Here is a 144,179-nt window from a genome sequence, read left to right as displayed (position 1 = left end):
TTCAAATTGTTGGTAAAGTAATGTAGTTACAATGGACAAAATAAGAATACTTATCGAAACAGAAGGAGAAGGCAATGTCATGGTATCGTAGCCACTTACTTAAAAACTATATCGGTACGACCGCGGTTGTAATCGTCTCACTTCGGTAGTTTCCCAAGGTTAACACTGCAGCTTTCGTACCGAACGACTCGAGTAAGAAAACTTTAGAACGAGATAGTAACTCTACCCAGGAAAGATTTCGAAGCAGAAGAAGGAGAACATTTTGAGAGAGATGTGAGAATAAGAGTTGTGTGTTTCTCTGAAAAAAAAACTTCTCTATTTATAGGAATAAATAGAGCAGTTATAAAGCAAGAAACGCTCCACTAAAGCAGTAGTCAAACGTGATTAAAGGAGCTAATTAATCTCCTTAATCACATCCACAATTGACTAACGGTTACAGAAACAAACACTTATTCTGAATATGGACAGTCAACCTATACACAAGCCCAAAAAGGTAAAAGTGGGCCAAGCGTGCTCTACCAAAACCCGAGCTCGAGCCTGGCCCCAGGCCAGCGTGCACGTGTGTGTTTGGTCCCAAACCCACAAGCCCAACCCACACAACAAAAGCCCTTATCTCCACACTAGTGCTAAAAAAACATAAGTAATTTCTAACTGCTAAAAAAACATAAGATTTTTTTAAGAGCACCTCTTATAATTATGCCCTTCTAAAGATTCCAGTTTCGACAAATCAGGTTTGGTTTTGCTCAAAATTACAGCCATTGCTACGACACAAATATAGTTTTCAAATTGTTGGTAAAGTAATGTAGTAACAATAGACCAAATAAGAATACTTATCAAAACAGAAGGAGAAGGCAGTGTCATGGTATGGTAGCCACTTACTTGAAAACTATATCGGCACGACTGCGGTGGTAATCGTCTCACGCCGGTAGTTTCCCAAGTTTAACACTGCAGCTTTCGTACCCAACCACTCGAGTAATAAAACTTTGGAACGAGAAAGTAACTGTACCCAGGAAAGATTTCAGAAGCAGAAGAAGGGGAACATTTTGAGAGATACGTGAAAATAAGAGTTGTGTGTTTCTATAAAGAAAAACTTATGTATTTATAGGAATAAATAGATATGTTATGAAGCAAAAAAACGCTCCACTAAAGCAGTAGTCAAGTGTGATTAATGGAGCTAATTAATGTCCTTAATCACATGCACAATTGACTAACGGTTACAGAAAAAAACACATACTCTGAATGTGGACAGTCCAACTACACACAAGCCCAAAAAGGTAAAAGTGGGCCAAGGGTGCTCTACCAAAACCCGAGCTCGAGCCGGGCCACAGGCCAGCGCGCGCGCGTGTGTGTTTAGGCCCAAACGCACAAGCCCAACACTCACAACAAAAGCCCCTTTGTCCACACTAGTGCTCATAAAACCTAAGTAATTTCTAACTGCTAAAAAAACATAAGTAATTTCTGAGAGCACCTCTTATAATTCTGACATTCTAAAGGTTCCAGTTTCGACAAATCAGGTATGGTTTTGCTCGAAATTACAGCCATTGCTACGACACAAATAAATTTTTCAAATTGTTGGTAAAGTAATGTAGTAACAATGGACAAAATAAGAATACTTATCAAAACAGAAGGAGAAGGCAGTGTCATGGTATGGTAGCCACTTACTTAAAAACTATATCGGTACGACCGCGGTGGTAATCGTCTCACGTCGGTAGTTTCCCAAGGTTAACACTGAAGCTTTCGTACCCAACCACTCGAGTAAGAAAACTTTGGAACGAGATAGTAACTCTACCCAGGAAAGATTTGAGAAGTAGAAGAAAGAGAACATTTTGAGAGAGATGTGAAAATAAGAGTTGTGTGTTTCTGTGAAGAAAAATTTCTGTATTTATAGGAATAAATAGAGATGTTATGAAGCAAAAAACGCTCAACTAAAGCAGTAGTCAAACGTGATTAAAGGAGCTAATTAATCTCCTTAATCACATCCACAATTGACTAACGATTACGTAAACAAACACATATTCGAATGTGGACAAATCAACTATAGACAAGCCCAACAAGGTAAAAGTGGGCCAAGCGTGCTCTACCAAAACCCGAGCTCGAGCCTGGCCCCAGGCCAGCGTGCACGTGTGTGTTTGGTCCCAAACCCACAAGCCCAACCCACACAACAAAAGCCCTTTTCTCCACACTAGTGCTCAAAAAACAAAAGTAATTTCTAGCTGGTAAAAAAACATAAGATTTTTTTGAGAGCACCTCTTATAATTCTGTCCTTCTAAAGATTCCAGTTTCGACAAATCAGGTATGGTTTTGCTCAAAATTACAGCCATTGCCACGACACAAATATAGTTTTCAAATTGTTGGTAAAGTAATGTAGTAACAATAGACAAAATAAGAATACTTATCAAAACAGAAGGAGAAGGCGGTGTCATGGTATGGTAGCCATTTACTTGAAAACTATATAGGGACGACCGCGGTGGTAATCGTCTCACGCCGGTAGTTTCCCAAGTTTAACACTGCATGTAACGCCCCGTAAATTTCGGACCGTTAATATGTTTCGAAAATAATTAATTAATCAAGTAAAATTTGACAATAATGTATTTAAAGTAAAAATAATTCAAAGAAATATAATTTTATTATATTTTGAAGAAAAGTATTTATTTTGATAGTTTGGAAATGTTTAAAAATAGTTTAAACCGTGTAAAATCTTTTATTTCGAAATAAGGGCGTATCGGGGGGAAAATGACAATTCGTTTGAACGTTGGGTAAACGAATTTGGAAATGGGTCGAATGAATACTCAATTTTATTGTAATCTCGTGTTTAAAGACTTTGGACTTGGCGGAATTTGCATTTGACTTACGGATTTAATTATTTTTGAAACGAGTCAAAACCGACTCGTTAAAAATCCCGACTAAAAATTCCGCACGTACTTTTTTTCTCCTTTCTTTTCCTCTTACACGGCACACCCCTTTTCTTTTCTTTCTTTTTTCTGATTTTGTTCCATCATCATCATCAACATCTCACAAATTCAACCCAAAACACCATTTATATAAAATCAAGCCTAAAATCGCCATAAAATCTTCGTTTCTTGTCCGTTTTTCGCGAAATTTACCTTTCCGGAATCCCCTCGCCACGATCTACAACTTAGTATGTTCTAATTTCAATTTTCATTAAGTTCTTTTAAGACCAAATTTCGGTGATTTCGGTTTTGTGCTTAATTTTTGTGTTTTTTATTGTTAAATTAGGTGAAGGATTGGAAGACGAGTTCGGGGACTCGTATATTGTAGAGGATAGCGGTTAGTTGTGGTTAGGGTTTCGGTTTTGAGGACTAATTGCTCATTTTCTAGCTTAAGGTAACATATTTCGAGCTACTCGACGAATTATCGTCACATGTTTTTGATTTTTGTATGTTTGGTGAATTTTTGTTTGGGTAGTAATTTTTCACATGTTAAACTTAGTTGCATGCAAGCTTAATTTGTGCCTTTTGGTAGTTTAAATTATCAAAATTGAATTGGGGACGATTAATTAATTTTCGACGGTCTTATAATGTATAAAAATGAAAAAAAGAGAAGAAATGGTGCGGCAATGCAGGCAAACAGCCGAATGACAGCCCACGGCAGCCGGCCGGTCTTGGGGTTGGCCCGGGTCGGTCCGTTGCTTGTTTCGCGGTTTTCCATGCTTTGTCCGTCATTTTAAGTTCATCATGGATATAGTTAGAATGAGTATACATGGTTAAATTTGTTAAGAGAATCATAAAAGTTATGCTAATGGTAGAAAAATTATGTTATATTGACAATTATCACATGTTAGGATAATTTACAAAATGAAATGGTAATTAATAGGCTCAAAATGAATTTTATAGCTATAATTGAAATGTTTTGTTGAGTGTGCCGAAAACTGAGCCTTAGTCCCTTTGATCGATGCGATGTCGATTAATTGAGTGATTGGTCACCGCAATTTGACCCGCACTGTCCGCAGTGGGTCTGGGGTTGCGGGTAAAAATTCGGTTGAATGAATTAGATAATCGGCCTTTTTCTTGTTTTAGGCCATTTATTATATCTCTATTTCACATGTGTAATTAGTTGAATTTAAATAGTTTCTTATTTAGTTAGTTGAGTTTAAATAGCTTCTTATTTTGTAGTAATGGCCCTAGTTTCCCCTAAAGCCTTTTATATTGTTATAATTGCTAGGATTGGAAATTGGTATTGAATTCTTATTAAGGAACTGTTGGGATTGTATGCTGTAAATAGACATTTATATAGCTTTCACATGATAGAATATTAGAATTTATGTTGGTAAGTAGGACTTTTTGCCCTCTTAAGGTTAAGTGGGTGTCTTACTTGACTTATGTGGTGAGTTTTGGGTGGTGTGGGCTAAAATATTCAAGCTGGGACTAGCTGTGACTAGGTCCTAGGTGAGTATTTCGGCCTTCATCATAGATAGGTCTTTATAGTCTCTGACGAGTATATGTTCACTGCTTGATAGCCTTTATGTTCCTGACTAGTGGATGTTTATCCAAGTTGGGGCATGACCTCAGGTACTAATTTTGATAGTATGGGGTCACTTAAGTACTAGCCGACCCTTCCTAAACCTTAGGGTACTCACTTCACTTTGTTTTAAAAAAGTTGTGAGTCTTGGGTGCGGTGGTGTGTATCCGCATGTCTAGGTCTCAAGAGATTTTAGGCTAGGGTTGTGTTGTCTCTTGGCCATGTTTTCTTAATAGTAACCGCTGAGCCAAGATACCGGTTCGATTACCTTCCCTACCTCGTGGTATAGACTTGAGTTACAAAGTGACTATTGACGGTGCTAAGAACTTATGCCTGTCTTTGATATATTGCCCTTTCTTGTTTGATGATTCTATGAATCATAGAAGGTGAGATGCAAGCCGGCTATGGTTGATAGAGTTTGGATTACAATTTGTTATATGATTCACATGATAGTTAGTTGGGTCAGTTTAGGGGTCATTTGTTAGAATACATGATAAGTAAATGGTTTATCAAATTGTTTACATGTTACACTACATGTTACATTAATTTTGACGATTCGTGGCTGGGAGGACTCGAAGTTACTCCCCACTGAATTGTGGCTTTCGTGTTTGTATAAAATGCGATTGACAGGTTGTTGATGCTTTGTTTGGGGTCACAGACGGCTAGTGAGCAAGGAACCTTGGACCTAGTTTTGGCTATTTTATTAGTAAACCTTTTACACTTTTGGTTTGTATATAATTTGAAGGGACATATGTCTCCCTTTCTATTTTTGGGTTGTATCTTTATATTTCCGCGTCTTAAGCTATGTATGTAAATTAGTTTATCAGTTGTTGCAGGGTTTCTGACACTCTTCTTGAGTTGGAATTGGTTGTGAATGGTTTAGTTAGAAAATTTTTGAAATTGCAGGTTTTTGGATTAGTTGAACCATTTACAAACATATCCTACCAGTTTTTCTGTAGAAATTACGCATTTAAGTAATTAGATAACGCTAAATATCAAGGGTGTCACACTGCAGCTTTTGTACCCAACCACTCGAGTAAGAAAACTTTGGAACGAGAAAGTAACTGTACCCAGGAAAGATTTCAGAAGCAGAAGAAGGGGAACATTTTGAGAGATATGTGAAAATAAGAGTTGTGTGTTTCTGTAAAGAAAAACTTCTGTATTTATAGGAATAAATAGAGATGTAATGAAGCAAAAAACGCTCAACTAAAGCAGTAGTCAAACGTGATTAAAGGAGCTAATTAATCTCCTTAATCACATCCACAATTGACTAACGGTTACAGAAACAAACACATATTCTGAATGTGGACAGTCCAACTATACACAAGCCCAAAAAGGTAAAAGTGGGCCAAGGGTGCTCTACCAAAACCAGAGCGCGAGCCGGGCCCGAGGCCAGCGCGCGCGTGTAGGTTTGGACCGAAACCCACATGCCCAACACTCACATCAAAAGACCTTTTGTCCACACTAGTGCTCAAAAAACATAAGTAATTTCTAACTGCTAAAAAAACATAAGATTTTTTTGAGAGCACCTCTTATAATTCTGTCCTTCTAAAGGTTCCAGTTTCGACAAATCAGGTATGGTTTTGCTCGAAATTACAGCCATTGCTACGACACAAATATAGTTTTCAAATTGGTGGTAAAGTAATCTAGTAACAATAGACAAAATAAGAATACTTATCAAAACAGAAGGAGAAGGCAGTGTCATGGTATGGTAGCCACTTACTTGAAAACTATATCGGCACGACCGCGGTGGTAATCGTCTCACGCCGGTAGTTTCCCAAGTTTAACACTGCAGCTTTCGTACCCAACCACTCGAGTAAGAAAACTTTGGAACGAGAAAGTAACTGTACCCAGGAAAGATTTCAGAAGCAGAAGAAGGGGAACATTTTGAGAGATATGTGAAAATAAGAGTTGTGTGTTTCTGTAAAGAAAAACTTTTGTATTTATAGGAATAAATAGAGATGTTATGAAGCAAAAAAACGCTCCACTAAAGCAGTAGTCAAATGTGATTAATGGAGCTAATTATGCTCCTTAATCACATGCACAATTGACTAACGATTACAGAAACAAACACATACTCTGAATGTGGACAGTCCAACTACACACAAGCCCAAAAAGGTAAAATTGGGCCAAGGGTGCTCTACCAAAACCCGAGCTTGAGCTGGGCCCCAGGCCAGCGCATGCGCGTGTGTGTTTAGACCCAAACGCACAAGCCCAACACTCACAACAAAAGCCCCTTTGTCCACACTAGTGCTCAGAAAACCTAAGTAATTTCTAACTGCTAAAAAAACATAAGTAATTTCGAGAGCACCTCTTATAATTCGACCGTCTAAAGGTTCCAGTTTACAAATCGGTATGGTTTTGCTCGAAATTACAGCCATTGCTATGACACAAATAAATTTTTCAAATTGTTGGTAAAGTAATGTAGTAACAATGGACAAAATAAGAATACTTATCAAAATAGAAGGAGAAGGCAGTGTCATGGTATGGTAGCCACTTACTTAAAAACTATATCGGTACGACCGCGGTGGTAATCGTCTCACGTTGGTAGTTTCCCAAGGTTAACACTGCAGCTTTCGTACCCAACCACTCGAGTAAGAAAACTTTGGAACGAGATAGTAACTCTACCCAGGAAAGATTTCAGAAGTAGAAGAAAGAGAACATTTTGAGAGAGATGTGAAAATAAGAGTTGTGTGTTTCTGTGAAGAAAAATTTCTGTATTTATAGGAATAAATAGAGATGTTATGAAGCAAAAAACGCTCAACTAAAGCAGTAGTCAAACGTGATTAAAGGAGCTAATTAATCTCCTTAATCACATCCACAATTGACTAACGGTTACAGAAACAAACACATATTCTGAATGTGGACAGTCCAACTATACACAAGTCCAAAAAGGTAAAAGTGGGCCAAGCGTGCTCTACCAAAACCCGAGCTCGAGCCTGGCCCCAGGCCAGCGTGCACGTGTGTGTTTGGTCCCAAACCCACAAGCCCAACCCACACAACAAAAGCCCTTTTCTCCACACTAGTGCTCAAAAAACATAAGTAATTTCTAACTGGTAAAAAAACATAAGATTTTTTTGAGAGCACCTCTTATAATTCTGTCCTTCTAAAGATTCCAGTTTCGACAAATCAGGTATGGTTTTGCTCAAAATTACAGCCATTGCCACGACACAAATATAGTTTTCAAATTGTTGGTAAAGTAATGTAGTAACAATAGACAAAATAAGAATACATATCAAAACAGAAGGAGAAGGCGGTGTCATGGTATGGTAGCCATTTACTTGAAAACTATATAGGGACGACCGCGGTGGTAATCGTCTCACGCCGGTAGTTTCCCAAGTTTAACACTGCAGCTTTTGTACCCAACCACTCGAGTAAGAAAACTTTGGAACGAGAAAGTAACTGTACCCAGGAAAGATTTCAGAAGCAGAAGAAGGGGAACATTTTGAGAGATATGTGAAAATAAGAGTTGTGTGTTTCTGTAAAGAAAAACTTCTGTATTTATAGGAATAAATAGAGATGTAATGAAGCAAAAAACGCTCAACTAAAGCAGTAGTCAAACGTGATTAAAGGAGCTAATTAATCTCCTTAATCACATCCACAATTGACTAACTATTCAAAACAAACACATATTCCGAATGTGGACAAAATCCAACTATACACAAGCCCAAAAAGGTAAAAGTGGGCCAAGGGTGCTCTACCAAAACCGTAGCGCGAGTCGGCCCGAGGCCAGCGCGCGCGTGTAGGTTTGGACCTAAACCCACATGCCCAACACTCACATCAAAAGCCCTTTTGTCCACACTAGTGCTCAAAAAACATAAGTAATTTCTAACTGCTAAAAAAACATAAGTAATTTCTGAGAGCACCTCTTATAATTCTGTCCTTCTAAAGGTTCCAGTTTCGACAAATCAGGTATGATTTTGCTCGAAATTACAGCCATTGCTACGACACAAATATAGTTTTCAAATTGGTGGTAAAGTAATCTAGTAACAATAGACAAAATAAGAATACTTATCAAAATGTAAGGAGAAAGCGGTGTCATGGTATGGTAGCCACTTACTTGAAAACTATATCGGCACGACCGCGGTGGTAATCGTCTCACGCCGGTAGTTTCCCAAGTTTAACACTGCAGCTTTCGTACCCAACCACTCGAGTAAGAAAACTTTGGAACGAGAAAGTAACTGTACCCAGGAAAGATTTCAGAAGCAGAAGAAGGGGAACATTTTGAGAGATATGTGAAAATAAGAGTTGTGTGTTTCTGTAAAGAAAAACTTTTGTATTTATAGGAATAAATAGAGATGTTATGAAGCAAAAAAACGCTCCACTAAAGCAGTAGTCAAATGTGATTAATGGAGCTAATTATGCTCCTTAATCACATGCACAATTGACTAACGGTTACAGAAACAAACACATACTCTGAATGTGGACAGTCCAACTACACACAAGCCCAAAAAGGTAAAATTGGGCCAAGGGTGCTCTACCAAAACCCGAGCTTGAGCTGGGCCCCAGGCCAGCGCATGCGCGTGTGTGTTTAGACCCAAACGCACAAGCCCAACACTCACAACAAAAGCCCCTTTGTCCACACTAGTGCTCAGAAAACCTAAGTAATTTCTAACTGCTAAAAAAACATAAGTAATTTCTGAGAGCACCTCTTATAATTCTGACCGTCTAAAGGTTCCAGTTTCGACAAATCAGGTATGGTTTTGCTCGAAATTACAGCCATTGCTATGACACAAATAAATTTTTCAAATTGTTGGTAAAGTAATGTAGTAACAATGGACAAAATAAGAATACTTATCAAAATAGAAGGAGAAGGCAGTGTCATGGTATGGTAGCCACTTACTTAAAAACTATATCGGTACGACCGCGGTGGTAATCGTCTCACGTTGGTAGTTTCCCAAGGTTAACACTGCAGCTTTCGTACCCAACCACTCGAGTAAGAAAACTTTGGAACGAGATAGTAACTCTACCCAGGAAAGATTTCAGAAGTAGAAGAAAGAGAACATTTTGAGAGAGATGTGAAAATAAGAGTTGTGTGTTTCTGTGAAGAAAAATTTCTGTATTTATAGGAATAAATAGAGATGTTATGAAGCAAAAACGCTCAACTAAAGCAAAGAGTCAAACGTGATTAAAGGAGCTAATTAATCTCCTTAATCACATCCACAATTGACTAACTACATTAAACAAACACATATTCCGAATGTGGACAAAGTCAACTATACACAAGTCCAAAAAGGTAAAAGTGGGCCAAGCGTGCTCTACCAAAACCCGAGCTCGAGCCTGGCCCCAGGCCAGCGTGCACGTGTGTGTTTGGTCCCAAACCCACAAGCCCAACCCACACAACAAAAGCCCTTTTCTCCACACTAGTGCTCAAAAAACATAAGTAATTTCTAACTGGTAAAAAAACATAAGATTTTTTTGAGAGCACCTCTTATAATTCTGTCCTTCTAAAGATTCAAGTTTCGACAAATCAGGTATGGTTTTGCTCAAAATTACAGCCATTGCCACGACACAAATATAGTTTTCAAATTGTTGGTAAAGTAATGTAGTAACAATAGACAAAATAAGAATACTTATCAAAACAGAAGGAGAAGGCGGTGTCATGGTATGGTAGCCATTTACTTGAAAACTATATAGGGACGACCGCGGTGGTAATCGTCTCACGCCGGTAGTTTCCCAAGTTTAACACTGCAGCTTTTGTACCCAACCACTCGAGTAAGAAAACTTTGGAACGAGAAAGTAACTGTACCCAGGAAAGATTTCAGAAGCAGAAGAAGGGGAACATTTTGAGAGATATGTGAAAATAAGAGTTGTGTGTTTCTGTAAAGAAAAACTTCTGTATTTATAGGAATAAATAGAGATGTAATGAAGCAAAAAACGCTCAACTAAAGCAGTAGTCAAACGTGATTAAAGGAGCTAATTAATCTCCTTAATCACATCCACAATTGACTAACGGTTACAGAAACAAACACATATTCTGAATGTGGACAGTCCAACTATACACAAGCCCAAAAAGGTAAAAGTGGGCCAAGGGTGCTCTACCAAAACCAGAGCGCGAGCCGGGCCCGAGGCCAGCGCGCGCGTGTAGGTTTGGACCTAAACCCACATGCCCAACACTCACATCAAAAGCCCTATTGTCCACACTAGTGCTCAAAAAACATAAGTAATTTCTAACTGCTAAAAAAACATAAGATTTTTTTTAGAGCACCTCTTATAATTCTGTCCTTCTAAAGGTTCCAGTTTCGACAAATCAGGTATGGTTTTGCTCGAAATTACAGCCATTGCTACGACACAAATATAGTTTTCAAATTGGTGGTAAAGTAATCTAGTAACAATAGACAAAATAAGAATACTTATCAAAATGAAGGAGAAGGCAAGTGTCATGGTATGGTAGCCACTTACTTGAAAACTATATCGGCACGACCGCGGTGGTAATCGTCTCACGCCGGTAGTTTCCCAAGTTTAACACTGCAGCTTTCGTACCCAACCACTCGAGTAAGAAAACTTTGGAACGAGAAAGTAACTGTACCCAGGAAAGATTTCAGAAGCAGAAGAAGGGGAACATTTTGAGAGATATGTGAAAATAAGAGTTGTGTGTTTCTGTAAAGAAAAACTTTTGTATTTATAGGAATAAATAGAGATGTTATGAAGCAAAAAAACGCTCCACTAAAGCAGTAGTCAAATGTGATTAATGGAGCTAATTATGCTCCTTAATCACATGCACAATTGACTAACGGTTACAGAAACAAACACATACTCTGAATGTGGACAGTCCAACTACACACAAGCCCAAAAAGGTAAAATTGGGCCAAGGGTGCTCTACCAAAACCCGAGCTTGAGCTGGGCCCAGGCCAGCGCATGCGCGTGTGTGTTTAGACCCAAACGCACAAGCCCAACACTCACAACAAAAGCCCCTTTGTCCACACTAGTGCTCAGAAAACCTAAGTAATTTCTAACTGCTAAAAAACATAAGTAATTTCTCGAGAGCACCTCTTATAATTCTGACCGTCTAAAGGTTCCAGTTTCGACAAATCAGGTATGGTTTTGCTCGAAATTACAGCCATTGCTACGACACAAATAAATTTTTCAAATTGTTGGTAAAGTAATGTAGTAACAATGGACAAAATATGAATACTTATCAAAATAGAAGGAGAAGGCAGTGTCATGGTATGGTAGCCACTTACTTAAAAACTATATCGGTACGACCGCGGTGGTAATCGTCTCACGTTGGTAGTTTCCCAAGGTTAACACTGCAGCTTTCGTACCCAACCACTCGAGTAAGAAAACTTTGGAACGAGATAGTAACTCTACCCAGGAAAGATTTCAGAAGTAGAAGAAAGAGAACATTTTGAGAGAGATGTGAAAATAAGAGTTGTGTGTTTCTGTGAAGAAAAATTTCTGTATTTATAGGAATAAATAGAGATGTTATGAAGCAAAAAACGCTCAACTAAAGCAATAGTCAAACGTGATTAAAGGAGCTAATTAATCTCCTTAATCACATCCACAATTGACTAACGGTTACAGAAACAAACACATATTCTGAATGTGGACAGTCCAACTATACACAAGTCCAAAAAGGTAAAAGTGGGCCAAGCGTGCTCTACCAAAACCCGAGCTCGAGCCTGGCCCTAGGCCAGCGTGCACGTGTGTGTTTGGTCCCAAACCCACAAGCCCAACCCATACAACAAAAGCCCTTTTCTCCATACTAGTGCTAAAAAAACATAAGTAATTTCTAACTGCTAAAAAAACATAAGATTTTTTTGAGAGCACCTCTTATAATTCTGTCCTTCTAAAGATTCCAGTTTCGACAAATCAGGTATGGTTTTGCTCAAAATTACAGCCATTGCCACGACACAAATATAATTTTCAAATTGTTAGTAAAATAATGTAGTAACAATAGACAAAATAAGAATACTTATCAAAACAGAAGGAGAAGGCAGTGTCATGGTATGGTAGCCACTTACTTGAAAACTATATAGGCACGACCGCGGTGGTAATCGTCTCACGCCGGTAGTTTTTCAAGTTTAACACTGCAACTTTCGTACCCAACCACTCGAGTAAGAAAACTTTGGAACGAGAAAGTAACTGTACCCAGGAAAGATTTCAGAAGCAGAAGAAGGGGAACATTTTGAGAGATATGTGAAAATAAGAGTTGTTTGTTTCTGTAAAGAAAAACTTCTGTATTTATAGGAATAAATAGAGATGTTATGAAGCAAAAAACGCTCAACTAAAGCAGTAGTCAAACGTGATTAAAGGAGCTAATTAATCTCCTTAATCACATCCACAATTGACTAACGGTTACAGAAACAAACACATATTCTGAATGTGGACAGTCCAACTATACACAAGCCCAAAAAGGTAAAAGTGGGCCAAGGGTGCTCTACCAAACCCAGAGCGCGAGCCGGGCCCCAGGCCAGCGCACGCGTGTGTGTTTGGACCCAAACTCACATGCCCAACACTCACAGCAAAAGCCCTTTTGTCCACACTAGTGCTCAAAAAACATAAGTAATTTCTAACTGCTAAAAAAACATAAGATTTTTTGGAGAGCACCTCTTATAATTCTGTCGTTCTAAAGGTTCCAGTTTCGACAAATCAGGTATGGTTTTGCTAGAAATTACAGCCATTGCTACGACACAAATATAGTTTTCAAATTGGTGGTAAAGTAATCTAGTAACAATAGACAAAATATGAATACTTATCAAAACAGAAAGAGAAGGCAGTGTCATTGTATCGTAGCCACTTACTTAAAAACTATATCGGTACGACCGCGGTTGTAATCGTCTCACGTCGGTAGTTTCCTAAGGTTAACACTGCAGCTTTCGTACCGAACGACTCGAGTAAGAAAACTTTAGAACGAGATAGTAACTCTACCCAGGAAAGATTTCAGAAGCAGAAGAAGGAGAACATTTTGAGAGAGATGTGAGAATAAGAGTTGTGTGTTTTACAGAAAAAAAAACTTCTCTATTTATAGGAATAAATAGAGCAGTTATAAAGCAAGAAACGCTCCACTAAAGCAGTAGTCAAACGTGATTAAAGGAGCTAATTAATCTCCTTAATCACATCCACAATTGACTAACGGTTACAGAAACAAACACATATTCTGAATGTGGACAGTCCAATTATACACAAGCCCAAAAAGGTAAAAGTGGGCCAAACGTGCTCTACCAAAACCCGAGCTCGAGCCGGGCCACGGGCCAGCGCGCGTGTGTGTGTTTGGACCCAAACCCACATGCCCAACACTCACAACAAAATCCCTTTTGTCCACACTAGTGCTCAAAAAACATAAGTAATTTCTAACTGCTTAAAAAACATAAGTAATTTCTGAGAGCACCTCTTATAATTCTGACTTTCTAAAGGTTCCAGTTTCGACAAATCAGGTATGGTTTTGCTCGAAATTACAGCCATTGGTACGACACAAATAAAGTTTTCAAATTGTTGGTAAAGTAATGTAGTAACAATGGACAAAATAAGAATACTTATCGAAACAGAAGGAGAAGGCAGTGTCATGGTATCGTAGCCACTTACTTAAAAACTATATCGGTACGACCGCGGTTGTAATCGTCTCACGTCGGTAGTTTCCCAAGGTTAACACTCGCAGCTTTAAATTGCATCAACGACTCGAGTAAGAAAACTTTAGAACGAGATAGTAACTCTACCCAGGAAAGATTTCAGAAGCAGAAGAAGGAGAAGGAGAACATTTTGAGAGAGATGTGAGAATAAGAGTTGTGTGTTTCTGTGAAAAAAAACTTCTCTATTTATAGGAATAAATAGAGCAGTTATAAAGCAAGAAACACTCCACTAAAGCAGTAGTCAAACGTGATTAAAGGAGCTAATTAATCTCCTTAATCACATCCACAATTGACTAACGGTTACAGAAACAAACACATATTCTGAATGTGGACAGTCCAACTATACACAAGTCCAAAAAGGTAAAAGTGGGCCAAGCGTGCTCTACCAAAACCCGAGCTCGAGCCGGGCCCCAGGCCAGGCGGCACGTGTGTGTTTGGACCCAAAGCCATAAGCCCAACCCACACAACAAAAGCCCTTTTCTCCACACTAGTGCTCAAAAAACATAAGTAATTTCTAACTGCTAAAAAAACATAAGATTTTTTTGAGAGCGCCTCTTATAATTCTCTCCTTCTAAAGGTTCCAGTTTCGACAAATCAGGTATGGTTTTGCTCGAAATTACAGCCATTGCTACGACACAAATATAGTTTTCAAATTGGTGGTAAAGTAATCTAGTAACAATAGACAAAATAAGAATACTTATCAAAACAGGAGGAGAAGGCAGTGTCATGGTATGGTAGCCACTTACTTGAAAACTATATCGGCACGACCGCGGTGGTAATCGTCTCATGCCGGTAGTTTCCCAAGTTTAACACTGCAGCTTTCGTACCCAACCACTCGAGTAAGAAAACTTTGGAACGAGAAAGTAACTGTACCCAGGAAAGATTTCAGAAGCAGAAGAAGGGGAACATTTTGAGAGATATGAGAAAATAAGAGTTGTGTGTTTCTGTAAAGAAAAACTTCTGTATTTATAGGAATAAATAGAGATGTTATGAAGCAAAAAAACGCTCCACTAAAGCAGTAGTCAAATGTGATTAATGGAGCTAATTATGCTCCTTTATCACATGCGCAATTGACTAACGGTTACAGAAACAAACACATACTCTGAATGTGGACAGTCCAACTACACACAAGCCCGAAAAGGTAAAAGTGGGCCAAGGGTGCTCTACCAAAACCCGAGCTCGAGCTGGGCCCCAGGCCAGCCCGTGCGCGTGTGTGTTTAGACCCAAACGCACAAGCCCAACACTCACAACAAAAGCCCCTTTGTCCACACTAGTGCTCAAAAAACCTAAGTAATTTCTAACTGCTAAAAAAACATAAGTAATTTCGAGAGCACCTCTTATAATTCGACCTTCTAAAGGTTCCGCTTTAACAAAACAGTATGGTTTTGCTCGAAATTACACGACCATTGCTACGACACAAATAAATTTTTCAAATTGTTGGTAAAGTAATGTAGTAACAATGGACAAAATAAGAATACTTATCAAAACAGAAGGAGAAGGCAGTGTCATGGTATGGTAGCCACTTACTTAAAAACTATATCGGCACGACCGCGGTGGTTATCGTCTCACGTCGGTAGTTTCCCAAGGTTAACACTGCAGCTTTCGTACCCAACAACTCGAGTAAGAAAACTTTGGAACGAGATAGTAACTCTACCCAGGAAAGATTTCAGAAGTAGAAGAAAGAGAACATTTTGAGAGAGATGTGAAAATAAGAGTTGTGTGTTTCTGTAAAGAAAAACTTCTGTATTTATAGGAATAAATAGAGATGTTATGAAGCAAAAAAACGCTCCACTAAAGCAGTAGTCAAATGTGATTAATGGAGCTAATTATGCTCCTTTATCACATGCGTAATTGACTAACGGTTACAGAAAAAACACATACTCGAATGTGGACAAATCCAACTACACACAAGCCCGAAAAGGTAAAAGTGGGCCAAGGGTGCTCTACTACCAAAACCCGAGCTCGAGCTGGGCCCCGAGGCCAGCGTGCGCAAGTGTGTGTTTAGACCCAAACGCACAAGCCCAACACTCACAACAAAAGCCCCTTTGTCCACACTAGTGCTCAAAAACCTAAGTAATTTCTAACTCGCTAAAAAACATAAGTAATTTACGAGAGCACCTCTTATAATTCGACCTTCTAAAGGTTCCGTTTCGACAAAAACAATATTGTTTTGCTCGAAATTACAGCCATTGCTACGACACAAATAAATTTTTCAAATTGTTGGTAAAGTAATGTAGTAACAATGGACAAAATAAGAATACTTATCAAAACAGAAGGAGAAGGCAGTGTCATGGTATGGTAGCCACTTACTTAAAAACTATATCGGTACGACCGCGGTGGTAATCGTCTCACGTCGGTAGTTTCCCAAGGTTAACACTGCAGCTTTCGTACCCAACCACTCGAGTAAGAAAACTTTGGAACGAGATAGTAACTCTACCCAGAAAGATTTCAGAAGTAGAAAAAAGAGAACATTTTGAGAGAGATGTGAAAATAAGAGCTGTGTGTTTCTGTGAAGAAAAATTTCTGTATTTATAGGAATAAATAGAGATGCTATAAAGCAAAAAACGCTCAACTAAAGCAGTAGTCAAATGTGATTAAAGGAGCTAATTAATCTCCTTAATCACATCCACAATTGACTAACGGTTACAGAAACAAACACATATTCTGAATGTGGACAGTCCAACTATACACAAGTCCAAAAAGGTAAAAGTGGGCCAAGCGTGCTCTACCAAAACCCGAGCTCGAGCCTGGCCCCAGGCCAGCATGCACGTGTGTGTTTGGTCCCAAACCCACAAGCCCAACCCATACAACAAAAGCCCTTTTCTCCACACTAGTGCTCAAAAAACATAAGTAATTTCTAACTGCTAAAAAAACATAAGATTTTTTTGAGAGCACCTCTTATAATTCTGTCCTTCTAAAGATTCCAGTTTCGACAAATCAGGTATGGTTTTGCTCAAAATTACAGCCATTGCCACGACACAAATATAATTTTCAAATTGTTGGTAAAATAATGTAGTAACAATAGACAAAATAAGAATACTTATCAAAACAGAAGGAGAAGGCAGTGTCATGGTATGGTAGCCACTTACTTGAAAACTATATAGGCACGACCGCGGTGGTAATCGTCTCACGCCGGTAGTTTTTCAAGTTTAACACAAAGACTTTCGTACCCAACCACTCGAGTAAGAAAACTTTGAACGAGAAAGTAACTCGTACCCGAAAGATTTGAAGCGAAGAAGGGGAACATTTTGAGAGATATGTGAAAATAAGAGTTGTGTGTTTTTGTAAAGAAAAACTTCTGTATTTATAGGAATAAATAGAGATGTTATGAAGCAAAAAACGCTCCACTAAAGCAGTAGTCAAACGTGATTAAAGGAGCTAATTAATCTCCTTAATCACATCCACAATTGACTAACGGTTACAGAAACAAACACATATTCGAATGTGGACAGGTTCAACTATACACAAGCCCAAAAAGGTAAAAGTGGGCCAAGCGTGCTCTACCAAAACCCGAGCCGGAGCCCGGCCCCAGCCGCCGTGCACGTGTGTGTTTGGTCCCCAAACCCACAAGCCCAACCCACACAACAAAAGCCCTTTTCTCAACACTAGTGCTCAAAAAACATAAGTAATTTCTAACTCGCTAAAAAAACATAAGATTTTTTGAGAGCACCTCTCATAATTCAAATCCTTCTAAAGATTCCAGTTTAAACAAATCGTATGGTTTTGCTCAAAATTACAGCCATTGCTACGACACAAATATAGTTTTCAAATTGTTGGTAAAGTAATGTAGTAACAATAGACAAAATAAGAATACGTATCAAAACGAAGGAGAAGGCAAAGGTCATGGTATGGTAGCCACTTACTTGAAAACTATATCGGCACGACCGCGGTGGTTATCGTCTCACGCCGGTAGTTTCCCAAGTTTAACACTGTAGCTTTCGTACCCAACCACTCGAGTTAGAAAACTTTGGAACGAGAAAGTAACTGTACCCAGGAAAGATTTCAAAAGCAGAAGAAGGGGAACATTTTGAGAGATATGTGAAAATAAGAGTTGTGTGTTTTTGTAAAGAAAAACTTCTGTATTTATAGGAATAAATAGAGATGTTATGAAGCAAAAAACGCTCCACTAAAGCAGTTGTCAAACGTGATTAAAGGAGCTAATTAATCTCCTTAATCACATCCACAATTGACTAACGGTTACAGAAACAAACACATATTCTGAATGTGGACAGTTCAACTATACACAAGCCCAAAAAGGTAAAAGTGGGCCAAGCGTGCTCTACCAAAACCCGAGCTGGAGCCTGGCCCCAGGCCAGCGTGCACGTGTGTGTTTGGTCCCCAAACCCACAAGCCCAACCCACACAACAAAAGCCCTTTTCTCAACACTAGTGCTCAAAAAACATAAGTAATTTCTAACTGCTAAAAAAACATAAGATTTTTTTGAGAGCACCTCTCATAATTCAGTCCTTCTAAAGATTCCAGTTTCGACAAATCAGGTATGGTTTTGCTCAAAATTACAGCCATTGCTACGACACAAATATAGTTTTCAAATTGTTGGTAAAGTAATGTAGTAACAATAGACAAAATAAGAATACGTATCAAAACAGAAGGAGAAGGCAGTGTCATGGTATGGTAGCCACTTACTTGAAAACTATATCGGCACGACCGCGGTGGTTATCGTCTCACGCCGGTAGTTTCCCAAGTTTAACACTGTAGCTTTCGTACCCAACCACTCGAGTTAGAAAACTTTGGAACGAGAAAGTAACTGTACCCAGGAAAGATTTCAAAAGCAGAAGAAGGGGAACATTTTGAGAGATATGTGAAAATAAGAGTTGTGTGTTTTTGTAAAGAAAAACTTCTGTATTTATAGGAATAAATAGAGATGTTATGAAGCAAAAAACGCTCCACTAAAGCAGTTGTCAAACGTGATTAAAGGAGCTAATTAATCTCCTTAATCACATCCACAATTGACTAACGGTTACAGAAACAAACACATATTCTGAATGTGGACAGTCCAACTATACACAACCCCAAAAAGGTAAAAGTGGGCCAAGCGTGCTCTACCAAAACCCGAGCTGGAGCCTGGCCCCAGGCCAGCGTGCACGTGTGTGTTTGGTCCCCAAACCCACAAGCCCAACCCACACAACAAAAGCCCTTTTCTCAACACTAGTGCTCAAAAAACATAAGTAATTTCTAACTGCTAAAAAAACATAAGATTTTTTTGAGAGCACCTCTCATAATTCAGTCCTTCTAAAGATTCCAGTTTCGACAAATCAGGTATGGTTTTGCTCAAAATTACAGCCATTGCTACGACACAAATATAGTTTTCAAATTGTTGGTAAAGTAATGTAGTAACAATAGACAAAATAAGAATACGTATCAAAAACGTAAGGAGAAGGCGGTGTCATGGTATGGTAGCCACTTACTTGAAAACTATATCGGCACGACCGCGGTGGTTATCGTCTCACGCCGGTAGTTTCCCAAGTTTAACACTGTAGCTTTCGTACCCAACCACTCGAGTTAGAAAACTTTGGAACGAGAAAGTAACTGTACCCAGGAAAGATTTCAAAAGCAGAAGAAGGGGAACATTTTGAGAGATATGTGAAAATAAGAGTTGTGTGTTTCTATAAAGAAAAACTTCTGTATTTATAGGAATAAATAGAGATGTTATGAAGCAAAAAACGCTCCACTAAAGCAGTAGTCAAACGTGATTAAAGGAGCTAATTAATCTCCTTAATCACATCCACAATTGACTAACGGTTACAGAAACAAACACATATTCTGAATGTGGACAGTCCAACTATACACAAGTCCAAAAAGGTAAAAGTGGGCCAAGCGTGCTCTATCAAAACCCGAGCTCGAGCCTGGCCCCAGGCCAGCGTGCACGTGTGTGTTTGGTCCCAAACCCACAAGCCCAACCCATACAACAAAAGCCCTTTTCTCCACACTAGTGCTCAAAAAACATAAGTAATTTCTAACTGCTAAAAAAACATAAGATTTTTTTGAGAGCACCTCTTATAATTCTGTCCTTCTAAAGATTCCAGTTTCGACAAATCAGGTATGGTTTTGCTCAAAATTACAGCCATTGCCACGACACAAATATAATTTTCAAATTGTTGGTAAAATAATGTAGTAACAATAGACAAAATAAGAATACTTATCAAAACAGAAGGAGAAGGCAGTGTCATGGTATGGTAGCCACTTACTTGAAAACTATATAGGCACGACCGCGGTGGTAATCGTCTCACGCCGGTAGTTTTTCAAGTTTAACACTGCAGCTTTCGTACCCAACCACTCGAGTAAGAAAACTTTGGAACGAGAAAGTAACTGTACCCAGGAAAGATTTCAGAAGCAGAAGAAGGGGAACATTTTGAGAGATATGTGAAAATAAGAGTTGTGTGTTTCTGTAAAGAAAAACTTCTGTATTTATAGGAATAAATAGAGATGTTATGAAGCAAAAAACGCTCCACTAAAGCAGTAGTCAAACGTGATTAAAGGAGCTAATTAATCTCCTTAATCACATCCACAATTGACTAACGGTTACAGAAACAAACACATATTCTGAATGTGGACAGTCCAACTATACACAAGCCCAAAAAGGTAAAAGTGGGCCAAGCGTGCTCTACCAAAACCCGAGCTCGAGCCCCGGCCCCAGCCACGTGCACGTGTGTGTTTGGTCCCAAACCCACAAGCCCAACCCACACAACAAAAGCCCTTTTCTCAACACTAGTGCTCAAAAAACATAAGTAATTTCTAACTGCTAAAAAAACATAAGATTTTTTTGAGAGCACCTCTCATAATTCAGTCCTTCTAAAGATTCCAGTTTAACAAATCGGTATGGTTTTGCTCAAAATTACAGCCATTGCTACGACACAAATATAGTTTTCAAATTGTTGGTAAAGTAATGTAGTAACAATAGACAAAATAAGAATACGTATCAAAACAGAAGGAGAAGGCAGTGTCATGGTATGGTAGCCACTTACTTGAAAACTATATCGGCACGATCATGGTGGTTATCGTCTCACGCCGGTAGTTTCCCAAGTTTAACATCGTAGCTTTCGTACCCAACCACTCGAGTTAGAAAACTTTGGAACGAGAAAGTAATCGTACCAGGAAAGATTTCAAAAGCGTAAGAAAGGAACATTTTGAGAGATATGTGAAAATAAGAGTTGTGTGTTTCTATAAAGAAAAACTTCTGTATTTATAGGAATAAATAGAGATGTTATGAAGCAAAAAACGCTCCACTAAAGCAAAGAGTCAAATGTGATTAATGGAGCTAATTATGCTCCTTTATCACATGCGTAATTGACTAACGGTTACAGAAACAAACACATACTCTGAATGTGGACAGTCCAACTACACACAAGCCCGAAAAGGTAAAAGTGGGCCAAGGGTGCTCTACCAAAACCCGAGCTCGAGCTGGGCCCCAGGCCAGCGCGTGCGCGTGTGTGTTTAGACCCAAACGCACAAGCCTAACACTCACAACAAAAGCCCCTTTGTCCACACTAGTGCTCAAAAAACCTAAGTAATTTCTAACTGCTAAAAAAACATAAGTAATTTCTGAGAGCACCTCTTATAATTCTGACCTTCTAAAGGTTCCAGTTTCGACAAAACAGGTATGGTTTTGCTCGAAATTACAGCCATTGCTACGACACAAATAAATTTTTCAAATTGTTGGTAAAGTAATGTAGTAACAATGGACAAAATAAGAATACTTATCAAAACAGAAGGAGAAGGCAGTGTCATGGTATGGTAGCCACTTACTTAAAAACTATATCGGTACGACCGCGGTGGTAATCGTCTCACGTCGGTAGTTTCCCAAGGTTAACACTGCAGCTTTCGTACCCAACCACTCGAGTAAGAAAACTTTGGAACGAGATAGTAACTCTACCCAGGAAAGATTTCAGAAGTAGAAAAAAGAGAACATTTTGAGAGAGATGTGAAAATAAGAGCTGTGTGTTTCTGTGAAGAAAAATTTCTGTATTTATAGGAATAAATAGAGATGTTATGAAGCAAAAAACGCTCAACTAAAGCAATAGTCAAACGTGATTAAAGGAGCTAATTAATCTCCTTAATCACATCCACAATTGACTAACGGTTACAGAAACAAACACATATTCTGAATGTGGACAGTCCAACTATACACAAGTCCAAAAAGGTAAAAGTGGGCCAAGCGTGCTCTACCAAAACCCGAGCTCGAGCCCGGCCCCAGCCAGCCACAGGCACGTGTGTGTTTGGTCCCAAACCCACAAGCCCAACCCATACAACAAAAGCCCTTTTCTCCACACTAGTGCTCAAAAAACATAAGTAATTTCTAACTCGCTAAAAAACATAAGATTTTTTTGAGAGCACCTCTTATAATTCTCCTTCTAAAGATTCCGTTTAACAAATGCATGGTTTTGCTCAAAATTACAGCCATTGCCACGACACAAATATAATTTTCAAATTGTTGGTAAAATAATGTAGTAACAATAGACAAAATAAGAATACTTATCAAAACAGAAGGAGAAGGCAGTGTCATGGTATGGTAGCCACTTACTTGAAAACTATATAGGCACGACCGCGGTGGTAATCGTCTCACGCCGGTAGTTTTTCAAGTTTAACACTGCAGCTTTCGTACCCAACCACTCGAGTAAGAAAAATTTGGAACGAGAAAGTAACTGTACCCAGGAAAGATTTCAGAAGCAGAAGAAGGGGAACATTTTGAGAGATATGTGAAAATAAGAGTTGTGTGTTTCGTAAAGAAAACTTCGTATTTATAGGAATAAATAGAGATGTTATGAAGCAAAAAACGCTCAAATAAAGCAGTAGTCAAACGTGATTAAAGGAGCTAATTAATCTCCTTAATCACATCCACAATTGACTAACGGTTACAGAAACAAACACATATTCTGAATGTGGACAATCCAACTATACACAAGCCCAAAAAGGTAAAAGTGGGCCAAGGGTGCTCTACCAAACCCAGAGCGAGCCGGCCCAGAGCCGGCATACAAGGCGTGTGTGTTTGGACCCAAACCCACATGCCCAACACTCACAGCAAAAGCCCTTTTGTCCACACTAGTGCTCAAAAAACATAAGTAATTTCTAACTGCTAAAAAAACATAAGATTTTTTTGAGATCACCTCTTATAATTCTGTCCTTCTAAAGGTTCCAGTTTCGACAAATCAGGTATGGTTTTGCTCGAAATTACAGCCATTGCTACGACACAAATATAGTTTTCAAATTGGTGGTAAAGTAATCTAGTAACAATAGACAAAATATGAATACTTATCAAAACAGAAGGAGAAGGCAGTGTCATGGTATCGTAGCCACTTACTTAAAAACTATATCGGTACGACCGCGGTTGTAATCGTCTCACGTCGTCAGTTTCCCAAGGTTAACACTGCAGCTTTCGTACCGAACGACTCGAGTAAGAAAACTTTAGAACGAGATAGTAACTCTACCCAGGAAAGATTTCAGAAGCAGAAGAAGGAGAACATTTTGAGAGAGATGTGAGAATAAGAGTTGTGTGTTTCTGTGAAAAAAAAACTTCTCTATTTATAGGAATAAATAGAGCAGTTATAAAGCAAGAAACGCTCCACTAAAGCAGTAGTCAAACGTGATAAAAGGAGCTAATTAATCTCCTTAATCACATCCACAATTGACTAACGGTTACAGAAACAAACACATATTCTGAATGTGGACAGTCCAATTATACACAAGCCCAAAAAGGTAAAAGTGGGCCAAACGTACTCTACCAAAACCCGAGCTCGAGCCGGGCCCAGGCCAGGCGGCACGTGTGTGTTTGGACCCAAACCCACAAGCCTAACCCACACAACAAAAGCCCTTTTCTCCACACTAGTGCTCAAAAAACATAAGTAATTTCTAACTGCTAAAAAAACATAAGATTTTTTTGAGAGCACCTCTCATAATTCAGTCCTTCTAAAGATTCCAGTTTCGACAAATCGTATGGTTTTGCTCAAAATTACAAACCATTGCTACGACACAAATATAGTTTTCAAATTGTTGGTAAAGTAATGTAGTAACAATAGACAAAATAAGAATACGTATCAAAACAGAAGGAGAAGGCAGTGTCATGGTATGGTAGTCACTTACTTGAAAACTATATCGGCACGACCGCGGTGGTAATCGTCTCACGCCGGTAGTTTCCCAAGTTTAACACTGTAGCTTTCGTACCCAACCACTCGAGTTAGAAAACTTTGGAACGAGAAAGTAACTGTACCCAGGAAAGATTTCAAAAGCAGAAGAAGGGGAACATTTTAAGAGATATGTGAAAATAAGAGTTGTGTGTTTCTGTAAAGAAAAACTTCTGTATTTATAGGAATAAATAGAGATGTTATGAAGCAAAAAAACGCTCCACTAAAGCAGTAGTCAAATGTGATTAATGGAGCTAATTATGCTCCTTTATCACATGCGTAATTGACTAACGGTTACAGAAACAAACACATACTCTGAATGTGGACAGTCCAACTACACACAAGCCCGAAAAGGTAAAAGTGGGCCAAGGGTGCTCTACCAAAACCCGAGCTCGAGCTGGGCCCAGGCCAGCGCGTGCGCGTGTGTGTTTAGACCCAAACGCACAAGCCCAACACTCACAACAAAAGCCCCTTTGTCCACACTAGTTCTCAAAAAACCTAAGTAATTTCTAACTGCTAAAAAAACATAAGTAATTTCTGAGAGCACCTCTTATAATTCTGACCTTCTAAAGGTTCCAGTTTCGACAAAACAGGTATGGTTTTGCTCGAAATTACAGCCATTGCTACGACACAAATAAAGTTTTCAAATTGTTGGTAAAGTAATGTAGTAACAATGGACAAAATAAGAATACTTATTGAAACAGAAGGAGAAGGCAGTGTCATGGTATCGTAGCCACTTACTTAAAAACTATATCGGTACGACCGCGGTTGTAATCGTCTCACGTCGGTAGTTTCCCAAGGTTAACACTGCAGCTTTCGTACCGAACGACTCGATTAAGAAAACTTTAGAACGAGATAGTAACTCTACCCAGGAAAGATTTCAGAAGCAGAAGAAGGAGAACATTTTGAGAGATATGTGAGAATAAGAGTGGTAGGTATCTGTGAAAAAAAACTTCTCTATTTATAGGAATAAATAGAGCAGTTATAAAGCAAGAAACGCTCCATTAAAGCAGTAGTCAAACGTGATTAAAGGAGCTAATTAATCTCCTTAATCACATCCACAATTGACTAACGGTTACAGAAACAAACACATATTCTGAATGTGGACAGTCCAACTATACACAAGTCCAAAAAGGTAAAAGTGGGCCAAGGGTGCTCTACCAAAACCCGAGCTCGAGCCGGGCCCCAGGCCAGGCGGCACGTGTGTGTTTGGACCCAAACCCACAAGCCCAACCCACACAACAAAAGCCCTTTTCTCCACACTAGTGCTCTAAAAACATAAGTAATTTCTAACTGCTAAAAAAACATAAGATTTTTTTGAGAGCGCCTCTTATAATTCTGTCCTTCTAAAGGTTCCAGTTTCAACAAATCAGGTATGGTTTAGCTCGAAATTACATCCATTGCTACGACACAAATATAGTTTTCAAATTGGTGGTAAAGTAATCTAGTAACAATAGACAAAATAAGAATACTTATCAAAACAAGAGGAGAAGGCAGTGTCATGGTATGGTAGCCACTTACTTGAAAACTATATCGGCACGACCGCGGTGGTAATCGTCTCATGCCGGTAGTTTCCCAAGTTTAACACTGCAGCTTTCGTACCCAACCACTCGAGTAAGAAAACTTTGGAACGAGAAAGTAACTGTACCCAGGAAAGATTTCAAAAGCAGAAGAAGGGGAACATTTTGAGAGATATGTGAAAATAAGAGTTGTGTGTTTCTGTAAAGAAAAACTTCTGTATTTATAGGAATAAATAGAGATGTTATGAAGCAAAAAAACGCTCCACTAAAGCAGTAGTCAAATTTGATTAATGGAGCTAATTATGCTCCATTATCACATGCACAATTGACTAACGGTTACAGAAACAAACACATACTCTGAATGTGGACAGTCCAACTACACACAAGCCCAAAAAGGTAAAAGTGGGCCAAGGGTGCTCTACCAAAACCCGAGCGCAAGTCGGGGCCCAGGCCAGCGCGCGTGTGTGTGTTTGGACATAAAGCCACATGCCCAACACTCACAACAAAAGCCCTTTTGTCCACACTAGTGCTAAAAAAACATAAGTAATTTCTAACTGTTAAAAAAACATAAGATTTTTTTGAGAGCACCTCTTAAAATTCTGTCCTTCTAAAGGTTCCAGTTTCGACAAATCAGGTATGGTTTTGCTCGAAATTACAGCCATTGCTACGACACAAATATAGTTTTCAAATTGATGGTAAAGTAATCTAGTAACAATAGACAAAATAAGAATACTTATCAAAACAGAAGGAGAAGGCAGTGTCATGGTATGGTAGCCACTTACTTGAAAACTATATCGGCACGACCGCGGTGGTAATCGTCTCACGCCGGTAGTTTCCCAAGTATAACACTGCAGCTTTCGTACCCAACCACTCGAGTAAGAAAACTTTGGAACGAGAAAGTAACTGTACCTAGGAAAGATTTCAGAAGCAGAAGAAGGAGAACATTTTGAGAGATATGTGAAAATAAGAGTGGTGTGTTTCTGTGAAGAAACACTTCTGTATTTATAGGAATAAATAGAGATGTTATGAAGCAAAAAAACGCTCCACTAAATTAGTAGTCAAATGTGATTAAAGGAGCTAATTAATCTCCTTAATCACAGCCATAATCGACTAACGGTTACAGAAACAAACACATACTCTGAATGTGGACAGTCAAACTACACACAAGCCCAAATAGGTAAAAGTGGACCAAGGGTGCTCTACCAAAACCCGAGCTCGAGCCGGGCCCCAGGCCAGAGCGCGCGCGTGTGTGTTTGGACTCAAACCCACAAGCCCAACACTCACAACAAAAGCCCCTTTGTCCACACTAGTGCTCAAAAAACCTAAGTAATTTCTAACTGCTAAAAAAAACATAAGTAATTTCTTATAGCACCTCTTATAATTCTGTCCTTCTAAAGATTCCAGTTTCGACAAATCAGGTATGGTTTTGCTCAAAATTACAGCCATTGCTACGACACAAATATAGTTTTCAAATTGTTGGTAAAGTAATGTAGTAACAATAGACAAAATAAGAATACTTATCAAAACAGAAGGAGAAGGCAGTGTCATGGTATGGTAGCCACTTACTTGAAAACTATATCGGCACGACCGCGGTGGTAATCGTCTCACGCCGGTAGTTTCCCAAGTTTAACACTGCAGCTTTCGTACCCAACCACTCGAGTAAGAAAACTTTGGAACGAGAAAGTAACTGTACCCAGGAAAGATTTCAGAAGCAGAAGAAGGGGAACATTTTGAGAGATATGTGAAAATAAGAGTTGTGTGTTTCTGTAAATAAAAACTTCTGTATTTATAGGAATAAATAGAGATGTTATGAAACAAAAAAACGCTCCACTAAAGCAGTAGTCAAATGTGATTAATGGAGCTAATTAATCTCCTTAATCACATGCACAATTGACTAACGGTTACAGAAACAAACACATACTCTGAATGTGGACAGTCCAACTACACACAAGCCCAAAAAGGTAAAAGTGGGCCAAGGGTGCTCTACCAAAACCCGAGCTCGAGCCGGGCCCCAAGCCAGCGCGCGCGCGTGTGTGTTTAGACCCAAACGCACAAGCCCAACACTCACAACAAAAGCCGCTTTGTCCACACTAGTGCTCAAAAAACCTAAGTAATTTCTAACTGCTAAAAAACATAAGTAATTTCTGAGAGCACCTCTTATAATTCTGACCTTCTAAAGGTTCCAGTTTCGACAAATCAGGTATGGTTTTGCTCGAAATTACAGCCATTGCTACGACACAAATAAATTTTTCAAATTGTTGGTAATGTAATGTAGTAACAATGGACAAAATAAGAATACTTATCGAAACAGAAGGAGAAGGCAGTGTCATGTTATGGTAGCCACTTACTTAAAAATTATATCGGTACGACCGCGGTGGTAATCGTCTCACGTCGGTAGTTTCCCAAGGTTAACACTGCAGCTTTCGTACCCAACCACTCGAGTAAGAAAACTTTGGAACGAGATAGTAACTCTACCCAGGAAAGATTTCAGAAGTAGAAGAAGGAGAACATTTTGAGAGAGATGTGAAAATAAGAGTCATGTGTGTTTCGTGAAGAAAATTTCGTATTTATAGGAATAAATAGAGATGTTATAAAGCAAAAAACGCTCCACTAAAGCAATAGTCAAACGTGATTAAAGGAGCTAATTAATCTCCTTAATCACATCCACAATTGACTAACGGTTACAGAAACAAACACATATTCCAATGTGGACAAATCAACTTTACACAAGCCCAAAAAGGTAAAAGTGGGCCAAGCGTGCTCTACCAAAACCCGAGCTCGAGCCTGACCCCAGGCCAGCGTGCACGTGTGTGTTTGGTCCCAATCCCACAAGCCCAACCCACACAACAAAAGCCCTTTTCTCCACACTAGTGCTCAAAAAACATAAGTAATTTCTAACTGCTCTAAAAACATAAGATTTTTTTGAGAGCACCTCTTATAATTCTGTCCTTCTAAAGATTCCAGTTTCGACAAATCAGGTATGGTTTTGCTCAAAATTACAGCCATTGCTACGACACAAATATAGTTTTCAAATTGTTGGTAAAGTAATGTAGTAACAATAGACAAAATAAGAATACTTATCAAAACAGAAGGAGAAGGCAGTGTCATGGTATGGTAGCCACTTAGTTGAAAACTATATCGGCACGACCGCGGTGGTAATCGTCACACGCCGGTAGTTTCCCAAGTTTAGCACTGCAGCTTTCGTACCCAACCACTCGAGTAAGAAAACTTTGCAACGAGAAAGTAACTGTACCCAGGAAAGATTTCATAAGCAGAAGGAGGAGAACATTTTGAGAGATATGTGAAAATAAGAGTTGTGTGTTTCTGTGAAGAAAAACTTCTGTATTTACAGGAATAAATAGAGATGTTATGAAGCAAAAAAATGCTCCACTAAAGCAGTAGTCAAATGTCATTAATGGAGCTAATTAATCTCCTTAATCACAGCCACAATTGACTAACGGTTACAGAAACAAACACATATTCTGAATGTGGACAGTCCAACTATACACAAGCCCAAAAAGGTAAAAGTGGGCCAAGGGTGCTCTACCAAAACCCGAGCGCGAGCCGGGCCCTAGGCCAGCGCGCGCGCGTGTGTTTGGACCCAAACCCACATGCCCAACACTCACAACAAAAGCCTTTTTGTCCACACTAGTGCTCAAAAAACATAAGTAATTTCTAACTGCTAAAAAAACATAAGATTTTTTTTAGAGCACCTCTTATAATTCTGTGCTTCTAAAGGTTCCAGTTTCGACAAATCAGGTATGGTTTTGCTCGAAATTACAGCCATTGCTATGACACAAATATAGTTTTCAAATTGTTGGTAAAGTAATCTAGTAACAATAGACAAAATAAGAATACTAATCAAAACAGAAGGAGAAGGCAGTGTCAGGGTATGATAGCCACTTTCTTGAAAACTATATCGGCACGACCGCGGTGGTAATCGTCTCACGCCGGTAGTTTCCCAAGTTTAACACTGCAGCTTTCGTACCCAACCACTCGAGTAAGAAAACTTTGGAACGAGAAAGTAACTGTACCCAGGAAAGATTTCAGAAGCAGAAGAAGGAGAACATTTTGAGAGATATGTGAAAATAAGAGTTGTGTGTTTCTGTGAAGAAAAACTTCTGTATTTATAGGAATAAATAGAGATGTTATGAAGCAAAAAAACCCTCCACTAAAGCAGTAGTCAAAGGTGATTAATGGAGCTAATTAATCTCCTTAATCACAGCCACAATTGACTAACGGTTATAGAAAAAAACACATATTCTGAATGTGGACAGTCCAACTATACACAAGCCCAAAAAGGTAAAAGTGGGCCAAGCGTGCTCTACCAAAACCCGAGCTCGAGCCTGACCCCAGGCCAGCGTGCACGTGTGTGTTTGGTCCCAAACCCACAAGCCCAACCCACACAACAAAAGCCCTTTTCTCCACACTAGTGCTCAAAAAACATAAGTAATTTCTAACTGCTCTAAAAACATAAGATTTTTTTGAGAGCACCTCTTATAATTCTGTCCTTCTAAAGATTCCAGTTTCGACAAATCAGGTATGGTTTTGCTCAAAATTACAGCCATTGCTACGACACAAATAAAGTTTTCAAATTGTTGGTAAACTAATCTAGTAACAATAGACAAAATAAGAATACTTATCAAAACAGAAGGAGAAGGCAGTGTCATGGTATGGTAGCCACTTACTTGAAAACTATATCGGCACGACCGCGGTGGTAATCGTCTCACGCCGGTAGTTTCCCAAGTTTAACACTGCAGCTTTCGTACCCAACCACTCGAGTAAGAAAACTTTGGAACGAGAAAGTAACTGTACCCAGGAAAGATTTCAGAAGCAGAAGAAGGAGAACATTTTGAGAGATATGTGAAAATAAGAGTTGTGTGTTTCTGTGAAGAAAAACTTCTGTATTTATAGGAATAAATAGAGATGTTATGAAGCAAAAAAACGCTCCACTAAAGCAGTAGTCAAATGTGATTAATGGAGCTAATTAATCTCCTTAATCACAGCCACAATTGACTAACGGTTACAGAAACAAACACATATTCTGAATGTGGACAGTCCAACTATACACAAGCCCAAAAAGGTAAAAGTGGGCCAAGGGTGCTCTACCAAAACCCGAGCGCAAGCCGGTCCCCAGGCCAGCGCGCGCGTGTTTGTTTGGACCCAAACTCACATGCCCAACACTCACACCAAAAGCCCTTTTGTCCACACTAGTGCTCAAAAAACATAAGTAATTTCTAGCTGCTAAAAAAACATAAGATTTTTTTGAGAGCACCTCTTATAATTCTGTGCTTCTAAAGGTTCCAGTTTCGACAAATCAAGTATGGTTTTGCTCGAAATTACAGCCATTGCTACGACACAAATATAGTTTTCAAATTGTTGGTAAAGTAATCTAGTAACAATAGACAAAATAAGAATACTTATCAAAACAGAAGGAGAAGGCAGTGTCATGGTATGGTAGCCACTTACTTGAAAACTATATCGGCACGACCGCGGTGGTAATCGTCTCACGCCGGTAGTTTCCCAAGTTTAGCATTGCAGCTTTCGTACCCAACCACTCGAGTAAGAAAACTTTGGAACGAGAAAGTAACTGTACCCAGGAAAGATTTCAGAAGCAGAAGAAGGAGAACATTTTGAGAGATATGTGAAAATAAGAGTTGTGTGTTTCTGTGAAGAAAAACTTCTGTATTTATAGGAATAAATAGAGATGTTATGAAGCAAAAAAAACGCTCCACTAAAGCAGTAGTCAAATGTGATTAATGGTGCTAATTAATCTCCTTAATCACAGCCACAATGGACTAACGGTTACAGTAACAAACACATTTTCTGAATGTGTACAGTCCAACTATACACAAGCCCAAAAAGGTAAAAGTGGGCCAAGGGTGCTCTACCAAAACCCGAGCGCGAGCCGGGCCCAAGGCCAGCGCGCGCGTGTGTGTTTGGACCCAAACCCACATGCCCAACACTAATAACAAAAGCCCTTTTGTCCACACTAGTGCTTAAAAAATATAAGTAATTTCTAACTGCTAAAAAAATATAAGATTTTTTTTAGAGCACCTCTTATAATTCTGTCCTTCTAAAGGTTCAAGTTTCGACAAATCAGGTATGGTTTTGCTCGAAATTACAGCCATTGCTACGACACAAATATAGTTTTCAAATTGTTGGTAAAGTAATCTAGTAACAATAGACAAAATAAGAATACTTATCAAAACAGAAGGAGAAGCCAGTGTCATGGTATGGTAGCCACTTACTTTAAAACTATATCGGCACGACCGCGGTGGTAATCGTCTCACGCCGGTAGTTTCCCAAGTTTAACACTGCAGCTTTCGTACCCAACCACTCGAGTAAGAAAACTTTGGAACGAGAAAGTAACTGTACCCAGGAAAGATTTCAGAAGCAGAAGAAGGAGAACATTTTGAGAGATATGTGAAAATAAGAGTTGTGTGTTTCTGTGAAGAAAAACTTCTGTATTTATAGGAATAAATAGAGATGTTATGAAGCAAAAAAACTCTCCACTAAAGCAGTAGTCAAATGTGATTAATGGAGCTAATTAATCTCCTTAATCACAGCCACAATTGACTAACGGTTACAGAAACAAACACATATTCTGAATGTGGACAGTCCAACTATACACAAGCCCAAAAAGGTAAAAGTGGGCCAAGGGTGCTCTACCAAAACCCGAGCGCGAGCCGGGCCCCAGGCCAGCGCGCGCGTGTGTGTTTGGACCCAAACCCACATGCCCAACACTCACAACAAAAGCCCTTTTGTCCACACTAGTGCTCAAAAAACATAAGTAATATCTAACTGCTAAAAAAACATAAGATTTTTTTGAGAGCACCTCTTATAATTCTGTGCTTCTAAAGGTTCCAGTTTCGACAAATCAGGTATGGTTTTGCTCGAAATTACAGCCATTGCTACGACACAAATATAGTTTTCAAATTGTTGGTAAAGTAATCTAGTAACAATAGACAAAATAAGAATACTTATCAAAATAGAAGGAGAAGGCAGTGTCATGGTACGGTAGCCACTTACTTGAAAACTATATCGGCACGACCGCGGTGGTAATCGTCTCACGCCGGTAGTTTCCCAAGTTTAACACTGCAGCTTTCGTACCCAACCACTCGAGTAAGAAAACTTTGGAACGAGAAAGTAACTGTACCTAAGAAAGATTTCAGAAGCAGAAGAAGGAGAACATTTTGAGAGATATGTGAAAATAAGAGTTGTGTGTTTCTGTGAAGAAAAACTTCTGCATTTATAGGAATAAATAGAGATGTTATGAAGCAAAAAAACGCTCCACTAAAGCAGTAGTCAAATGTGATTAATGGAGCTAATTAATCTCCTTAACCACAGCCACAATTGACTAACGGTTACAGAAACAAACACATACTCTGAATGTGGACAGTCAAACTACACACAAGCCCAAAAAGGTAAAAGTGGGCCAAGGGTGCTCTACCAAACCCGAGCTCGAGCCGGGCCCAAGGCCAGTCCGCGCGCGTGTGTTTTTGGACCCAAACCCACAAGCCCAACACTCACAACAAAAGCCCCTTTTACCACACTAGTGCTCACAAAACATAAGTAATTTCTAACTGCTCAAAAAACATAAGTAATTTTTGAGAGCACCTCTTATAATTCTGACCTTCTAAAGGTTCCAGTTTCGACAAATCAGGAATGGTTTTGCTCGAAATTACAGCCATTGCTACGACACAAATAAATTTTTCAAATTGTTGGTAAAGTAATGTAGTATCAATGGACAAAATAAGAATACTTATCGAAACAGAAGGAGAAGGCAGTGTCATGGTATGGTAGCCCATTTCTTAAAAACTATATCGGTACGACCGCGGTGGTAATCGTCTCAAGTCGGTAGTTTCCCAAGGTTAACACTTTTGCTTTCGTACCCAACCACTGGAGTAAGAAAATTTTGGAACGAGATAGTAACTCTACCCAGGAAAGATTTCAGAAGCAGAAGAAGGAGAACATTTTGAGAGAGATGTGAGAAAAAGAGTTGTGTGTTTCTGTGAAGAAAAACTTCTCTATTTATAGGAATAAATAGAGCAGTTATAAAGCAAGAAACGCTCCACTAAAGCAGTAGTCAAACGTGATTAAAGGAGCTAATTAATCTCCTTAATCACATCCACAATTGACTAACGGTTACAAAAACAAACACATATTCTGAATGTGGACAGTCCAACTATACACAAGCCCAAAAAGGTAAAAGTGGGCCAAGGGTGCTCTACCAAAACCCGAGCTCAAGCCGGGCCCCAGGCCAGCGCGCACGTGTGTGTTTGGACCCAAACCCACAAGCCCAACTCACACAACAAAAGCCCTTTTCTCCACACTAGTTCGCAAAAAACATAAGTAATTTCTAACTGCTAAAAAAACATAAGATTTTTTTGAGAGCACCTCTTATAATTCTGTCCTTCTAAAGGTTCCATTTTCGACAAATCAGGTATGGTTTTGTTCGAAATTACAGCCATTGCTACGACACAAATATAGTTTTCAAATTGTTGGTAAAGTAATCTAGTAACAATAGACAAAATAAGAATACTTATCAAAACAGAAGGAGAAGGCAGTGTCATGGTATGGTAGCCACTAACTTGAAAACTATATCGGCACGACCGCGGTGGTAATCGTCTCACGCCGGTAGTTTTCCAAGTTTAACACTGCAGCTTTCGTACCCAACCACTCGAGTAAGAAAACTTTGGAACGAGAAAGTAACTGTACCCAGGAAAGATTTCAGAAGCAGAAGAAGGAGAACATTTTGAGAGATATGTGAAAATAAGAGTTGTGTGTTTCTGTGAAGAAAAACTTCTGTATTTATAGGAATAAATAGAGATGTTATGAAGCAAAAAAACGCTCCACTAAAGCAGTAGTCAAATGTGATTAATAGAGCTAATTAATCTCCTTAATCACAGCCACAATTGACTAACGGTTACAGAAACAAACACATATTCTGAATGTGGACAGTCCAACTATACACAAGCCCAAAAAGATAAAAGTGGGCCAAGGGTGCTCTACCAAAACCCGAGCTCGAGCCGGGTCCCAGGTCAGCGTGCGCGCGTGTGTGTTTGGACCCAAACCCACAAGCCCAACACTCACAACAAAAACCCTTTTGTCCACACTTGTACTCAAAAAACATAAGTAATTTCTAACTGCTAAAAAAAACATAAGATTTTTTTGAGAGCACCTCTTATAATTCTGTCCTTCTAAAGGTTCCAGTTTCGACAAATCAGGTATGGTTTTGCTCGAAATTACAGCCATTGCTACGACACAAATATAGTTTTTAAATTGTTGGTAAAGTAACGTAGTAACAATGGACAAAATAAGAATACTTATCAAAACAGAAGGAGAAGGCAGTGTCATGGCATGGTAGCCCATTTCTTAAAAACTATATCGGTACGACCGCGGTGGTAATCGTCTCACGTCGGTAGTTTCCCAAGGTTAACACTTTTGCTTTCGTACCCAACCACTGGAGTAAGAAAATTTTGGAACGAGATAGTAACTCTACCCAGGAAAGATTTCAGAAGCAGAAGAAGGAGAACATTTTGAGAGAGATGTGAGAAAAAGAGTTGTGTGTTTCTGTGAAGAAAAACTTCTCTATTTATAGGAATAAATAGAGCAGTTATAAAGCAAGAAACGCTCCACTAAAGCAGTAGTCAAACGTGATTAAAGGAGCTAATTAATCTCCTTAATCACATCCACAATTGACTAACGGTTACAAAAACAAACACATATTCTGAATGTGGACAGTCCAACTATACACAAGCCCAAAAAGGTAAAAGTGGGCCAAGGGTGCTCTACCAAAACCCGAGCTCAAGCCGGGCCCCAGGCCAGTGCGCACGTGTGTGTTTGGACCCAAACCCACAAGCCCAACTCACACAACAAAAGCCCTTTTCTCCACACTAGTTCTCAAAAAACATAAGTAATTTCTAACTGCTAAAAAAACATAAGATTTTTTTGAGAGCACCTCTTATAATTCTGTCCTTCTAAAGGTTCCATTTTCGACAAATCAGGTATGGTTTTGTTCGAAATTACAGCCATTGCTACGACACAAATATAGTTTTCAAATTGTTGGTAAAGTAATCTAGTAACAATAGACAAAATAAGAATACTTATCAAAACAGAAGGAGAAGGCAGTGTCATGGTATGGTAGCCACTAACTTGAAAACTATATCGGCACGACCGCGGTGGTAATCGTCTCACGCCGGTAGTTTTCCAAGTTTAACACTGCAGCTTTCGTACCCAACCACTCGAGTAAGAAAACTTTGGAACGAGAAAGTAACTGTACCCAGGAAAGATTTCAGAAGCAGAAGAAGGAGAACATTTTGAGAGATATGTGAAAATAAGAGTTGTGTGTTTCTGTGAAGAAAACTTCGTATTTATAGGAATAAATAGAGATGTTATGAAGCAAAAAACGCTCCACTAAAGCAAAGAGTCAAATGTGATTAATAGAGCTAATTAATCTCCTTAATCACAGCCACAATTGACTAACGGTTACAGAAACAAACACATATTCTGAATGTGGACAGTCCAACTATACACAAGCCCAAAAAGATAAAAGTGGGCCAAGGGTGCTCTACCAAAACCCGAGCTCGAGCCGGGTCCCAGGTCAGCGTGCGCGCGTGTGTGTTTGGACCCAAACCCACAAGCCCAACACTCACAACAAAAACCCTTTTGTCCACACTTGTACTCAAAAAACATAAGTAATTTCTAACTGCTAAAAAAAACATAAGATTTTTTTGAGAGCACCTCTTATAATTCTGTCCTTCTAAAGGTTCCAGTTTCGACAAATCAGGTATGGTTTTGCTCGAAATTACAGCCATTGCTACGACACAAATATAGTTTTTAAATTGTTGGTAAAGTAACGTAGTAACAATGGACAAAATAGGAATACTTATCAAAACAGAAGGAGAAGGCAGTGTCATGGCATGGTAGCCCATTTCTTAAAAACTATATCGGTACGACCGCGGTGGTAATCGTCTCACGTCGGTAGTTTCCCAAGGTTAACACTTTTGCTTTCGTACCCAACCACTGGAGTAAGAAAATTTTGGAACGAGATAGTAACTCTACCCAGGAAAGATTTCAGAAGCAGGAGAAGGAGAACATTTTGAGAGAGATGTGAGAAAAAGAGTTGTGTGTTTCTGTGAAGAAAAACTTCTCTATTTATAGGAATAAATAGAGCAGTTATAAAGCAAGAAACGCTCCACTAAAGCGATGATCAAACGTGATTAAAGGAGCTAATTAATCTCCTTAATCACATCCACAATTGACTAACGGTTACAAAAACAAACACATATTCTGAATGTGGACAGTCCAACTATACACAAGCCCAAAAAGGTAAAAGTGGGCCAAGGGTGCTCTACCAAAACCCGAGCTCAAGCCAGGCCCCAGGCCAGCGCGCACGTGTGTGTTTGGACCCAAACCCACAAGCCCAACTCACACAACAAAAGCCCTTTTCTCCACACTAGTTCGCAAAAAACATAAGTAATTTCTAACTGCTAAAAAAACATAAGATTTTTTTGAGAGCACCTCTTATAATTCTGTCCTTCTAAAGGTTCCATTTTCGACAAATCAGGTATGGTTTTGTTCGAAATTACAGCCATTGCTACGACACAAATATAGTTTTCAAATTGTTGGTAAAGTAATCTAGTAACAATAGACAAAATAAGAATACTTATCAAAACAGAAGGAGAAGGCAGTGTCATGGTATGGTAGCCACTAACTTGAAAACTATATCGGCACGACCGCGGTGGTAATCGTCTCACGCCGGTAGTTTTCCAAGTTTAACACTGCAGCTTTCGTACCCAACCACTCGAGTAAGAAAACTTTGGAACGAGAAAGTAACTGTACCCAGGAAAGATTTCAGAAGCAGAAGAAGGAGTACATTTTGAGAGATATGTGAAAATAAGAGTTGTGTGTTTCTGTGAAGAAAAACTTCTGTATTTATAGGAATAAATAGCGACGTTATGAAGAAAAAAAACGCTCCACTAAAGTAGTAGTCAAATGTGATTAATAGAGCTAATTAATCTCCTTAATCACAGCCACAATTGACTAACGGTTCTGAGAAACAAACAAACATATTCTGAATGTGGACAAATCAACTATACACAAGCCCAAAAAGATAAAAGTGGGCCAAGGGTGCTCTACCAAAACCCGAGCTCGAGTCGGGTCCCAGGTCAGCGTGCGCGCGTGTGTGTTTGGACCCAAACCCACAAGCCCAACACTCACAACAAAAGCCCTTTTGTCCACACTTGTACTCAAAAAACATAAGTAATTTCTAACTGCTAAAAAAAACATAAGATTTTTTTGAGAGCACCTCTTATAATTCTGTCCTTCTAAAGGTTCCAGTTTCGACAAATCAGGTATGGTTTTGCTCGAAATTACAGCCATTGCTACGACACAAATATAGTTTTTAAATTGTTGGTAAAGTAACGTAGTAACAATGGACAAAATAAGAATACTTATCAAAACAGAAGGAGAAGACAGTGTCATGGCATGGTAGCCCATTTCTTAAAAACTATATCGGTACGACCGCGGTGGTAATCGTCTCACGTCGGTAGTTTCCCAAGGTTAACACTTTTGCTTTCGTACCCAACCACTGGAGTAAGAAAACTTTGGAACGAGATAGTAACTCTACCCAGAAAAGATTTCGAAGCGAGAAGAAGGAGAACATTTTGAGAGAGATGTGAGAAAAAGAGTTGTGTGTTTCTGTGAAGAAAAACTTCTCTATTTATAGGAATAAATAGAGCGATTATAAAGCAAGAAACGCTCCACTAAAGCAAAGAGTCAAACGTGATTAAAGGAGCTAATTAATCTCCTTAATCACATCCACAATTGACTAACGGTTACAGAAACAAACACATATTCTGAATGTGGACAGTCCAACTATACACAAACCCAAAAAGGTAAAAGTGGGCCAAGGGTGCTCTACCAAAACCCGAGCTCGAGCCGGGCCCCAGGCCAGCACGCACGTGTGTGTTTGGACCCAAACCCACAAGCCCAACCCACACAACAAAAGCCCTTTTGTCCACACTAGTGCTCAAAAAACATAAGTAATTTCTAACTGCTAAAAAAACATAAGATTTTTTTGAGAGCACCTCTTATAATTCTGTTCTTCTAAAGGTTCCAGTTTCGACAAATCAGGTATGGTTTTGCTCGAAATTACAGCCATTGCTACGACACAAATATAGTTTTCAAATTGTTGGTAAAGTAATCTAGTAACAATAGACAAAATAAGAATACTTATCAAAACATAAGGAGAAGGCAGTGTCATGGTATGGTAGCCACTAACTTGAAAACTATATCGGCACGACCGTGGTGGTAATCGTCTCACGCCGGTAGTTTTCCAAGTTTAACACTGCAGCTTTCGTACCCAACCACTCGAGTAAGAAAACTTTGGAACGAGAAAGTAACTGTACCCAGGAAAGATTTCAGAAGCAGAAGAAGGAGAACATTTTGAGAGATATGTGAAAATAAGAGTTGTGTGTTTCTGTGAAGAAAAACTTCTGTATTTATAGGAATAAATAGCGATGTTATGAAGAAAAAAAACGCTCCACTAAAGTAGTAGTCAAATGTGATTAATAGAGCTAATTAATCTCCTTAATCACAGCCACAATTGACTAACGGTTACAGAAACAAACACATACTCTGAATGTGGACAGTCAAACTACACACAAGCCCAAAAAGGTAAAAGTGGGCCAAGGGTGCTCTACCAAACCCGAGCTCGAGCCGGGCCCAAGGCCAGTGCGCGCGCGTGTGTTTTTGGACCCAAACCCACAAGCCCAACACTCACAACAAAAGCCCCTTTTTCCACACTAGTGCTCAAAAACCATAAGTAATTTCTAACTGCTCAAAAAACATAAGTAATTTTTGAGAGCACCTCTTATAATTCTGACCTTCTAAAGGTTCCAGTTTCGACAAATCAGGAATGGTTTTGCTCGAAATTACAGCCGTTGCTATGACACAAATAAATTTTTCAAATTGTTGGTAAAGTAATGTAGTATCAATGGACAAAATAAGAATACTTATCGAAACAGAAGGAGAAGGCAGTGTCATGGTATGGTAGGCCATTTCTTAAAAACTATATCGGTACGACCGCGGTGGTAATCGTCTCAAGTCGGTAGTTTCCCAAGGTTAACACTTTTGCTTTCGTACCCAACCACTGGAGTAAGAAAATTTTGGAACGAGATAGTAACTCTACCCAGGAAAGATTTCAGAAGCAGAAGAAGGAGAACATTTTGAGAGAGATGTGAGAAAAAGAGTTGTGTGTTTCTGTGAAGAAAAACTTCTCTATTTATAGGAATAAATAGAGCAGTTATAAAGCAAGAAACGCTCCACTAAAGCGAAGAGTCAAACGTGATTAAAGGAGCTAATTAATCTCCTTAATCACATCCACAATTGACTAACGGTTACAAAAACAAACACATATTCTCGAATGTGGACAAATCCAACTATACACAAGCCCAAAAAGGTAAAAGTGGGCCAAGGGTGCTCTACCAAAACCCGAGCTCAAGCCGGGCCCCAGGCCAGTGCGCACGTGTGTGTTTGGACCCAAACCCACAAGCCCAACTCACACAACAAAAGCCCTTTTCTCCACACTAGTTCTCAAAAAACATAAGTAATTTCTAACCGCTAAAAAACATAAGATTTTTTTGAGAGCACCTCTTATAATTCTGTCCTTCTAAAGGTTCCATTTTCGACAAATCAGGTATGGTTTTGCTCCAAATTACAGCCATTGCTACGACACAAATATAGTTTTCAAATTGTTGGTAAAGTAATCTAGTAACAAATAGACAAAATAAGAATACTTATCAAAACGAAGGAGAGAAGGCGATGTCATGGTATGGTAGCCACTAACTTGAAAACTATATCGGCACGACCGCGGTGGTAATCGTCTCACGCCGGTAGTTTTCCAAGTTTAACACTGCAGCTTTCGTACCCAACCACTCGAGTAAGAAAACTTTGGAACGAGAAAGTAACTGTACCCAGGAAAGATTTCAGAAGCAGAAGAAGGAGAACATTTTGAGAGATATGTGAAAATAAGAGTTGTGTGTTTCGTGAAGAAAACTTCTGTATTTATAGGAATAAATAGAGATGTTATGAAGCAAAAAAACGCTCCACTAAAGCAGTAGTCAAATATGATTAATAGAGCTAATTAATCTCCTTAATCACTGCCACAATTGACAAACGGTTACAGAAACAAACACATATTCTGAATGTGGACAGTCCAACTATACACAAGCCCAAAAAGATAAAAGTGGGCCAAGGGTGCTCTACCAAAACCCGAGCTCGAGTCGGGCCCCAGGTCAGCGTGCGCGCGTGTGTGTTTGGACCCAAACCCACAAGCCCAACACTCACAACAAAAGCCCTTTTGTCCACACTTGTACTCAAAAAACATAAGTAATTTCTAACTGCTAAAAAAAACATAAGATTTTTTTGAGAGCACCTCTTATAATTCTGTCCTTCTAAAGGTTCCAGTTTCGACAAATCAGGTATGGTTTTGCTCGAAATTACAGCCATTGCTACGACACAAATATAGTTTTTAAATTGTTGGTAAAGTAATGTAGTAACAATGGACAAAATAAGAATACTTATCAAAACAGAAGGAGAAGCAGTGTCATGGTATGGTAGCCCATTTCTTAAAAACTATATCGGTACGACCGCGGTGGTAATCGTCTCACGTCGGTAGTTTCCCAAGGTTAACACTTTTGCTTTCGTACCCAACCACTGCAGTAAGAAAACTTTGGAACGAGATAGTAACTCTACCCAGGAAAGATTTCAGAAGCAGAAGAAGGAGAACATTTTGAGAGAGATGTGAGAAAAAGAGTTGTGTGTTTCTGTGAAGAAAAACTTCTCTATTTATAGGAATAAATAGAGCGTTATAAAGCAAGAAACGCTCCACTAAAGCAGTAGTCAAACGTGATTAAAGGAGCTAATTAATCTCCTTAATCACATCCACAATTGACTAACGGTTACAGAAACAAACACATATTCTGAATGTGGACAGTCCAACTATACACAAGCCCAAAAAGGTAAAAGTGGGCCAAGGGTGCTCTACCAAAACCCGAGCTCGAGCCGGGCCCCAGGCCAGCACGCACGTGTGTTTTTGGACCCAAACCCACAAGCCCAACCCACACAACAAAAACCCTTTTCTCCACACTAGTGCTCAAAAAACATAAGTAATTTCTAACTGCTAAAAAAACATAAGATTTTTTTGAGAGCACCTCTTATAATTTTGTTCTTCTAAAGGTTCCAGTTTCGACAAATCAGGTATGGTTTTGCTCGAAATTACAGCCATTGCTACGACACAAATATAGTTTTCAAATTGTTGGTAAAGTAATCTAGTAACAATAGACAAAATAAGAATACTTATCAAAACAGAAGGAGAAGGCAGTGTCATGGTATGGTAGCCACTAACTTGAAAACTATATCGGCACGACCGCGGTGGTAATCGTCTCACGCCGGTAGTTTTCCAAGTTTAACACTACAGCTTTCGTACCCAACCACTCGAGTAAGAAAACTTTGGAACGAGAAAGTAACTGTACCCAGGAAAGATTTCAGAAGCAGAAGAAGGAGTACATTTTGAGAGATATGTGAAAATAAGAGTTGTGTGTTTCTGTGAAGAAAAACTTCTGTATTTATAGGAATAAATAGCGACGTTATGAAGAAAAAAAACGCTCCACTAAAGTAGTAGTCAAATGTGATTAATAGAGCTAATTAATCTCCTTAATCACAGCCACAATTGACTAACGGTTACAGAAACAAACACATATTCTGAATGTGGACAGTCCAACTATACACAAGCCCAAAAAGGTAAAAGTGGGCCAAGGGTGCTCTACCAAAACCCGAGCTCGAGCCGGGCCCAAGGCCAGCGTGCGCGCGTGTATGTTTGGACCCAAACCCACAAGCCCAACACTCACAACAAAAGCCGTTTTGTCCACACTAGTACTCAAAAAACATAAGTTATTTCTAACTGCTAAAAAAAACATTAGATTTTTTTGAGAGCACCTCTTATAATTCTGTCCTTCTAAAGGTTCCAGTTTCGACAAATCAGGTATGGTTTTGCTCGAAATTACAGCCATTGCTACGACACAAATATAGTTTTTAAATTGTTGGTAAAGTAATGTAGTAACAATGGACAAAATAAGAATACTTATAAAAACAGAAGGAGAAGGCAGTGTCATGGTATGGTAGCCACTTACTTGAAAACTATATCGGCACGACCGTGGTGGTAATCGTCTCACACCGGTAGTTTCCCAAGTTTAACACTGCTGCTTTCGTAACCAACCACTCGAGTAAGAAAACTTTGGAACGAGAAAGTAACTGTACCCAGGAAAGATTTCAAAAGCAGAAGAAGGAGAACATTTTGAGAGAGATGTGAAAATAAGAGTTGTGTGTTTCTGTGAAGAAAAACTTCTGTATTTATAGGAATAAATAGAGATGTTATGAAGCAAAAAAACGCTCCACTAAATTAGTAGTCAAATGTGATTAAAGGAGCTAATTAATCTCCTTAATCACAGCCATAATCGACTAACGGTTACAGAAACAAACACATACTCTCAATGTGGACAGTCAAACTACACACAAGCCCAAAAAGGTAAAAGTGGACCAAGGGTGCTCTACCAAAACCCGAGCTCGAGCCAGCCCAAGGCCAGCGCGTGCGTGTGTGTTTGGACCCAAACCCACAAGCCCAACACTCACAACAAAAGCCCCTTTTTCCACACTAGTGCTCACAAAACATAAGTAATTTCTAACTGCTCAAAAAACATAAGTAATTTTTGAGAGCACCTATTATAATTCTGACCTGGTTCCAGTTTCGACAAATCAGGTATGGTTTTGCTCGAAATTACAGCCATTGCTACGACACAAATATAGTTTTCAAATTGTTGGTAAAGTAATCTAGTAACAATAGACAAAATAAGAATACTTATCAAAACAGAAGGAGAAGGCAGTGTCATGGTATGGTAGCCACTAACTTGAAAACTATATCGGCACGACCGCGGTGGTAATCGTCTCACGCCGTAGTTTTCCAAGTTTTAACACTACAGCTTTCGTACCCAACCACTCGAGTAAGAAAACTTTGGAACGAGAAAGTAACTGTACCCAGGAAAGATTTCAGAAGCAGAAGAAGGAGTACATTTTGAGAGATATGTGAAAATAAGAGTTGTGTGTTTCTGTGAAGAAAAACTTCTGTATTTATAGGAATAAATAGCGACGTTATGAAGAAAAAAAACGCTCCACTAAAGTAGTAGTCAAATGTGATTAATAGAGCTAATTAATCTCCTTAATCACAGCCACAATTGACTAACGGTTACAGAAACAAACACATATTCTGAATGTGGACAGTCCAACTATACACAAGCCCAAAAAGGTAAAAGTGGGCCAAGGGTGCTCTACCAAAACCCGAGCTCGAGCCGGGCCCAAGGCCAGCGTGCGCGCGTGTATGTTTGGACCCAAACCCACAAGCCCAACACTCACAACAAAAGCCGTTTTGTCCACACTAGTACTCAAAAAACATAAGTTATTTCTAACTGCTAAAAAAAACATTAGATTTTTTTGAGAGCACCTCTTATAATTCTGTCCTTCTAAAGGTTCCAGTTTCGACAAATCAGGTATGGTTTTGCTCGAAATTACAGCCATTGCTACGACACAAATATAGTTTTTAAATTGTTGGTAAAGTAATGTAGTAACAATGGACAAAATAAGAATACTTATAAAAACAGAAGGAGAAGGCAGTGTCATGGTATGGTAGCCACTTACTTGAAAACTATATCGGCACGACCGTGGTGGTAATCGTCTCACACCGGTAGTTTCCCAAGTTTAACACTGCTGCTTTCGTAACCAACCACTCGAGTAAGAAAACTTTGGAACGAGAAAGTAATCGTACCAGAAAGATTTCAAAAGCGAAAGAAGGAGAACATTTTGAGAGAGATGTGAAAATAAGAGTTGTGTGTTTCTGTGAAGAAAAACTTCTGTATTTATAGGAATAAATAGAGATGTTATGAAGCAAAAAAACGCTCCACTAAATTAGTAGTCAAATGTGATTAAAGGAGCTAATTAATCTCCTTAATCACAGCCATAATCGACTAACGGTTACAGAAACAAACACATACTCTCAATGTGGACAGTCAAACTACACACAAGCCCAAAAAGGTAAAAGTGGACCAAGGGTGCTCTACCAAAACCCGAGCTCGAGCCCCAAGGCCGGTAGGTGCGTGTGTGTTTGGACCCAAACCCACAAGCCCAACACTCACAACAAAAGCCCCTTTTTCCACACTAGTGCTCACAAAACATAAGTAATTTCTAACTGCTCAAAAAACATAAGTAATTTTTGAGAGCACCTATTATAATTCTGACCTGGTTCCAGTTTCGACAAATCAGGTATGGTTTTGCTCGAAATTACAGCCATTGCTACGACACAAATATAGTTTTCAAATTGTTCGTAAAGTAATGTAGTAACAATGGACAAAATAAGAATACTTATCAAAACAGAAGGAGAAGGTAGTGTCATGGTATGGTAGCCACTTACTTGTATTACAAACTATATCGGCACGACCGCGGTGGTAATCGTCTCACGTCGGTAGTTTCCCAAGTTTAACACTGCAGCTTTCGTACCCAACCACTCGAGTAAGAAAACTTTAGAACGAGAAAGTAACTGTACCCAGGAAATATTTCAGAAGCAGAAGAAGGAGAACATTTGGGAGAAATGTGAAAAAAAGAGTTGTGTGTTTCTGTGAAGAAAAACTTCTGTATTTATAGGAATAAAAAGAGATGTTATGAAGCAAAATACGCTCCACTAAACCAGTAGTCAAATGTGATTAAAGGAGCTAATTAATCTCCTTAATCACAGCCACAATTGACTAACGGTTACAGAAACAAACACATACTCTGAATTTGGACAGTCCAACTACACACAAGCCCAAAAAGGTAAACGTGCGCCAAGGGTGCCCTACCAAAACCCGAGCTCGAGTCGGGCCCAGGCCAGCGCGCGCGTGTGTGTGTTTGGACCCAAACGCACAAGCCCAACACTCACAACAAAAGCCCCTTTGTCCACACTAGTGCTCAAAAAACCTAAGTAATTTCTAACTGCTCAAAAAACATAAGTAATTTTTGAGAGCACCTCTTATAATTCTGACTTTCTAAAGGTTCTAGTTTTGACAAATCAGGTATGGTTTTTCTCGAAATTACAGCCATTGCTACGACACAAATAAAGTTTTCAAATTGTTGGTAAAATAATGTAGTAACAATGGACAAAATAAGAATACGTATCGAAACAGAAGGAGAAGGCAGTGTCATGGAATGGTAGTCACTTACTTGAAAACTATATCGGTACGACCGCGGTGGTAATTGTCTCACGTCGGTAGTTTCCCAAGATTAACACTGCTGCTTTCGTACCCAACCACTCGAGTAAGAAAACTTTGGAACGAGAAAGTAATCACGCCAGAAAGATTTCAAAAGCAGAAGAAGGAGAACATTTTGAGGGAGATGTGAAAATAAGAGTTGTGTGTTTCTGTGAAGAAAAAATTCTGTATTTATAGGAATAAATAGAGATGTTATGAAGCAAAAAAACGCTCCACTAAATTAGTAGTCAAATGTGATTAAAGGAGCTAATTAATCTCCTTAATCACAGCCATAATCGACTAACGGTTACAGAAACAAACACATACTCTGAATGTGGACAGTCAAACTACACACAAGCCCAAAAAGGTAAAAGTGGACCAAGGGTGCTCTACCAAAACCCGAGCTCGAGCCAGCCCAAGGCCAGCGCGCGCGCGTGTGTGTTTGGACCCAAACCCACAAGCCCAACACTCACAACAAAATCCCCTTTTTCCACACTACTGCTCAAACATTTTGGGAGAAATGTGAAAAAAAGAGTTGTGTGTTTCTGTGAAGAAAAACTTCTGTATTTATAGGAATAAAAAGAGATGTTATGAAGCAAAATACGCTCCACTAAAGCATTAGTCAAATGTGATTAAAGGAGCTAATTAATCTCCTTAATCACAGCCACAATTGACTAACGGTTACAGAAACAAACACATACTCTGAATGTGGACAGTCCAACTACACACAAGCCCAAAAAGGTAAAAGTGGGCCAAGGGTGCTCTACCAAAACCGGAGCTCGAGTCGGACCCAGGCCAGCGCGCGCGCGTGTGTGTTTGGACCCAAACGCACAAGCCCAACACTCACAACAAAAGCCCCTTTGTCCACACTAGTTCTCAAAAAACCTAAGTAATTTCTAACTGCTCAAAAAACATAAGCAATTTTTGAGAGCACCTCTTATAATTCTGACCTGGTTCCAGTTCCGACAAATCAGGTATGGTTTTCCTCGAAATTACAGCCATTGCTACGACACAAATATAGTTTTCAAATTGTTCGTAAAGTAATGTAGTAACAATGGACAAAATAAGAATACTTATCAAAACAGAAGGAGAAGGTAGTGTCATGGTATGGTAGCCACTTACTTGTATTACAAACTACATCGGCACGACCGCGGTGGTAATCGTCTCACGTCGGTAGTTTCCCAAGTTTAACACTGCAGCTTTCGTACCCAACCACTCGAGTAAGAAAACTTTAGAACGAGAAAGTAACTGTACCCAGGAAATATTTCAGAAGCAGAAGAAGGAGAACATTTTGGGAGAAATGTGAAAAAAAGAGTTGTGTGTTTCTGTGAAGAAAAACTTCTGTATTTATAGGAATAAAAAGAGATGTTATGAAGCAAAATACGCTCCACTAAAGCATTAGTCAAATGTGATTAAAGGAGCTAATTAATCTCCTTAATCACAGCCACAATTGACTAACGGTTACAGAAACAAACACATACTCTGAATGTGGACAGTCCAACTGATCGAAGCCATTTGGTGTTCACAATTAAGCATATGTGGTCGTTGGTCAATGGTCGATACAAAACACAATTTATACTTCACAAACAACTCTACAATTAGTAAAGAGGCAAGTAAAGGTCGGATCCCAAGGGACGGGTATTGAAATGAAGATTCTATTGTAACTAGCGGTGTCTAGGGGTGTCACAAGTTGGGTTGATGTAGAAGGTTACTAAACTAAAATAGCAATGAAAATAAACTATCAAGGTAAATGAAATAAGGGTGTAAACAATTGATTAAAAGCACTAGGGTGTCATGGGTTCATAGGGGAATCATGGGATATGATCATACAAACATGTTCTCAAATTATAAGCAAGCAATTATTGTTGTGATGGATTGAGTTGGGTTATATCTTACAATCCTAGGAAAGTTTGGGTCCCGGAGCCGAATCTCTTGGATTGTACAACACCTACAAGTCGACTTAATCTTCCCTACTTAACACATGCATGGTCTAACAAGACTCGAGTTGAGTTATGTCTTACAAGTCAAGTTGAAAGGATAGAAGATGATAGTAAATGCAAGGATTCATAGGCTTAGCATTTCATCAAATATAACATGTGCATGCATTAAGATCAAAACAAGCAAGCAAATAAGATATGAAAGCATATTAATTTAAGCATGAATCATTCCCCATGTTGGTTTCCCTAATCACCCATTAAACCCTAGCTAAGAGACTACTCACTCATTATCATATTGATCATGCTAGAAAGGTTGTCAATCATACTAACATAATGAAACATGATGAATAAATGAAAGTAATTAGCAATAATTAAAAAGGGATTAAGAGATTATACCTACTAATGATCCCAATAATAAAGCAAGAATAATAGAAGTACTTGAATCCTAGATTGAGAGGTTGTCAATCTCCCAATAATAACCCAAATAATCTCCAATTACCCAAAATAAAGTAAGAACAAGAGAGAGATTAAGGAACTAAAACTTGGATTAAAACTTGATTAATATTTGATTACAATATTGAAGAGAGATTTGATTGATATTAACTACACTAATTATTGATAAGAAGAACATGCTCCTCTAATTAGACTAATGGGGTATTTATAGTGAGAATTAGGGAGGATGCATTAGGGTTAACTAAGGGCTAAACTAGTAATTACACTTTTTAAGTTGAGCAAGGAGCCTCCGGGATTGTCCGAGAGAAGGGCTTCTTCATTTCGTAGCTTGAAGAACGAAATCTACTACTGTGGCTTTGTGATCCGTGCGGGCGGGGAGTCGGGACGGCCGGATCTGGGATGGACAATCCGAGCGGATCAAGGAACAAGACGCACGGATCGGGCATGGGCAATCCGAGCGGATTCCCCGAGAGGACGCTCGGATCGGGGGGACGGACGGATTCTCTACAATCCGTTCGGATTGTAGCTCAAAGCCTTTCCTTCTTCTTTTTCTTCCCTTTTCTTCATGAATTCCTTTGGGATTTCCTTGGGGACTCAAGGATCCTTTTCTCAACAATGCTCTTCTACTATGCTATGTACAAAGGCCTTCTAGTCTTGTCTCTCCTTGATGCTTGGTCATTGAATATGATCAATTTAGCCTTGTTTTGCCATGAAAATGCAAGATTCTTACTCCTTTCCTACCAAGGGATCAAAATCTCAAAGAATATGCAAAACAAAGATCTAAAGATAAGAAATGACCCAAATAGGCACTAAAAAGCATGGAAACAATGGTAATTCGGGGCTAAATATGCGCCAATTATGGTCGCATCAAATATCCCCAAACCGAACCTTTGCTCGTCCCGAGTAAAGAGGTGACAAAGACTAGGACCAATACTAACCTAACCTAATAATAATAGCCGATATGAGACAATTAGCGGGTCTCACTCCGCCCCTTCAACTCACAACAAGACAACCATGAGGTAGGATGCCTTCTTGCAAGGCAAGGTGGGTCTTGCCAAAATGGCGACACATCCAAACATTAAGCACACAAAATCACATAATGGATGCATCTACAAAAATAATAGCCACTTTCCTCATCTAAGTGGCGGAAATTATCTACAAGGGAAGCAATTCAAGGGTGCACAATCCTTCATAGATGCAATTTGTTCAAACTACTAAGCCTAGAAGGATACCAATAAATCACCTCCAAGTTGTGTCAAGCTAGGGTACCTTTGTCCTCAATCGTTAAATGCTTTTGTCAAGAATAGACTCCCTATGGTGTTAGAAACACTGGAGGATCGCGGAATTCCCCCTCTTGCCTAGACAAGAAGAAGGGTCGTCCCCTCTCTACCATGCACAAAAATGGATACGATGGATAAAGGGATTGATAGATGTTTGAGTTTCATTTTGGGAGTTTGCTTTTGTTTTTGTTTTTCCCCCCAAATTTCTTTGGCATTTGACTTTTTTGAGAACACTTTCTTGCCATTTCTTTTTGATTTTTGGCATTTCAATACTTGACAGCTTTTTGCATTTTCTTTTTGAACATTTTCAAAGTCACCCCAATTAGTAACGAGGGTGCCTTATTTTTGAAGCTTTAGGAGTTCTATTTTTGCTCCTCTTTTCTTTTGATGCATTTTTGCAAACTTTCTTTCACTTTTCATTTCTTTGAACTCAAATCAATTTCTTTTTGTGCCCATTCCCTTTGATGACAAAAATGTATGGTAGAATATGGATGAATGATAGAAGTATGCATGGTTTCAAGGGTCACCTTGGAATAAACGGTAGCCAAGGAGTTATCACACCACAAGGTACTCTTGACTAGGCCTTAAACCATGGGTCAAAGGATACTAGCATGACACATCCTAGGGTGTTTTACAAGCATTCTAACAAGCAAAGTCTTAAGAATAAAAAGCATCTACTAGGGCCTATATACACTTGTCAAGCTTCCCAAGTAGACGGTTTCGCAAAATTTTTCTAACATGCAAACTACATGCCATGATGCAACTAACATATAAACATCCTAATGCAAATGATTCTACCAACTAATATGACATATAAACTAAATGCAAGTCCTAAGTTCACATTGTTTTACCGCATCAATCAAAATAAAGCCACATAGTCATTAACATAAAGAGGAAAAAGGAGATTGGAAAGATCATACCATGCGGTCTTCAATATCCTCATGTCTCGGATGTGGCGTAGTCAATCAAAGTGAACAAGGATGAAACAAACACAATATATACAAGACAATATATACAAAGGAAATGAACTTGTTTTTGGTTTTTTTTCAATTTTTCAAATTTTTATGATTTTTGAAATTTTTCAATTTTTATGGTTTTTGAATAAAAGTTAAGAGTTAGAATTCCCATCCCCACACTAATATGGGCATTGTCCTCAATGGCCAAAATGATGGAAATTATGCAAAGAATGATGCATGATTTCTATGCTAAATGCAATTCTACACTAAGCTATACTACATGATGCATGGTTTTTGTTATGACGGAGAGGATAATTTAAATTACCTCCCGTTGCGTATGCATTAACTTCCCCAAACCAAGCAAGACACTATTGCTAATGTCAAAGCATAGGGGAGTTCATGCACATGCAATGCTATGCATGAGACTAGATTGTCATTTTGGATTTTACAAAAGTGGGAACAATAAAGAACACCTCAAAGGAACCGAGGTGTGAGTCCTTTGATGTTGCTAGGACTAAACCAACAATGAGCAAAATGAAAATAAAATACAAAGAGATATAGACAAACCGTGGGAGAGTAGGAATCTCCAAGGCTAGTCTTCCATCATGCTACTATCATCACCACTTCCCTCATGAGAAGTGGTCACATTGCCACTTTCCTTGGCACTTTCTTCTTTGCTTTCTTCATCATCATCTTCCTCATCATTTTCTTCACCATCTTCACCATCTCTTTCTTCATCTCCACTTGCTTCTTCCTCAATATTATCATCAATCTCCTCATCGTTTCCAACAACCTCATTGTCTTCCACCACGTCCCTAGATGCACCCGGAAACAAGGCTTCTCTATCCGCCCAACTAGGCAAAGGACAAGATGGATCAAGGAGTCCTTGCCTAGCTAGATGTAGGAGGGGAGGATATTGAGCCAAATAAGCATTCTTCCGATCTTCATGAGCTTGCTTGTGCATGGCTTGCATTAGAAGAGTTACATAGTCTTTCCCAATTTCAACTCCTTGTGGTTTGAACTCTTCATAATCATAGGGGTAAGGTGGTATAACAATGGAAGAGGAGGGGGTTTCATGATTACCCTTTTGTTGTTGAATGATGTACTCGGCTTCTTCGGATAGGGGAAGTAAATAGTTGGTCCGGTGGACACTAAGACGGCAAATTTTTGCGGGTAAAGTGAATGATCGAGCCTCACTTGTAAGCCACCCATACTTGGTATCAAGGGAATTGTGAACAACCCACTTAAACTTGTTAATCAAGGTGGACATATCAATGAGATGGCCACCATCCTTAGCCTTGTACTTGCTATCCTTATTGAAATTAGGATCAAAGTGCTTGGCTAGGACCGTGACAAGGCCGCCATTAACAATTACGGTTTGACCCTTCTTCCCACTATCTATATGGAGCCATCTATCAACCAATAGCCTCAAAGAATTGTAAGGCTTGGTGTGAATTCTTCCAATATTCAAAGTTGATTCAAGGAGAATAAAATCGAGTCCCGTGAAATGATTGGTGTCTTTTCTAGCAATTATGGTATTTCCCACAACTTTGTGCCATATTCTTATGCCCGGATGATGGACCAAAAGAGCACGACAAGCTTTAAAATCTTCAAATTTCTTCCCGGAGATTGCCTCCCAAAGAGGCTCGGGATCATACTTCCCATATTGCTTATAGAATTTATGTTCATCGCTAAGACCCAAAATTGCACCCAATTCCGGAAAGGAAATGCGTCTACTAGTGTTAGCTAGACGAAACTCAATATTTTCCCTATTCTCAACTTTTGTCACTTTCAAGGAACTTAAGAATTCCAAGACAAGGGAGGGGTATGTTACTTCCTCCATTTCAAACAATTTCTTTAAACCCATGGCATTGAAAAAGACTCTTGTTTGTTCAAGAATACCCAACTTCTTTAAAGCATCTTGGCATATGAATTTTGTGGATTGAATTTGTTTCATAGCAAACTTGACAAATGTATTTCTATGGGAGTCGGAAATGAATGTTACCTCCGGGTAATGCAAGAGTTGATTAATTACCGGAGTAGAGGGTGATGCTTCCATAGAAATTTGTTGAGGTTGTTGCACTTCCAAGTTTGGTGTTGATACCACCATTGCCAAAGCTTTCTTCATTTGTAGAGCTTTTTGCCTTTGAGAGAGAGTTGTAGTCTTTGGTGCCTTTGTTGCCTTTGCCTTTGCTTTTGTTGCTCCCTTTGTTCTTGCCATTTGATGAGCTTAACCAAGAAAAAGATCAAAAATCTTCAATTTGTAGAATGCCCAAATCGATTTTGAAAGTGAAAGGCTTTGCCTTTATGAGAACAAAAATCAATTCAAAGGTGAAGATTTTGGTCTTGGTTTTGATTATTAATGAAGATGGAGTGATTGATTTGTTATTTGAAAGATGGTTTGATTTGATTTTGGTGAGTTTTGTTGAGGGTTTTTGTTTTTGAGATGGGGAGGATGAGGGTTTTGGTGGTATGGGTAGTGTTTATGAATGAATGAATGAATGAATGAAGGTGGGGTGGGTATTTAAAGAACTCGACAATGTTAGGACGCAGGGACAATCCGTGCGGATTAGGCGCAATCCGCTCGGATTCTTCAGCTTCAAATTTTCAAAAATCCCGCCTAGAGACGGGCGGATTCTGGGGAATCCGTTCGGATTCTCTTTGAGACGAGACGGGCGGATTTCACTTGAGACGGACGATTCTTGTCCGTAGATTTTCTTTGTTTTTCTTCAGTGCAAGACGGGCGGATTGTCCACAAGACGGACGGATTACGTGAGACGGGCGGCTTTCCAGAATCCGCTCGGATTCTTCAACGATCAAGAATTTTGCGTTTCAGCTCGGCCCAAGACGGGCGTCTTCTCAGCAGGACGCTCGGATCCTCTGTAGACGGGCGGATTCTCAGGAATCCGCTCGGATTGGTCCTTGTGTACACGGATTCAGGTCCATCCGTGCACCAACGCATTCCCTTATCATTCTTTCTTTCTTTCTTTCAAATCTTGTGTTCTTCATTGTGGGGGCACTACTAAGGCATGAATAGCCTAGGCAATTGCCATCCCCACACTAAGGTAGAGCACTACACATCAATTAAAATCATTAGTCCCTCCCTCACTTCTCTCTTTTCATGACAATTATTTTGATCAAAGTAAAAATAAATCCAAAAATGACAAAAATGCAATGCAAAAATTAAATGTAAGTTAGGGAGTTAGAAATATTTACAAATGGTGGTTTAGGGAGGACTCCACCAAACTCTCATTCTTGATGAGATGTCAAGGAGGCATGTTCAAGGTGTTGTTGATGTTGCTCAACACCTCGAAGAAGTAATTAAAAGCTTGTTCGTTGTTATGGTAGAGGTCCTCAATAGACCGTGGTTCTTGTTGTTGATCATGATCGATGGCATGCCCAATGTAGGGATTAAAGATCCCTTCAAATTCGTCGTCCCAAAGACCACAAACTTCATTGAGTTGATCATTGAAAATCTCTTGCTTGGATGGAGATAACTCTCCCAAATTCTTCTTTTGGCCAATGAGGCCATCATCTTCTTCCTTGGTTGATTTTGATGAGCTTTGCAAGCTCTCCTTGTCACAATTCACTTGCTCTTTGAATGGAGCATCTTCAACTTTCTTCCTCCATTGGAGTTCCGATCTCTTCTTCTCATCTTTCCGGCTATAATGATCAATCATGAAACATGGCTCATGCAAACGAGGAGCTCTCATGGTCTTGTCAAGATTAAAAGTTATGCTTTCATCTCCCACTTCTAGAGTGAGCTCTCCATGCTTCACATCAATCACCGCACCCGCTGTGTGTAGGAAAGGTCTTCCTAAGATGATTGGAATGTTGGAATCTTCCTCCATATCAACAATGACAAAGTCCACGGGATGAAAAACTTCCCAATTCGCACGGGGACATCTTCCCATATTCCTAGCGGTGTCTTCGTCGATCTATCGGCCATTTGAAGAGTGATATTGGTACATTTAAGCTCTCCCATTCCCAACCTTTTACTTACCGAGTATGGCATGACACTCACGCTAGCCCCTAGATCACATAAGGCTTTGTTGATCGTTGTGTCGCCAATGGTACACGGTATTGAGAAGCTTCCGGATCCTTTAACTTTGGAGGTGAACTTCCTTGAAGTATTGCACTACTCACCTTAGTGAAGGCGATAGTCTCAAGTTTCTGGATCGACTTCTTCTTTGTGAGGATATCTTTCATGTACTTTGCATAGGCCGGAACGTGATTGATTAATTCCGTGAAAGGAATTGAGACTTCTAAGTTCTTCACAATTTCCATGAACTTTCCAAGTTGATCATCAAATTTAGGCTTGGCTTGACGACTTGGAAAAGGAAGTCTAATCACAATGGGCTCCTTTTCTTTGGCTTTATCTTCATTTTTCTTTGAACTTTCTTCTTTTGATGATTCCCCTTCTTTGGGACTTTGCACCACAACTTCATTCTCACTAGCTCTCACAACTTCATCCTCAACTTGCTTCTTCGGTGCTTCATACCTTGTACCACTTCTCAAGTGAATGGCACTAACCGTTTCATGTCTAGGGGGATTACCTTGAGGTGGTAATTGCCCCTTTTGTCTTTGTGAGCTCGAAGATGCTAGTTGGGTCAATTGTGTTTCCAACATCTTGGTGTGAGCTAGAATGTTGTTGATGGTGGTGTCTTTTGCTTGGCTATCTTTTTGCATTTGGGTGAAAAATTCTTGTTGATTCTTTTGCATTTGAAGGACCGCTTTTTGGACATCAAAACTTTGGTCATTGTGGTGATTGTATGGATTTTGATTTTGGTAACCTTGGTTTTGATTGAAAAAGGGTCTTTGGTTTTGATTTCTCATGGGTGGTGGAGTGTATGTTGTTTGAGGGTTTTGGACATTTTGGCTTTTGTATGAGAGATTTGGATGGAATTTGGTGTTTTCATTGTAAAAATTTGAATAAGGGGTACCGCTTTTGTAAGCTTGGAAAGCATTGACTTGCTCGGTTGTTCCCCTACATTCACTTGAGTCATGACCTAAGGTTCCACAATTCTCACATATCCCGCTTGGGATTGATGAGGATGCCGTCATGGCATTGACATGGTGCTTTGATGATTTTGAGCTTTCCTCAAGTCTAGCCATAGCTTGTTCAAACTTCAAGTTGATTGTGTCAATGTGAGCACTAAGTTGAGCACCCAATTGAGTAACGGTGTCCACTTCATACTTTCCTCTAGTAGCCTTGCGAGGCCTACTATATTGCGAATTATGGACCGCCATTTCCTCAATCTTGTTCCATGTTTGATTGTCATCAACTTCGGTGAACATTCCATTTGATCCCATATTGAGAATGTTCCTTGAATCTTCGTATAAACCATTCCAAAATTGTTGCACTAAAAACCATTCGCTAAGTCCATGGTGAGGACATGAGCGACAAATACCTTTGAACCGCTCCCAAGCTTCATACAAAGATTCTTCATCCCTTTGCTTAAAACCCGTAATTTGAGCTCTTAGCATATTGGTCTTTTCCTGGGTAGAATTTTTGTAGAAAGCTAGAGCTAGCTTCTTCCAAGAATCTATTCCAAGGGTGGCCTTATCAAGGCCCTTCAACCATTGCTTTGCGGTGCCGATTAACGAAAAAGGAAATAAGACCCATCTTATTTGGTCTTGAGTCACGCCCGATTGAGAGATAGCTTCACAATAATCACAAAATGTTTCCATATGAGAATGAGGGTCCTCACTAGGCATTCCCCCGAATTGGCTCCTCTCAACTAGTTGGATGAAGGCGGACTTGGCAATAAAGTTTCCGGTAAGATGTTGTGGGGTAGGAGTACCGTTTGGTAGATCCTCCTCGGTGGGTATAGAGTGAGACGAGAATTTAGGCATTGTAGGTGGATTTTGTGTGGTATTGTTTAATGGGTTCTCTTCTCCTTCTATTGCGAAAGGATTGACAAACTCACTAGTGGGTTGAACAACTTCACCAACACCTCCCAAATTCCTCCTAACAAGTCTCCTATTATTCGTCAAGGTTCTTTCGATTTCACGGTCAAAAGGTAACAAATCTCTTTGTATCCTTCTAGACATGCAAAATATCAAACAACTCAAAAACAATTAGGACAAACCTTGAGGAGTTTTACTTCCCCAAGGTGAAAAAGACACAACTAAAAACAATAAAAGAAATCTTAAATCAATTAAACACCGTCCCCGGCAACGGCGCCATTTTTTGATCGGAGCCATTTGGTGTTCACAATTAAGCATATGTGGTCGTTGGTCAATGGTCGATACAAAACACAATTTATACTTCACAAACAACTCTACAATTAGTAAAGAGGCAAGTAAAGGTCGGATCCCAAGGGACGGGTATTGAAATGAAGATTCTATTGTAACTAGCGGTGTCTAGGGGTGTCACAAGTTGGGTTGATGTAGAAGGTTACTAAACTAAAATAGCAATGAAAATAAACTATCAAGGTAAATGAAATAAGGGTGTAAACAATTGATTAAAAGCACTAGGGTGTCATGGGTTCATAGGGGAATCATGGGATATGATCATACAAACATGTTCTCAAATTATAAGCAAGCAATTATTGTTGTGATGGATTGAGTTGGGTTATATCTTACAATCCTAGGAAAGTTTGGGTCCCGGAGCCGAATCTCTTGGATTGTACAACACCTACAAGTCGACTTAATCTTCCCTACTTAACACATGCATGGTCTAACAAGACTCGAGTTGAGTTATGTCTTACAAGTCAAGTTGAAAGGATAGAAGATGATAGTAAATGCAAGGATTCATAGGCTTAGCATTTCATCAAATATAACATGTGCATGCATTAAGATCAAAACAAGCAAGCAAATAAGATATGAAAGCATATTAATTTAAGCATGAATCATTCCCCATGTTGGTTTCCCCTAATCACCCATTAAACCCTAGCTAAGAGACTACTCACTCATTATCATATTGATCATGCTAGAAAGGTTGTCAATCATACTAACATAATGAAACATGATGAATAAATGAAAGTAATTAGCAATAATTAAAAAGGGATTAAGAGATTATACCTACTAATGATCCCAATAATAAAGCAAGAATAATAGAAGTACTTGAATCCTAGATTGAGAGGTTGTCAATCTCCCAATAATAACCCAAATAATCTTCAATTACCCAAAATAAAGTAAGAACAAGAGAGAGATTAAGGAACTAAAACTTGGATTAAAACTTGATTAATATTTGATTACAATATTGAAGAGAGATTTGATTGATATTAACTACACTAATTATTGATAAGAAGAACATGCTCCTCTAATTAGACTAATGGGGTATTTATAGTGAGAATTAGGGAGGATGCATTAGGGTTAACTAAGGGCTAAACTAGTAATTACACTTTTTAAGTTGAGCAAGGAGCCTCCAGGATTGTCCGAGAGAAGGGCTTCTTCATTTCGTAGCTTGAAGAACGAAATCTATGCAGGTCTTTGTGATCCGTGCGGCTGGGAGTCGGGACGGCCGGATCTGGGATGGACAATCCGAGCGGATCAAGGAACAAGACGCACGGATCTGGGCATGGGCAATCCGAGCGGATTCTGGAGAGGACGCTCGGATCTGGCGGGCGGGGACGGACGGATTCTCTACAATCCGTTCGGATTGTAGCTCAGCAGCTTTCCTTCTTCTTTTTCTTCCCTTTTCTTCATGAATTCCTTGGGGATTTCCTTGGGGACTCAAGGATCCTTTTCTCAACAATGCTCTTCTACTATGCTATGTACAAAGGCCTTCTAGTCTTGTCTCTCCTTGATGCTTGGTCATTGAATATGATCAATTTAGCCTTGTTTTGCCATGAAAATGCAAGATTCTTACTCCTTTCCTACCAAGGGATCAAAATCTCAAAGAATATGCAAAACAAAGATCTAAAGATAAGAAATGACCCAAATAGGCACTAAAAAGCATAGAAACAATGGTAATTCGGGGGCTAAATATGCGCCAATTATGGTCGCATCACCAACTACACACAAGCCCAAAAAGGTAAAAGTGGGCCAAGGGTGCTCTACCAAAACCGGAGCTCGAGTCGGGCCCAGGCCAGCGCGCGCGCGTGTGTGTTTGGACCCAAACGCACAAGCCCAACACTCACAACAAAAGCCCCTTTGTCCACACTAGTGCTCAAAAAACCTAAGTAATTTCTAACTGCTCAAAAAACATAAGCAATTTTTAAGAGCACCTCTTATAATTCTGACTTTCTAAAGGTTCCAGTTTTGACAAATCAGGTATGGTTTTTCTCGAAATTACAGCCATTGCTACGACACAAATAAAGTTTTCAAATTGTTGGTAAAATAATGTAGTAACAATGGACAAAATAAGAATACGTATCGAAACAGAAGGAGAAGGCAGTGTCATGGTATGGTAGTCACTTACTTGAAAGCTATATCGGTACGACCGCGGTGGTAATTGTCTCACGTCGGTAGTTTCCCAAGATTAACACTGCAACTTTCGTACCCAACCACTACTGTAAGAAAACTTTGGAACAAGATAGTAACTCTACCCAGGGAAGATTTCAGAAGCAGAAGAAGGAGAACATTTTGAGAGAGATGGGAGAATAAGAGTTGTGTGTTTCTGTGACGAAAAACTTCTCTATTTATAGGAATAAATAGATCAGTTATGAAGCAAGAAACGCTCCACTGAAGCAGTAGTCAAACGTGATTAAAGGAGCTAATTAATCTCCTTAATCACATCCACATTTGACTAACGGTTACAGAAACAAACACATATTCTGAATGTGGACAGTCCAACTATACACAAGCCCAAAAAGGTAAAGTGGGCCAAGGGTGCTCTACCAAAACCCGAGCTCGAGCCGGGCCCCAGGCCAGCGCGCGCGTGTGTGTTTGGACCCAAACTCACAAGCCCAACACTCACAACAAAAGCCCTTTTCTCCACACTAGTGCTCAAAAAACATAAGTAATTTCTAACTGCTAAAAAAACATAAGATTTTTTTGAGAGCACCTCGTATAATTCTGTCCTTCTAAAGGTTCCAGTTTCGACAAATCAGGTATGGTTTTGCTCGCAATTACAGCCATTGCTACGACACAAATATAGTTTTCAAATTGTTGGTAAAGTAATGTAGTAACAATGGACAAAATAAGAATACTTATCAAAACAGAAGGAGAAGGCAGTGTCATGGTATGGTAGCCACTTACTTGAAAACTATATCGGCACGACCGCGGTGGTAATCGTCTCACGCCGGTAGTTTCCCAAGTTTAACACTGCAGCTTTCGTACCCAACCACTCGAGTAAGAAAACTTTGGAACGAGAAAGTAACTGTACCCAGGAAAGATTTCAGAAGCAGAAAAAGAAGAACATTTTGAGAGAGATGTGAAAATAAGAGTTGTGTGTTTCTGTGAAGAAAAACTTCTGTATTTATAGGAATAAATAGAGATGTTATGAAGAAAAAAACGCTCCACTAAAGCAGTAGTCAAATGTGATTAAAGGAGCTAATTAATCTCCTTAATCACAGCCACAATTGACTAACGGTTACAGAAACAAACACATACTCTGAATGTGGACAGTCCAACTACACACAAACCCAAAAAGGTAAAAGTGAGCCAAGGGTGCTCTACCAAAACCCGAGCTCGAGCCGGCCCCAGGCCAGCGCGCGCGTGTGTGTTTGGATCCAAACCCACAAGCCCAACACTCACAACAAAAGCCCCTTTGTTCACACTAGTGCTTAAAAAACATAAGTAATTTCTAACTGCTCAAAAAACACAAGTAATTTTTGAGAGCACCTCTTATAATTCTGACCTTATAAAGATTCCGGTTTTGACAAATCAGGTATGGTTTTGCTCGAAATTACAGCCATTGCTACGACACAAATAAAGTTTTCAAATTGTTGGTAAAGTAATGTAGTAACAATGGACAAAATAAGAATACTTATCGAAACAGAAGGAGAAGGCAGTGTTATGGTATGGTAGCCACTTACTTGAAAACTGTATCGGTACGACCGCGGTGGTAATCGTCTCACGCCGGTAATTTCCCAAGGTTAACACTGCAGCTTTCGTACCCAACCACTCGAGTAAGAAAGTACCCAACCACTCGAGTAAGAAAACTTTGGAACGAGATAGTAACTATAGCCAGGAAAGATTTCAGAAGCAGAAGAAGGAGAACATTTTGAGAGAGATGTGAGAATAAGAGTTGTGTGTTTCTGTGAAGAAAAACTTCACTATTTATAGGAATAAATAGAGTAGTTATGAAGCAAAAAACACTCCACTAAAGCAGTAGTCAAACGTGATTAAATGGGCTAATTAATCTCCTTAATCATGTGGACAGTCCAATTACACACAAGCCCAAAAAGGTAAAAATGGGCCAAGGGTGCTCTACCCAAACCCGAGCACACACAAGCCCAACACTTTCAACAAAACCCCCTTGGTACACACTAGTGAGATCTGCAATAACTTGGTAGCATCATAAACAAGAGAAAGGTGAGAAAACTCACCGATGTGGGACAAGAGGCGAAACAAAAAATAAAGACTTTGGCTTTAAGAAGCCATCACTGCCAACAGTATAGACACGCCACTGACAGTGGCATTTCTTTTTTGTAACTCCTATACCAATTTCCCCTACTAACTGTAAACACACCATTGCTAATGGCGTGTTTACTTCGTATTTCAGGTTAAATACTGAGCCTACCCAAGCCTAGGTGGACAGAATTGTTTACTCGACAATTAGACAAAATTGTTGTTGCTTGGGTCATCGTAGAACAGATAGACAAATAAAGTTGTCATATCCCGCAAAAACCGTAGATGTTATAGCAAATTAAAAATATTTGGGCAACCGTAAAAATAGTCCATAATATAATTCACAGATTACCCAAAAAAATACATAATGCGACAATCTACCCTGAATGACCCAACTCAAACCTTCCTGAGATCCGGATGATCTGTTTCTCTGGTCTAAACGCAGAGGCTCCCAGAGAGGGAATCACAAAAGTCTGATAGTTTCTTCAGCGTGCAAGTTCTATGTTGTACGGAGTAATTACTTATGTCTGCAGGGCCTGTCATGAGATTGAGAAGACACTGCTTATCAGTTTACTGCAATGATGCAGTGTAATGTAGTCGATGCCCTAATCAATCTCGTGTCTGTTGCTTAAAGCTTGAAGAAACATAATCGGCCTTCTAGAGGCTTTAACGTTCAAGTAGATTGAGCTTGTAGTTCCAACGAACTATCGTCCATTGCTCTTTGAGGTCCCATCTCCCTCGTGACATTTTCCTCGACACCATTACCATCGTTAGGCTCTCCGTATTGTTTTAGCCTTTCTCCAGCTACTGACACCTGCACATATCTTTCAAATGATTAGGTTTTCATGTTATTACCGTAAACATCAATGAGTCGATAGATTGGAGAATTGTTACCTCTTTGTTCCAGTTGGTTCTGTAGGTTAGCAGGAAAATGATGAAAGTCTGAACTGTACTCCCGATTAACATTCCATACCAAATCCCCTGTGCAATATTGACCTCCAAATTTTGTTAAAAGTATTTCCAGTGTTGTAGAATATATGTATAACTCGTAAAACTTGCGAAAAAGGGTATAAAGTATAAACTTCACTCAGGGGTATAAAGTATAAACTTCACTCAGTTCCAAGTTTTCGGGACATTAGAGAGGTTAAGTGACAAGAATGAGAGAGTTTTATGAGTGTTAAAAGTGTAAGCGCACAAACACTACCTTGACGCCCTTATGCAGCTTGAAACCTAGAATGATCCCCAAAGGTACACCGACCAAATAATAACACCCAATGTTAACATAAGCCACCAAAGCTTGCCATCCTGCACCTATTGCTACACCTGTCAAATGCAATATACTGTTAATAGTACCATGGCACATGTTAGGCTCAGCAGCGGAGAAGGTTGATATAAATACAATTCATCTACTAAAGTTGAGGTCTGAGTAGACCTTGATCGGTTCCTTTTTAAAGTCAATGGTGGTGGATGGAGTGAATCGAATTAGTTCTGATTTCAAATATAACCGTTTTGACTTTTAAGTGAATTCAGGTAATTTTTGATAGGTTGTTGTGCGGAAGCGTGAATACCTTGTGTTGGGCCTCTGCTGCATCTGTGTCCACTGACCATAATAGTACGATATTGTCCGCTTTGGGCCAAGCCCTCACGGATTTACTCTTGGGCTCCTTCCCAAAAGGCCTCTTACTATTATATTTTCTGGACACTTATAAAGATGATCTTCCATCTTTATTCTACCGATGTGGGACAAGGGTTTGCACCCTAACAATCCTCCCCTCAAACCAAGGACCATCATCTTGACTCGGACCTTGACCTCCATGGATTACTCCCCACACTTTGCAACCCCAACTTCTAGACACCCGCATCACCAAGTCTTGATAATCTCCCCTTAAATGACACACCATGTGTCTCACGGGGCTTGTGCTACACTTGCGTACCAAACTCCTCTGCATCCAATATACCCTGGACTGGGTTCGTATCCAGTGCCCTCAGTGCGTCGCCCCGGAACCGCCATTGGACTTACCATGGACCGCTTTTATTGCCTCCATTAAGCCTCAGCCCACCTCGCCGGGTCGCTGACGATCTTCTCTTGGACGGCCTGCCATCTCAACGCCGTGAGACCATGTCGCTTCTCGCGAACATATTAGCTCTCCCTCGAGCTATGAGTTCCACGTCTTATAGTGTACGTCCACCTTCAAGTCTTGGTCCTGATGAATCTCCGTGTCACCTTGGGGCTCTGATACCACTTGTTGTGCGGAAGCGTGAATACCTTGTGTTAGGCCTCTGCTGCATCTGTGTCCACTGACCATAATAGTACGATATTGTCCGCTTTGGGCCAAGCCCTCACGGGTTTACTCTTGGGCTCCTTCCCAAAAGGCCTCGTACTATTATATTTAGTAGATACTTATAAAGATGATCTTCCACCTTTATTCTACCGATGTGGGACAAGGGTTTGCACCCTAACATAGGTCAATATTGGGTCCAACCAAGGTTAGTTGAATCAAATAGAAGCTGTGTCTATTAGGTTCTGGTTATATTCAGGTTATTAAGTTGAGGTTTAAATTTAGGTCTCGGGTCATAGTATTTGTTTCGTGTCAGTTTTACTAGGTAGAGTTAATAGATTTACCTGAAAGAACAGGCTGAATGCTGTTAATGATGATGGATAAGACGAGTGGGAGGGTGAGCTTACGGACAAACTCCTGCACCTCTTTGCTGTTGGTGAACACCAACGGGTACTGCCTTTGTAGCATTAGGAGGAAGAACGAGACAAGAAACCCCACAGAAAAGGATGTCAAAACTGCTACCTTAACTGCAAATTTTGCAGCTTGTGGCTGTCCGGCTCCAAGCTCATTCGACACTCTAACACTGTATTGTGCATTAGATTATGCGTTGGAATCAAAGCTAGTTAGAAATGACTGGAAGGAGCAGTCTGATGGACGAACCTTACACTGGTGTAAAATCCAAGAGTCAACATTGTTGTCCAACCTACTAAGCTCAGGCTGCACAGTAGTTAAGTTTATGAGTAAGTAGAGTAGTTATACATACACTTGACTGTATGGTCAAGAATTTCGGCATCAGTGTACGACATGAAATGGAAGCAAGTGATCCAATTTTCACTCAATTGTCTTTTTAAGTGTCAAATATTTTTTACCTTATTGACAAGGCATCCACAGATATCTTTGTATTCTTCAGATATCCTGCTATCATAATTACTGCTGCATAATACCACACCTCTAAACTGCAATCCCATATAATTTGATAATGATCTGAGTCAGTTAATAACATTAGCCTATTATATTAAACTTGCTATCATTAGGTAGCGTCAACTCATTTTTCTATTCTGTCATGGACTGAATTTTTCTTTTTAAAAGATTACTCCATCCCTTCATTCAACCCCGGTAAGCTAGTGAATAAATTAAAACTTACAACAAACTTACCAAAGCATGAGAGCTGAGGCGAGGGACAACTTAACATAACCCCAAAGATTAGTAAAGGCCTTAGAAGAGAAGCCAGTCCAAGAGCCACCACACCTGCCACTCAACACATAAACAAACTGACCCACCACAATGATCCACCATGAGCAGTTAAGCACCACTGCGGCCCCCACCACACCCCACTTGAACCTTAATATCACCAACCAGCTAAAAAATATGTGAAAAATTACGGCGACAGCCGATATGGCGGCCATGACCATAACCTTGCTCTGAGCCTGCAAGAACTTTGCTAAAGGAAAGTTCATGGCATAGGCAAACAATTGAGGAATCATGAGAAGGGCTAATTTCCCGGCTGGCTCGGCGATCTCAGGAGATTGGTGAATGAGCTTGAGAAATGGAGTAGCAAATATATAAAGGAAAAGTAAGATGATGGAAGTTGCATTGAGGATTACCCATGACCTTTGCATGTAGATTCCTAGTATGTGTTCTTGGCCTGCACCAAATGCTTGTCCACATAGTGTCTCTAAGGCACTTCCCATGCCTAGCTGATAACAATTCACATCCATGCATGCATGCAACAATTTCATCATTATTAACATATATATATATATATATATATATATATATATATATATATATATATATATATATATATATATATATAATGATTAATGAATACAAAAGTAAACAAATGATGTAACATACGGTATGTATATAATATGAAAAGAGTTCCGAGTAGAGAAGTTACCAAGACACCGAAGGAGAAGTTGGCAATGAGGTTGTTTTCGATGGCGAAGGCGGCGAGCTGGAGAGTGCCAAGGCGACCGAGGAAGGTTTGAGTGATGGCGCCGAGTGAGTACTGGCATAGGAGGGTGAAGAAGGCCGGTCCAGACAAGTACCATATTTTCTTAGTCTCGGACACATATCTCTTTACAATATTCCCTCTCAAACTCAACTTCCTTAATATTTGCATTATTATGTATGTAGAGTGTAATAATATTATTGTTCAGGTTAAATAGGGGGATTTTCAAGCCCAGTTTATAGTCTGTAAGTTGGATTGGAGGAGATTTAAGCTTGCTTGGTTCAGCTTAAGTATATGTTGATCGAACACGTATACAACATGCATAAGCTAAGTCTTTAAGTCGTCAGACCTCAACAAGTCATAAATGCTAAAGCTTCGGTTTCTCTTCATGTATCCACCCAATAAATGAAAACTTTGTAACTATGTACCCATTTCAAAACTAAATCATTAACTTAGGTCACTTGAGATCGCTTTCACACTCGCTTTTGGTATATACTCCCTCCGTCCCGGTCAATTGTTATCCTTTGATTTTGACACAAAGACCAGGAAAAGAGGAATGGGCCAATTATTAAATTATAAGTGGAACAAATTTAGTGTGAATGATTAAATTGATCATCAAGTTCATTCTTTATATAGAAAAGAGAATAAATGACTACAACAACAACAACATCAGAGCCTTAATCCCAAAATGTTTTGGGGTCGGCTGACACGAATCATTCTTTAGAACCGTCCCTGGGTGAACCCACATCTCAAAATGCGAATAGAAAAGGGAAAAATGAAAAACAAAAGGGAGAGCGAAAATGTAATTCAAAGTCAAGGTAAACTTACAGTTTTAAAATCGAATTCCGAATTTCTTTTATAAAAACTTAAAATTTAAATCGAGAGAAAAAATTAAAACGATTTTGAAAACCGAAATAAAATTAAGGATTCGAAATGCCTTAAAAGTAAACCAAGTAAAATATATAAGAAAGTGGTTGGTAAAAAAAGTGTTAATAATGGAGGGAAGAACAAATAACTTTTTTTAAAAATTAAATAAAAATACTAAATATGTCAAAAAACATCAAATACTAAAAATCCACCTGTATTCTTTCCCTCCATTGTGCCCTCTCCGTCACCATACTCTCCTCAAGCCCCAGAAATCTCATATTGTGCTCTATCACTCTCAACCATGTCTTTCTCGGTCTACCTTTAGGGACCTTTTCTGTTCTCCAAGTCTCCAGCCTCCTAACTGGTGCGTCCATAGGTCTCCTTCTCACATGGCCAAACCATCTTAGTCGATTTCCCATCATCTTGTCCCTCTATTGGCGCCACTTTTACCTTTTCCCTAATCACCTCATTCCTTAATCGATTTTTCCTAGTATGTCTGCACATCCACCTTAACATATGCATCTCCGCCACACTCATCTTTTGAATGTGACAATGTTTCACAGCCCAACACTCGGAACCGTAAAGTAAGGCAGGCCTAATTGTCGTCCGATAAAATTTTCCCTTTAAACTTTGGGGCATATCTTTATCGCATAAAAACCCTGAAGCACTCTTCCATTTCAACCATCCCGGTTTAATTCTGTGAGCCACAACTCCGTCTAACTCCCCATCTTTTTGAATAGTAGATCCTAGATATCTAAAGAAATCTGACCCCTCAACAACATCCCCATCGAAAATAATACTCCCTGCCTCTGTCGATCTCGGCCCCGCTACTTTAGTGAACTGACACCTCAAATACTCGGTCTTACTCCTACTCAGCCTAAACCCACGAGTCTCTAAAGTATGCCTCCATAATTCCAACTTTCTCTACACTCCCTCTTTCGTCTCATCAATCAACACAATATCATCGACAAACATCATACACCAAGGGATGTCGTCCTGAATATCCCTTGTCAACTCATCCATAACTATAGCAAAGAGAAAAGGACTAAGTGCGGAACCTTGATACACCCCGGTGGTAATGGAAAATTCTTCCGTTCTCCCAACATTAGTGCGAACACTTGCACTAGCCCCCTCATACATGTCCTTTATGAAGTCAATATATTTTTGAGACTCACCCTTTCTCGCCAAAGTCCACCAAAGCACTTCTCTTGGTACCCTATCATATGCCTTTTCCAAGTCAATAAAAACCATATGCAAGTCCTTCTTCTTGTCCCGATGGTGTTCCATCAACTGTCTCATGATAAAAATCGCATCCATAGTCGATCTCCCGGGCATAAATCAAAATTGGTTATCCGAGATGTCTACACATCTCCTAAGCCTTTGCTCGATTATCCGCTCCCATAACTTCATCGTATGACTCATAAGTTTAATTCACCGATAATTGGAACACCCTTGAACATCACCTTTGTTCTTGTACAAAGGGACAAGAGTGCTTCTCCTCCAAGTTGATGACATCTTGTTGAAGAGCATGGTTACCCATTCGATTCCTTTCTACCCGAAGCACCTCCAAACTTCTATGGGTATACCATCCGGTCCCTCTACTTTCTTTGACCCCATTTTCCTTAACGCCTTTCTAACTTCACTCTTTTGTATTCTACGCACAAATTCCCGATTAACCATGCTTGGTGTTACTTCTACATCCCCAAAACCTTGCTCCTGAACCAGAACCTTGTCGCCCATATCTTTCACACACCTAACTCTCCCAATATCCCTCGTCTTTCGGTCTCTTATGCGAGCCAGTTTAATTTATAGAATGGAAAAGGAAAACAAATGACCGGGGCATAGGGAATACAATATTAGAATACATGTATTTGTCTCCTTATTTTCGCAGGACTCAACATGTATATATGTAACGATTATATTCTCAACACAACCGTATTCTTTCCCCAAATCTGTTTCTTTACATGGTATCAACCTAAGGTATTTTTTTCATCTTTCTCAATTTCATTAGTAGTCGTCATGACCGGAAATTCTGATTCCTCAAAAAACGACAAGAAGCAAGACTTAATCTCTACACTTTACTTTATAATGACAACCTAGGTAATAATATCACCGCGGTAGTACTCATTTACTCAATGGTAGTAATTATAACGAATCGTCTCGCGCAATGCAACTTTCTTTGCGTAAATCGGTTTTATAACCAACAAAAATGTCAAACCGATGCCACGTCTGACGATTATAATGCTTGGACGACTATTAATGTCATGGTGGTGGCATGGATTTTAAACACTATTGATAAAGTTTCTCATACTACTATCTCTAATAGAGATGTCGTCTACGATTGGGGTGATATCAAAAGCGGTTTTCTCTTGGCATCGGTGCTCGTGTCAAATACCAGAGATTGTTGATCGTGTATCTTTTTTATTTGGTAATTCATTGCTAAATTACTAAGAATGTCCTAGTGTCCTACGACTGAAATTTCGATCAAATGGAGGTGCAAGCAAATTGCAAATACGGAGACATAGGAGCTTATTATATCCAAGAGTTACTTTACTGTAATATTCATGAGAATAGTCAGTACATAAATTATTATAAAGGCTGAAAAATAAGTAAAAAGTTGTAGGTTGTAGAACGCTTTCCATAAATCCCGTCAACTCAAATAGGTAGAACTAAATTGGGATGAGGATGGTATTTTAATATTTTATACTATGCGAGAAAAATAAAATAAAATGACTAATTTGATGTGAAATCGCTTGGAAATTTGACAGAATCATGGTTTGCAACGTTTACATTCAAGTAACCTTAGAATTGTATAGGCATCATTTGTACGGTAAAATCTATATATATATATAAAAGAGAGTTTTTTCGAGCGATCTGAGAACGTCCACATCATCAAAAATAGATTTAGGAAAGTATAATTTTTGATGTAAAAAATAAAGTGGAGAATCTTTTAATTATTATAATATGTATATTTCCTAAATTATATTCAAGTGATATTTCCAATTTTTATATCAAACTTTTACATTTCATTTGTCAAAAAAATATCGTTAAAAAAATTATGAAAATAATATAGTTAGCTTTGTGGTAAAAAATGCTATCATTAGAGTATAAATTTCATATTATTTGGACATATTAAAGAAGGTATAGTTCTTAATATATAAAATTGTGTACTTTTTAGTATGTTTTGTCCCACATTGGAAAATAAGTAGGTGTGGTGAACATACTACATAAAAAATAGTAGAATTGTCCCACATCGAAAGATTAGTATAAGGTGGGTGATTCTATAATTATAAATAGGAGGCATACTTGGAACTTAGGCATCAACCCAAAACCTTTTGAGTCTCTTAAGTATTGTCTTGGAGAGCTCTTAAAAGTTTATATCATTATATTTTCTACCTATGGATTTTATATGTCCCACATTGAAAAATAATGTAGGTGTGGTAAATATACTACGTTTAAATAATATAATTAGAATTGTGTTAAAAAAAATCTATCATTAGAGTATAGGTTCATATCATTTGCAAATATTTTAATTATGATAAAAAAATAAAAATAAACATATGAATATTAATAGATAATATAGTATTTACCTATGGATTTTATATGTCCCACATTGAAAAATAATGTAGATGTGATAAATATACACTACGTATAAATAGTTGATCCCACATCATAAGATTATCATAAGGTGGGGTGATCCCATAATTATAAATAGGATTTATCCTTGGAACTTAGGTATCACCCCAAATATATTGAATCTCTCAAAGTATACTTAGTATATAAGAGACTTTAAACATAATCTTGAATTAAATGTTAAATTTTTAAAGTTGTAACATTTTTTTGGGTGTGAGAAAGATCGATAAAATGGTCAATATTATAACATATTTTAATTATGAAAAAATAAATAAAAAACAAACGTATGAATATTAATAGATAATATAGTATTTGCTTATTATTAAATCGGGTTGGATGTCGAATTAGGTTCAAAAAATATGGTGTACTTTTAAATATGTTATTCGTCTCACATTTAAAAATAATGTAGATGTGATAAATATACATTACGTATAAATAGTTCAATTGTCCCATGTCATAAGATTATCATAAGGTGGGCCTGTGGGGTGATCCCACGATTATAAATATGATTTATCCTTGGAACTTAGGTATCACCCCAAATATATTGAATCTCTCAAAGTATACTTATTATATAAGAGACTTTAAACATAATCTTGATTTAAATGTTAAATTTTTAAAGTTGTAACATTGTTTTAGGTGTGAGAAAGATCGATAAAATGGTTAATATTATAACGGAAATTTTTCATGGTATCCTCGAATTTTGTTAGATTACACATCATACCCCTAATTTTAAGTTTGTACATATAATACCTTGTGTTTACTTTTTTCATAACGCCGTTACTTCTATGAGTAACTAGAGGAGTAATTGAGCATGCCATGCTATTTGTGTTTTGTTATTTAGGTATTAAATGTTAGTTTATTAAATAAAATATGGATTTAAGAATTAGATTATGAAGTGTTTGTGTAATAGATAACAAAAAAAAGAAAAAAGAGTCAAAAGTCATAGGAGTAATGACGTTATGATAGAAGTTGTCAAATGGTATTCGGGGAAAGAAAAGGTGAACACATGGGTACCATTTGTAGAAACTTAAAATTAGAATCTGTGTGAATCTATCAAAATTTAAGGTTACCATGAGAAATTTTCAATATTATAATGATATAGTTAATTAAATTTGCATTTAAAAGAGAGATATCCGTACTAATAAAACAATAAAGAGGGTATTATTTTTTAATTGTTATTTTATTGCCACGCCATCAAACTTAGCGTCTATTTAACAAACTTTTACATTAGGGGGTACCATGGGCAAAAATATGGAATCTCAAGGATACCATAGGCAAATTCTTAAAGTAGAGAATAATAAAAATCTAACAAAATTAAGAGATGACGACGGAAATTTTTGTATCTCAACTATGATAAAAAAATGAAGAAAAACGACGACAAATATTAATCGATAGTACTTGATCATATTATTAAATTTAAATATAACTATTAGATATAATGAGTAGCAATTGTCCGTATTCGGTATTCGGGATCTGGTTGAATGTCGAACTAAGTGCAAAAAAGATGGTGTAATTATGAGTTTGTTATTTGTCCCACATTGAAAAAACAATGCGAGTTTGATGATATACTACGTATAAATAGTAGAATTGTCCCACATCAGAAAAATAATCCAAGTTTGGTGAACATATTACTTATAAATAGTAGAATTGTCCCACATCGAAAGATTAGTATAAGGTGGGTTGATTATATGATTATAAATAAGAGTTAACCCACGTATATATTAATCTTGGATTTTTTTTGAAAGAGATATTTTAATAATATGTAAACAAATCATTAGACATAGAATGTATGCATTAAACCCTTATAAGTATTTTTTTTTTTTTTTTTTTTGCATTATAAATAAGTTAATTACCCCGTTGCAACGCACGGGCATTCAAACTAGTATACATTAACTTGCACAATCTTTTATGGCTCAAAGCCTCGAGTATCCTCGGGGGTCTTCATACTGCTCCATGAACTCGTCATTGAACTTCTTGAAGCTGTCCATGATGGCAGGCATGTCTTCCTCTGCCGGTAAGATCGTGGTCCTTAAGTGGAAGACCCTGTTATACAAAGATAAAACACCTCATAATTATCAAATGTACAGGTTTGGCATTAGCCCTTAGGAATTAGGATCCATAACTCGACAACATAAACTATCCGGTAATCCAATTTGGATTATTGAGAACAACAAACATCCAAAGAGCTGATTTTTACACAACCCAAGCCACCAAGGTTCGCTGCTTCTCAAGTTTTTTAGTAGGTTTTTCTACAGGAATATGGCTCATTCATGGTGAATATTCTACCCTTTTACAGAACCCTATAGTGAAGACTCTGTTGCCTTGAGTGAACTGAGAAAACCCCAAAAGAAAAAGAACACAGATAACTAAAAGAAGGGAAAATGGGAACTTTTTTAAAAAAAAAAAACAAATCATTATACACATGAAGAAGTTTTACCCTTCTTTCTGTCCAAAGCCTGATCCGGGAACAGTAGAAATTCCAGTGGCTTCCAAGAGCTTGAGACAATAGAAAACATCTGGATGTTTGCCAGCCTTAGTAGCGGCCTCAATTGCTTTGGGTGGCAAGCGTATCTGAGGAAATGAGTACATGGCACCTGCACTCGAAATACCATCTTAAAAATGACTCCCTTGATCAGGAAACGAGATAGGGTTATCACCCTCCTCCAAACGATAAGCAAAAAGAAAGAGGGAAATCATGGGAAAAACATGTAGTGTTACCTTCAGTGAAGTTGCACACTACGTTCCTACAACTGTTAAATCCATCAGTCATTATACGAGCTCTCCTCCTCAACGATTCCAGGATCCCTTTGCTGCAAATTTAAAAAGTCAATTTCACTCCTATAAACACATGGAACTACGATATCACGTATATATGCATGGCATGTCTTAAACAACATTAACCATTTAATCCAGTTTTTTGAACAGCTTCAACAAATGGTGGAGTAAGGGAGGGTGCCATACTGCCATGTATAAAGCATTACAATTGTGTTGTTTAGCACAAGAGAGATTGTTTTTGCGCGACCGATAATTAAGAATGCGTCGTGAATTGTATTCAATGGATGACATTTCACAATCAAAGAAAGAAGTGCATCCATTTACTGAGCCAATTTGCTTCACTAAATAAGAGTGTCTTTTGGCTACATTCTAAATGTAAACATGTTCTTTCTTTAATCTATGGGCGACGTAAGTCTCACAACATTATTATGGTCATCCTTTTTTGCCACTAAAGGATAGCCTCAAAGACGTACAGATCATTGTTTCACAATACTGAGCAAAATCACGGCAGCAAATATCCTTACCTCTCTTGGTCATACTTGTAATATGAAATGTCCCCTGGCTTTGGTGGGTTGACCATCAGCCCAAGCTACATAAAGAAAAAAACAGCGACTTTATGATGTTAAAAACCTAGATGTGAAGTACAAGCGAATGTTGAAGACGACAAAGTTTTGAAAGCTTACAAATATCTGTGCCGGCACATTTGGACTAAGTGCTATTGAAGCAATCTTATAGATTTCATCTACTGACTGCAAAAAGACCAGACTAAATCAGATTACCAACTACGACAGTCATATACATTTGTAGTCATAGATTCATAAATGCTTTCTATTACTAAATAGTTACTCACGGATGATCGCGTAGCTCAATGAATTATGCAGAGAGTAATAACAATGCCATGACTCCAATAAATCGTAGAGAGGCAAACAAACCTGTGGGGGTATGTTGGTCATTTCAAAGTATCCACCCCTCTGGCCACATTCACCCCAGTAACCCTTCGAAACTGTGTGGAAAGACACGAGTTGAAGATCCTTGCTTGCTGGCGGGCCCATGTTCATTAATACCTTAGAGGAATTATCAAAAAAAGTGTATTTAATTATCAGGCGAACTCCAGTGACTGCCAACTTCTAAAGACTAAATAAAAACAAACCTTTCTGGCACTTATGAAGGGGCGCTCATCTTGGTATATGTTTTGCTGATATACTTCATCTGCCATTAGCACCAAACCCTCTTGGATACAGAAACGAACTATTTCTTGTAGATTAGCCTCACTAAGGCATTGTCCAGTAGGATTTCCAGGGTTTATAATGACCATTGCACGTACCTAACAAACAGAATAGAGTAGGTACATAAGGAAAAAAAGTTGGTCCATAAAGCTACACAATTACTGACCAAAGAAAACTAAAGTATCTCAGATCATCCATAACTAGTGGAAACCAAATGGCAACTTCTAGACGGGAGTAGATGACAATCAATCCCGGAAACGTCACAGTACTTTCATTTCTAAAAGATGGAGTAAGAGATACTCCCTCCATATCATTAATATGTCCTCATTTGACTTCAGCAGACAAACAATTTTAGCCTTGACCAATGTTTGCTTATAATATACACTAGCTACAACAGTACAAACTACAACATTTCAAAAGTGATAAAATAAACATAGTTGTTTCGATAAATCAAATGTGACAATTTCAAAATTTTAATGGTCAAATTTGAAAGACGTTTTGCCACCCAAGTCAAAAGGGAATAATATAGATGAGATGGAGGGAGTATTAGAAAGAGAAATCTCAAACAAGGATGGGTTATTCTTAAGAAAGATAAGTTGGCAAATTTCACTGAGTCCAACCAAAATGCACTATAAAGTTCCTTGGATTCCAGGCGACCCCTAAGTAAGAATGGATAGATGTGCGATAGGTTTGTTCAAGAATGAAACACAATTTTAAATTCGATCGTAAGAGCCTCTCATCTTTCCATGCTTTGAATAGAGCATTAATCTATACTCACAGTTATTCCTTTGAATGTTGCTTGTCGAATAGAGTCACGGAGATTTTTGATATCTAGGCCCCAATTTGCTGTCTCCTCAAGGTAATAAGGGACAAGGGATCCACCAAGTAGTGATATTGTAGCAGAATAAAGTGGGTACTGTGGAACTGGAACCAAAATCTGGGGAAACAAAAGAAAGAAGAGGAGGGATCAGTCATTCAACTATAGCAATGCTAGGAAACATTAATAACAGTGCCGCAGAGTGCAGGCCATTAATTTTTTTTTTTCCTGATACTCCTTGGAAATAGTAAAGGTATTAGTCTTATTTTAATAAAATTAAAGATTCTGAATCTTCAAATCGCAAATATTGGAATTATACAATGAAAAAGTTAGTTTTCTGGTGTTTGGGGACCCGAGTCCTTGTATATATATCTGCTAGTGGGGGTGGGACAGGAACACTAGAGAGGATATAGGTGGGAAAATAATTATGTTTCAACAAATTTCTTACTCCGTCATTATGGCTCCCTATAATAGCATTCAAGATTTGCATCACCCCTTTGCTAGCACCATCAGTCAGGAAAATGAGCTCCGGGTCACTGTAAAGCAAGTACACGTGGAAAAAAAAAACAATTAGATCAAATAATCAAGAACAAGCATTAGGAATCAGCACGTACACTCAAATACAATGAGATATAGACAGCACATAATGCTTGAAGAAGATATTTTTCAGTTTCTCATCACCTTGGATACCCATCTCTCCTTTCAATAAACTCTGCAATTTCCTTCCTGACGCCGGGAACCCCTCTTGAATCACTGTAGGCACCTATTCAAATAAAATCTCAGATATTATACTCTAGCCATTTCCACTAACTATAGAGATACGATCTGACGTAACAACTTGCTGTAAATAGGACTCAAAAACAATCAGGTGATGGTGAAGATGGGTGGCCAGTTTTGATAGGTCTACTATGGAATTGAGACAGGAAAACTATCATCCCCCATCTGGTTATGTTTGCATGCAACAGTACGTCAAATGTTAATATCAAAGGTTTTGTTTATTAGGGTAATGGCCTGGCTCTGCCCAAAGGGACAAAAAATGACTTGTTTCCAGTTTATGACTTTTATCACAAGCATTTAGCAGAGAAGTTAAAGACAGAAATCAAGAAGAAAACATTACAAGCCAATTACTACATGAAATTCCTGACTGGTAAATTAACAAATTTAATAATTCCCTCCATTTTTTGCTTTCCACTTCTCAGATTAATTGAAGGGAAATTAAAAGAAAAGTGGGAAGAAAACAGAATAACGGAGGGAGTATGATATAAGAGAACCAGAGACTTCTGTTCTAGCTATTACAGAAGCATCTGAAGAACAACCATGTGATAAATGTTGTGCCAAGTGAAGATCAAACTTACTACTCCTTCGATTCACTTTGATTCACTATACGTGCTTTTGGGCCAAAGTTTTTGAAATGGAAAAAAATTGAGATCAGTGCACCACCCACATGGGCTTGTGTTTGTCTTATTTCTTACACGACATGGAAATATAGTGAATCAACTTAAATGTCCCAAAAGGGAAAATGTTAGTGAACCATATGAATATTAGTAACTAAATCTTTCTCATGAAAGTATGTATACAGTTAATAGTTGACTGACAGGTACCAACATTGATAACAGCAATGTTTCCAGCAATTTGAAACATTTGTAGCTATTTTGTATAATAAGATCAGTTTGAGGGAGGCAAGGGAAAACATGTACCTAGACCTCCTGAAGTCATTCCAAGATAACTCTTAGCTCGTGCAATAGCATCGGCTGGAAACATGAGTCCCACATTAGGATCATCAAGTAGAAATGGAGCTTGACATAAAGCAATCACCTGCCATTATATTTGCTCAATTTAGCTCACAAACTTGAGTAGCAAAATAGTATATGGATGGAACCACTGAATGGAAAATTAAGAGTATTCATGGGTAACCTGGCGTGGGAAGGTCAATGGTTTCTGCCCCAGTGCATGAGGATTTCCCACATTTGTGAAGATAATCTACAGAACATAAAGAAGAGTCATGACACAATAAACTACTCCCTTCATCTCAATCATTTGACTAGCTTTGATTAAGATACTACTCACAGAGAATAAAAAACGTAAACAAATGAATGGGATGAAGCGAGTATGTTCAACCATTGCGTACAAATGATGAAAGATAAAAGTATTTCTATCCACAGGAAAAGTTTAGATTAAAGGTCATTGAAACTAGAGTCACAAATTCTCAAACAAGACCGGTTCACACAGTATTTTCTGCAAGACGGCTCTATAATTGTATGTGAAACAGGTCCATGTGAGACTAAATTAAGCTAGAGTACTGCCCCCAAGTATACATTATTTCATTTTAAAGCCCTATCTCATATACATGCTGCCTCAATAGGAGTAAAATTGCACATTTTATCATTAGTTCATAGTTTTTATGGCATGATTAAATTGCCAATGATTTTCAAGTCTTAGCCTAAGGCCTTGTTTGGATAGCAAGAAAGAAAGAAAAGAGAAAAAAAAGAAAACCCTAAACCCTTGTTTGGATAGCAAAACAGGAGGGAAAGGGAGGGGAGGGGGAAGGAGGGAAGGGAAAGGGAGGGGGAATGGGATGTGGGTGTTTGGATACAATTTCCCTCCAAATCTTTCCTATTGTGGAGAGATTTTGATGTGCCTTGGAGGATGGAAAATCTCTCCCTTCAAATCTCTCCCCCTCCATTTCCTTCCACCCTTATTTGCTATCCAAACAAAAGATTTTAAATCCCCTCCCCTACTCTCCCTCCCTTTCCTTTCACTCCAAATCTCTCAATCCAAACACACCCTTAGGGATATTTTGGATTTAGCTGTGTGCCTCAGCATATTAGACAAATCCACTACCTATAAAAATCCATTTACCTTCTTCCCTTCCTTTTGGAGCTCAGAAGCTCGGAGATACAGCTCACCCCTAACAGCATACTGGCACTTCTTCACATTTTCATTCAGTACCTCGTAATCCAGTCCCTTGGGTGCCATTATAAAGAAGCTTATTCAAAAGGTTGGAGTCCCTCAATTCGAAATGAGAGAACTGATAGCTCACAATAACGAGATCAGGTCATAAACCTGAAATCAAGCCATGGTAGTTGAAGTTATATATTTATCAAAAGAACAGGCAACCAATAACATGCAGTCATGCACTCACAAAACATAGACAAGCAAAATCATTTCCCTAAACAATCAACAAACGTAGCGAAAGTGGTCAATGACATCATTTTAATGCTTTAAAACTTGGAAGCCCAAAATATGCAGAGGCTATTTCGTTCCCATCAGTTAAAAGGAACGCAAAGAAGTACAATAGGCATAGAGAACCAAAATGGTTAAATTTCTTAATTGTTTAGTTTAGGAAGAATGACGAAACAAGGAATAAATTGAAATTAAAAAACAAGAAATTTCTAACTCGTATAGTAAGATAATGGGTTGGATCTAATCATTCTATCACCTTTTTAGCCAAACACACGAAAATCAAACAGTTCCTCAAACTGTAATCACGAATTGATTCTCTTGATCAACTTAAAAAGTGAGGAGATATATTCAGTAAAATTTATGAGCATCATGAAAGGTCTATGAAAGTATAAACTATAACATCAGTTCCTCAAGTCCTAAAGCAAAGTGCAAAAAATTAAGATATGGGTCACATGATATTTTTTCGCATTCTGAGGTGTGCAATAACCCAAGGACGGTTCTAAAGGATGATTCATGCCATTTGATGGCACGAGGGAAATGTTGTAGTTGCGATGACCAGATGGTTCACATTTAGCATTCAAACTTAACAACACAAACTGTTAGGGTGCAAACCCTTGTCCCACATCGGTAGAATAAAGATGGAAGATCATCTTTATAAGTATCTACTAAATATAATAGTACGAGGCCTTTTGGGAAGGAGCCCAAGAGTAAACCCGTGAGGGCTTGGCCCAAAGCGGACAATATCGTACTATTATGAATTGTGGACACAGATGCAGGAGAGGCCCAACACGAGGTGTTTCACGCTTCCACACAACACAAACAATTCCAGATTTTCAGTTTTTATCAACAACAACAACAACAAAGCCTTGTTCCAAAGTGATTAAATTTTCAGTGTTCAATAATCGTCAATATTCAATTGTTTTTATTATGAAAACAATGTAACATGATTAGGCAACAAAACCAATACTCAAAAACTTAATTAACTTTAATATTGCCAATAATCAAATTCAGTCATAACATAAGACTTAAACAAATAGATGAAGCACACCGAGAAACCCAAAACTGTGCAATCAAGCATTTCAGCATCAATTAATCAAAGAAATACCCATTAGTCAGTACACAAATCTCAATATCAAAGATTAAAACTTTTAATCAGAAAACTCACCCAATAAACAATCAACACTATTTATTACTCACTCCATTCATTTCATTTTCATACCTTTGCTAAATATGTGACGAGTATTTTAATCAAACGTATGAAATCGAAATGAATAATTACATAAGGGTGCAAATTTAAGGTAGAAGCAAATACCTGAGAGTTTAAGTTGGGAGAGTGAGAGACAAGAAGAATGGTTTTTGTTTATTGTCAACTGTTGGAAATAAAAACAAAGAAAGTTAATATTGAAATGCCCAATAATCAGTGTAAATATAGGTGAATTATTTAGGTGGCAGTATGTGGAGTTGAGTAGCAAAACCACAACCACCCAAAAAGCTTAAGATTATGTTTGATCATTTGCATGTTATATCTTGTTTTAAATCAAAAATGAAATTTGAAAAAATTGCAAAGAGATAAAGTTCAAAGGAACAAGTGTGGTGGAGCTTGAAGGGGAGTGAGAGCAATTGGCATATATTGGCTTGTTTTCATAAATGTCATCCAATTTCAGGGACACCAATAAGATTTGTATGGTTTTTATTGCTTTCCACTCTCATCTTCAGAACCATCATTTTCCATCTTAGCCTTTTCGGTTCCATTGTAGGACATACTCCCTCCGTCTCAGTTCATTGTTATCTATTCATTTCTACACAAAGACCAATTCATGTGAAACAAACTAATAAAATAAAGGAAAAATTGTCCACTTGCATACACTAACTACTTGTTCAATACTAGCCCAAAATAGAAATAGATAACAAATGAATGATACACCTCAAAATGAAAATAGATAACAATTCACCGGGATGGAGGGAGTATTATATTGGTAAGGGGCACTTCTTAAGTTGGTAAGTTGTAACCCTTATTCTCAGGGTTCATAGAGTATACATCTCACATGTCCCATATTTGCTATGGGATACTAAACAAATCGAAGAGGTTGTCAACCATTTATCTAAGTTGCATACAAGTAGAGGTAGTCATTGGGTCAGGCGGAGCTAGGTTGTGAAATTGCGGCCCGGGCCGTGCCCTTAGGGGGGTGAAACAGGTCGGGCTTAGCCTCCTTATACATGGCCTGAGCCTTATCCATACGGCCATTTTTTTATTTTTTTTATAGGCCTGCTTGTGCTGGGTTATGAAAATGTGACAAAGCCTGGCATGTGAGGGGATCTTGGTTGCACCGAGTAGATATGTGGCCTATGCGGGGTGCGAATTTTGTGCACGATGTGGTGGGTAGGGTCGGGTTTGGTAGACTCTACACCAATTCAAACTCATTAATTCAAATAAGAAATTTCAAAAGGAACACATGAGCATGACAAGATATAAAACTAAAAAAAAAAAAAGATAGACTCTAAAGATAACGGTGTCAAAAGTAAGTAAATAGGTACCGGAGTGTTAGGAAGATATCTGAGGCAAGATTGGGATAAGTAAACTTACATATAAAGGCAAGGTTCAACAAAGCTAGCACGAAAGGAAAAGGAATAGAACGATACGATGGAAGAGTTAAGGCTTAACTCACACTCGTCAATGAAATTTAAGTGGGACTGATTTTTCACTAAGACTATGTTTATCCGTAGTTCATGCAGCCCTAGTTCCTTCATTAAAACAGTAATTTATTTTTATTAACCTACTTACAAGCTTTAGTTCCTATTTTTTGATGTTTTATCAAGCCCTTCCTTAACCTACTTTAACCCACCATTTCTCCTAATTTTATTATACCCCATGAAATAAAAAATAATCAAATAAATTAACAGGTTTAGGTGTCATAGCCCTTTCAATTTTCCAATTTTCAGGGAACGATATTTCTTCCCATTTAATCCTTCTTCTAGTCGTTATATCAGACTTATGAAAATTAGTCTCTATGACAATGGTTTCATTAATTGGTTTATCAGACTTATGAATTAAAAGTACTTACAAATTCAAAGGTTGTGCTCAGAATAGGATTTTATTGATTAACAAGGACGGTTTTTATAAGAGAGAGAGAGAGAGAGAGAGGGGGGGGGGGTGTTAGAAGAACCTACCTCTGTAAGTGAACAAGAGCCCTCTTATATAGAAAAGTGGGAGTACAAACAAACAAAAACGCAAACGTAAGCGCTTACGTTACAAGCTACATTATTATACAAGAGCGTAATAACACTATAGCATTATAAAAATGTCTACAGTAGAAATAAGTCGTTTAACAACTGTTGATAAAAACATAAATAATTAATTTCCTCCTTGTAAAAAGGCTGTGATTTTATCAATCTAAGAATTATCATCTGGGTCCCGAGCATCCCGTGTAGAAAATCGAGTGAATTATGGCTATTGTTTGAAGTCATTGATGTGTCACTTTTTGAGGATTTCTTATCCCCTTCTTTCTTCAGTTTAAGGGTCTTTTTTAGACCATCCATATATGCTTTTATGATTTCTTCCTCAGAAGCTTCATGGATGTCCATAGGTTCATCATCATCCAAAATTTCCAGGAATCAAGCTTTTTCCTTTTTCCTTTTCCCTATATTCTTTATCTTCAATTTCTTTTAAACTTGTATAAGAGTGAATTCTTTCTTTAAAAATATCTATGGTAGGAGTGCAGTTTAACTGTCCTTGGTCATTTTTTCTTATCATCGTCTCCCAAAAGCGAGAATATGATCTTTGTTTGAGGCAAAAGAAACTTTGGCTATAACCTGTTACGGGTCTGGTTCTCCAGATCCATGAAATAGAGAATTCTATGAAAAATCTCATATTTTCAGGAACCATATTATTTTCTTGTGTTGACGGTATTACCAACTTCCATTTATCAAAATATTCTTTTAGAACGGATGGTAGAATATACTCTGAAGTGCCATAAAAGCGCCACCAATTAACCAACCATATTGGAAGGTCATGATTATAAATATCAGAATTGATTTTGATAAACCAAGTATGACTTCGTTTATCATTTTCATAAAGAAATACCTTATCAAAGGCCTGGATATAATCCCAATAGTTATATTTAACTGATGTATTTTTTATCACCACCGTTTTTTCTGTTAATGGAGATATTCCCCAGTCGTTCATGGATATTACCTATCCAATAATTATTTTAGAGAAATTATAAATTTCCTTATTTGTCCAAGTAAAATGGGTAAAAGTGCAGCCATTACTAGAGAGTATTGTCTCATAGAAATGTCGAGGTTTGTATGTTTCCATGGTATAACCATGTCCTCCTAAATATCTGTCATAGAGTATCCATGGCTTGTCTTCCCATTTTTATCAGATTCATTGAGTAAGAGTATTACTCTTTCATCTTCATTTTGAAGCATTTCATCTTCTTTTTGGGTAGTGTTTTGAACAGCTGAAGAAAATGAGGGGTTGGAAGAAGAGCTGGGAATATCAGTCCCTCTTTTTTGAAGCTGCCTCCATTTTGTGAACTCCTTGAGCTCAGTTTGACTAGCTCCAGATAAGTCTGCTACTATTAGCTTTTTATTACCATATTGAGCTATGGTATAACTAGAACTCTTTCCTCCTCTATATGAAGATTTACCACGACCTCTACCACCTCTATTAGAGGGGTCGTCTTTACTGTGGGTAAGCATTCCTGAAAAGAAAAGAATATTATAAATATTCTCTTGTCAAAAAATCAGGGAGGTGATTATCTTCACCTTTCTTGTAAATAATTGTAAAATCAAAAGGGCTAAATGGGTCTCGCTTATCCGGCATACATTTGTTTAGAAACATCATGTTTAAAGTCTTTTAGAAACATAAACTTGGCTGCTTTGCAGTCAGTTTTAATAATAAAATGTTTATTATATAAGTCATCTTGAAATTTTAAAACACATCTGACTATAGCAAGAATTTTTTTTTGCTATAGTAGCATAATTTTTTTGAGCATTATTCCATTTGCCAGAATAAAATCTGACTAGAAATTCTTGTTTGCTGGTGGGATCAACCTGTTTTAAAATACCACCATAACCTATATCAAAGGCATCTGTTTCAATTATTTTATCCCAATGGGGATTTGCAAGAGATAAGCAAGGTAAAGAAACAACTTTTCTTTTAATCAACCTGACAGCATTAGAATGCTCTTCAGTGTAACACCCCAGCCCAAACCGGGTCGGGAGCGGTTACTTATAATAGCTCACCAGGCTTTGTACATGGCCCACAGATCAACACGGGTCCTTTACTACGCATTTTGTCCTCACTCATGCGCATCCCGGAAACCTTCCCAGGAGGTCACCCATCCTAAGACTACTCCCAGCCAAGCACGCTTAACTGTGGAGTTCTTTTGCATGGATGACCATAAAAGAAAGTGCACTTTGTTGATATGAGTAGTACTTCCAATCCCTTTAAGCACTAGTCATTTAAGCCTATCACTGGACCTATTCAATTAACATGGGGTGTTACAATCACCCCCACTTGAAGAACGCAACGTCCTCGTTGCGCCTGGGAGCATAACAGCTAGCCCAGAATCCTCCCCCGCTAGGTGTGTGATTACAATGGAGCGTATAACCACTGCCTCCAGGAGCGTATAACAACTGCCTCCGATCACCACATGGTCGCAGGGTTGCTCTGATACCAACTGTGACACACTGTTTCATTGCGGAAAAGTAAACACGTAATTCTATAATAAAACTGTATGGATATGTTTGTAATAGGTTCATTTGGGTAAAAACCTGTAATTTTTAAAACCTGAACCTGTTATAAAGATATCCAAATTGAAAGGTGTCAAAACATACAAGGTCTAAATAGAAGTTTCATAACATAACCATCGCTAAAGTCGCGAATAGCAAAGTTATACAACCAAATGTAAAGAGGGAGACATATGTCCCTAAAATGTATGTGACATAAAAACTTGTATAAGAGTCTCTACAAATAAAACCAAATCTAAGTAAGTCCCAAGGTTACTTTGCTCGCTAGCTCGGCCATGAACCCCATATAAGCATCACCATACCTGTCGATCGCATTTTATACAAATACGAAAGCCACAGTCAGTGGGGAGTAACTCCGAGTTCTCCCAGCCACGAAATGTCATAATTAATATAACATGTAAACATAAGAATATGAATGTGAATAACACAAAGCCTTAGCATATGGATGCTAGACAATCGTACTTATCATGTGAACAACAATATAACAACACATAGTCCTAGCATGTGAATACTAGACCGACTCATACTACACTATCATGTGAATCACATAACATCCAGGAATCCAAAATCTATCAACCATAGCCGGCTTGCATCTCACCTTCTATGATTCATAGAATCATCAAACAAGAAAGGACAATATATCTAGAGACATGCATAAGTTCCTAGTACAGTCAATAGTCACTCTGTAACTCGAGTCTATACCACGAGGTAAGGTAAACACCCAAGTCCTAAACCTGTGCAGACCTAGCGACATGCGGAAAACTACCGCATCCAAGACCCATGATAAAAACACATGAGTACCCCTAAGGAGTCCACCAAAGGGTTGGCTAGTACTTAAGCTGACTACATACTTCTAAGAGTACGTCAGGAAGTCATACCCTAACTTGGATATAAACCCACCAAGCTAAGACACAAAGGCTATTAAGCGGTGAACATACACTCGTCAAAGACTATAAGGGGCCTATCTATGACGATGGTCTAAGATACCAACACCACACAAGACAAGTAGGACACCCACTTAACCATAAGAGGGGCAAAGAGTCCAAACTGGCAACATAAATACTTATACTCAAATCAGGGACTCTAGGATAACATCCTTCCTTGAGAAAGACTACAAAAATGTAAATTCAGCTAACAATCCAACAATATCCACAATCTCATTAGTAATCCAAAACTCAGCGAACCGTTAATCTCATAATTCATGAGGACAAGCTAAAATGGCAACAAGGCAAGAAGACTCAAGTATAAGGCAACCAATTCATCCAACAACCAACATATGAAAAGACAATCATACTCAAAGACAAATCCTCGATCCTAGTCCCGCGATGGGTCATCGGTCAAATCGAGGCTGACCGGTTTAAACCTAGCTTGACCAAACTCATTTGGTCAAATTGGCCTTTTCGAGTCTTGGCCCATTTTGGCCCACATCACGGAATTTATCACAATGTCATACTCTTGCCATTTTTAATTTCTATCATGTGAAAACTATTGACATAGAGAAAATATGCCAACTTATAAAATAACCAATTCAACGGAAATATTAGCTTAAACAATTTCCTACATGCCAAAATACCAACATACTTCAAAACATGAACCATAGGCCCAAAACATCAAATAATAGACCCAAGACCCGACCCAAAATGACGGGTCAAAATCCGGCCGGACCCACCGGCTGCCGCTGGTCTGCCGCGCCCCTTTATGGGCTGTTTTGGGCGGTTTTTCCGCCCTTTTCCCTTTTTCCTACCAAAATCCGTTTCAAGCTCAATTTAATACCGTCTCAAGCAACAATCAACAATACCCATTTCGTTTCAATACTCAAGTATATGAAATAACCACAAATTAGTAAACTTTAACAACACAAGTCATGTGAAAAATGAAACTAACACATTATCAATCACCTAAACACTTAACAAACAACAAACACAACATCTATGTGACATTAAATCGTCGAGTAACTCGGAATAGTTACCTTAAGCTAGCAAAGAGACAAGTAATAACTTGAGAAAGCTTCTAAAACCCAAAATTACTCTCCATCTTCAACCACATATGAGTCACCTAACTCATCTTCAAATTCTTCACCTATAAGAACAACAAAAACACAATTATTAAGCTTAAATTCGAAACCCTAAAAGATGAGCCTTAAAACAAAAATTGGGTGAAATGAAAATAAATCTTACTAGGAGATGAGGAATGAAAAGAGGATTCCAAGCATATAATTTTTATGAAATTTGGTGGAGAAATGGACGAATTATGAAGGATTTAGGGTTTGTAAGGAGGATTTTTGGTAGGTTTTTGGTGTTTGAGAGAAGGAGGAGATAGATTGAGAATGGAGGAAATGAAAATTGAAAGAGGGGACAAATGGAGGGTGATGGGCGGTCCAATTGGCATGGGGAGGTTGGTCAATTGTTTACGTTTTGGGTTTGCTTCGACGGTAATTAGAAATATTCGTCGAACGCGATTTCCGAGAATATTAAAGTTCTTAAACACGATTTTACTAAAAGATTAAGTACTCATTTGCCCAATATCCAAACTCGTTTACCCAACGACCGTAAGAAATGGGAAAATCCCAATATTACGACTTTTATCAGAAATCTATTCTATCAAAGTAAAAGGTTTAAATATAGTTTAAATTACTTTTAAACATTTCTAAACTATCAAAAGTGATTACATTACTTCAAACTAAAATAAAATTATATTTTATCAAATTATTATTATTTCAAATAAATTAATATTAAATTAAAATAGATTAAAATATTACTTTTAAAATATAATAAAGGTCTTCAAATTTAGGGGGTGTTACAATCATCCCTCCTTTTAAGAAGTTTCGTCCCCGAAACTTAGAAGAAGGAACATCGTATATATGTAGGTCTTTCTCTTTAAATCAATTAATCAACATCTTCAAAACAAGAACTTATGAAAATATACGTGTCCTTTCAATGGAACGGAAATATCCTCGTCGGTCGCCCGAGAACACCAACATTCCAAATCAGAACAAAAATACATTTTTACGCCAACAACTGAGAAAACTAATTATCGGACGTCTCCAATAACGAGCCTTAACACTCATTGACGTTAAAACCAGTGGGAAAACATTAAAACATTTTCAAAAACCTTTAGTTCGAAACTCTTTAATACGGATAATGACTCCACTAATCATGAATAAACTCTAACTACGGCTCTTATACAACTAAGCAATGACTACCAACGCGGAGAATATTCTAGGGAAGGAGAGGAACACTCGAAAGCTAAAACTCACAAGGATTAGATAAAGGAACGGAAAGTACCTCACGAGAAGAGGTCGGGATATTTAGCTAACATAGAAGATTCAGGCTCCCAAGTTTCTTCTTCGACATTTCCACAACGCCAAAGGATACGAATTAGGGGCACCACTTTGTTTCTAAGTTGCTTGTTTGCCCTTTCGAGGATTCGGATCGGCCTTTCTTCCAAAGCCAAGTTAGGTTCCAAATCTGAGATTTCTTCTTGAATAACATTGCTCGGATCACTAATGTACTTCCTCAACTAAGATACATGGAAGACATTATGAACCTTGCTCAAATTCGGGGGTAACTCTAAACGGTAAGCAACGGGACCAATCTTCTCAAGCACACGGAAAGGTCCAATGTATTTGGGACTCAACTTTCCTTTCACACCAAAACGTTTCACCCCTTTCATAGGTGACACCTTAAGGAATACTCGATCATCAACCTCAAAGGCAAGTGGTCGACGACGGGCATCAGCATACGATTTCTGTCGGTCTTGAGTGGCTTTCATACGCTCTCGAATGATCTGAACCTGATTGATGGTCTCAGTCACCAAATCGGGTCCCAACACATGAGCATCTTGGACTTGATCCCAACAGACCGGACTACGGCACTTCCTACCATACAAAGCTTCATAAGGTGACATCTTGATAGAAGTATGATAGCTATTGTTGTAGGAGAATTCAACAAGAGGTAAGCACTTCTCCCAAGAAGTGTGGAAGTCTAAAGCACAAGCACGGAGGAGGTCCTCTAAAGTCTTGATAGTCCTCTCAGTCTGTCCATCTGTAGCGGCATGAAAAGCGGTACTCATTAGTAGCTTACTACCCATGGCTTCTTACAAAGCGATCCCGAAAACGGAACGAGAATCTCGGGTCACGATCTGAAACTATATCCTTAGGCACTCCATGGTAGCGTACTATCTCCTTCACGTAGGCACCAGCTAGGACATCTAATCTCCATGTCTCCTTGATAGGTATAAACCTAGCACATTTGGTCAATCGATCTACAACCACCCAAACCGCGTCCTTTCCGCTAGCAGTCTTAGGTAAAGCCATCACAAAGTCCATGGAGATGGACTCCCATTTCCAAAGGGGAACATCCAAAGGTTTTAGCAAACCCCGGGTTTCGATGCTCAATCTTCACTTTCGACGGTAAGACACTTGCTAACATACTCTAGGACATCAATCTTCATCCTAGGCCACCAAAACTGTTATCTCAAGTCTTTATACATCTTGTCATCACCAGGATGAATAGAGTAAGGAGAAAGGTGAGCTTCATCAAGGATCTTCTTCCTCAACTCGGCTACTCTCGGAACATACATCCTACCTTGGTAACGAAGGTATCCATCACTATCCACCACACAATCCTTAGCTTGCCCAAGTTGGATTTTTGCTTGAATGGACTTGAAAGTAGCATCCTCAGGTAGGCACGTACGGATCTCATGGTAAAAGTCGGGTTCTGCACTCAAGGCACTAAGATAGTCAAAGCCCTTCCCAACAAGGCTTATCCCTAACTTTTGAAATTCCGTGGTAAATTCATCAGGTAACACAAGTTTAGTGCTCAAAGAGTGACTAGTCTTCCTACTCAAAGCATCGGCCACCACATTTGCTTTCCCTTCATGATAAATCAACTCGGCATCGTAATCATTCACCAACTCTAGCCATCTTCTTTGCCTCATATACAATTCTTTCTGGGTAAAGATACACCTCAAACGCTTATGATCGGTATAAATGCGGCAATGAACTCCAATAAGGTAATGCCTCCATGTCTTCAAGGCATGTACCACGGCGGCTAATTCAAGATCATGAGTCGGATAGTTCACCTCGTGAACCCTCAGTTGTCGAGAAGCATAAGCAATAACCCTTCGGTTTTGCATCAAGACACAACCTAGGCCATGCTTTGAAGCATCACAATAAACATCGTAGTCCACACCATCCTCAGGTAAGGTCAACACCGGAGCGGTAGTCAACCTAGTCTTCAACTCTAAGAAGGCATTCTCACACTCATCGGTCCACACATACTTAGACTCCTTCTTCAACAATTGAGTCATCGGTCTAGCTAACTTAGAGAAATCTTTCACGAATCGACGGTAATAACCCGCCAAACCGAGAAAGCTTCGAATCTCAGTCACATTTTTCGGACTCTTCCAATCAACAACGGCCTCAATCTTAGAAGGATCTACCATAACACCATCATTGGATATGACATGTCCAAGAAAAGTTACTTGATGCAACCAAAATTCACATTTCGAGAACTTAGCATACCACTTTTGACGATGTAGAATGTCTAAGATGATACGGAGGTGTAGGGCATGTTCTTCATCATTCTTTGAGAAAATCAAGATATCATCAATGAACACCACCACACACTTATCGAGGTACTCACTAAAGTTACGATTCATTAGTCAATCCGTAAGGCATCACTTTAAATTCGAAATGACCATATCTCGTGCTGAAAGCAATCTTAGGAATATCGGACTCACGCACCGGAATTTGATGATAACCCGATCGGAGGTCAATTTTGGAAAAAGTAGAAGCACCACGTAATTGGTCAAAGAGATCATCAATTCGTGGAAGAGGATACTTGTTCTTGATTGTCACACGATTGAGTTCACGATAATCAATGCAAAGTCGCATAGATCCCTCCTTTTTCTTCACAAAGAGGACGGGGAACCCCAAGGAGAAGCACTAGGCCTAATAAAGCCTTTCTCAATCAAGTCATCAAGTTGAACTCTCAACTCCTTCAATTCGGAAGGTGCCATACGATAAGGAGCTTTAGCAATAGGACCGGTTTCGGGAACTAGGTCAATAGAAAATTCAACATCTCTTTCAGGAGGAACCCCGGGTAATTCATCGGGAAATACATCCGGAAATTCACAAACAATGGGAACATCCTTCAAGGGAGGAAGAGAAGGAGAATTAGAAGTAGTCACTACACATAGGAATGCTTGATGACCCTTCTTCAAAGCATTCACCATCTTCATAGCTGAGATCAACTTCACACTTGTTTGCTTTCTAACCCCTTGATAAGATACGCGAGTACCCAAAGGGCTTTTAAGAACAATCTTTTGATCTCGACATTCAAATCGAGCATGATAAGTAGATAACCAATCCATGTCCAAAATAACATCAAACTCCTCAAGTGGAAATCGAAGGAGATTAGCCGGGAAAATAGATTCCGCTATCGATATAGGGACATCCGAATAAAAATAAGAACAAGAGAAGATGTCGCCGGAGGGTAAAGATATTGATGTACTATCTCCAAGTGCAGGTTCAAGAGGTAACTTGTCGGAGAATTTCATCGATATAAATGACAAAGAAGCACCGGTATCAAATAAAACCAAACAAGGGACATCAAATATTAAGAACGTACCAGTGACTATGTCTGGGTGTGCCTCAGCCTCAGCACGGCTCATCACAAAGATGCGACCTCTCGGCCTCTCAGGAACAACAGGAGTAGTAGTAGTCTTCCTCTCAGGACACTCATTAGCCTTGTGTCCAGACTTGTTGCAGGAGAAACACACAAATTGCTTATCAAAGCAACCAATTCCGGGATGCAAAGGCTTCTTACAATGATAGCACATACGACCCTTAGGATTTTTGTCGTTGCTAGGAGATAGAACACGAGCACCTTGATTTGCTTGTCCACTCGGAACAAACCTCTTCTTGTTAGGATAAGAGGGGGAAGAAGTAGGCACAAAGGGTCTAGAAGGAGCAACATAAGGCCTAGAAGTGGAGTAGAGTGGCCTCTTACCAAGGGAAGTACGAGAAGCACGAGCCTCTTCATCAATATCCCGAATAGAGCTCTCGGCCCATAATGCATCATCATAGATTGAGACAAAGGAAGTAGAATCCCTAAGGATCAAGCTCTTAAGCTTTGGAGTGAGCTTGTCAAGGTAAAAGAAAGCCTTTTCTTCTTCATTTTTGACAAGTCTAGAAGCATAGTGAGCAAGTTCATTGAACTTGTCGGTAAAGGCTTGGACAGAAAGACTTCCTTGCTTCAAATTCATAAACTCTTTAAGCCTTTGTTGTTTTAGCTCTTTTGGATAGAACCTAGTCTCAACTAGATCCTTAAAGCGATCCCAACCAAAACCAGGCTCAAGAGTGGAAGTAGGACTAGTCATGGTCCACCATCTATCAGCTTCTTTCACAAGGAAGTGAGAAGCCAATTTCACCTTATCCTCTTCACGAACATCATACAAGACAAAGCTTATCTCCAATTCCCGAAACCATTCGGTGAGTGCCACCTTCACCACCATAAGTTTGAGTCTTGTTTCGAGTCAATTGACTTGGCACCCAAGTGTAAGAACCGGGTCTATCACCTTCTGGAAACTGAGAAGGGGGAGGAGGGGCTGGTTGGTTTTGCTGATTCTGAAGAATCTGAGTAAGAGCTTGCAAGATTGCATTATCTACGGATCTTGGAGAAGCCATCTTGCAAAAGAGAACATTGGTTAGCACCTAACAAATAGCAATCACAAAGAGACTACAACATAAGGTCCTAAGTCTACCCATCCTACCCATCTCTCAAGTTTATTATTTTAAGGTCAAGTTATTTACATTGGGGGTGCACAAACGTGCGTCGAGAGCAAATATGCTCTGATACCAACTGTAACACCCCAGCCCAAACCGGGTCGGGAGCGGTTACTTATAATAGCTCACCAGGCTGTGTACATGGCCCACAGATCAACACGGGTCCTTTACAGCGCATTTTGTCCTCACTCATGCGCATCCCGGAAACCTTCCCAGGAGGTCACCCATCCTAAGACTACTCCCAGCCAAGCACGCTTAACTGTGGAGTTCTTTTGCATGGATGACCATAAAAGAAAGTGCACTTTGTTGATATGAGTAGTACTTCCAATCCCTTTAAGCACTAGTCATTTAAGCCTATCACTGGACATCTTCAATTAACATGGGGTGTTACAATCACCCCCACTTGATTTATTTGAAATAATAATAATGGTTTTCAAATTTACGGGGTGTTACATTCAGTCCAAGGCTGGGCATTCTTCTTTAGCCTTTCATATAGAATTGTTGTGTCCTGGGCAATGTTCTTGTAGTAGGGGGAAATATAATTTAGACTTCCTAAAAATCTTTGTAACTGAGTTTTATCAGTTATTTCGTCAGGAAATTTTGACCCAAATTCTATACTACGATTGATAGGGATTATATTTCCCTTTTCAATATTATGGCCAAGAAACCTGATTTTTGTTTGAAATAAAATCATTTTTGGTTTGGATATTACTAACCCGTTATTTATAACAATTTTTTTAAAGATATCTAAATGCTTAAAATGCATCTCAATAGTCTTTGAGAAAACCAAGATATCATCAATATAGACTATAATAAAGTCACTGTAACTGTTGAATATCTCATTCATAATTTTCATAAATTATGACGGAGCATTTTTAAGCCCAAAAGGCATAACGTGCCATTCATATTGTCCAAAAGGGACATTAAAAGCTATTTTATAATGATTAGCAGGATCAATCAATCGCGATAACTTGATTTTAAATCAAATTTAGAGAATATGATAGAATCATATAATCTATCTAAAAGATCTTTTTTGTTAGGTATTGGATATCTAATCCATTTTAAAACTTTGTTCAAGGGTTTGTAATTGATCACAAGTCTAGGAACTCCTCGTTCCCGTTCAGAATGTTTATTAACATAAAAAGCAGTACATGACCATGGAGATTTTGATGGCCCAATTACTTTTTTCTCTAATAAAGAGGCTATATCATTCTTACAGGGTATTAAATACTCTAAATTCATCTGACATGGTCTAGCCTTGGTAGAGATATTATCTTCTTTAAAATCATCCTCATAAGGTAGATTCACTACATGTTTCTTTCTATTCCAGAAAGCATTAGGGTGATCTCCACAAATATCCGTGGAAAAAGAATCAGATAAAATTTTAATATTTTCCTTTAATTTAGGATTTTGAAGACGTTCTTCAATGGTTAATACATTAACTTCTTGTTTTAAAAACCCCAATTGGCTTTCTTTTAAAACCAAATGATCATACATCTGATGAAAAATCTTTAGACAAGGTTTTGTTATAAATATAAAAGTTATGGAAGCATCGTCATAAGTTGCAACAATTTTTTCCTTGTTCACACAAGTAAAAGGATAAATTTTATTAAGAAATGGTGTTCCAAGAACAACTTGGGTAGATAATTTATTTTTGACTAATAGAAAACTTAATGGAATATATTTCCCATCAACACAAATAGAAGCTCTAGGAAGCTTAAATTTAATATTCAATTTTTCTCCTCCTGCATGAGAAAGAGTATGAGAGGTTTTTTCAAAATACCTTGTAGGAATTAATCCTTCTTGAATAACATTTAAATCTGCACCACTATCTATAAGAGCAATAACTTCTTTTGAAAAATAATTATCAATTTTTAGGATAATTTTGATATACCATTTTTTTTTACTAACAACAGTCTCAAGGGTTTGAAGAAATTCATTATTAAAATTTAAAGAGTTCACAGTCTCTTTACTTCCAACAATTTTGTCAGGTATGTCTGGATTCTTATTAGCGCTTTCGGAATTTATCTGACTTTCTTGAGTCTCTTTATTCTTGGGAGCTTAGTCTAGAAGACTAAGAATTTCAAGATTAGATATTCTGGTATCTTGACTTCTAGTCTCATTCTTTAGATTTTTTATTTCTAGTTTAAGATTGCTGATAAAATATCTTTTAAAGAAGTAGGGTGAGAATTTATCTGTCGTACTTTTAGAAGATTATAAACTTCAGACATAGTATAAGGTTCTTTGTAATCTTTTTCCGTACGAAAACTAATTTCAGTATTAGAAGTACTAGGTTCATTGCCTATTTGATCTATTATCTTAGACCTCATTTCAGGGTCTTTGATAGTTCTAAGTAATTCAACCCATTGATTGTTATCGAGAACATTTATCTGATTTTCTTGAAACTGAGATACTAGATTATAATAATCATGATTATTAATGTTATTTTTGTCACAAGATTTACCCTTTAAACAAGGTTCACATTCTGAGCTTCAGATTCAGAGAGATAAGAATCATTATCCATAATCTTAACCTCATTACCAGAGCTGGAACTAGATTCTTCAAATTTCTCATCAGAAACTAGAAAAAGTTTGTATAACTTGTCTTTTATTTCATTATCAATATCAAGACTAACAATTTTATTTTTGGTCCAACAGTCTTTAGCAAAGTGGCCAATCTTATTGCATTTATAACAGACAATCTATCTGTCTGGTTTTTTTATTTTTCTTATAAGATTTTCTAAAGGCTTTTCTTTCAATCTTTTTATCCAGCTTGTCCTTAGAGTAATATTTCTTTTTTCTTTTTTTATAAGTATTATAAGAATTATTAAAATGTTTGTTCTTCTTATGGGAAGAAGCTGGCACATCCATGCCAAATTGGTTACAAAATTCACCTAGTTGGTTTCTTTCAACCAAATTCTGGCGTTTTAATTGTTGATTTAATTTGATCTTGATAAACTGAGGGAATATTGAAAGGATATACGAAAGGCTTAGAAGCCGATTATCATTGATGAGAAAGACGAAATATAAGGCACGAAATATATACAAGAGCATACTACGCCATACACCAAAACCCTAGTCAAAGATATCTTAACTATATCCTACAAACATGGGAACAAAATATAATATAAGTTACATAGCTTACGGATACATACACGAAATATATATCAAAATATATTCGATATATATTTCCATACTCCCCCTTAAGTTGGTGCATTGGGTAACCGAATGCCCTTACGCTGTAAATAGTCGAACGCTTCGCCACCAAGAGCTTTAGTGAAAAGGTCTGCTATTTGCTCCTTACTCCGAACATAGCTTGTCATTATATTCTTGTCGATCAAATGTTGCCGGATGAAATGGAAATCTATTTCAATGTGCTTTGTACGGTCGTGGAAAACGGGATTTTTGGCAATGTGCATAGCAGCCTGATTGTCGCACAACACTCGCATTGGTTGATCATGTTGGATGCCGAGAGACTTGAGAAAGGATTTAATCCAAATAAGCTCGCTTGTCACAGCTGCCATTGCTCTATATTCAGCTTCGGCCGACGACTTTGACACCGTGTGCTGTTTCTTAGCTCGCCAGGAGATAGGTGTTTGTCCTAATGACACAAAATATCCCGTCAACGACCGTCTCGTCAAAGGACATCGTCCCCAGTCCGAGTCCGAATACCCATGAAGCTGGAAGACCGTGTCTGTACTCATCACTATTCCTTTGCCCGGGTTTCCTTTTATATAACGAACCACACGAAGTGCCGCATCCAAATGTTCTTTTCTAGGCTCGTGAACGAATTGAAAAAGGATGTGCACAACATAAACCAAATCTGGTCGGGTAATGGTCAGGTATACTAACCGACCCACTAGCCTTCGATACTTCATTGGGTCCTTTAAAATATAGCCTCTCGTAAATGCCAATTGGTGATTTTGAGGAATGGGAGTGTTAATGGGTTTAGCTCCTTCCATTCTTGCTTCTTTAATGATCTCCACTGCATATTTGCGTTGGCTTAGAAACAAACCCGTTGCCCCATGAGCTACATCGATACCCAAAAAATATTTCAGACGACCAAGGTCTTTAATTCCAAACTTCAAGTCGAGGAAACGCTTCAATTCGTCACAAGCTTTGGCATTGTCGCTGACTACGATCATATCGTCAACATATATCAAAACACCAAGAAACACACCTCCTTTTCTTATCATAAATAGCGAATAATCCGCCATAGATTGAGTGAAGCCATATCCTTTTGTTTTGTGTGGATTTTGCGCAAGGCGAAATCAGGTCAGGGTGGTATCGTGCAGGGTTAACTAGCTCTAATTAGATTTCTGGTCAGGTTGACAGGGTACGATAGTAAGCTGTAAATAAGATAACAAAAATAACAAGACAAACAATTTTGTTCGTGGAAAACCCTTGAAAGGGAAAAAACCACGGGCACCAAGCCAGGAGAGGATTTCACTATATGATTTGAGAGAATATTCTTATGATAACAACAATGTTTGTATTTCTATGTAATATGTATATAGCTTCTTGCGTATGAATGGTGTCCCTCTTCAGATCTCTCAAGTGTTCTTTATATAGCTTCTTATCTTGAACGGCTGCATGATCAAGCATTGAAGGCTGAATATTCTCCATAATTGCTGGTAATAATTGCTGAATATTTCCCTCTTAATTACCGTATTTACTGCACAATCTTCATACTTAATGCTGCGTATTTATTTCCATTAATATACGCGGATGTGGTCAAATATTGTCCTGATATTTGGACCGTTGTCCTCTCCATGGTCTGGCGCCTAACTTCATGTGCCCTGAGAGCCTGGCACCCTGAGAGCCTGGCAGTCAGGTTCAGGTGTAATGCTGATCAGGGTGGTCTGCGGATTTCCAGGCCTAACACCTTTCAATGCATCTTTCAACTTCGCAAACCAATTTCTTGAAGCTTGCTTTAAACCATATAGAGATTTCAATAGTCGACATACCTTATTGGTGTCGGTCGCTTCGAATACTTGGGGCAATTTCATGTATACCTCTTCGCTCAAATCTCCATGTAGAAAAGCATTGCTCACATATAATTGAGCGATGTTCCATTTCTTAGCTGCTGCCACGGCCAAGAGACAACTGACACTAGTCATTTTTGCAACCGGAGCGAACGTTTCATGGTAGTCTACTCCTTCAATTTGAGTGTAACCTTGAGCTACCAACCTCGCCTTGTATCGCTCGATGGTTCCGTCTACTTTATGCTTTATTTTGTACACCCATTTGCAGCCAATCGGTCTCTTCCCCTTTGGTAAATCGACTATTTTCCAAGTACCATTCTTTTCAAGTGCGTCAATTTCTTTTGCCATCGCAATTTTCCATTCGTCTTTTTGTATGGCTTCAGCATAGTTCCTTGGCTCTTTAGTAGCATCAATAGCAGCAATAAAGTTCCTGTGACACGTCGAAAAACAACTACTTGTGACGTAATTAATTATTGGATAGAGAGTACCTTTCGTAGAGGACGGAGTGCGGGACGTGTGAGCTTTGCTTGTGGGTATGACACGGGTGAGTTACAAATGTAGTCTTTCTTCCATGCGGGCTCAAATTTTTGACGTTCTTTTCTACCAAGACGCTGCTCTCCTTCCTCGTTTTCACTCTCCCCCTCCACGACTGTGCTGCTATCACCCCCGACAGTGGCTGTCGGATTATCTATGATGATCTCCTCCTCTTCTTGATCATCAGAAGCACTAGTATTCACTTGCTTGGTGGTCATCGTTGGAAATAATAGGTTCAGTGTCATTATTTGACTCAATGTTACCACCTGGTGAAGTAGCAATGCCGCTAAAAGGAAACACATTCTCGTAGAATATGACATCGCGTGAGACAGAAAACTGTTTGGTTTTTAAATTATAAACTCTCCAATCTTTTTGATTTTTCGGGTAACCAAGGAAAATGCATCTCGTCCCCCTTTCCTTGAACTTATCTTTTGGTCTATCCTTATTATGTGCATAAGCAAGACACCCGAAAACACGCAAATTATCGAGACTAGGTGAGTGTCCATACACGAGCTCATAGGGTGTTCGGCCTTGAAGTAATTTTGTAGGTGTTCGATTAATTAAATAGGCAGCTATTAACGCACATTCCCCCCAAAAATCGATTGGTAAATTTGCTTGAAAACAAAGAGCCCTTGCTTTCTCCAAAATATGTCTATGTTTTCGCTCTACCCGTCCATTTTGTTGAGGGATGTCAACTACACTAGTTTGGAAGATCATTCCATTTTCATTATAGTAATGTTTTAATGATCCCGAAAGAAATTCGGTGCCATTATCGCTTTGCACAATTTTAACCTGTCTTCCAAATTGTGTCTGTACCATTTTACAAAAATATTTCATCAAGTCACCTACTTCTCCCTTATCCTTCATGAGGTAAACCCAAACACTCCTACTATGGTCATCGACAATCGTCAAAAAATAATGAGCTCCAGATAAACTGCTAGCCTTATAAGGCCCCTATATGTCACAGTGAATCAAATGAAACAAAATAACATGTCGTTTATTATTAATCTTAAAACTTGAACGGGTTTTCTTAGCACGGCAACAAGGATCACAAACATGTTCAGGATTAAAAGACAAGTTTTTATGAAGTAAATTATTCAATAATGGTAAAATATTTCGCGAAGGGTGACCTAGTCTTCGATGCCATGCCCGCTCTTCGCCAAAATCAGTCCTTGCTGCAACTTCATCCACCCGTGTCAAATAATAAACGCCATCTCGTTGCACCCCATCCAATCTCCATCTTAGGAGATTGGTCCTGTATTATACAATAATTAGAATTAAAGGTCACAATGCAATTGTTTTCACGAATCAACTGTTGTATAGAAATAAGATGGCATGTCAACGATGGAACATATAAAACATCCTTAAGTTCGAAACGTTTATTTATCGCTACTTTTCCATGTTCACTTGCCATTATCGTGGAACCATCTGGTAAACCGACTGTCGATGACTCCCCCTTCCATAAATCATTAAGTAATTCGCGACATCCCGTCATGTGATGCGAGGCACCACTATCAAGCATCCACGCACTCAATTTCGTATGATTCATACCTGTCAATTTTTCGTTACCTTCCGGCTTAGTATTGAGAAGGGTCCTAAGTTGTTCAATTTCATCAACTGTCAGGTCTTTCTTGGACGACTCTGCTTCACTCGTGGTTGCCGCGTTTGCTGTTTGGCTCGTGTTACTCGTGCCTCTGCTACCACGACCTCGTCCACCTCTTCTACCTCTGCCACGGCCCCTTCCGTTAATTCCAAGTTTGTCCCAACAATTCTCCTCTATATGATACCACTTGTTGCAGTAATTGCATCGTGGTGGTTCGTACTCCTTTTGTTCACTCGCTAGAGAGCTGCCACGACCACGTCTGCCACCATTTCGAATAGCCATTGCTACCTCTGCTTGCTCTTCTCGAATCCGAGTGACCGCTTTGTGGCTCTCCTCCCTCAAAACGAGTGCGTAAGCTCGACTTAGAGAGGCAAGGTTGTCTTCCATCAACAGATTCGAGCGAATCTGATCGTATAATGCGGTATTGAGTCCCATGATAAAATGGTGCACCTTCTCCTCTTCTTTCTCCTTAGTAAAAGCTTCCCCTGCACCGCAAGTACACTGTGGGATGCGGCTATAGTTAGCCAACTCATCCCATATGGACTTCAAATGAGTATAGTATTCAACAACGGAACGAGTCCCCTGTTTGCACTCGGCCAACTCGCTTTTGAGTTGATGAACACGAGGTGCGTTATCCGTGGAATATCGCTCCTTTAATTCCTTCTAAATTTCAACTACAGAGGCCGAAAAAGTGATGCTAGGGTGCAACTTCTCGTCAATTACATTACGCAACCAGGCTTTCACCATGGCAGTACACTGTCTCCATGCAACTGCTTCATACGAATCTGCTTCACTACCTTTGGGCTTCGTGACGGTGCCATCGACAAAACCTAATTTGTTCTTTGCGTCAAGTCCGTTACGGACAGCATCAGCCCATAGGTCGTAATTGTCACCATTGAACATTTTCTGAGTCAATTTTAGACTCGGACTATCCAAGGTATGGAGAAACAACGGGGATGATAGTGGTATAATCAATTTGTCATGACCACTATCCGATCCCTTCTCTCAACCTCCATCACCAGTTTTTGTCATTGTTTGATTAAATTATTGTGGGAGTTTTGTGTTTGTGTTTTGTGAATATGATTGTGGTGGATGCAAGGATCAAACCTGCTCCGATGATACCATGATAAACTGAGGGAATATTGAAACGATATACGAAAGGCTTAGAAGCCAATTATCATTGATGAGAAAGACGAAATACAAGGCACGGAATATATACAAGAGCATACTACGTCATACACCAAAACCCTAGTCAAAGATATCCTAACTATATCCTACAAACATGGGAACAAAATATAATACAAGATACATAGCTTATGGATACATACACTAAATATATATCGAAATATATTCGATATATATTTCCATATATCTCATTACAGAGATTCAAGCCTTCTTGGGTACAAGTGCCTATAAGTTTACTGTTTTGTGTGGATTTTGCACAAGGCGAAATCAGGTCAGGGTAAAACTGTGTAGGGTTAACTAGCTCTAGGTAGTCTGTTAGTCAGGTCGTCAGGGTACAATAACAAGTCGTAAATGAAATAACAACAACAACAAAACAAATAATTTTGTACGTGGAAAACCCTTGAATGGGAAAAACCACGGGCACCAAGCCAGGAGAGGATTTCACTATGTAATTTGGGAGAATAATTATGTGATAATAACAATCTTTGTATTTCTCTAAGTGTTGTATATGCTTCTTCTTGCGTATGAATGAGATGCTTCCTATATCTTCAAAGTGTTCCTTATATAGTCTTCCATCTTGAACGGCTGCTTGATCTGGTCATTAAAGGCAGAATATTCTCCATAATTGCCAGTAGTAATTACTAATTATTCCTCCCTTAATTACTGCTTTTACTGCGTAATCTTCACATTTAACGCCGCGTATATAATTCCTTTATTATACGCGTATATGGTCTAATATCGTCCTGATATTTTGACCGTTGTCCTCTCCATGGCCTGGCGCCTATCTTCAAGTGCCCTGATAGCCTGACACCCTGACAGCCTGGTAGTCAGGTTCAGGTGAGATACTAACCAGGAAGGTCTGCGGATTTCCAGGCCTAACAATTGCCCCTTATCTCCTCATTTGCAGTGTGCCTGTACGAAAAAATGAGGAGATAACTTTATTATTGGTAAGATTACCCAACGGTTAAGTTTTTCCTGATTAGTTTCTGTAATGGGCTCTTTTTATCGCAATTGCTTGTGGCGTGGTTATTTACTGCAACTTGCCTTAATGATTTTGCGGCTGAAACCCTAATCTTTTTCACTATAAATACTTGTGTGCTTCATTAATTTGAACTTATCAATGCAATTTCTTCTTATCTTCTTTTAACAATCTTTTTCTTCAGTTTTCTTAATTCCCAACTCCCTCAATCTTTACTCAATCTTCCATAATCTTTTAAATAATGGCTGCAAAGAAAAAATCTACCAGGGCAGCGGTTCCTGCAACTCCTCCTCCTCAGAATCTTGAGGAAATTTCTTCTGAAACCTTACCTGCTTCTTCTGCTGCTCCATCTCCCATAGTAGATAAGCCGAGTGATCCTCCATTGGAGATGATCTCAATATCTCATGGTGCTTTTCAATTCAAGCCTACGAAGGCTTTAAATGAGACCGTCTCCGCAAAACCGTTTGAAGCCCGAGTTCGAGAAGATTTTGAAGGATAAGGGGATCATCCTGCCGATCTTTGAAGTCCGGATCCCGAGGATTCTCCTATCGAAATGACTGGGCTTGTCCCGGTTGGTTCTCGCATCCATAATCGGGCCTTTAGGGCAAACCTGTAAGCTTCCTTTTTCTCCTCTTATGGTTGAGGTTATTAAAGAAATTGGTGTTCCATCTTATCAATTAATGCCAATGGTGTGGAAGGTTGTATGTTCTATTGAGAACCTCTGTAAAAAACACAATATTTTTTTTTCTCTTGATGATTTGAAGACTGTTATCTTTGTTAAAACAAACAGTCATGGCCGTATAAGTTTTAAGGTCGGGCGTCTACTACTCCTCTTCGAGTAACTTGGACAAAGTGGCCATGATAAGAGGTCAGGCTCTGGCTACATGTTTGTTAGGACCAATTACGTGGGTCCCGACATGGCGTATTTAAATCATGAGGCTGCGTGGCTGGTGAGTCTTTTGGTTTCTTTCTTTGCCCTGCATGTTTTATCTGTTAGTGAAAATTAAATGAAATTTATAATAAATCATACCTTCTATATGTGCAGTTGATGACTGGGTTACTGAAACTGAGTATCCCACTCCTAATGTTTCTGCTTTCCTTGATATTCCTGCTTTGGAGAGGTCCTGGCCTCTCTGTTGTGGGGTTGGTCACCTTCCACGCTTTTTGAAGGCTGACGGTGCTCCCAGAGCGGCTAAAGCTTCGGGGGGTCTAGTGCCACTACTTGAGGCGATAAGTCCATCTTGATCTTTCCTTTCTTTTTACCTGGGCTTCCGATAATGTTTGGTTTGTATTGCGATCTGACATTTTGTGTTGCGACCATCGGTCGTCTATTCGCCTTGCCGGGTTTGGTATGGTGACCTCTCGGCCAGTGGCTAAGATTAAGGAGGAAGGTCCCCGGGAAGCGGGAAATCGAACTCGTTATTGACTTGACTGCGCGATCGATCTTTTGCCAAGGTCACTACTACGGCTGCCGCCCCTGCTGAAATAAGTTCAGCAGCCCAAAAAAGGAGAATTGAAGATGTTGATGTTTCTGCCCCGGTCAGGGAGGTGAGAGCCAGGTTGGATAATATGGAGGCTGCTAGGGTGAAGATCAGGGACTATGCAGCCTCTAAATCGGATGTCATGCTTACCCTTGACCCTGTTGAGACTACTACTCAGGCAGTTGCTTCAGTGGATCATTCAGTCAGCCTCTTGGCTGGTGCTCTGGCTGCTGTGAGGGAGGTATGTTGGCATGGTTTCTAAATGTATTTTGTTTTGGTAGTTTTCTATTGTTGGTATAAATTACTCATATTTTTCTCTGTTTTTGGTCAGGGTGCTGCAACCTGTCTCCATAATGCCTATCACTCTACTTCTTTGGTAGCCAGAATTGATCTGATGAGATCAGATTATGATAGGCTAAAATCTGAGCTGGATTTTGCACGGTGACCGACAGGTCGCTAAAGTCGACTTGACCGGTGCGGTGAGAGGGATGCTGCTAAGACTGAGGCGGTTTCAAGCAAGCGGCTGTTGCAGGAGGCCTTGGATAGGAATGAGGAGCTCAGGTAAGAGAGGGATGACTTGGAGTTCAAGATGGATGATGCTTCCCTCTATTTCTATATCAAAGAAAGAGCGGCTGCTATGTCAGAGCCTGTCGAGGCCAGGGCCAAATGGGACTCTGCAGCTGAGATGGCTTTTGCTGCTTCAAAGTATCCTAACCTGCACAATTTGGAGAATGAACAGGAGGTCGACTCCCCGGGGGAGCAGGTTGTTGATGCTGCTGCTTCTAAGGAGAAGCAGTAATATATTTTATTTCTTAGTTGGTATTTTGGCCCATCCAAGGGGGATGTCCCTGGGCAAACATTTATTTTTATTTTTCTGTTTTGGGTCAGGAGGACTCTCCCTGGCCTTTATGAATATTTTGGCACCTTTGCCCTAGGGGGTAAAGGTTTTTATTAATATAGGCATGATGGCCTCTTTTTGGCTGGTTTCACTTTTGACATTGCTTGATTTGTGAGTTTAATCCTGTTGGGCCTGTCAAGTATTTCGTTTGCATGATCTGCACATTATTCTTCTTGAATAACCTGCACATTATTTTCATTTTAATTTGTCATGAAAATTTCAACCAAGTATAGTTTTCTTTGCTATAATGGTTGAAGGGGTGCGAAATCCGGCCTGTAAGGAGGGCCTATGTCCCCTTCCTAGCTGGAGGGCTTGGTATTCGGCCTGTCAGGAGGGCATTTAGACTGATGGTCGGGATAAAACACCCTTGCACCTGTCTTGCTCGTCCGGCCCAAATGGTTGTAATCAGTGGCGGAAACCTAGTCGGTCGGGCAATTATTTCATGCCTCGATTGGTCCGACTCTTTCTGTATTTGGTGGTGGTTACCAACTCGTTAGGCACGGTTAAGTGCAGAATTTTTGTTTGAGAATGTACAAAGAGAGTAGCCCTCAATCCTGAATATTTATGCATATAATCTTTTATTATGTATAATTGTTCGAGGATTCAAAAAGTAAATATATGGGTTAGTTGAACAATTATAAAATACGAGATAAGGCATGTAAAACATGTAGTTCATCACATAGCATGTTGGGTTGAGTAGTGATTGAATTTATACCTGATTGTAGCCTGATCTTTACATATGGAATAGTTTTAAATGAGTTACATTCCAGGATCTTGGGATCATTTCCCCTTCTAGTGTTTGGAGCCTGTATGCTCCTTGTCCAACAATTAAATCTATTAAGTAAGGGCCTTCCCATGTGGGAGCCAGTTTGCCTGCTGATTTTTCTTTTTTATTTGGAAATACTTTGCGTAGGACAAGGTCTCCTTCTTTAAAGACCCTGATCCTGACGTTTTTATTGTAAGTCCTGGCGACTGCTTATTGATATGATGCCATCCTGATTTTGGCAGCGTCTCTTAATTCTTCTGCCAGGACCAAGTTGTCTTGTATAAGGTCTTTGTTTGCTTCAACGTTGTTCAGGCTGCATCTGGATGTTGGTACTCGTACTTTCGCAGGGATGACAGCTTCACAGCCATACACCAAGGAATAAGGTGTTTGGCCTGTTGCGATTTTGAGTTGTCTGTCGCCCATAGAACTAATGGAAGTTCTTGACCCATCTGCCTCGTCTTCTTTCCACTTCTTTTTTAGGCAGCTTATGACTACCTTGTTGCTTGATTCCGCCTGGCCATTAGCTTTTAGATATCCAGGGGTTGATGTTACCAGGTTGATATTCCATTCTTGACAAAATGCTTGGGTTGTTTTCCCAACGAACTGAGTTCCGTTGTCACATACTATTTCTGATGGGATCCCATATATGCAAATAATGTTTGTCCTGATGAAGGATATTACTTCTTTTTCGATTACTTGCACGAAAGAGTCGGCCTCAATCCATTTGGAGAAGTAATCGATCATGGCTAACATGAAGACTTTTTACCCTGGAGCTACGGGCGATTTTCCCACAATATCCATGCCCCACTTTATAAATGGCCATGGTGCGGAAATTGAATGAAGGAGTTCGATTCGATGTAAGATTGGTGCATGAATTTGGCAGGCTTCGCATTTTGAAGAGTATTCTAGGCAATCACCCTCGGTGTAGGCGATGTGCCTTTGTCACGAGAACTTTGCTTGCCAGGCTCTTTCCTCCTTTGTGGTTGCCACAATGTCCATCATGTATTTCCTGAAGTACCAGTTTGGCTTCGTCAGGCTCCAAGCATCTCAGGTAGGGTCCAGCCTGCGATCTCTTGAACAGGGTGTTATTGATTATAGCATAAGTTGAAGCTCTAATTTTAAAAGCCCTTGCCTCATGTCTTCCCTGAGGCAGTATTCCTCGGAAAAACCAATCATAATAGGGTTTAGTCCAAGAGTTATTGTCCGATTGACGGATTGACTGTTCGAGGTTTGTTGATGGTTGGCTCTAATAAGTGCACAATTGGTATCTTGTCAAAAACAGTAGGGGTGAAATTTGAACCTAGGTTGGCCAGAGCATCAGCCTGGGTATTCAGGTCTCTTGATATTTGATCTATGTCAAATAAAGCAAATTTAGCGGTAAGGTTTTTTGCATATTCTAGATACGAAATCATTTTTGCATCCTTAGCCGTATAAATTCCCTTTATTTGATTGGCAATTAGGAGTGAATCAGTTTTTACCTTTAGATTTTGAACACCGAGGTCTAGACATACCTTTAAGCCTGCTTATCGGGGCTTAAATATTCGCTTCATTGTTGGTAGCTTTGAATTCACAGCTCACAACCTGAGCTATTACGTCTCCCAGTGGTGATTTAAGTACTAGTCCTAACCCTGTCCCCCTGGCGTTGGATGCCCTATCTATGAATATGGTCCATTCCTGGTCTGGGGTTTTATTTTCTAGTTGATTGACTTCTTTTATTAGGTCCGGTTCCAGGTTAGGGCTAAAATCAGCCACAAAGTCTGCTAGGGCTTGCGATTTGATCGCTGCCCTGGGTTCAAAAGAGATGTCATATGTGCTAATCTGTACTGACCATTTGGCCATCCTACCTGAAAGTTCAGGTTAGCGCAGGACAGATTTTATGGGTAGGTTGGTCCTGACTATAATGGGGTGACTTTCAAAATAAGGTTTCAACTTGGTACATGACATAATTAAAGCTAAAACATATTTTTCAAGTAGTCCATACCTCAACTCAAAGATCTAATGGCTTTTACTTACATAGTAGATTGGATGTTCTTTGTCTGTTCTTTCACCAGATCTGCGTTGATCTTTATGTCGACACATATAGGTATACTTGACAAAGGTTCTCCTTTTTCTCGCTTAGCCATAAGGGTGGAGATGATAAATAGGATTTTAGATCCTGTGCCTCATGCTCATCCGTCCCACTTTGGAATTGTTTATTTTTCCTGAGGAGATTATAGAATGTTTTGCATCTTTCAGAGGATCTTGATATAAAGCGGTTCAGGGCAGCCACCCGGCCTGTCAATTTTTGGATATCCTTGACAGACTTAGGTGACTGTAGTTCCAGGATAGCCTTTATCTGTTCAGGCCTGGCTTCTATGCCTCTCTTTGTGACCATATATCCAAGAAATTTGCCTGCAGAGACTCTAAAGTGGCACTTTGCGGGGTTTAACTTCATGTTATACTTTTCTAATATCTCAAATGCTATTTCTAGATGCTTCACATGATCTTCTGCATTCTTGGATTTCACCACCATGTCGTCTATGTATACTTCCATGATGTCACCTATCTGGTCTTTAAACATCATGTTGACCATGCGCTGGTACGTTGCCCCTGCATTCTTCAGGCCGAAAGGCATGGTAGTGTAACAGTATATGCCACGGTCTGTAATGAATGCAGTACTCTCCTGGTCAGCAGGGTGCATCTTTATCTGATTGAATCCGCTGGAAGCATCCATGAATGTTAGCATCTCATGGCCTGCTGTGGCGTCTACCATGGCATCAATATGAGGCAGGGGGAATGGATCTTTAGGACAGGCTTTGTTTAGGTCAGTGTAGTCTACACAGACTCTCCACTTCCCATTCTTTTTCTGCACGACAACCACGTTAGCCAGCCATTCAGGGTACATTACTTCCCTGATCATCCCCATATCCAAGAGTTTTTCTACTTCCTCATTTATTATGGTGTTTCTTTCAAATTTAAAATTTGCGCCTTTTCTCTCTGTCTGAGACTTAAAAGATGGGTCAACATTGAGCTTATGCGTATTAACATCAGCGCTAATTCCAGTCATATCAAAATGTGACCAAGCAAACCAAGATGATTTATTTTTAAGGAATTTTACCAGTTCGGGCCTAACACTATCTAGTGCATCAGATCCTATCAAAACATACCTGTCAGGGTGCTCAGGGTCTAGGATTACCTGATCTGTTTCCATTCTGGAAGGTGCCACATAAGTGCTCCCCGACAGAATGCTGTAATTGCTATGCCAGGGACTTACCCCGGGAACGCTTCAAAGCTGCTGTGTAGCATTCCTGGGCTGTCTTGTGATCCCCTTTGATTATGGCTATGCCCCAGTCTGTTGGTATCTTGATGCACAGGTGATAGGTTGATGGTACGGCCTTGACATTGTGAATCCGAGTGCGCCCTGGATGGCATTGTAGGATGACAGACGATCGAGGACTCCAAACTTCTCATAGGATGAGACTCCTTCCACGTAGGTTGGGAGGTGGATTTCTCTAAGGTGCTCCCTGGTTTCACCGCCGAATCCTACTAGGGACGCTGGATCTCTTGGTGATTTGATCCTCGTTTATCTTCATGGCTTTCGACGTCAAGCATGATCGGGTTCACTGAGCGCCTCCATCTACCAGGATCCTTCCGACCGTGGTCACCCAATCGCATAGAAATGACCAGGCCATCATGATGAACATCGGGGATGCCCACCAGTCACAATCATTGAAAGTGATTGTAGGGACTAGATCCGCTTGCAGGTGACACATGATCCTTGGTGTCCTGGCTATCTTCTTTGCTTCTTTGAACTTGTCGGCCGCAAATTTCCGAACCTCCGGATATGAATTTTACTTCATAGATTGGTGGTGGTGGAGGGAGACTACGATCCTGCTTGTGCTCCTGGTTTTCTTTATCCTGGTTTGTGTTCCTACCCTTAGTCTTGATCGGTCTTTTAAGTACCCTTTTAACAGAGTAGGCTACCTCCTTTCTCAGGGTGAAACAATCATCCGTGGTGTGTCCAATATCCATGTGAAATTCGCACCATTTTGAGTTGTCTCTTAAAGGATTTGGATTCTCGACTTCTTGGGCCATCTAACAAAACATCCCATGTTGTCGAGTCTCTGGATTAGTCCTGCAATATCAACACTGAAGTTATGTTCGGAGATAGGTGGATAAACTTTAACCTTACCTTGATACTCATGGGCCAGGTTGATTTCTGGCTGGTCTGGTCTGGAATATGGGGTAGGTCTGTAATTGTTCCCCCTGTTGCTTTTCCTATTGCCTCTTTCATGGTCCTTCGATCTACTGGGTGATCCAAGTTTGTAGCTTTTATCTTCTTCTAGCCTGATGAAAGGAAGAGTCTTGGCCTGAACATCTTCGAAGGTGTGGCAAGGATACTTAGTGAGTTCGCTGTATAGGTCAATGTATGGTAGTAATCTGTGTCTGAATGCCTCCACTGCTGTTCCAACGTCACACCTGGGTATAGACACTTTCTCTTTGTTGAATCTTGCAAGGAATGTCCTGAGAGTTTCACCAGGCTTCTGTGTAACTCGGTAAAGGTCACTGGATCGCTTTTCCAACTCCCTGCTACTTGCAAACTGCTGGTTGAAATTATTGATCAGGTTGGCAAAGGAATGGATCTTTGCCGGTTGGCGGTTGATGTACCATTGCGGGCGGGGGCGATGAGGGTCGTTCCAAATCCTTTGCACATGCAAACTTGTCTGAATTCGCTGGGAATAGATGCAGGGATCATCTTCTGCTTGTAAAGAGCCACATGATTTTGTGGATCCGTGGTTCCATCATAGACCCTCATGGATGGAATAGTGAAATTTTTTGGTAGGTCTACTTTTGCTATTTCGTCTATGAAAGGCGAGTCAAAGATAGCTATCGGGGCACTTCTTCCATGCTTTGCGGTACTCCCGTATCTTATCGAATTTTTCGTTGAGTTTCTTGATCTCTGAACTCTTCGCCATCATGATGGGCTGCTGCATTTCATCGGTTTCACTTTATCATTATCTTTTGGTTCATCATCACCATCTACGTTAATGACTTTAGGAATACTTGGGCTCCCAAAGCTGGAAAAATCAATGTTCTTAATGATTGATGAAAACGGGGTTCCTGGTTGGAATCTAGAGCCTGCCCCTTGGGTTTTTTCTAATTTTTGCTTCTGTAAGACTCGATTCTTTCAATTGCAGGATTTCTGCTTCAGTTTGGGCCACTTTTTCTTTCAGGCTTTCCAACTCAGCGATTTTTTGGAGAGCTACATTCAATTGTTCTTCAACGGTGGGTTGGGCCATTTTTATGGGTTTTTTGAGTTTTTGTAAGATAAGAAAAAAGGATTTAAAGACCTAGATTCCCCACGGTGGGCGCCAATTGTTTTGTGTGGATTTTGCACAAGGCGAAATCAGGTCAGGGTAAAACTGTGTAGGGTTAACTAGCTCTAGGGAGTCTTTTAGTCAGGTCGTCAGGGTACAATAACAAGTCGTAAATGAAATAACAACAACAACAAAACAAACAATTTTGTACGTGGAAAACCCTTGAATGGGAAAAATCACGGGCACCAAGCCAGGAGAGGATTTCACTATGTAATTTGGGAGAATAATTATGTGATAATAACAATCTTTGTATTTCTCTAAGTGTTGTATATGCTTCTTCTTGCGTATGAATGAGATGCTTCCTATATCTTCAAAGTGTTCCTTATATAGTCTTCCATCTTGAACGGTACGCTTGATCACGGTCATTAAAGGCAGAATATTCTCCATAATTGCCAGTAGTAATTGCTAATTATTCCTCCCTTAATTACTGCTTTTACTGCGTAATCTTCACATTTAATGCCGCGTATATAATTCCTTTATTATACGCGTATATGGTCTAATATCGTCCTGATATTTTGACCGTTGTCCCCTCCATGGCCTGGCGCCTATCTTCAAGTGCCCTGATAGCCTGACACCCTGACAGCCTGGTAGTCAGGTTCAGGTGAGATACTGACCAGGAAGGTCTGCGGATTTCCAGGCCTAACATTTACCATAAGTATAATTATCATAAGGAATAGAGGTCATATTACCTCTGAGGGATTTTTTAACTTTTTCAACAAATAAATTGGGTAAACCATCCACAAATTTGGCTTTCTAATGAATGATATTAGATTCGGGGAGTTCCATAGCCCTGTTAAGAAAAGTATCTTTATACCACCTAAAGTCAGTAAGTGTTTTACACCTAAGATTCTGTAATAAAGTTCTGATATTCTCATGATTATCAGAATATCCTCCTGTAAAGTGTTCAACAATATTTATGGCTAGTGTATAAACTGCGTTTTCTTTTTCTTTACCATCAACATTGGTTGTAGTGCTAAGAATAGCATTCCTTCCTGTGGTAGATAAATAATTGTCCCACCAACCTTTAAGTTGGCCAGTGAATCCTGCAGCTATCATTTTAGCTATATTGACATCGGTATTACCAGAATTTTTGCAAATAGTAGAATACATGAGCATTCTATGAATTTGATTATAAATTTTTTTATCATTATAACCATCGATATTCCATTCATAGATACATTTACCATTGTAACTATTATTCAACTGGTATTCTTGTTCTTCATGAAGAACATCTATGGGGGAAGGACGATTATAGTAATACAATCCCTGAGTAGGTTTATCGGCCCACTTTGTATAAAGTTTATTAAACTCATCCTTTATGACCTCCTTGTGGTCAGGGTTGTTATAAAGACGACTAGTAAAATCGTCACTAAGAGTTTTTAAAGACAGGCTTTCCATTTTTTCTTTAAGAAAATTTTGAACTTGTTCGCTCAGTTTTACTTGTTCTGTTAATTTGATCTCCCATTCTGGCTTTTGTTTTAACACGAAGTCCTTGATTTCAGGAGGACCTTGGATACTACCAGTTGAAGAAGATGAATAAGAAGTTGACGAAGAAGTATCTTCTTCAGACGTAGTTCTTTTATTTAAAAGAGAAATGATATTATCTATTTTTTCGTGTAAAGAACCAATTTGTTCTCCTACTATTTTTAAAAATAGATTTGAATAGTTTACTTGTTGTATCAAAACATTTAGATGAAATGCTGTCATAACAGTATCTTTATTGTCAAAAAATTTTGTCAGGGCAATAAAATTACAGTTTTCCATCCTAAAAGATTGTAAATGAGGGTAAATATCATTTAACTCGTCTCCATTAGATAAAATATAATTTCTTTCTAAAACAGAAATGTATTGTTCTACATACGTAGCACAAAACCAAGGTACAAAATATGTAATCTGGTTATGAAAAGTACAAAAATCATAAAATTTCTTTTGTATTGTTGCTTTTTGATTATCAACAAAAAATTTTTAGGAACCATGTCCTGAAAATCTCCCATCTGGGTAGCTTAAATTCTTCTTTAATCTCATTTCTAGTGTTTTGGTAAAAAAACTGTCAAAACACGATATTCTATCTCGTTAGGGGTTAAAGTGACCTACTCTTTTTAGCCTCATATCGGGGGTTAAATTATACTCCCTCCTATTCTACATAAACTTCTCTATTTCCTTTTCATCTATTCACAATACCTTCCCTATTTCCTTATTTAGTAAAGTTTTATACTTATTTTAATCACCTTAACAATACCTCAACTCATCCCACAACAATACTTATTTTAATCAACTTACCCCACAACAATACTTATTTTAATCACCCCACCCATAATAATACCCCACAATACCTTCCCTCTCTCCAATTATCAAACCCACTACAATACTTTACCTTATTTTAATCCTTCTCCTTAATTCTAGTGCCCCCCATGAATAGGGAGGTTTATCTAGAATAGAAGGGAGTATGTGACTTGTGATAGAATAATGATGTAAATAATGTAAAGGGCAAAATAAAGGAATAATGACACAAGAGATTTTGGTGACGCGGAAAACCCAATGTGGGAAACAACCGCGGGGGGAGTCGGTATCCTGCCAATAATCCACTGTATGATAATCAGAGTACAAGTACAATATTCGACGGTCAGGATCTGATGACAAATAACCGGTCTTGTGCGTAAGCGAGACAGACGGAATATTAATCGGATATCAGTGGCTATTTGTGGGTTCATCCTATTTGTACGTAGGTTAGATTGGAATGTGGTATTCATGAGGGTAATGATTGGGTAATCATTGAATAATGATTACATGATTATGGTGGGATGATATTGTGGAAACATGGTAATGATTTGGTAATCATTACCCAATGGTTATGAGATATATTTGATTGTGTTTATGGTGTGTTGGTGTACGTAGGATAGTTCTTTGGTATTATACATAGAAATGGTAGGTTGGGATGGTAGGTTTTATCTCTGTAGCTTGTTGTTGAATGAATATTCCTCCTTGTCTCCTTGGCTATTTATAGGGTAGGAACCCTAGTTGTTTCCTACTCCTTTTATGGCATGTAATATTTGTCCTACCATGCTTCTTTCCATAATTGCGACCTTGTATTCTATTCTCCCCGATCTCCCTAAATTCTTCCTGAATTCTCCCTGACGACTCCACAACACGCGGGTTTCTTCTTGTTCACGGGCCACTTATTATCGCTAATCTACTCGGCCCAATATGCTCAGCGAATTTTGATGGGATTGCTCCCTATTAGGCCAATATGCGGAATTTGGCCCAAACAAGTAGTTTCACGGGCCGTAGCTGTCTTTGGTCTTCTATCCGTATTTCTCTCCTTTCGGTCCAAGGGCCCGACTCCCCCATGTATGACATGGGTCTATTTGCTTAATTAATTACCCACTCGTCTCGTGTCATGTACCTTAGGCCAAATAGTGAATTTTGGCCCAAACAGTTTGCCCCCAATTTCGCTTCTCAGCTTCGTTGAGGAGGGAAATTGACTCTTCAAATTCTGCCTGCTATTGTCATTCTGCTACTGGAACAAACAGCTACTATGCTTCTGGATTCAACTACTGAGAGTTTGTTGGAACAATATGCTGCCATTCTGCTAGAAGATGGCACTAAAACTCTGCTAGAGAAGGATGCTAGAACTCTGCTGGAATTGTACTGTAGCAGACTGCTGAAACTCTGCTAGGATAGACTACGGAACTTCTACTAGGACAGACTGCTGAGACTACGATGGAGCAAGCTGATGTCAGCCTGCTAGGTATGACTCCTGGTAGATACATTTGAGATAATTCTGCATCCCTGTTCTGTACCCATAATTCTGGTGCCTGATCTACTCGTTTCTACTGAACCATACTTCGTTTGTTCTGGCAGACTGATTTCTGTCACTCCTTAACTCCAATAATCTGCAAGTTGATGTTTTGAAGATGCCGACTTGTAGATTTCTGTTAGCATATTATGCCAGCAAGCGGATTTCAGGCGGATTTCTGCTGAAGGATGCTCAGCTCAACTTAGTGGATGCTAGGATTCTGATGATGGACGCTGGGTTCCTAAAGGCGGACACTATTGGTTGTCGCTGCGAATCAGATGGCAGACGCTAGGAACCAGATGGCTATCTTTGGGATCCTGCTGGCTAACGTTGAGGACCAGACGGCTGATGCTGGGAACCAGACGACTGACTCTGAGGATCAGACGGCTGACTCTGGGGCCAGACGCCTGACCAAAGGGCTAGCTCTGGAGACCAGACGGCTGACTCTGGAGACCCTACGACTGACCATACGGCTGATGATGGGAACCAGACGGTTGGCGCTGGAATCCTGCTGGCGGATGTCAGAGAACAGATGCTTAACACTAGGGACCAGGTGGCTGATGCTGGGATCCTGCTGGCAGATGCTGGGGAGCAAATGCCTGACACTGGAATCTTGCTGATAGCTGCTCAGGAGGAATAGTTTCCACCTGCCCTTAGCATCATGTTATCTGGTCACCAAGGGTGAATCTGGTAATTGGCACAAGTTTATTGTGCACTTGTTATGTAGGTTATACCTGCAAAATGTTAGTAATGCAATGCATGTGAATGCGAGGACCCTCTAATGTATGATAGGGGCTATAGTATGGTGTTCATGCAATGTCAATCATGCCTATATGTTTTGTCTTCGTCTGCGGGACAAGACATATTTTGAAGGATGATAAATATACCTGCCTCTGGCCAGGGGGTATGAGTAAGTGTCAAGTCATTGTAGGACGTACCTTAGGTAAGTTTATCGTCGTTCTAGAACCGTTGAAATGTTCTGGTAAGTTGACTTTGCAAAGTGCAAGTCTTTGTTTAGTATTTGTTGTTACCTTATCTGTCCACTGACAGAGTTAGCTACCCTATCTATCCACTGACAGAGGTTGGGTGCGTACTGAATAGTCGTGTCAGCTCTAGGAGCTGATTTAGACTTGTCATGTCAACCCAAGGGGCTGATTTAGACTAAAGGTGGCCGTGTCAACCCAAGGGGCTGATTTAGACCTGTCGCATTTGACTACTTAACCTTGTTCATGACGCAAGGTGTATTCATCATATTTAAAGCCAACAGGGGCGTATCTTAGGCAAGTTTATCGTCATTCTAGGACCAGTGGAACGTTGCAGGATCCTGGTTGTTCAGAAATCCCTGCGCTCCTTATGCCGGTCTAGGTGGTTGTACACCTTCAAGGGCTTGTATGCCTGTTTAGGTGGTTGTACACCTTCAAGGGCTTATATGCCTGTTTAGGTGGTTGTACATCTTCAAGGGCTTCTACGCCTATTTAGGTGGTTGTACACCATCAAGAGATTGTACGCCTGTTTAGGTGGTTGTACACCATCAAGGGATTGTACGCCTGTTTAGGTGGTTGTACACCTTCAAGGGATTGTAAGCCTGTTTAGGTGGTTGTACACTGTTAGGCCCAATTTAGCCTGGTCTGACTCTAACTTGGCCTGACCTCACTAGGCTGAGTGAGGCAACCGAGGACCGGACAAATCTAACTACTATTTGGCAGATGAAGAGTACCACAAGATAAGCAAGCTACTAAATCCTAGAAGAAAAGCCTAATGGTAAGTGCAGAATAGCCTGGCAGGACACTTAAGCAGGCTGGATCAAGTTGAGGAGCAACAAGATGGTTATATAAAGATAAATGCTCACATCCTATTCTCAAGGAAGACCAAGTCTAACCACAAGACTACCTCATCCCCATGAATCAAGACGTGCAAAAGGAGAAAAGCCAAAGATTAGTTAAAGAAGAACGAGTCAACCGGATTAATAGGAAATGTGCCCTATTAATCAGGCAACAACTCCGACAATTAAGAAGAACGTTGAGATTGAATACAACGTTAACATCTGAGGATCTATAAATAGCATGATCGAATAATTGTAAAGGACAGATTATTATTCATCAATAGTATTATAACTTATTTCTTACTCTTTCCTAAATATTCAATTGTATACACGAGTTTGTGGTCAGCTTATCAATACTAACAATATTATTTATACTTAATTCTTTCTTGTCTTTTACTCACACTATTATTCTAAATTCATTTGAGCTAGATACCCTTATTATTAATTATTCTAGCCGGATCCATTCAGGAAAATCTTGCTAAAATAATTGGCGCCCACCATGGGGCATCTAGTTCATTAATAAAAAAATTCCTTTTGCCATTCTTCATTTAATATTCACATACAAAAATGGTAGAACTCACCCCATAACAACAATTGGCGACTGCCTTGGCTAAGATCAAAGAGTTGGAGACAATTCAAGAAAAGGCAGCCCAAGCAGAAGCTGAAATCAGTAGACTGAAGGAATCTGAGTCTAACTTGAGAAAAAAATTGGAAAATTAGGCTTCAGGCTCCAAGACCAGATTCGAACCAGGAACCCCATTCTCCTCCATTATCAAAAACATTGACTTTTCCAATTTTGGAACTCCGGAGAAGGATACCTCATCCGGCACCCAAATCATTCCCAATGATGAAACAAACAAAACTGAAGCAGCAATAATGATGGCTATGCTTCAGGAAATTCAAAAACTCCACAACAAAATAGAAAATATACCTGGAGTGCCGGACCACTCGTGGGTCAAGTAGAAGCCGATACTTCACGATTCACCCTTTGCAGATGAAATTGCAAAAATTGATCTTCCCAAGAAATTTACCGTCCCATCCATGAGAACTTATGATGGGACCTCGATTCACAAAATCACGTTGCTATATTCAAACAAGATGTTAGCCGCCTCAATATCCAAAGTGAACTCGGGGCAGTGTCTGCATGTGTAAAGGCTTTGGTACAACCTGATCGGATCAAGATTACAAAGGTTCATCAATCTCCCAAATGGAAGTATCAAGAATTTTGCAGAACTGGTCAATGCCTTCAATCAACAATTCGTAAGCAGCAGAGACATGGCCAAGAGACCCAGTAACCTGTTCAGGGTAAAGATACTTCCTGAAGAATCTCTTAAAGAATTCCTGGCAAGATTTGTCAAGGAGAAGGTAGCCATTCCCAGGTGTGACGAAGAGACAGCGGTAGAAGCCTTCAGGCAAGGAGTCCTGCTTGACAGTGACATCTATGCAGACTTAACCAAAAAAGCCTGCCCAACCTTTGCCACTGTTCAATCCATCGCCTTAGAACATGTCAGATTGGAGGAAGATCTCAACTTCAGAACAAACTCGTCCGGAGGAAAGCAAGGCTATGGACACACTAACAGAAAAGCTCCTACCGTAAAGGAGGCAACCCCAGATCGGACTCTATTCCGGGCCCGAACGATCTGAAGTCAATATGGCACAAGAACACAAAGGTAACCTTTATAGCCTACCAACTATTCCTGAATATAACTTCTCTATAAATACTGCAGGATTAATCAAACGCCTGGAAAGCTTGGGAGATACGGTCAGATGGCCCAAAAAATCCGACAACCCCAGGAAAGATCCAACGAGATGGTGTGACTTCCACCAAGACATTGGGCACACCACAGAAGAATGCATCCAACTCAGGAAACAAGTGGCATACCTCCTAAAGAAGGGCTATCTGAAGGACTTAATCCAGCAGCCAAAGAACAGAGATGAAGGACAAAACAAAAGAGATTCAGGGAACAACAGAGATCCTCCTCCTCCCCCCATATATGAAGTCAAGTTCATAAATGGAGGATCAGAAATTTGTGGCTTAACTAGCTCGGCTGCCAAAAGAATATCCAGGGTGTCTAAACTTCAACCCCCTCTTAGATCTAAATCATTACCTGCTATTACTTTTGATGACTCGGACTTGCAGGGAATATCAGATCTACACCATGACAGCTTGGTAATTACCATGCAAATTGGCACAGCTAAGGTATCAAGAATCCTGATAGACGGGGGTAGTTCAATCAACTTGGTGATGCTTGACGTCCTCAAAGCTATGAGGATAGATGGAGAGAAAATCATCAAAAAAATCTTGTGTCCTGGTTGGATTCAGCGGAGAAACAAAGAACACCTTGGGAGAAATTAGCCTGCCAACCTATGTGGAAGGTGTGGCTTCCTATGAAAGATTCGGGGTAATGGATTGACTATCCTCGTATAACGTAATCCTGGGCAGACCATGGATCCACAATGTCAAAGCAATCCCTTCAACATACCATCAATGCGTGAAAATACCAACCGAATGGAGGATAATCACCATCAGGGAAGAACAAAGGACAGCTCAGGAATGCTACACCCAGGCTTTGAAACCCTCAAAGTCAGGTAAGTCCCTCGCATAGCAATTAAAGTCACCTGTCAGGAAAGAATATATTGCACAGTCACAGATGGAAACAGAGAGGTCATTCTAACCCGCACTTCCCGACAGAAGGTACTTGTAGGGTTAGATGCACTGACTCACTGCACCAATCTGGTCGACTTTCTCAAAACTAAAATGTCTTGTTTTGCATGGTCACATTTTGATATGACTAGTATAGATGCTTGATATTATAACCCATAAGTTAAATATTGACAAATCCTTTAAGCCTCGTCAATAAAAAGAAGAAAATTTGTCTTTGAGAGGCATGAAATCATCAACCAAGAAGTTGACAAGCTATTGGACATGGGAATGATCAGGGAAGTAATGTACCTCGACTGGCTTGCAAATGTAGTAGTCGTCCAAAAGAAAAACGGCAAATGGAGAGTCTGTGTAGACTACACTGACCTAAACAAGGCCTGCCCCAAAGATCCATTTCCCCTGCCACATATCGATGCAATGGTGGATGCCACTGCAGGCCACGAGATGTTAACATTCATGGATGCCTCCGAGTGGATTCAACCAAATAAAGATGCACCCCGCATGATCGAGGAAAAATCGACTTTCATCACCGAAAGAGGAATATCTTTGTTATCTTTGCTATGCCCTTTGGATTAAAAAATGCAGGTGCAACCTATCAAAGATTAGTCAACATGATGTTCAAAGATCAAATAGGAGATACCATGGAAGTCTACATCGACGATATGGTAGTCAAGTCAAAAAAGGCAAAGACCACATTAAAGACCTGGAGGCGACCTTCCAAATACTTTGGAGAAATTCAATATGAAGCTCAATCCACAGAAATGCCATTTTGGAGTCTCAACAGGCAAATTCTTGGGCTATATGGTGACAAAAAGAGGAATAGAAGCCACCTGAATGGATCAAAGCCATCCTGGAGCTAGAACCACCAAAGACAATCAAAGACATACAAAAGCGACAGAAGAATAGCGAAATTTCAAGATTCATTTCAAGATCGTCGAAAAGGTGCAAATCATTCTATAATCGATAAGGAAAAACAAGGACTTTCAATGGACCCCGATCATCAGTCCGCCTTTGAAGATCTCGAAAACATATCTATCCTCTCCTCCCTTGTTGGCAAAAACCAGGTCAAAGACGAACCCCCGACAAGATACTTGTCGATCCACGAAATCTAACATTGTCGGTGCAAGATCCTGGTCAAAGAAGAGGACGGACAACAACACCGTCTACTACGTAAGTAAAAGTCTACTAGATGCGAGAGATCGGTATGGCCTACTTGAAAAATACGTTTTAGCTTTAATTATGAGTTGCACAAAATTAAGACCATACTTTGAAAGCCACCCTATAATAGTCGAACCAATCTTCCTATCAAGTCTCAGACTTAGGAAACCGAATTGTCGGACGAATGTGCAAATGGTCGGTCCAGCTAAGCACATACAACATAACATTTGAACCAAGGACAAGAAATTAAGTCACAAGCACCGACGACTTTGTGGGTGATTTTAGTCCAGCCCTAGAACCCGACCTAATAAAAAAAGTAAATAGATTGACCAATGACCAAAAAGACCTAGAATGGACCCTATTTGTCGATAGTGCGACCAACATGAGGCACAGGCTAGGGGTAGTACTAAAATCGCCACGGGGGGATAAGATAGTACAAGCTATAAGCTGTGCATTTGAAGCTACCAACAATGAGACAGAATATGAAGCCCTAATAGCCGGACTAAAGGTATGTATTGACCTCGGTGTACAAAACCTAAAGGTACGTACTGATTCCCTCCTTATTTCAAACCAAGTGAATAGAATATATACTGCAAAAGACTCAAAAATGATGCTTTATTTAGAAGTTGTCCAAAATTTGAAATCAAAATTCCGCAATTTTAATATTGATCAAATTCCTAGGGACTTGAATACCCAGGCCGATGCCCTAGCCGGCCTAGGATCCAACTTCATCCCCGACTTTGACAAAATACCCATCGTACATTTATTAGAACCTGCAATAAACAAACAAGATGAAAGTTTCCCAATATATGTTGCCAATTCTTGGACAAAACCTTACTACGATTGGCTACAACAGGGAATCCTTCCCCTGAATAAGCAAGATGCCAGGGCACTCAAAATAAAAGCTGCTTCATATACTATTATTAACAACGTGCTTTTTAAGAAATCGCAGGCATGACCATACCTCAGATGCCTGGAACCACAAGAAGCTGAACAGATACTATCAGAAATCCATGGAGGATACTGTGGAAATCATAAGGGCGGAAGGAGCCTGGCAAGCAAGGTACTCAGAATAGGATATTATTGGCCTACTTTGAGGGCCGATTGCCTGGAATTCAGCTCTAAATGCGAAGCTTGCCAGATTCATGGACCATATATCCACCAGCCATCTGAGGAACTACATTCCATATCTGCACCCTGGCCATTTATGAAGTGGGGGCATGGATATAGTAGGGAAACTACCTCAAACACCCGGGCAAAAAGTTTTTATGCTAGCAATGACTGACTACTTCTCCAAGTGGATAGAAGCTGATTCATACAGGCAAGTCAAAGAAAAGGATGTCATAGCATTCATCAGACACAACATCATATGTAGATATGGCATCCCCTACGAAATAGTATGCGACAATGGCACGCATTAGTGGGAAAAAGAACAGCAGATTCTCGTGCTCAATGGAACATCAACCTGGTAACCTCCACACTAGGATATCCAAAAGCTAACGGTCAGAAATAGAATCTAGTAACAAAGTAATAATCAGTTGCATAAAGAAGAAGCTAGAAAGAAGGAAAGGTAGATGGGTCAAGAGCTCCCCTTGGTCCTCCTTCACGATGAACCACGCCTAAAACATCCACAGCCAAACCCCTACTCCTTGGTCTATGGATGTGAAGCGATAATCCCAGTGAGGTCGACATTCCATCAACCAGATGCGGCTGAATACGATAACAAGCAATATACCTCTAATGGAGGATAACCTGGACTTGACGGAAGAGCTAAGAGATGCGGCCCGGACATTAGAATGGGAGCATATCAAAAAGAGTTGCAAAAAGCTACAACAAGACAAGACCAAAGCTAGAGTATTCGGGGTAGGAGACCTTATTCTCGAAAAGTTTTTCAAAACACAAAAGAGAAGAATGCTGGAAAATTAAGCCCAACCTGGGAAGGTCCCTACCTGATTGACTCAATAGTCGGCCAGGGAGCTTATAGACTACAAACCCTGGACGGCGAAATGATCCCAAGAGCTTGGAATATTACACACTTAAAACTATTTCACATATAAAATATATCTCCCGAGTCCAGTATAATCTCCATCTTACCATTTCTGCCGGCCGATATGAAACTAAATGTATGATATCTGCCATTATATGAATAAATGCCTTATATAATTTCTTCCATTATGTGCCCAAGTACTTGTCAATATTCTCGTATTTCCATTTACCGAGTAGAATCTTCAATATTTGTTTTACATATTGTACTTTACTTAAACAAATTTTAAAGATTGGGGGCCACCCCACTGATATCCAATTGATATCCAACTTTCAGTTGCAAAAACAGGCCTTAAAATATTGAGCTCAATTTAATATACAACCCTGGAAAACCTTTTCCTGGCTTGTACAACATAGATGGGTCATAAGCCCTCCAGACAGCAGGGGACATAAGCCCTCCGGGCATGCAATAGCCCCACCCATAACACAAAGAACTCGGCGATCCAGCGCAAAATCGCCCGATCCAGTTGAGTAATCGCGCGATCCAAGATATACATCCAACACTACAAATGTACCTTATCAAAATACAAAAAGAAACCAACAAAGACCAAATATTTATTCAAAACCGAAACAAAATATTCATCCAAAAAAGCTAGCCTTACCACATACCTAATAAATATTCATTCCAGGAACATCCCCCCTGGATGGGCCAAAACGAAAAGGAAAAATATAAATCTAAACAGCCTTCGAACCAGTAACCGACTCACAACCATCCACCATTTCCTGATCACCAGATTTCTCCTTGGAAGGAGGAGAATCCACTTCTTCTTCTTGACCCATATTGGCCAAATCAGGATATTTGGGTGTCCAGAGTCAGTCTCATCCCGATCCGGATCCCAATTAGCTTGGTCGATTCCGGATCCCTCATAGCATCAACCCGGCCTTTCCCAAAGAAGTACTGAGCGAGATCAATGAAGCCGCGCCTCCACTAGCTCCTTTTCAAAGACTAAGCTCCTCATTTTTCCTCAGTGATCCCCGCATTGTCTCGCTTCTCGCGAGCCCGCTCTTCCTTGACATCTTCGACTCTTCCCTTGACCTCTAACTCTTGCCCGACAACCTTCTCGGCGTTTTTGCAGCCACCTCACAAACCAAAGCGACCACGGATGCCTCTCTAACTGACCCCAGGTGAGATTGAAGTACTACCTCATTACCCCCGGGTGTGTGCAACTCACGTTAACTTTATCTAATCTCTCTTCCAAGCCGAAATCCTAGCCTGGCATCCCCGAGCCGACAAGCGAACCAACCAACCAGCGTCAATATCTACAAAAAACAAAAGAAAGTCAATCAGCCAAACACAAAGCAACACAAAGAACACATAATAATTGAAAAGTCCTTTCGAACTAACCTCCTTAGCTTGGGAAGCAAGGGCGTGACCTTTGTCACAAGAGAAGACAAGATAGAAACCACTTTAGTAGAAGACTCATTATCAGATAAAAGTTGGCTGCTCATACCAGCAGAGAAATCATTTATCTCCGCCCGGGCAGCATCTATATCGTCAATCCGAGCAGACACACTTCTGATTGGCTGAGCCTGAATAGGCTCTCTCTCTCCCTTCTTCTTCGGGAATAACACTTCCCTCCTCCTTTTGGAAGCCCGAACGACCTCCGGTGATACTAGCCTGGGCGGTTCCTGGGGAGGCTGGACATCAGAAACCAAAACATCAAGCGTCTTGTCACTCCCACTAGCCTCCTGGCTCTTAGACTGTTCAGCAATCCTAGCAACCCCAGCTTTTAAGTCTTTTACATTAAACCTGACCAACCTTGCAGAAGACTTGAATACTGAATATATAAAGAATATACATAAATATCAGAAGAGAAGCGATAAGAAGACAACAATCGACACAGAGACATATAGAAGACATACAGGAAAGAGCGGTGGAGCTAGGCTTGCCTTTGGGAACTTTAACCACACTCAGCTTAGTCTTCATATACCGAGGCAATAAATCCGCCTGCACTAGCAGGCCAAGCCCTTTCTTCCTCGGGAATAGAAAGAAAAGCCTCTATCCTTGAAACAATTTCTCCTCGTCAAGAGGGTCGAAGTTCCAATCAGGAGCTACAAATATTACCAAAAATGCACAGGTAAAACTTAAATATCCTAATTTCATATAATATAAATTGCAAATTAAGAGTACAAGAAACCTACCACTCTCCAAAGGAGGATATCTCAAATAATCAAAGCCTGACCCCAGACTTTCAGTCCGGATAAACAGGAAAGTCTTTGCCCAGCTTTTATCATCTTCAGAGTCCAGGTTAGTAATTAATGGAGACATTTTCGACTTAATTCTCAAATTAAAACGACCAGTAGAAGGATTTTTCATATGATATACTGCCTTGATATCATTAATAGTAATTACAAGTTTATGCTTAGCACATAAATTTTCAATATAATGGACAAGTTTCCAAACCATTGGCATGATTTGGAAAGGTGATACTTCCATAGCACGAATAGTATCAATCATTAAAGGAGTAAAAGGTAACTTACAACCTGCTTTGAACGCCCATTCATAAATACAGAACCAACCAGGTGACACCCAATTAGCTCTGACTGGACAAGACTCAGGAATCCAAACCTCAGTCGAGTCAGGAATTAATTTTTTCTCCCTTAAAACTCTATCATAGTTCGTTTTCGATAAGTTTTCTTCAGGGAAATAAGGATCCAGAGATTGAAGAGCAGAAAAAATAGAATCTTGATATTTAAAAGCTATAGCACGAGCAGGAGGATCAATTTCAACCACCTCCTCCTCATGGACGTCTGTGGGTTCAGGCTCAGCAGCAGCTTTCTGGTAAGCAGGACGCTTTTTGGCTCCCATGTCCTTTATTGTTTTGTTTATCGTGATAAATTTTACTTAATGAGAAATTATAAGTTAGCAAACTGGAGTTCCTGGGAAATAGGGGAGAATTTTAGAGAAGATTTAGCAAGGAAAGTGTAAGAAATTTGGTGAAAAATAAACTCATCACAAATACCGTATTTATAGAAGAGGAGTAACGGTGCAAAAACCCTAGAAAACGCAAAACTGTCAGCATGACATCATGCAGTTAGCCGTTGCAGTGTTTAACGGTCACTAGAAGTCTAAGAGTCCATGAATAAGTATGATTCTTTTTATTGTTTAGCCCGGTAAATTGACATCTCATCCCTGGCCTGATCCAGCACGGGTAAAATGTCAAGGGGCAATTGTTAAGCCCAATTTAGCCTGGTCTGACTCTAACTTGGCCTGACCTCACTAGGCTGATTGAGGTAACCGAGGACTGGACAAATCTAACTACTATTTGGCAGATGAAGAGTACCACAAGATAAGCAAGCTACTAAATCCTAGAAGAAAAGCCTGATGGTAAGTGTAGAATAGCCTGGCAGGACACTTAAGCAGGCTGGATCAAGTTGAGGAGCAACAAGACGGTTATATAAAGATAAATGCTCACATCCTATTCTCAAGGAAGACCAAGTCTAACTACAAGACTACCTCATCCCCATGAATCAAGACGTGAAAAAGGAGAAAAGCCAAAGATTAGTTAAGGAAGAACGAGTCAACCGGATTAATAGGGAATGTGCCCTATTAATCAGGCAACAACTCCGACAATTAAGAAGAACGTTGAGATTGAATACAACGTTAACATCTGAGGATCTATAAATAGCATGATCGAACAATTGTAAAGGACAGATTATTATTCATCAATAGTATTATAACTTATTTCTTACTCTTTCCTAAATATTCAATTGTATACGCGAGTTTGTGGTCAGCTTATCAATACTAACAATATTATTTATACTTAATTCTTTCTTGTCTTTTACTCACACTATTATTCTAAATTCATTTGAGATAGATACCCTTATTATTAATTATTCTAGCCGGATCCATTCAGGAAAATCTTGCTAAAACATACACCTTCAAGGTAAATGTACTGTCCTTAGCTGATTTGTTTCGCCAGGTAATCTCCACCTGGTTCTATTCTCCTTTCATACATTCATACCTGTGAGTGGGAACTAGAACCTCTGGTGGTATTACTGCCTCTCCTCCGAACACCAAGCTGAAGGGTGTTTGAACTGTTCTTTGAGTTTCTGCCCCCAGTTTCTTTCAGCTTTTGTTTCAATAGTGAGTCAGCTTGTTCATTGGACTGCTTGTTTCTGGCTATCCTGCGGGATATGTATTCTTTGCCCCCTGCATGGTTTTAACAGCTTGGATGTGGAGGACATGCACTTCTGTTTGTTATTTATTATTTCATGTTCTGGTTCTCAGGGGACCTGGCTGATGGCAGCATGTATTGCTGTGGTTTTTCTCTTTAGGAAGCTGATGTAAGAATGTGTTCTGCAGCATTCTGGCTGCTGCCTGTCTCCTGTATATTCAGGGTGCTAGGAACTTTTATTTACTGCCAGATGTCGGGCAGATATTGGGGATCAGATGTTAGAAATTGGGATCCTATTGAGGACCAGACACCTGTTACTAGGATCCTGCTGGTAGAGCGATCTGATACTCATTAGGAGGCGGGGGATCCTGTAAGCAAGGTGATCTGCAAGCTGCTGGCGGAGTGACCTGTCCTGCTGGTTGGGTGGCCTGATCTGCAGGCAAGAGGGATGTTTCTACAGGCAGAAAGTTTTCTGGCGGAGCGACCTGTCCTGCTGGCTGGGTGGCCTGATCTGCACGCATGAAGGTTGTCTCTACAGACAAAATGTTTGTTGTAGGCAACGTTTTGCATCCTGCATTTACCAGGAGGACGCTCCATTTGATCTGGGGGAAGAGTGGCAGGTTCTGGTGCCCGTGTGACCACTTCTGCTGGCAGGAGAATTTAATGACGATCCTGCAAGAAATACTTCTACTAGGGATGGCAAATGGCATAGCCAACGACCCTCCGACGATCCAGGCATTCATTATATAAAATATAAATATTTTAATGAGATCACGAATTGATGAGCTACCTTAGGAGCAGCGTATGTGCCTATGAAAATGAATCTTCTTTCTTTTGCTTGCCGCTAATTATAGCATATATGATGAGTATGGTTGATAAGATACCTGGGTTGAGTGTTGCCCCCAGGGTTGTGAGGGCGTTTGCCTCCAGGTTTTGGTCCCTGATTGAGGATCTACCTAGTTTCGAATATTTTCAGGTGGCTGACTTTCAGGCGTCTGACTCTCATGCGTCAGACTTTCAGGCGTCAGACTCTCAGGCGTCATCCTTTCAGGTGTCCAGACATTCAGGGCTGCTGCATGCTTGGACGACCAGGTGCCTGGCTTTCTCAGGTACCTGTCTTGCTTCCCTCGTAAATACTAGGCCTACTTCTGTTCCCCTTATATTGGTGGCCCTACCAATCCTCTAGGTTGGGGGTGCTTTAATCCACCTAGGCCTGAGGTGCTGGACTAAAGTTGGATACGAAGTCTACCATGGTTTGTGACTTAATTGTTGTTCGAGGTCCGAACTTCATGTTGTAAGCATTTAGGTGTATGGTTCAGTTGGTCATCCCCCTGATTATCTATGATTTACTTATTATGTCTTTTAGGGGCGTAGTCAGTTAGAATGGACATTACTAGACTAAGAATAAGAACGCAATTTATAGAAGCATATAACATGTGCAAGAACCAGTTTTCCAAGTGGTGTGTACCTGGTCTCTGCAGAATGCAGATACTTAATGAAGTAATATTCTGGCTTCCAGCATGACATTGGTTGTTGCCCCGGTGACTGATAGGTATGAGGACCAGGATTCTCCTGGTTCTAGTTTGGACATCAAAGGTAGTGCGCTCAGATAGTGTTTCAATTTCGTGAATGTCTTTCATGCTCCTCCACCCAATCAAACTTTTAGCGTTTCCCAAGTATGCCGTAAAATAACCAGCATCTACCCCCTTTCGCCTCTGGATCCTAGGTGATGCTTCATGTTCAAGCTGCTGCTAGATTCCGGCTGTCTGGGTCGCTGGCTGAAAGGGTTGCTACGATAACTAATCCAGGCTGCCGTTCTGGTGTCTGCTGACTGCTTCCTGCTGACCGCTTCCCGCCTCCTCAATTTCCGACTCTGCTCCCTCCTGCTTCCTGAATTTCCGAGTTTGACTCCTCCTGCTTCCTGAATTTCCGATTCTGGCTCCTCCTACTTCCTGAATTTTCGATTATGGCTCCTCCTGCTTCCTGAATTTGAGGGGAGGCAGCTGGTCGAGACTTCCTTATTCTGCTAGATCTCAGCGTGTTGGGGACCTAATTCTGAATGCTGATGAGGTCGGCTCCCCTAAAATGTTGCTGAGACTGCTGGTGTCCCCGAGCCAGAGCTAGTTCCTGCAAGAAGAGATCAAACAGAACTGGGTGGTGGAGCTGGTATTACAGCTGCTGAGAAAAGGATCTTGTTAGATAGATCTCTCCCCTAGCTTGTTCGGACTTTTGTTTGTCAGTTTTGGGGTTTGGCCCTTTCTGTTTTGCTTTGTTTCGTTTTATGATGTTTCTTGAGTTCTAGCCTGGCTAGGATACTCGTCGTACAAACCGATTACTGCTGGCTGCCGACCCTCTGAGGGTGCCAGTTGCCTGGAGTTGGTGGGGTCAGCATTCTGATTATTTTTGTCTTGGCTGGGTCAGGCCTGCTGGCTATATTTTGTCTGGTTCCTCCGCGATGACATTCCTGACGTAGCCCGCAGTCTGATCAACATGAAGGGTGGTTGTATATTGGGCCCCCTGGTTGTAGTCTGGTGACTAGCTCCTTAAGGATCTGTCTATTTGGGTCAAAGATTCTTGAGGTCCTGATCTGCCTCTATGCCTGATATGTTTGATTCTACGACCCTGTACTGAATATTCCTGCTAGTTCACTTGTTGTCTGTACACTTGCTGTTGGCACACTATTGCTGATTTCTGGTGGATGGATCATTCCTGCTCTCACAGAGGCTGGTGGAACCCTAGGAACTAGATCTGTTGTAGGACTCTAGAGGAGCTCTAGGGAGCAGTTTTGCTGCAAGCATCTGGAGGAATTTCAGGGACCAGATATGCTGCTAGACTCAAGCGTCTGAAGGAATTTCAGGGACCAGATCTGCTACCGGATTCAGGCGTCTGAAAGAATTTCAGGGACCAGATCTGCTACCGGATTCAGACGTCTGAAAGAATTCCAGGGACCAGATCTGCTGCCAGACTTAGGCGTCTGAAGGAATTTCAGGGACCAGATCTGCTGCAGGTCTCTGGTGGGACTTCTGGAGGATCACAGGAAGATGATCTGGTGTTGGCTTCTGGATAACTTACGGGGAGCAGATCTACTGCTGACTTCTGGAGAATCCAAGGAAGCTGATCTGCTCCTGGCTTCTGGAGGATCCCAGGAAGGTGATCTGCTGTTGACTTCCGGATAACTTCCGGGGAGCAGATCTACTACTGACTCCATAAATAGCGATGAAATCTTGCTCGCTAGCAGAAATGGCACCGGAGATAGACTTGATGACAACTTGGCTATAGAAATCGATCACCATGCCCCACGGTGGGCTCCAAACTATTTTGGTAAAACACTGTCAAAACATGATATTGTATCTCGTTAGGGGTTAAAGTGACCTACTCTTTTTAGCCTCGTATCGGGGGTTAAAATTATATGTGAATTGTGATAGAATAATGATGTAAAAAATGTAAAGGGCAAAATAAAGGAATAATGACACAAGAGATTTTGGTGACGCGGAAAACCCAATGTGGGAAACAACTGCTGGGGGAGTCGGTATCCCGCCAATAATCCACTGTATGATAATCAGAGTACAGGTACAATATTCAACGGTCCGGATCTGATGACAAATAACCGGTCTTGTGCGTAAGCGAGACAGACGAAATATTAATCGGATGTCAGTGGCTATTTGTGGGTTCATACTGTTTGTACGTAGGTTAGATTGGAATGTGGTATTCATGAGGGTAATGATTGGGTAATCATTGAATAATGATTACATGATTATGGTGGGATGATATTGTGGAAACATGGTAATGATTTGGTAATCATTACTCCACAAAGGAACCAATAGGCAGACGGAATTGGTCTCCCATGAAGAAGAACATATGCTTGAGTGCTATCATGGATGTGTACTATTTGATATGGCAGCAAAGGAACCAAGCTAGATTAGAAGGACTTTTGCAGAGGCCTTATGTTGTAGTTCATCAAGTTCAGAGTAGTGTAAGGCAAACATTGATGAAGTGTAATGGAATTTGTAAGCCTTGTGACAAAAATTGGATTGCCTGCTTGTAGGTATTTCCTTTAATTATTAGCTTGTAATAGTTTGATTGTGCTTAATGAGAACTAACATTCTACCAAAAAAAAAAAAAACATGCGGGTTTCTTCTTGTTCACGGGCCACTTATTATCGCTAATCTACTCGGCCCAATATGCTCAGCGAGTCTTGATGGGCTTGCTCCCTATTAGCCCAATATGCGGAATTTGACCCAAACAAGTAGCTTCACGAGCCGTAGCTGTCTTTGGTCTTCTAACCGTATTTCTCTCATTTTGGTCCAAGGACCCGACTCCCCAATGTATGACATGGGTCCATTTGCTTAATTAATTACCCACTCATCTCGTGCCACGTACCTTAGGCCAAATAGTGAATTTTGGCCCAAACATCTAGCTTCAGATCCGAAACTAAAATCTATTTTAGAAGTTTTTCTATCCATTACCAAAACTAAAACTCATTTGAGACATAGTCTCAACATTCTCTTCATTAGAATGTCCCCTTAATATGTTATATCTATGGAATTTAAATTCATCCATTCTAGGTTCCTTACGTTCATCAAGAGATGAATCATCATCTCTAATTTCTTCTCTTATTTGAGAAGTTGAGTGTCTAGATGTACTCGGGCGATCTAGTATATAGTCATATGGAGATATATAAGATCTCGCAGAATTATATCTAGTAAGTCTAGAAGGGCTGTTACTAGTTCTTCTTAGCAGTCTATTAGTTTGATTATTACAAATGTTTAAAGTAATAGATCCATCACCTGTCTATGTTACATCTAACAGATCTGTGTAAATAACAGGTTTAGGTGTCATAGCCCTTTCAATTTTCTAATTTTCAGGGAACGATTGCAGCAGGAGCTGAATCAGGGGCTCCCAATCCTGACCTGACCACAGTCCAAGTCCCAGCAACACCCCTTGAACCACCCCCAGCTCAGCCAACCAAGAGATTCACCAAGTCCAGTTATCAGCTGCCTATATGGCCAGCTGGAGCAGGTCTCAACTGAAAGTCCAAGCAAGGTCCCTAAGCATCCTACCAGTCATCCTAAAATGCAATGTAATGCAGCAGAATTTCCAGCAACAGGAAAGTAAGGCAGCCACATGTTGAAGTTAAAGCATAAACCAGCATTTCCTTATTTAGTGAGGCATTGTTGAGGCTCCTTGAAAAGAGTTGCTGCAACTTTTTCCAAAAAGCCTGCCATAGGCAGCAACAAGAAGCCTTGACTTCAGCTAGCCACCAAATAAACAGAAATTGTGCACAAGAGGACAACTGACAGTGACAGCCTGCAACCATGCTTTATTTCAGTCTGTTTTACCGCAATTGCTTTTGTTTTCACATGTTCACTTTATTTACCAGCTTGTAAGATAATTTATGTTGTTTTTATTCATCTTAGATTAATTCTGGAATATTGGATGCTAGGGTTTCAAATTGTAATGCAAAGACAAGGCCTATATAAGGACCTGTGTCTCATCTGTTTCAGGCAGATTATTTTTGAATGAAAAAATAGCCTTGAGACTTCTCTCATTTCTTTCAAACTTGTGTTAAACTGTAGTTTGGAAACCTAGCCTGATAATTAACATGTGAACTCTGTGGTTAATTGATCAAAGTCAGTTTGGCATCATTAAATTGAACCTGTGTCCATCTGTGGTTCCTTTTAATTGTGTTGAGCCAAGTTCAGCTTTAATCCTGTTTCAATCTGTGGATTTGAGTCTGAAATTTGTTAAGTTATAATCTTAAATTTCCTGTGAATTATCTGTGGAAGTTTAGGGTCTTAGCTATATCCTTGAGTCACTCAAACAAATCACATTCTCGCTTGAGCGTCACTGTCGAATCTCGATTTCAGTCAAGCTTTTCTATTAATATTAAAAATACTTAGGCACCTTCAAAATTCATGAAACTTGGCTCAGTCACAGCTTAATATCCAAATTAAAATACTGCAAATTTTCAGAATTTTCCAAGGTCATTTGGTATTTTTAAAGTATCCTGCATAGCCCAGCTGCATTGTTGCCTATCCATAGGGTTTACATTGCAACTTTGGTTATCAGAGCTTAGGTTTAACACAATTCCACCTTTGTGTTAATCTTAGGTTGAGAGAAGCTGTGAGATCATTATCCCTACCTACATTAAAAACACAAAAAAACAACCATGAGTGAAGAGAGACTTGCTGGTATTGAAACCAGAATAGAAACAATTGCAGGAAATGTAGACACACTACTCAATGTTGTTCATGTGTGATGGAGAAGTTTCCAAACCATGATCCCAAGAGACAACCACCTCCAAGAGGAAGAGACAGAGGCAGAGGCTTCTTTATGGGAGCAGGGAGAGGACAACCACCACCTGGTTATGAGTCAGAGTCCGAAGAAATCATCAGAACACAAGAGGAGGCTCTTGAGCAAGCTAACAAACATCTAAAGGTAGAAATTCCTGATTTTTCTGGTAGTCTTAATCCTGATGACTTACTAGAATGGATTAGGGATGTTGAAAAGATATTTGAATTCAAAAATTACAATGATGCTAAGGCTTGTAAAGTTGTCGTGTTGAAATTAAAGGGTTATGCATCACTGTGGTATGACAACCTTAAACACCAGAGGTTAAGGGAAGGGAAAGAACCCATTAGATCTGGGTCTAAACTTAAAAAGAAAATGCTGGATAAATTTGTTACCAAGGATTACACCCAGGATCTGTTCATTAAGTTATCTAAGCTTAGGCAGGATGAGAGACCTCTTGAGACCTATTTGAGAGAATTTGAACAACTAACCTTACAGTGTGAGATAAATGAGAAACCTGAACAAAGAATTGCTAGGTTCTTAGAAGGGCTTGATAAGAACATTGCTACTAAGGTTAGAATGCAACCACTTTGGTCTTATGATGATGTTGTAAACTTGGCACTCAGAGTTGAAAAAATGGGGAAATCTAAACCTACTACTCCTAAACCCAAAGCTGTCTTTAGACCTTACACTGGTGTTAAAATTACTGAGACACCTAAACCAGTGTCCCAAACTGGAGGAGACAAAGAAAGGCACCCATGTTCCCTAAGTCCAACCCACCTCTAACCAAAGAAAAGATTAAATGCTTTCAATGCCAAGGGTATGGTCACTTTAGGAAGGACTGTCCTTCCAAGAGAGCATTGACAACAATGGAAGTAGAAGAGTGGGAAAGCGAGGGTTCAGTTAAGTATGAGGAGGAGCCAGTAAATGAGGAGACAACTCTTGAGAAGGAACCCAACTAGGAACAAGTCTTGGCTCACCCTGATACAGGCCATAGTCTTGTTTTGTGGAGGGTGATGCACTCTCAACAAGCACCATTAGAAGAGGATCAGAGATCCCTCATTTTCAGGAGTAGATGTACTATTCAGGGAAGGGTATGCAATTTGATCATTGATGGGGGAAGCTGCACCAATGTGGCATCTGTCACCATGGTTAATAAACTCAATCTTAGCACCCAGGAGCACCCCAACCCTTACAAGCTCAGATGGTTAAACAAGGGAGCAGAAGTCAAGGTGGACAAATAATGCCTGGTTCCATTTTCAATTGGCAATGTTTATAAGGATGAGATCTTGTGTGATGTGGTCCCTATGGATGCTTGCCGCCTGCTGTTGGGTAGACCATGGGAATTTGATAAGAATTCTATCTACCAGGGAAGGAGCAATACCTATTCCTTCAAGCAAGGTAGCAAGAAGATCACATTGACCCCTCTACCACCTAATCAGAAGAACTATGGGAGTCCAAGTATGACTGATGGAGTCAATGGAGTCTTGTTTCTATCTGAAGCAGAAATGGTCAATGAAATGCAGTAAGAGCAGCCTGTTCTATTCTTGCTGACCAGGGAGGTTCATAAGGATGTGGAGCATAAGCTGCCAGCAGAGATTAGACCATTACTGGAACAATACCAGGATGTCTTCCTGCTGAATTGCCTAGTGGACTGCCCCCACTAAGAGCCATTGTGCATCAGATTGACCTTGTGCCAGGATCTGTACTCCCTAACAGGCCTGCATAAAGGTGTGATCCTGATGCTACAAGAGAATTACAGAAGCAGATTGATGAGCTAATGAACAAGGGGTTTGTAAGAGAATCCCGGAGTCCCTGTGCTGTCCCAGAACTATTGGTACCTAAGAAGGATGGCACTTGGAGGATGTATATTGATAGCAGAGCTATCAACAACATCACAGTCAAGTATAGGTTCCCTACACCTAGATTGGATGACATGCTAGATGAGTTAAGTGGTGCCAGGATCTTTTCTAAAATTGATCTTAGGCAAGGTTATCACCAAGTGAGAATCAGAGAAGGTGATGAGTGGAAGACTGCCTTCAAAACTATACAAGGGCTCTATGAGTGGTTGGTTATGCCATTTGGGTTATCAAATGCCCCCAGCACTTTTATGAGATTAATGACAGTGTTGGGGTTGGTGTCCTTAACAGTTAGTGCAAGGACTTATAAACCTCTAAAAGGATCAAAGGGCATACTTTTGGTATTATTATCAGTTGATCCACGTTTATCAATAACGGTTGGCTTGCTAGATAAGTTTGACGTTATTGTCATACAGATGGCGGTGATCAACTGGTCCCTAAAAGTCACACCTATAGGATACGTTTGAGAGACGTGACAAGATGAAAATACAAATCATGTAGATGCCAATTTTGACTAACCAGTTAGTCTGAATTATTTGACTAATATTTAGTCAAAATGTGATGTTGAGATATTTTATTTAATACGGATTAAATAATAATGGCCAAGGCGAATTAAGCAGTTAATTCGTAAATTGAATATAAGCGTCTTATATTTAATTAAATGTATATTGAATATAATTATACAATATCGTCTTTGTCGGACATGTATTAATATTTCAACTAACCCGTATTATTAGTTGATGTTTTAATAGCCGATAACCGATGACGATTTATAATAAAAACCGCGTCATATACATTTTAGCGAATGGGGTCGGTTCAATCGGATCACGAGTTAAATGAGGAGAAAGTGGAAAGCCCACTCCCTCCTCTCATGACCCGCGGACCGAGGCAACAAAAGGAGAGGCTCCCTCTCCTTTTGACCTAGCGATTTTCATTTACAGAAAAACTAGGGTTTTGGAGATTAAGTTTTCTCTGAAACCGAGATCTCACATCTCGAAAAAAAAACTCACATCAAGTTCTCCCAATATTGCAAGGCAATCGGAGAACACGTTCTAGCACAAGGGCATTTCTCGGACAAATCTTGGGTGCAACAATTAGGAGGGAATCTCGTTTGATTTCTGTTCTTTACGCCGTGCATCAAAGGACCCGAGGTTGATTCCTTATCTTTATCGTTTCATTGTTGTATTTCGTTTATGACCATATTTCACATGTTAAATTTACGTTATAGTCCTAAATTTAAAGGGTCTTATACGGATATTACCTCACAAGTGGTATCGTGAGCGAGGCCACGTAAATTTTCATTGTGATTTTTCATAAAATCGATTTGAGACGATCTCGGATTGCCTAGAAAACCGTGAGGCAAAGAACTTTTTCTCTCGGCTGAAATTTTTTCTTTTGCTGTTGCGTTTTCGTGCTTTGAAAACCGTGCGGCCAAACGTGTTTTGCGGCTGTTTTTGTTTACGTTTTCAATTTATTCTTTCACATATTGTTATTTTATACGGAGATTATAGCAATATGTCAAGTTTTGTATTTTATAGAATTGATTTTATGCGGTTTTGATCAAAATCAAAGTAGGTTTTGCATTGTCAAACTGTTTTCACGAGGGTTTGGAATTTTCAAATATGTTTGCATTCGATCGAGCGTATTTCTACTCGATCGAAAGTGCTATTTATGTCTTGTTTTTGCTCGATCGAGTCCCCTGTTGTACTCGATCGACCCCTTTCAAAACCCCTGCTCGATCGAGATGTCCTCGTACTCGATCGAAAGCAGATTTGTTGATAAAGGTACTCGATCGACCACCGCTTTAGTCGATCGAGCACTTTCTCGTTTGGCAACCCTCTCGATCGACTTGCAGTTCACTCATCGAGTTTTTTGTTCCTCGATCGAGCACTTATGTCCCTGGATCGAGGGATTTTGTTTTTTGGCAACTTTGAAAATTTATTCCTTTTGCTTTAAATTTTCTTTTGGCCTTATTATGTACTTTATACGGATATTGTACACTCGCTATGATTGTGAAACGGTTCACACACGTACCATTAAGTTATTTTAAAGCGTATTTAAAGTAATCGGATCGTATTAGATTAAAATTAAATTGATAGAAGCAGTTTTATCACATGAATTTTAATCATTAAAAGGTGGTTTAGATAAATTTAACATAATTACAGAATTATGTCACGAATGAATTTGTTTTTAGTTGATGCATTTAATTATCGTTTTGTTGAATGCCTTGAATGCCTTTTATTACGTATTTATTTATTTTTGCAAACGGTTGTAACTTAGTGTGGCCTTAGTAGAACGTGTTACCGTAATGATGGAACACGGTCTTGGTTGTATTTTGAGATCTCGTATCTCCATTTTATTTCTTTTAATTACGCTTTTAATTAGAATGTAAATAGGTTTATATTTGTATTTTTAAATTGTAATTTTTGAGAAGACCAAAGATGGAGACCGGATGCTCACTCCCGCTACTTGGATCAAGATGGAACATCAAGACAAGCTTCTCAGGTCCAACGGTGGATTCCAAAGTTGTTTTATGTTTTATTTTACTAGGATAGGCCACACTAGGAATTTTTATTTACGTATTGCATTCTTTTATTTATTTTTCCGTAACGATAGTATGCATCATATTCCGCCTAAAAACCAAACCACCTAATTATTGCATGAAAACTGACACATATAGAGGTCACGAGTTAGTTTTCATTGACATTCTCATGTCACACGATTTTTAAGCCATCACCCAAATTAATTCATTCACGCAGACGCTAGTTATTCGTTCACTTAATATGAATTATAATTTAGTTGATGGGATCTTCCTCGTATAAACAAAAATTGAGAACGGTCTTTATAGGTCAAACTCCAATGAGTCCCTTCTTCGTCGGTAGGCATAATATGACCCCTTCTACGTCGGGTAAGTTGGAACCGATTGACCTATTTTATCTCAACACTATGGTCACTCGGACGATCCTGTGACTATGGTGGACTATAGATAGGATTTACGGAAATCTATCGACCAAGAGTTCTTACGGAAGAATTAGCTAAACAGTTGGCTTATCAATTTACTGAAATTGAATCTTGGGATCAATTGTATCATTCTTGAGGGAGATCAATTATGCAAGTGCGAGAGTCTACATGTTTAAAATGAATTTTAAAATAGACTTAAATCACCTCGATGAGTTGCTTATTTCGTTTTGTTTTTCTTTCTTTTCAGTGTAGATCACGAACTTTTAAACCGCTAATATCAAATGGCTGGTTCTACGATAACCCAATGCCAAGTGCCACATTGGACCGTGAGTCCTGGCTTCGATCTTCATGAATCGATGAATCAATCTACTCGATCAAGAATGATGGATCAAACTTCGCGGACGGGAGGCGGCATTACGGAATGCCGCCGCCGCCGACGGAAGCTCAAATATCTCTTGAGCCCATCCCGCAAACCCAGTCCCACGGCTAGAGTCTGCTGAAATCACCAAGTTTAATGATTTCGTATGGAAAGCGGGTGCGATTAAAAACGTACTCATTTTTGCAATGGAACCCAATTTGCATAAACGCTTCATAGCCCATGGTGCGAACAAGATTTTCACCACGCTCACCAAGGAATTCTCGAAAGCACCGAGAATCGTGACCTATGAGCATACCACTCGCTTCTTTGATGCGAGACTCGCAGGGCCAACCGTTAGCCCACACATTCTCGATGATTGAGAATGTCGAGAAGTCGAGACCTTTGATTGTAAGATCAGCGAGAACATTGTGATCGACCGCATACTTCACTCACTCCACGATGGTTATTCGCAATTTAGAGCGAATTACTATATGAATGATTTGAAGAAAACTCCCCATGAACCGCACTCCTCCTCGTATGCACCGAGAAGGACATGAAGTTCAAAGTGGGAGCATGAAACAGATGTTCTCGCCGTGACAAACAAGGGAAAGGGTAAGGGCAAAGCTCGTGCAAACCTAGCAAAAGAGGTAAGGCGAAGTTCAAGAAGTCGGGTTCGGGTAAGAGTGGACTGGTGAGTCAAGCACCTCATCAGCGCGACAAAGAGCAAAACCGAAAACATGGAATGCCATCACTGCCACAAGACTGGGCATTGGAGGCGCACATGTCCCGTTTATCATGAGGACATAAAAGCAGTCGCGTTAAACTGTTGGTATGTCTTCTTCTTCTACTTTTATTCATATGATTGAGATTAACCACGCAAGTTACGGAACTTGGGTACTTGATACTGGTTGTGGTTCTCATCTGTGTAATCATGTGCAGGGCCTCCGAAATCTCAAGCCTCTCGTAAAGGGTGAGGTTGACCTGCGTGTCGGGAATGGAGCAAGAGTGGCTGCCGTCTCGAGGGGAACATATGTGATCCAGCTTCCTAGCGGATTTGAGTTATCATTATATGATTGCTATTATGTACCCAGTCTTTCGAAAAACATTATTTCAGTTTCTGCACTTGACAAACTTGGTTTTTCATTTGTAATAGAGAATAATACTTGCATTTTCTCTTTACACGATATGATTTATGGCAAGGCAGTCTCCATGAACGGAATTTATGTTTTAGATCAGACCACCGAAATATTACACGTAATGAATAAAAAGTTAAAGGTTGGTGACAAAGATCAAACGTATCTATGGCACTGCCGTATGGGACACATTAATGAGAAACGCGTAAAAAATTACTCATCAAAATGGAGCTATCTCGCCTTTGATTTTCAATCATTTGGCACGTGTGAATCATGTCTCATCGGTAAGATGACTCGGATTTCCTTCAAAGGTGTTGGAATGCGCGCTGCTGACCTATTAGGACTCATACACACGGATGTATGTGGTCCTATGTCAATCACCGCACGAGAAGGCTATAGGTATTTCATCACTTTCACGGACGATTTAAGTAGATATGGCTATGTCTACTTAATGAAGCACAAAAGTGAATCCTTTGAGAAATTCAAGGAATACCAGAATAGGGTACAGAACCTATTAGGTAGGAAGATTAAAACACTGCGTTCGGATCGTGGTGGCGAGTATCTTTCTCACGAGTTTGATCAACACCTAAAGGACTCGTGGGATTGCCCTACGCTTAACTCCACCGAACACCTCGCTTGAATGGTGTGTCCGAACGGAGAAATCGAACACTACTTGATATGGTTCGATCCATGATGAGTCACACCGTGCCGCCGACTCGTTATGGGGTTATGCTCTTATGTCACCGCTCTAATACTTAAATCAAGTCCGTCTAAAGCTCATGACAAGACTCCATATGAACTATGGAAGGGAACGGTCCCTAACTTGTCCTTTATACGGGTTTGGGGCTGCGAGGCTTATGTCAAGTGGAGACCTCGAAGATAAGCTCGGCCCGCGATCGGTCAAGACATACTTTATAGGTTATCCTAAAGGAACACTTGGTCATTACTTCTATTCGCCAACCGAACAACGTGTATTTGTTATGCCCAGTGCGACATTCTTAGAGAAGGAATTTCTCGAGAATGCAAAGAGTGATAGAACCTTCGACCTGTCGGAGATTCCACAACCAAACACCGAGCAACCATTGGAGGAACCTGTTCCTTCAATCCCTACCGCGTGAATATTCCCGAGGAACCTAGGAGGTCGGGAAGAGTCTCTATTCCTCCGACATGATACATTGGTATGGTCGAGGAACATAACATAGATGACGTTCTACTCTTAACGAGTAGTGAACCCGCAACCTATAAAGGTGCCATGACTAGTTTCGACTCAAAGCTATGGCTTGAGGCCATGCAATCCGAGATGGACTCCATGTATGAGAACAACGTATGGGATCTTGTTGACTTACTCGCTAAGGTTCGTCCCCTTCAATGCAAATGGCTTTACAAGATAAAGCATTCAGTGGAAGGTCAACAAGATATCTATAAAGCACGACTAGTTGCTAAAGGTTTCACCCAAGTGCCAGGTTTGCACTACGATGAAATTTTTGCACCCGTAGTCATGCTGCGTCCCATTCGGATTATCTTAGCGATCGCCGCGTTTCATGACTATGAAATTTGGCAAATGGATGTGAAAACCGCCTTCTTAAACGGCTTTTTGGAGGAAGAGTTGTACATGGTACAACCCGAAGGTTTCATCGATCCACAACATCCTAAGAAAGTATGCAAACTTAAGCGTTCCATTTATGGACTTAAGCAAGCATCTCGGAGTTGGAATCATCGCTTCGACCAAGTGATTAAAGAAAATGGATTTACTCGATCGGTCGAGGAACCATGTTTATATATCAAGTCGAGTGGGAGCAAGATTGTTTTCCTAATATTGTATGTTGACGACATACTCCCGATTGGGAATGACATACCTCTCTTAACTTCGGTGAAAGTATGGTTGAAAAACCATTTCCAGATGAAAGATCCGGGAGAGGCACAAAGAATTCTAGGCATCCGTATCTATCGAGATAGATCACGACGGATGTTATCTCTCGTCAGAGTCTTACATAGACAAAGTCCTAGAGAGATTCAAAGATGACTAACTCCAAGAAGGGGTTTCTTCCTATGGCTCCAGGGGTGCATTTGAGCAAGTCTCATGCACCAGAGACACCGGAAGAGAAAGAGCGCATGACACGGATTCCTTATGCTTCGGCTATAGGATCAATCATGTATGCCATGATATGCACACGTCCGGACGTGGCATATGCATTGAGTATGACAATTCGATTCCAACAAAGATCCAGGTGAACCACATTGGCTGGCTGTCAAGAACATTCTTAAGTACCTACGGAGGACTAAAGATTGGGCATTGACTTATGGAGGCGAACAAAAGCTATGCGCAACCTGATTCGCAGATGCTAGCTTCCAAACGGATCGAGATGACTCGAAATCTCAGTCTGATTCGTTTTTACTCTTAATGGCGCTGCATCACCGGAAGAGTTCAAACAAATCACATTACAGAGATTCTACGACCGAGTCCGAGTACTATGCCGCGTCTGAAGCTACAAAGGAAGCGATATGGATGCGTCAATTCTTACATGGACTATCTGTAGTGCCTAGTTCGAATGACCCGATCACCATCTATTGCGACAATAGTGGTGCCATCTTCCAAGCTAAGGAGCCAAAGTCTAGCAACAAGTCTAGAAATGTACAACGGAAAGCTCATCTAATCCGGGATTACGTGGAGCAAAAGGAAGTAGTGATAGAAAAGATTGCTACAGATGATAACATAGCAGATCCTCTCACTAAAGCATTACGACAAGATAAGCATGAAGGGCATGTTAATTCCATGGGAATTAAACGTGTTCCTAAGTTGTAGTACTCTTTTATGGATTAGATTTATTCCCTTTTGTACTCTATACGACATCATCGTTTTGATATTTTATACATATTTTGTTTTTTCATGTGGAATTGTATGACAATTTTTGAACACCACAAAGTGAACTGAACGAACATTATATTTTTCAGTCCTTAATTGCCCACATGAGCTGATAACTCTGGCAATTATTTTGTGACGTTGGTTGATGGTGGGTTCAACGAGCCATAAGTCAACCGGTTGACTGACCAATCACAGAGGCGATTTATACGGATATCTCGTAGGACACAATTGTGACATCGACGTGGAGTTCTAAATGTTTTATAACATTCGGTGCCCGGTCGTGGATAGGACTTCCATGGTGATCCTAAGAGTCGATTCTTTTGACTATCGACTGTCTCTTGAGACTAAGGCAGATTTTGGGTGACTTTGGTTCCTTTATCACGGTCATCCGTAATAAATAAGTAGATTTTTTCTGGGTCATTTCATGCCGTGCTTAGATCGGAAGGAGTTCGAGTTGAAGGAAATATTCAGCCTTTATCAGTACTCGATATTTCTCGGGCCACTCGAGGAGTCAGAATCGAAATGCATGGCCATGCTCGGATACGGATTCGTTTTATCGGTTAAGTTACTCTCTAGTCGGGAAACCACTCTAGATACAGATCGATTGTAAAATACGACCTTTGCGGATCCGGATCCGCAAATTGTTTTACATTGAGTGGGAGAAATTTTAAATGAATATGAGAATCGGTTATCGCACATACACTTGTACGGACAAGTGGGAATTTGTTGGAGCTTGTGTCCTCCAGTTAGTGCGGATAACGTCATTGCACATACACTTGTACGGACAAGTGGGAGCTTGTTGGGGTTGGTGTCCTTAACAGTTAGTGCAAGGACTTATAAACCTCTAAAAGGATCAAAGGGCATACTTTTGGTATTATTATCAGTTGATCCACGTTTATCAATAACGGTTGGCTTGCTAGATAAGTTTGACGTTATTGTCATACAGATGGCGGTGATCAACTGGTCCCTAAAAGTCACACCTATAGGATAGGTTTGAGAGACGTGACAAGATGAAAATACAAATCATGTAGATGCCAATTTTGACTAACCAGTTAGTCTGAGTTATTTGACTAATATTTAGTCAAAATGTGATGTTGAGATATTTTATTTAATACGGATTAAATAATAATGGCTAAGGCGAATTAAACAGTTAATTCGTAAATTGAATATAAGCGTCTTATATTTAATTAAATGTATATTGAATATAATTATACAATATCGTCTTTGTCGGACATGTATTAATATTTCAACTAACCCGTATTATTAGTTGATGTTTTAATAGCCGATAACCGATGACGATTTATAATAAAAACCGCGTCATATACATTTTAGCGAATGGGGTCGGTTCAATCGGATCACGAGTTAAATGAGGAGAAAGTGGAAAGCCCACTCCCTCCTCTCATGACCATGGATCGAGGCAACAAAAGGAGAGGCTTCCTCTCCTTTTGACCTAGCGATTTTCATTTACAGAAAAACTAGGGTTTTGGAGATTAAGTTTTCTCTGAAACCGAGATCTCACATCTCGAAAAAAAAAACTCACATCAAGTTCTCCCAATATTGCAAGGCAATCGGAGAACACGTTCTAGCACAAGGGCATTTCTCGGACAAATCTTGGGTGCAACAATTAGGAGGGAATCTCGTTTGATTTCTGTTCTTTACGCCGTGCATCAAAGGACCCGAGGTTGATTCCTTATCTTTATCGTTTCATTGTTGTATTTCGTTTATGACCATATTTCACATGTTAAATTTACGTTATAGTCCTAAATTTAAAGGGTCTTATACGGATATTACCTCACAGACAGAAGTGTTGAGGCCTTGTTTGGGAAGGTTTGTTATGGTATACTTTTATGATATCCTTATCTACAGCAAATCCACAGGAGAACATTTGAGCCATCTTGAGAAAGTGTTCCAGATTCTGAGAGGTAGCAAGCTGTTTGGAAAGTTAGAGAAATGTACCTTCTTGGCTTCTGAAATCAAGTTCTTAGGGTACATCATCTCTGGGAGGGGAATATCTGTGGACCAAGATAAGACTAATGCCATAAAATCTTGGCCAATCCCAAAGAGCATCACTGAAGTAAGGGGCTTCCATGGCCTTGCTTCCTTTTACAGAAGATTTATTAAGAACTTCAGTGCTGTTGCTGCCCCAATCACAGAGTGTATGAAGAAAGGAGAGTACAAATGGACTGAGAATGCTCAACAAGCATTCAACCTGATCAAGAGAATGCTGTGTGAGGCACCTGTTCCCAGGCTACCTGGTTTCAACTGCTTATTTGAGGTAGAATGTGATGCCAGTGGAGTTGGCATAGGAGCTGTACTAATTCAGGAAAGGAAGCCAGTGGCTTACTTTAGTGAGAAGCTAAGTGGAGCTAAACTGAGCTACTCCACTTATTACAAGGAGTTCTATGCAATTGTCAGAGCTCTTATGCATTGGAGTCATTATCTTAAGCCAAGGCCTTTTGTGCTGCATTCAGATCATGAAGCTTTGAAATACATCAATGGCCAACACAAGCTGAATCACAGGCATGCTAAGTGGGTTGAGTTCTTACAATCCTTCACATTCTCAAGAAAGTACAAGGAGGGAAAGCAAAACATTGTTGCTGATGCACTGTCTAGGAGATATTCATTGTTGACAGTCATGGAACAGAAAGTTCTTGGGTTTGAGTTCATGAAAGAGCTGTACAAAGATGATCCTGATTTCTGTGAGGATTGGTTAGCATAAACAGAAGGAACTAAGGTTCAGGGAACTAAATTCCTGCTACAGAAGGGATTCCTGTTCCATGGGAACAAGCTATGTGTTCCAAGGGGTTCATACAGGGAACTACTGGTCAAGGAAGTCCACTCTAGTGGCTTAGGAGGTCATTTTGGGGTCCAAAAGACTCTGGATATCTTACAAGAGCAGTTCTATTGGCCCAGAATGATGAGAGATGTCCAGGTGACACTCAGGAAATGCTCCATCTGCCAGCAGGCTAAGAGCTCCTTCCAAGGAGGCCTTTACACCCCATTTCCAGTACCAAACAAACCCTGGGAGGATGTGAGCATGAATTTTAACATAGCATTACCAAGGACCTCAAGGGGGAATGACTCAGTGATGGTTGTAGTTGACAGGTTCAGCAAAATGGCTCATTTCATAGCTTGTAAGAAAACTGAGGATGTTATGAGTGTTGCTAAGCTTTATTTAAATAATATTGTCAAGCTACATGGGGTCCCTAAGACCATAGTCTCAGACAGGGATGTCAAGTTCATGAGTTATTTCTGGAAGACCTTGTGGAAGTTACTCCATACCAGGTTGCTGTTCATTACATCACACCGCCCACAGACAGATGGCCAGACTGAGGTCACTAATAAAACCTTGGGAAGAATATTAAGATGCATTGTTAGCAAGTCTTTGAAGGACTGGGATTTAAAACTGCCACAAGCTGAGTTTGCTTTCAACAGGGCTCCTGCATCTGCAACTGGTCACAGTCCATTTGAAGTAGTTTATGGGATCAATCCTCTGATGCCCTTAGATATTTCAAGTATGCCTAAGTAAGAAATGAACTATGATGCTAAAAAGAGGATGGAACAGATGCTGAAGCTCCATGAAACTGTCAAGAAACAAATTGAAAGGGCCAATGACAGGTATAAGAAACAGGCCAAGAGTCCTAAGCAGAAGAAAGAATTCATGCCAGGAGATCTCGTATGGATCCACTTAAGGAAGGAGAGGTTCCCTGCTAAGAGAAAGAACAAGCTGATGCCTAGGGCAGAGGGTCCTTTTGAGGTCATTTAGAAAATTGGCCCAAATGCTTACAAGATAGACCTTCCTGGTGAATATGGGGTACATGGCACATTCAATATAGGAGACCCAAGTCCTTACTATGGTGAGTCTGATGATGAAGGGGGACCAGGCTTGAGGTCAAGCCCTTTTCAAGAAGGGGAGGCTGCAGC

At 39.6% G+C, this 144,179-nt stretch overlaps 3 protein-coding genes, 1 long non-coding RNA gene and 1 other non-coding gene across 6 annotated transcripts; 2 read left to right on the top strand and 3 right to left on the bottom strand.

The window, feature by feature from the left end:
• The first annotated feature begins 2,881 nt into the window (after positions 1 to 2,881).
• Positions 2,882 to 5,305, top strand: LOC141621576 (uncharacterized). Its single transcript, XR_012532461.1, has 3 exons — positions 2,882 to 3,139; positions 3,238 to 3,345; positions 5,110 to 5,305. It is a non-coding gene; the product is annotated as an uncharacterized LOC141621576 (long non-coding RNA).
• A 50,741-nt stretch (positions 5,306 to 56,046) lies between these two features.
• Positions 56,047 to 56,153, top strand: LOC141625964 (small nucleolar RNA R71). The gene has a single exon (XR_012535702.1). It is a non-coding gene; the product is annotated as a small nucleolar RNA R71 (small nucleolar RNA).
• Positions 56,154 to 61,431: 5,278 nt separating this feature from the next.
• On the bottom strand, positions 61,432 to 65,596 carry LOC141621575 (protein DETOXIFICATION 29-like). Its single transcript, XM_074437980.1, has 8 exons — positions 65,307 to 65,596; positions 64,562 to 65,103; positions 64,276 to 64,362; positions 64,067 to 64,123; positions 63,751 to 63,989; positions 62,332 to 62,450; positions 62,022 to 62,108; positions 61,432 to 61,941 (listed from the first exon to the last, which is right to left on the bottom strand). Exons 1-8 carry the CDS (start codon positions 65,529 to 65,531, stop codon positions 61,801 to 61,803), a joined length of 1,497 nt encoding a protein of 498 aa, XP_074294081.1. The 5' UTR covers positions 65,532 to 65,596; the 3' UTR covers positions 61,432 to 61,800.
• Positions 65,597 to 68,964: 3,368 nt separating this feature from the next.
• Positions 68,965 to 79,660, bottom strand: LOC141623568 (glutamate--glyoxylate aminotransferase 2). Of its 2 annotated transcripts, none has more exons than XM_074439663.1 (15): positions 79,174 to 79,660; positions 77,538 to 77,741; positions 76,593 to 76,658; positions 76,376 to 76,493; positions 75,360 to 75,441; positions 75,127 to 75,214; positions 74,640 to 74,798; positions 73,786 to 73,959; positions 73,568 to 73,699; positions 73,319 to 73,384; positions 73,160 to 73,224; positions 72,579 to 72,670; positions 72,298 to 72,454; positions 71,741 to 71,903; positions 68,965 to 69,064 (listed from the first exon to the last, which is right to left on the bottom strand). In XM_074439663.1, the coding sequence occupies exons 2-14, from the start codon at positions 77,652 to 77,654 to the stop codon at positions 71,774 to 71,776; spliced, it is 1,446 nt and encodes a 481-aa protein (XP_074295764.1). In that variant the 5' UTR covers positions 77,655 to 77,741; positions 79,174 to 79,660; the 3' UTR covers positions 68,965 to 69,064; positions 71,741 to 71,773. The 2 variants fall into 2 exon arrangements, with proteins under 2 accessions (XP_074295764.1, XP_074295763.1); XM_074439662.1 differs by having other exon boundaries at positions 71,745 to 71,903.
• A 2,533-nt stretch (positions 79,661 to 82,193) lies between these two features.
• Positions 82,194 to 99,428, bottom strand: LOC141618213 (uncharacterized). Its single transcript, XM_074435320.1, has 13 exons — positions 99,204 to 99,428; positions 98,266 to 99,107; positions 97,979 to 98,177; positions 97,739 to 97,876; positions 96,929 to 97,188; positions 96,289 to 96,818; positions 94,642 to 95,538; positions 93,887 to 93,984; positions 93,609 to 93,794; positions 91,197 to 91,305; positions 90,939 to 91,057; positions 90,248 to 90,377; positions 82,194 to 82,564 (listed from the first exon to the last, which is right to left on the bottom strand). Exons 1-13 carry the CDS (start codon positions 99,426 to 99,428, stop codon positions 82,194 to 82,196), a joined length of 4,104 nt encoding a protein of 1,367 aa, XP_074291421.1.
• Between the last annotated feature and the right edge of the window lie 44,751 nt (positions 99,429 to 144,179).

This window comes from Silene latifolia, chromosome X (genome assembly GCF_048544455.1).
Source record: "Silene latifolia isolate original U9 population chromosome X, ASM4854445v1, whole genome shotgun sequence".
NCBI lineage: Eukaryota > Viridiplantae > Streptophyta > Magnoliopsida > Caryophyllales > Caryophyllaceae > Silene > Silene latifolia.
This window is presented reverse-complemented; position numbering and strand designations above follow the sequence as displayed.

What these genes read in the sequence shown, in the direction of transcription:
- LOC141621575 (XM_074437980.1), bottom strand. Translation starts at nt 65,531, where the DNA reads ATGCAAATATTAAGGAAGTTGAGTTTGAGAGGGAATATTGTAAAGAGA. An exon ending in ACTTCTCCTTCGGTGTCTTG is followed by an intron (nt 65,104 to 65,306) that starts GTAACTTCTCTA and finishes AATTGTTATCAG; the next exon opens with CTAGGCATGGGAAGTGCCTT. An exon ending in AGCTGCATAAGGGCGTCAAG is followed by an intron (nt 62,109 to 62,331) that starts GTAGTGTTTGTG and finishes AATATTGCACAG; the next exon opens with GGGATTTGGTATGGAATGTT.
- LOC141623568 (XM_074439663.1), bottom strand. Translation starts at nt 77,654, where the DNA reads ATGGCACCCAAGGGACTGGATTACGAGGTACTGAATGAAAATGTGAAG. An exon ending in AATGACTTCAGGAGGTCTAG is followed by an intron (nt 75,442 to 76,375) that starts GTACATGTTTTC and finishes TTATTTGAATAG; the next exon opens with GTGCCTACAGTGATTCAAGA. An exon ending in TAGGGAGCCATAATGACGGA is followed by an intron (nt 74,799 to 75,126) that starts GTAAGAAATTTG and finishes TTGTTTCCCCAG; the next exon opens with ATTTTGGTTCCAGTTCCACA.
- LOC141618213 (XM_074435320.1), bottom strand. Translation starts at nt 99,428, where the DNA reads ATGTTCAATGGTGACAATTACGACCTATGGGCTGATGCTGTCCGTAAC. An exon ending in TACATTTGTAACTCACCCGT is followed by an intron (nt 96,819 to 96,928) that starts GTCATACCCACA and finishes GACGTGTCACAG; the next exon opens with GAACTTTATTGCTGCTATTG. An exon ending in AAGTTTATAATCTTCTAAAA is followed by an intron (nt 91,306 to 93,608) that starts GTACGACAGATA and finishes CTCTTTTGCAAG; the next exon opens with ATGGCTTCTCCAAGATCCGT.